This window comes from Hydra vulgaris, chromosome 06, assembly GCF_038396675.1.
Source record: "Hydra vulgaris chromosome 06, alternate assembly HydraT2T_AEP".
Lineage (NCBI taxonomy): Eukaryota > Metazoa > Cnidaria > Hydrozoa > Anthoathecata > Hydridae > Hydra > Hydra vulgaris.
The window spans coordinates 58,127,144-58,271,322 of NC_088925.1; the positions used below are offsets into that span (position 1 = coordinate 58,127,144).

Sequence of the window (144,179 nt, forward strand, 5' to 3'; positions counted from 1 at the left end):
TAATGCATAAATCATAATCTGGATTTGCATCAAATTCGCCAAATATTTTTGTAAGTGCAGCATCCTTTGACCACTAACGTGTTTTACTTATAGTTGAAATCCTGCGATTCGTCATTTTGATTTTTCGCCAAAATATGTCCTTTCTCTGATATGATCCACAAATAAATACTGCTACTTTAATCAATAATTTAATTAGTGAAATACTAGAAAGTATGGTACTGCAAACATCTGAAATAACCAAAATAAGAACATGTATTTGGTTTGGATTTTCTTTGAACATCCATGCTGCGAATCCTTTGCATTCTCCATTCATGTTGGTAGCTCCGCTTGTTGCATTACAAAAGCACTTTAATATATCAATGTTCAATGTACGCAGAGTTTGCGATATTATAGTCGATAAATATTCCCCAGTAGAAGATTTGAATGCAACCATTATTAAAAACCTTTTTAAATTTGGTTGGTTATGTATCTAACAACAAGTGAGCATTGATCCTTAGTCGTTATATCTTGTGCTGTATCAATTTGCAGCGAAAACATATGAGCTGCGTTAACTTCTTTGGCAATGGTCTCTGTATCAAGCGACACGTAATTTGAATTAGTTTTGCGATTATGCTCTTGGAGAGGAAAGTAACTATGGAACCTTTTCCTGTACTTCCTATTTCTTTTCGTTTTGCACTTTTCTCAATGCATGTATTTATATGCTCGTTCAGGCAGACGTCGTATTTACTTAGATGCAACACCATTTTTAAAAAGTTGCCATGATCAAGGCACACATATTGTTTGATAAATCATGAAAGTGATTTATCTAACAATATGTATGCCGCTTCAAACTCCTGTTCTCTGTAACTTAGACCACGTTTACCAATCAGCTTTATGATTCTATGACTCTTAACAATAACTGACGTCGCTTTTGAACTTGTTCTTGTTGTACTGATAATTGTGTGGAAAACAGTAAGTTTTGAACATTATATATTGAAAAATATTGGAAATATGCTTTTTATGATTTGTTATGTTGATTTTTCATGTTCTTCTACTTTTTAATGAATGTGTTTTCTATCGGTCATTCCTTTTATAAAAGAGTTTAGTACGTCAATCTAAGAATGTTCTAAGCATATTGAACAATATAATGCATTATCGTCCTCAGAATAAAATTACCATTTACAGTTCGTACCATTATGTTGCACAAAAAATTTCATAATAATTGGATCTGCAGCAGTTTGGACTGAATGAACTTCAAAAAATTTGTTAAGAAGGGTTGATGGTGGATGAGAAAACCAGTTTATATGTTGTTCTGCTTGTTCAACAACAATATTAACAATTTGTTTGCTTAGGGTTTCTATGCCGTTAGTGTTTGGATCGATTTGGCTCTGAGTGTGAGTTTCATTTTGCATATATATTAACAAACGTTCATCTGCTACCTCTGTAGTACTTAATACTTCACCAACTTCTATAGTATCATCATGTACTCTTTCTTTCGGTGTTTGTATGTAATTAATATTTGAGCTGACCAGAGCCTGTTCAGCGTTTTCTTAATTTTAATGAGCTATGCTTGTACTGGAATCTCTTTTAGAAATAAATTCACTTATTTTGAGACATTTACTAGCTGCTGATTGAATCAGTTTGTTTTTTTAATTACGTAATTTTTTAGCTCATTCCTTTCTTTTCTTGCGTTCAATCATTTTTAAATTTTTGACCAACCTGATTTAGGCCGGCCCAACGGCCCAAATTCATACCGGCCGGCCGGATATTCTCCCGGTGCTCCCTTTGGCCAGTCCGCCATTGATTAATATAGTGCTTTAGCTGAACGATATCTCTTCTTAAAACTTTATATTATACTAATGAACTTGATAATATAGAATATTATAATAAAATAAATAAAATATATTATGTTATATAATATCATTTTAATGAAAAATTATTGGTATATGTGAAAAAAATTTACCAGACGGATATTTCCTCTAAAAAGATCTTTTTTTGCTAAACATTTAACATACATCACAAAAGCTATATGAAGACTTAGTTTGCAAATAGCATCTCGTATATACCTGAAAGTTCCTGAAAGAATATATAAATATAGGTTTTTCTTAATTCAAGATGATAATTTTAGACAATTTTAAAAAGTGAATAAATGAAATGAAGACTTCTAAATTTTGATCTAGTAGTTTTAGTGTACGCATGTGCTTTGCACGCTATTTCTAATTTTTTTCCTCAAATATTTATATTTAAACAAACCGGGCGCGATTATAAGTATTTTTGATTATTATGTGGTATTGAACTCGAATTTAAAATTTAAAACTAGATGTGCGTTTTTCTGGTATTACCAGCAGAATATAATACGTGATAAATACTCTGGCTATTTCCAATACCAAATATGCCGGCTGATGTTACAGTATTAAAAAAAAATAACAACGTTGGCAAACACGAAACAGAGTAAGATACATAACATAAACATTGATAGAATGATGATTGCAAATATTTTTTGATCATGTTGGGGAGAACCAATTTCTGAATAAAATGATATAAAATTTTATTAAAAAATAATCAATTCCTTTCAACGAATAGTCTAACTTTAGGTCGTGTAATAAGATTGTAAGATAAGATGGCAGAGTAGAAAATGATGACTGAGGAAAAAAGTATGACAGCAAAGTAGAAAAATTACTAGAAAATAAACAGTTTATAATATTTCTTACTGAGAATAGGATGAAACAAATAGTAAAGCTGTTGGTAATAAAATTAAAAAACGTTTGCTTATAATGTTATAACAAGAAAGTTAAGATTTTTATCATATTTATAAGGTTATATAACTATTTATGTGATATAAAAACCAGCTAGTGTTTAAGACAACTTCTAATAATTATTTTACGTAGACGTTTTTTAAATGTAATTTAAAATTTTTATGTAAAAAAAATTTTTTACATAAAAGTTTAAAATCTATATGTAAAAGAAATCTTTTACATAAAAATTTCAAATTACATTTAAAAAACGTTTACCTAAAAAATTTCCATTTATTGGAAATAAAAGTTGTAGTTTGGTGCCTCTATCCCTAAGGCAAATGCCAATGCCAATAATAAATTTGTAGCCCTCTATTACACCTATACTAAGAAATGATAAATTTATAACAATTTGCGTTAGGAAAAACCTAATTTTGATCATAGTTTTTTCAACAAATTCATAAATTCAAAGTTCGTTAAGTAATTATTATTAATTAATTAATAATATTTAATATAATATTAATTTTAATAAAAATTATTATTAATAATATTTACTATTAAATGCTGACAAATGCTCTCTTTCTTTATTTTATTTGCCATATAGTGTGGCGGCCGTAAATTTGTAACATTACGTGTTAAAACACTATTTGTTGTCAGATGATTGGACTATCTATATAATTCCGAAATATTAAAAATAAAAATAAATAAAAATAGTATTAAATGTTCTTCATAAAAATATGATAATATCTTCATCATGTCAAACCTTCTTTTATTTAAAATAATTGTTCCTTATAAACTAAATGTTTTTAATATTCTTAGCTCTATTTCAACTGTAATATAAACTTAACCCCCTTTTCTAAAATTTAGATGCAATAAAGCTGAAAAACAAATATGATTTAAGAAATAACTTATCTTATTTATCAACGAAAATGATGAACATATATCAGATAAATATTTACCAACACCTTAACTTTATTCATAAATATAACAACCCAGAAGATATGCTATAACGTGTTTTTACTCAACCTTCATAGGCATTTTGAACTAAATGAGAAGTAATTAAAAATTACTTCTCATTTAGATTTTTATTTAAGTTAAATTTAATAAAAAACTAAATGAGAAGTAATTTTTAAAAATAAATCAAAGTAACACATATAAATTATCTTAAAAAGTAAACAAATATACCGAATATAGCTTATGAACTTATAGAGAACCTAAGCTATGAAACTCTTTTTTGAAAGGCAATTTAAATAGGGCAAAATCATTAAATTCGTTTCAGTATCAAACAATAACTTATGTTTTAAATCTTACGGAAAATTTTTTTTATTCATCATTTTGATTTTTGTTTACAAAAAAAACCTTCTTATTTAGCTGTTTGTTATTTTTAAATGTTATGTGAAATCTTCGTATATTATATGTTGAATATGATATTATATATTTAATTAGAAATTTTTATTTGAATCTTCTTTTATGACTTTTTGTGACTTAGTAGTTTTGAATATTGTATCTTCTATTCGTATCAAAAACTATATATATATATATATATATATATATATATATATATATATATATATATATATATATATATATATATATATATATATATATATATATATATATATATATATATATGTATATGTATATATGTACATTATAAACATATATATTAAACTTTTATTCTACTTGCCTTAATAAAGTATGTTGAATATTGTATAGTTTAATAAAGTATATGTCTTGAATATTGTATGGTTCATCAGATGATCTTCCCAGAAACATGTATATAAGTAAATTTAAAAAAATCTTTATTTTTTCTAAATTTACTTATATTATCAGTAAAGGACTTTTTAATTTTTAGGAGACATTGTTAGTATTTATTGCTATTTTATGTACAAAATAAATTTTTAACTTCCCAGTTTAAATATTGATAAAAAAATTATTTCTAAAACACTGCTGTAAGTTGGAGTCTAGAAACTGGATACACAATCGCTATTCACTATTGACTAGTATAGCAACTGTTTTATCGTTTGACTAGTCGATGTCAAAACATTAATGGGTGCATTGTTATTAGTTTTTGGAAGAAGGTACTTTTCATAAGAAATAAAAATGAAAGATTATAAACTTGACTTGCTGAACAAATTTCTTTTCTTGTTCAAAATATATTTCAATTTCAAGAATGACATTTCAGAAGAAACTTGAGATGAGCATAACACCAACACAAACTTACAATACAATTACAAACAGTATATTTTTGCAAGATTTCTGAGGCTGTCGCTGTTTTCTACAGCTTGGATTGTAAAGAGAGTTGCTTAGGTGATTGTCTTTTGGCTTAAAATTAGGATAATTGCCCATCCTCCTTTGAGTGACTCGAATATAATAAAAAAATAAAAATATTTTATTTACTGATATTAGAAACTATTAATGTCTACAGGTTTGATAGAGTAATGCATTAGTAAGTTCCGTTTGGTCGTCTAATATGGTCTCAATATGTTTTAACCCATTTCAAATATGGCGTATAGAAAGCTATACACACTCACTTCTTGCGCTTATGGGCTAGCAAACCAAAGCTAAATGAATGACCTTCAGAATGTATTTTAATCGATTGACCGCACACATTAGTCACGATAGGCCACACAAACAATCACCTATATGCGACACAAAGATCGCATATAGATGATTAACGGAGCCTTCCGGTTACGTAGACCTGGGAGATATAATAATTAAAATAGATTGTAGATGGTATTTTTGAATAAAAACTAAAAACCATAAGAAAATATATATTGCGTGGTAAGACTTTTGTGAAGTAGAATATCGAAGTATAGATGCTTAGGGGGCACGGAGAGAAATAACTAACGCATTAGAGACTCTGTGTTGAGATCATATGCAACAAAGAACAAGTATTTGATTTACTGGTATTAGCGACATTTGATATCTATAGGTGTAATGATGTAGCGATTTAGTATGTTCCGTTCGGTCGTCTGAAATGAGACAATCACATTTGCAACTAAGTGGAAATTCATTCGATTATGCCTGCAAATTAAATAGTCAGTTAGACTGTTGTTCCTATTTTTATTTTAGATGCCCTAAAAAGCCCTTACGGTCTTATCACAAAGCACCGCAAAAGAGCAATTAAAACGCCTTTTTCCTGACCGATGTTACAAAACTCGCCCAGAGGTTAGGTTTGCACCACTGATACTTTGTTTCTGAGGCAAGTGCGCTATGGCGCCCGATGACCTCGTGTCGCTCATAGGCTGCAACCTATGTTAGCTTTTGTCTAAACCACCATTTAGTTAATATACTTAATGGCTATCGACAAAATTTACAACCAACAAAATACTTAGTACAACAAACATAAATAGTATAAAATTATAACGACAAAATATTATCAATAATGCCGACCAGTGACATTTTCATCAGTAAACAATACACAAACAACAATGAATTTAAAATCTTTTTATTATTTTTTTTTTTTTATAATTTTATTAAGGTGCCCCAAGAAGTCCTTATGGTCTTATTACAGAGCACCGCGAAAAATCTACGTAATTATAAAATATATAGCTTAACATTTGTTAACTTATTAGGTTTGTTTACATTAATATAATACAACTTTCGATGCTTTCAAGATGGCAGTAAAAATTTATATTATTAGCCGGCAGATGTACAATGGCACATCTATATATTAGCACAAAATATAGTAACTTATTTTCTGGCCTATAATAGGCTAAAACCTATTATAGAGCAGAAAAAAAGTTATCATGTTTTTAGATACATTTCAATTTACCGTTGATTATAATAATCAGTGGAAAATGACGTGTAGTCAAACGTTTGACTATACTTCATTTTCCACTTTTGGTTTTATAACTTTTGCAAAGTCAAATAAAAAATTAACAAACATTTCTTGGTTATGCTCAAGATTTGAATTAGGTACAACATGTCTTTATATACCATATACCTTTACATATCACAGCCTCTAATAATTTAACTAAAAAAGTGAGGCATTATTGGTAAACTTCCTTTTGGGATAAACTTTTTCCGTTAAAATCGTCGCCAACGTGTTCTTTTAGGAGAAACAATGTCAGATTGGGTTCCTGTCACTGCGGTGTTACTTTGGGTTCTGTTTTAGGACCTAATTTGTTTGTTATATATGTTAATGATTTGCCTGAAAACAAAAAAAAATGTTTGTAAAATGTATGTTTATAGCACAAAGATACTTAACAGAATTAGAAACGAATGAGACTATGAACGACTCCAGAGTGATTTTGATTGTATTACAAAGTGGACAAAAATATAAAAGTAAAGTACAGCATAATTTAGGATATTCTAATTTACCATTAATTGATTACTATACAATTGACCTTACCACAACAAGAGGTTTAACTTCGGGTAACATCAACTGAACAAGATTTAGGTATAATATTGTCATCTGATCTTAAATTCAACAAGCAAATACAAAAGGATCATATAAAGCTAATTGAATGCTTGGAATTGTCAAGAAGAGAAATTAGATTTAGAGTACGGAGTATAAGCATGATCAATTATTTAAAAAAAGCATCGAAATTTTAGAGAAAATTTAAAAACGTCCTTTAAGTGTGCCACACAACCTTTGTAACTTTAACTACTCTAATTGCTGTTCTGCCTTTAAATGCTCATCACAAAAGTAATATGAAAATCCCAAAGTTACTATAGCTTATAACTTCAACTTCAAAGATCTTAGATTTTACGATTTGAATTTATCAGAGCCGAAGTTGGAACCGGAGGTATGGAGGTTATGAAGTGGAACTCTGTAATATCCGTACTTGATACCCGTCTTGTTTGTGTTATTTAAATTGACGAGTTTTTCTTTTTTTTAATTTATTTTACAAAAACAAATCAAATTTTTTATTAGCATTTTTTAAGATTTAAGGGTATGTATCAAATTTTTAAATTGTTTGCGCAATAAAGTAAATTTACAACTGTACTGGTTGTTTGCACAACAATGCATATTTGCAAGTTTCCCTCAACTTTGCTATTGCGTTTTTTACAACTGTATATTTTTTGCAAAATGCAAACCTTTGCATCATACTTTCATTATTAGTATAACTTAAAGTTATTTTAATGCTCAAGAAGGTTTTTTATATCTTATATAATAAAAACATTGATGTCAAATATTATTTTCTTAATGAAATGCCTATACCAAACTTTACTCTGGAAATGAATGTGATCTTAGGGTGGTCCATTTTAAACTTTTTTTTGAAATTTTAACCGGAGTTTTCACCAGTGATGACCTTTTATTTAAAAGCGCTTTATACCAAAAATTTTGAATTTAGAACGAATTTTACATTCCCACAAGACATTGGAAGTTCAAGTAATGGATGGCGCAAGTGTTGCGCAAAGTTTTTACAAACAAACTGTTGTTTTTTCGTAATGGGGTTCACACAATTTATTTGAAAATCACTAAGGGATAATTTTACAAAAATTTATTAATTTACGAATTATTGTACTTATCACACAAAATATTTGTTTTAAAACGCCATAGATATTGCGTAACGTAATTCAGTTTAGATACAATTATTCCAATACGTTTCAAACATTATAATATCAATACTCGTTCCATTATGAAATAATATTGTGAAATTGTATTTAAGGAAGTCATTAAGTCTTAATTCTCTTCAGACAACAATTAATCTTAAAAATATTCGGCAACGTTAATAAGTTTAATTTACGTTTTAAATAAACCTTATTCTGTTTCATTTTAATGTTGCAAAGCATATATCTAAACGTATAACAAATAACAGCGCTTTTATTACAAGCGTTTTAAACCATGACAATGGCTCCCTTATAACAGAAGATTGGTAGACCTAGAAAATTTTTGTAAATAATGTTTCTAATGATGCAGAAGAGTCAGTTCTTAGATCAGGAAAAAAACGTTCACTACATTCAAAACATATTTCAGCTGTTGCTATAAACAAAAATATTGCCGATAAAAAAATTGAATAGAACTATATTGCAAAAATATCTTTTTGAGAGAGAAAACAATCCTAGAAAAGAAACAAGACTCATTGCAAATCATCTAGTTAGCGAAATTGTTGAAAACTTTAGGTTACCTGCTCGTATTCCAACGAGGCATAACAAGAAGGACTGTAATGATCAGATTGTCCATTTGGTAAAAGAATTTGAGACAATGAAAAAAATTCCTGAAAGCAGAGTACAAGAAAGAAAAGTAAAGCAAAGAGCTACATCTATTACAATTAAACTGAACAGTCTGTTTGATATATCACATACAGACACTTACACATAGCTGAAACACTCTGGTAACGACGAGTGGCTTATTGACGGGGAATTTCTAAAAATCCGATCAAAGTTTGCTCAAGTGGGCTCAATGGCTGGAGTTGACAAAATACTTGCTGAAAAAGAGCGACAACGCTACATCAAACTACAGTATCAGGAAAGAAAAAAAGAAAGGAATTGCTTAATTTTAAGAAACAGCAGCTCAAATGTTTAACCATTACTGATAATAACGAAGTCAATGAGGGCGACGAATTTTCTTCAGATTTTACGGAAGAAGATGAAAGAGATAAAAAATTTTCAGTGAAAGAGAAAAACAAACACCATTTCAAATCAGCGATAAACATGAAAATTTCAAAAAGAGAACTATTAAAAGAAACGTGTTCAGTTGCTGATGGATCCGGTATTAGTGAAAGACAACAGCTACTTATTTTAGAGAGACTTTAGCATTAGGTGGAGCAGTTTTAAATGATGTTAAACTTTCTAAGTTTAACATCATTTCTTTCAGTTTATATAGCAAGATCAGCTAACAGAATTGAAGAAGCTAAATTAGTTGAAGAAACTTTGATTTCTTCTGTATATTTGGGATGGAAAAACTTTCAACCAAGCATTTGGAAAAAAGGAAGAGCGACTTACTGTTTAAGCAGAGCCACCTCCTAAATTGCTAGGTAGTCTAAAATTGCTGTAAAACTGGTCAAACGCAATGTTGTTTAGTGACGATCCTAGTTGATAAATGGCAATTAAAAGAGTGTGTTGTTGCACTTGTCTATGATACAACATCTGCAAACAGCGGAGCATGTAATTCTAATTGAGAATCAACTTGGTTAATCTCTACTCCAACTTAAATGTTGACATCATATTCCAGAGCTCTTTATAAAAGCAATACCCAATGCTGTTCGAGGTCCGAACAAATCACCAAGAGTTCAGTGGTTTGAAAGGTTTAAAGAAGAATTTCATACCCTTCCAAGAATATAAAAGAGCTTAGAGTGTGGTACTGGCCTCATGATTAAAATAGTTTTTTATTTCAACAAGCACTTGAAGTAAAGAAATGGGCAATGGATTGCTTGGAGAGAAAACATTTTCTCGTGAGGACTATCGCTAACTAGTGGAGCTTATTCTATTTTTTTTTGGTAGACATATCAAAAGATGTTTCCGCATTCAGTATGCTGGTTCTGATCATCATGCAAGGTGGATATCAAAAGCCATTTATTATACAAAATATTTTTACTATCTCGTACTTTTGAACTTACTGATGAAGAAGCAAGTAAGGTTGAGAGGATGGCTGAGTACGTTTGTCTTTTTTAAGCAAAGTACTTTCTTCAATCTGCTATTATTTCTGCTGCTCAAGCTAATAAACTGCATTTCTTTTATTTAATTTATCATAATATATATGAGTAAATTTAAATCAATCGGCCTTGAAAGTGCAGAGAAAACCATCAAGTCTTTTGAAAGATACCTTGGATACTTATCTGAGGAGCTAGTATTCTTTTCCTTGTTCGACGACTCTGTGAGTTATGCAGAAAAGACTTTGGTGGGTTAGAATCTTATAAACTTACTAAGACCTAAAGCATTTACTCCATATAAACCGAAGACTCCGATTATTATTTGGCGCGACGAAGAAAAACCTTTTTTATCGTCTTTTGTTGGGAAAACGTCATGGTTGCTTTTTCATTTGTTAAAATTAAACAGACCCCAAGAATGACTAAACGTTCCATCAGAACATTAGAAAAAATTTGAAGACTTGAACGCCGCAAAAAAATTTGTATGCAATCTTTCTTATGTCAACGATATTGCAGAGCGAGGTATCAAGCTTATAGGAGACATCAAAGACAAATGTTTTAATCGAGTAGAAAGAGAACAACTTGCTCAAGTTGTGGAAAAGCATTGAAATAGCTTTAGAGGTGCATATTTCTCAAAGAAATCAATTGAAGTTAATGTTCAACAAACAAACAAATCAAATTTCAGTGACTTTATTAATTGTTTATTTATTAATATTTCAATAAATCTTTTGTGGGATATCTACAAATAGTCGTAAATTAATAAAATTTTGAATAATTGTTTTCTAATGAATAATAATTTAATTGTGTAAACCCCACTAAGTTACTATAACAATCCGTTATTCCGTTTTGCGCGATCCGTTATTCTAACTTCGAATGTTTTGTGGGGATCTGAAAATTCTCCTAAATTCAAAATTTTTTGTATTTAGGGTTTTTAGATCAAATTTTATTACTGGTAAAAACCCCGATAAAAATTTCAAAAAAAGTTTCAAAAGGACCACCCTAATGAGATATCTTCAATTCATTGTTGATCATATATTTTAATTTATGAAAAAGAAAATAAATTGCGTAAACAAAACTTGTCTCTGGAATTAGAGGTGACATCTTCAATTAGTTGTCGTTCATATATTTTATTTTTTTTAAATAAAAAAATTTAAGAAAACGGCGATTAAACTTTTGCAACTTTTATGTAACTTAAATTAAACGATACATATAAAAGTTTTTTAAAAAGTGTTATTAAAAAGTGGAACATTAATATATGTGCAAGTGTATTTAATCTAATGTTTTTACATTTAATTTAATAAATTTATATTAGGTTTGAATAAAGATTCCTAATAAATAAGCATTCTGAATTTCTTTAATAAACAAAGCAAAAAAGAACTTTTTCCTCTCACATCCATAACTTAAAAAAAGATAAAAACCACATTATAAAATAGAATACACATTTGTAAGCTTTTCACATGTCGGTGAATAACCATGACTGTGTTTCACACAAAATATCTTTGTTATTTATTAGTAATCTTGGTCTCGATTTTACCTTAAATTCTTTAAACATTATAAGTGTTTTCAGCTCATTTGTAAGTATTTTGTTCGATACCTCCGGTCCATATACCGGTCCTCAGGGTTCAAGACTAATTGAGATAAAAAGTTTATTTCATACACATTTTGAGAGCTTTTATTTTTACAAGACGTAGGCTTATGTTTTCATTACAACTGCAAAATACAGGCTTATACTTTCCTTCAACTGCTGTTGTAGGCTTGCGTTTTCATAACAACTGCAAGATGTTGGCCTATGTTTTTATAATAACTGCGAGAGGAATTCTTTAAATGCATTAGATGGCAGTTTTTGAAACTATGATTGTTTATCAGAAAAAAGTGTTTTTTATTGCAATTCCTAAAGAGTTTTTTTTTTTATTAAGTTGCAGAAAATTATTTTATTGTTTTTGGGTACTTGAATAATAGTTGTCAAAAATATATTAACTAAAAATGAAAAATAAAATTTCAAATATTTTGCGAAATGGTCTAGAGCGGAATTGGCTTTCAAACATGCCCAATGCCTCTCAATCTGACATTAGATTTGGATGTAAAAATCACATTATACGCCATAAATAGGCTAGTAGTGTAACGCAAATTATCAAATCTGTAGACGTGCGATCAAGTTCGAGCTCATTCAGCTGATCCAAGACGTGTGATAGCCGCACAAGGGTTTACTAAGTTTACTAATAAATTTATCTAATCTGGATTTTAATTTTTGTTTAAGACACGCAATAAACTGACTTTATTTGTTATTAACTCTCAAGTATACTTTGTTGCAAAAATATGAGCTGATTATGGAGGAAACCCTATTTAGTTATTATATTGCCAAAATTAAATTTTTTTAGCTCATGTTTTTATTCAGAAAAGCACTAATATGAAATAAATATAAATATATATATATATATATATATATATATATATATATATATATATATATATATATATATATATATATATATATATATATATATATATATATATATATATATATATATATATATATACAAAATTGATAATAAACAATATAATGGAAAAAGGTATGCCAAGCAAAAAAAAACAATAATTGAATTTTTGAAATTTGAAAAAAGATTTATTTCTTTTAAATAAATATATAAATAACAAAAGAGCACTAGAGGCCTTTCACTATTTTCATCAGTAGTGCTATGTTTAATGCTTTATCAAATTTTTTTATATTACTGTAGAAAGTTAGATAATAGAAAAATTAAATTGCTATATTGTAACTATGAGTTACCATTGTAACATTTTTTTAAAAAAGGAAGTCTCAATTAAATGTGTCATGTTTTTGTTTATGTAAATGACTTTCATATGACAACAAATTTTTTTCACTTTTTAATTCAAGGAAAACAAAGAGTTGGAAAAAAGGTTCTATAGTTTTGTTGTGCAATCTCTGGCATTCAAATACATGATTGTCAAATTGGTCTGTAGAATTTCCTGTTCTGCAACTGGAAATATGACCATTAGTACGGTTTCTTAAATTATTTGTTTTTCCAGTGTAAGTAGATAAACCATTACATGATAAACACTTTAAATAATAAATAACATTTTTGTTATTACAAGTAATGCGACTTTTAATATTCCAAATAGTTCCATTAGACGTCTCAAACTTATCAACTTCTTGTAAATATAATTGGCAAATTTTACAACGAATATCTTTACATTTGAATAAACCCGTTTTTTTGATAGATGAAATAGAATGAAATTTTGAAGAAGTTAGTTGTCTAACTATTTAAATAATCTTGCTAAAAGAATAATTGTTTTTACCTCGGATTATGCAGATAATCCGAGGTAAAAACAATTATTCTTTTAGCAAGATTATATGGTATATTCTTTTTTATGTGGAAAGGATGAAAACTATTGTAATTTAAATCCTGTTATATTGTAATCCTGTTATATTGCAATATTGACTAGCATGACGTAGAGTGCAGGCGGTGAGATCTGTTGCAAGGATACGCCCCTGACGAGTGGCGTTAGTGCAGGTCTCGGGCTCTCCAAACGTCATTGGTGATCGCAGTGCATTCCTGAGGAGGGGGATCACCATTATCAACTACTTAATTCTGATTGGTTACCATGGCACCAACATTTCTTTACCTCTTACACCCACGTATTATAGCGCTTTGTGAGCTTTATATTATGAATTTGTTACATTAACGACATTTATATACTTATATCTCACACAGGTGATTATCAGTTTTCAGTTATCTAGAGTTTAGACCATATATAGTAGCACATTTACTAGCCTATTTTTTCTTTTTATATTACTCGTATTTTTTTATGATTTTACTTTATATTTTGTTATCTACTTATTTTATTGTTTTTGTATGGTGCGATAACTTTAGCCATGGTTGCCTTTAATGAACCAGCGGATCGATATTGACTTGTTTACTCACAGACCATTGTTTTATCATTTGTTTAGTATGACTAGAGCGTGAGTTATTGTTCACCTAATCCCTGAGTCCTAAAATTTTCTTCCTCCTTCAAAATAGTCTTTACATTCATTTATGATTCTCACCCAATGACATCATCTACAATCTACTTCTATTTTCACATCTCCCAGATCTACGTGACTGGACGGCTCCGTTGGTCACTTTTTGCGACCATTGTGTCGCATAAACAAACAAATTTATTCTTTGTGGCTGGTGAGCCCCGACTTCTTCCAATGTACACTACAACGACAAAACGGACATTAGGCTATCCCGCTGGATGTGGTTACGGCGCTCAATAACCTAATGGCTACGCTAACACTCACGCACACGTTCATTAGGAAGCTCCACAATGCACGTTGGATCAGCGCTCGCTGACTATGTGCTCGGATCGAAAATCTCACTCCATAGCACATCATTCCACACCAGCACGGGGCAGTAGCTCTTTTGACTAAGAGCGATGGCTTGTGGCCTACGGTGACTAATGTGTGCATTCGATCAATTGAACTCCATTCTGTAGGTCTTACGTCTGGCTTTGATGTGCTAGCCCATAAGCACAAGAAGTGAGTGTGTTTAGCTTTCTATTCACCCGATTTGAAAGTGAACGAAAACATAACGAGACCAGACGTGACGACCAAACGGTACATACTAAAGCACTACACCATCACACCTGTAGACATCAACAGTCTCTAAAATCAGTATATCAAATATTTGTTCTTTGTTGCATATGTTCAACACTCAGAGTCACTAGAGCGTTAGTTGTTCCTCCCCATACCCCCTTATTGTCTATTCTTTGTTTTTCTACTTCACAAAAGTCTTGCCACACATTTTATATTTTCTTATGATTTTTATTTTTTATTCAATGACACCACCTACAATATGTTTTTATTTTCACATCTCCCAGGTCTACGTGACTGGAAGGCTCCGTTGGTCACTTTTTGCGACCATTGTGTCGCATAAACAAACAAATGCATTAGATGGCAGTTTTTGAAACTATGATTGTTTATCAGAAAAAAGTGTTTTTTATTGCAATTCCTAAAGAGTTTTTTTTTTTATTAAGTTGCAGAAAATTATTTTATTGTTTTTGGGTACTTGAATAATAGTTGTCAAAAATATATTAACTAAAAATGAAAAATAAAATTTCAAATATTTTGCGAAATGGTCTAGAGCGGAATTGGCTTTCAAACATGCCCAATGCCTCTCAATCTGACATTAGATTTGGATGTAAAAATCACATTATACGCCATAAATAGGCTAGCAGTGTAACGCAAATTATCAAATCTGTAGACGTGCGATCAAGTTCGAGCTCATTCAGCTGATCCAAGACGTGTGATAGCCGCACAAGGGTTTACTAAATTTACTAATAAATTTATCTAATCTGGATTTTAATATTTGTTTAAGACACGCAATAAACTGACTTTATTTGTTATTAACTCTCAAGTATACTTTGTTGCAAAAATATGAGCTGATTATGGAGGAAACCCTATTTAGTTATTTTATTGCCAGATTCAAATTTTTTTTATATATATGTATATATATATATATATATATATATATATATATATATATATATATATATATATATATATATATATATATATATACATATATGTATATATATATATATATATATATATATATATATATATATATATATATATATATATATATATATATATATATATATATATATACATATATGTGTATATATATATATATATATATATATATATATATATATATATATATATATATATATATATATATATATATATATATATATATATATGTATATATTTGTAAATTATGTTAGTGTATTTTACAAATAGAGTGCTCAATGTTCTTAAAGAACAGAGCAATAATTAATTAGTAAAAAACACTTATCTAACTTTTATCTTCGACTTGAAGTTTCACCATTGCTGGATCATCAGGAAGAGTTACTAAATCTCAAAAAGAATTCAATTTATAGAAAAAATTATTTTACAGGAAGTTATAAATTATTATAAAAAATTTTTAATTACTATATTTTTTTGTTAACGGGAAGTTACAGAAAGTATTTATGAAATAATTTTCTTTGGAATGGGGATAGTTTAATTTGGTCATTTGTTTTTATAATTTTTTAAGAGGTATTTATTTTCGTGCCTACATTTAGAAATTAATTCAGATTTTTTATTTAATAAATTTTCTTGATTTAAATGAGTAATTATTTCAAATTTTTCTTGCAAACATAGCATACATTTTTTGGAAATGTTATTATAGGCAAGGGCAGATTTTAGAATAGACCATTGTAAATTAAAATTTTTATTTTTTTCTTTTAAATCCCAAATATATTTTGACAGCATAGTCTCTTTTGAATATTTTTTGTGTTTAAACGATTGTTTGTGGTTGGCATAACGTTTTTTCCATTCTCCTTCGGTTAAGCCAATATATTGTTTATCAGGGTTGTTTTGTGAGGAAACAATGCACTTGTAAATTACACTTTTCGCATTTACAAGTGCATTGTTTCCTCACAAAACAACCCTGATAAACAATATATTGGTAAACCAATAATTTAAATTTTCACTCTTCAAAATGTATTCCTGAAAGAAAAAGTTTTGTTAAGAAAATAATGAAACGTTTTCACAAATAACAATATAAAAGTTTAATATATTTTTAATGTTTAGTTTAAGAAAGTTAATTGAAATAACTTAGTTTAAGTAAATTAAGCCATGTTAGTTAAGTTTTAAGTAAGTTAGGTCATGCAAGTCCGTTAGATTGTTAAATAGTAGCAATTAAGTAATTTTTGTCGTTTAAATAAATGTTAAAAAAACGCTGTTTTTTTTAACATTTATTAAATTAAATTCTAAGTTTTTTTGAAAAGGTTAAAGTCTGTTACTCAGTTATTATGTTAAATCTTTAGACGTTTTACATTTTAAGTAGTAGCTTGCATAACTGTTAAAACTATTAACAAAAATTTACTGTGAACTATTTGAAAACATTTTTACAATTATTTATTGAAAATTTTTTTGTAGGATAGAGCCAATAGATGTTTTGAGAGTCCTACGCAAGGAATAGAGCAAATAAAATCTTGCTCAATATCCTCATAAACCTTTTAACAAAAAAAAAAAAAAAAATGTTGTGTTTTACAAGAACTGATAGTTTCAAGTATTGATGGTTCCGCACAAAAAATAATCAAACTTTTTAGATGTTTTTAGTTCAATAAAAACATTCCGTCAAAAGTCTACAATAACCATAGAATAGCCTGCGTGTCATGCGTATCATGCGTGTCATGCGTGTTATGCGTGTCTTTTCAAAACAAGTTTAACTATTAGTACCAACATAAGTCTTTTATTTTAAAAAGCTTTTTAATTTTAATTTTTTATTATAAAAACATTTTTTTTGTTGTTGTTGTTGTTCATGGAGAAAGTTAGGGTGCTAGTTGTTCTTCTGCTACCTTGTTTGCTACTTTACAGGGGCGTGGTGGCTCTAAAAAGCCCATGCGGGATTTTTATTAAAAGACCTATATATGCGGGATTATATCATATATGCTTGATGTAAAGGCCCATACGAAAAAAAATATACATATATACATATATATATATATAAGAACTGACCTTATTCTAATAAATCATTAATACAAACTAACAAGTTGAGATAATACTATATGTAATTAATAGTATTGTTTGTAATACTTCAAAATAAAAAATGGCTACAACACGATATAGCGACCACGTTTTTGTGTTGATTTTCTTAAAACACAACTTTACTGCAAGCAAATACGATTAGTATTTTATTGTTTGAAGAACATAGCCCAACACAAAATTAAAAATCAAAGATTTTAATTTTTCTATTTTTATATAATAATATATATTTTATTGTATAATAATATAGATTTTTTTAAATTATACATAAGTTTTTTCTAAATTAAATATTGAAAATCTTAAAAAATAAGAAATTCTTTTTATAGATAGTTTATGCTTTTGATTAGTTCGGTGTTTTAACCTTTCTTAACATTTTCGCATAAACTCACATCAGCAAAAAAGCCGCTCTAAAAATTATTGACATAATTTAAACATAAAAGTTTTTATAACGTAGTTTTATTTAGCAGTTATTTAATTGAAAAGTATTTCATATTTTTAAAAAAATGCTATTTTATTGTTTTTTCATTTCAAAAAAAAAAAAATAATAAAATAATTAAAATAAAAAAATCCGGATGGGAAAAGAAGAAAGAAAAAATCCAAGCTGAGTTAAAGATATTGCAATCGGTACAAAAACTCTCCCTGGATTCTTTGCATCATCATCAACTACTCCTATACCATCTGATTCCAATAATACCTTTGAAGCAATTACAGACGAGGTTTCTAGTCACATTAATTCAGTTGACTTTTCAATTTCGAAAACGTCAGACCATATTAGTATTCAATCCCTCCAAACATTGGATAACTTAGATGATTCAATTAAACTTTGGCAAAGGCCAGCAACGGGACAAGAGGTAAGTTTTATAACTTGTACCCATCCAATTTAACCAAGCTCTGTAAAGAATACAGTATCCAGAGGTTATAAACGCAATATTGATAACGAACAATATGAAACTGTACGTACATGGCTCAGCTTTAACCAGAAGAGAGAGAAATATTTTTGCAGTGTATGTATATGTTTTAATGGTGATGCTAACAACATTTTCGTGACTGGATGTCCGTTAGACCCAACCGGAAGATCACACTATATACACAATATTAATAGACATGAGCTATCAGTTGCGCACTCTGCAGCATTAAACGCATTCTTTATCTCTAAAGCAGGAAAATCCACTTTCTAGACCAAGGGATTAAAACAGTTGTAGACCAAAACCGTTTTGTTCTTAAAAGCATAATAAAAGCATTTCGCACTCTTGTTATGCAAGGCCTACCATGGCGTGGGCACCGAAACAAAAATGCTACCGCCATTTTGGAACCTTATTTGCGTCATGAAAACATTCAAGCCTTGTTAAAACTTCTTATAACAGTGGATCCAATGCTTAATGAACACTGGAGGCAGCTTTCAGCCAACGAAAAGACATCGCAAAAATATAAGTTTGGTAAAAAATCTGGTGCAGTTGGCAGAGGATCAAAAATTACCTGGCTTAGTAACGACACCTTTGTTTCAACGATTATTCCAGCGTGAATCAATTAATCTCTGCAACCCTGTTGAAATTGGAAGAAACTGGAAAATAATTTGACCACTTCTGGAGATATGCTGATTCATATTGCAAAGTAATAATATCAATATTAAATTACTTTGAATTATCTTGTTTGATTGCTTCATAATTATTTAACTTTGTTAAAAGAATATTTTGATACATATACATTCTAATGTTAAAATATTTGCATGTTAACTATTATATTTATAGGTACTTCAAAGAAATATATATGGTATCATGAAATTAGATCCTGAAAACTCAGAGTTGAAAAATGATTTAGAACGTTTAAGTATAGCATACGGGAACGGTGGTGGCAGTGTCCGTATGAAACAGCTATATGCGTTTCCGAGATCATCATTTCAAGAAATACGTTCTTTAATATTCGGTAATATACTGACAGAGATGCGTGCTAGATTTAGTGATAAAGGATGCGAGGATTTGAATACTTTGTGTTTAATTGTATGTTTAAATATGCTGATTTGTAAGACTGTCAAAGAAATTGATGCGTACAATTTCAATACATATATCGCAAAATTCCCCTCATTGAACAACATTGATTGTGTTAGTCTTGGACAAGAACTCAAAATACTTCGACTCTATTTGAAAGCTCTTGGCTCACGTCGAATCGGGATACTGAATGACGACAATGAAATGGAAGATAGCGAAGCAGAAAATTCAGATAACGAAGAACGCGTATTGGCAGAAAATGACTACAAAATAGGAGCTCATAAAGAAAAGAATCATCTTGTGCACCAATGTCTTGTATGCACTTACAAGTAAGTTTTTCATATTTTATTATGTGTTCCGTTATTTATTATATTTTAAAATTAAATATGGTTATTTTTCCATACTTTAGATATATTCTGCAACGGAGAGCATTAGGCGGATCTTTGGCAATAAAAAATACGTTTCATATATATCACCATATTTTGACGATAAGTGTTGATATTGATGAGTGCGAGAGAGTCTTTTTCGCTCTTAAACATGTAAAAAACAAATTAAGAAACAAATTGACCCAGGAACATACGCGAGATACGTTACTATGTTACTACAATGTGGATATTTTAAAGGAAATCCCTTTAGATGAAATTGTTAATATATTTGCAGCAGGAAGCCATGAACGACGCCGCCTTCTACTCGAATAGTTTTTTTTTAATATATATTGTATATTTAAATATGTATTTCTTTTTTTAATCTGTCTGAGGACAGGATATTACGGAGTGAATTCTTTATTTAACATACAATAATATAAACTGTATAAAAATAAAAAACTTTATTTATCATAAAACAAGTTTATATCTGTTTCGAAACGTTACAAAAATGCAAAACATAAGTTCGATACTTATTTATATAAAACTTAATTTAAAATTTAACACCAAAATATTTTTCTTAAATGAATTAAAACGCTATACAATTACTATATTGTAATTGTATTGCGATTTAATTTATTAAAGAAAAATGTTTTGGGGTTAAATTTTTAAATTAAGTTAATTTAAGTTAATTTAATTATATAATAATAACTATTATTATTGTTGGGTATGTAGACTTATTTAAATTTATTTCGTCAACATTACGATCGTTAAAAACCATTTATGGGTTCATAATATTTCTTATGAAAAAAATATATCATAATACGTCTTGAAACATCTACTTTGTTTTCAGAGCAATATTATTATTATGCAAAATACTAATATAATTGCGCTCAAAGCGAAAGACTTTATATCAAGTGATTAATAAAATTTAATTTGTGTAAACAGAAATATCGTAAATGATTGTGGAATTTCTATAAAATTTTGAAAAAATTTAAAATTTGCCAAAAGGCCCATATTTAGATGAAAAAGTGAAAAGCCCATGCGGGACTCCCGCATAGCCTCTGGTGCCACCACGCCTCTGCTACTTTAGCTCAAGAAACTGGATTATTGGTTTTGTTCCTGTCTAGGAGCATCTTTTGCAGCTTCTTTTTACTTTCTAGAATGAAACCACAGCTGAGACCACAGCTTCTTTAACTTCATTATTGGTAACCACTACCAATATGTAAGAATGATTGGTGGTGGCAATAAATATGGTAATTTTATAACAAAAGTTTCTTCGCCTTCTTTTTATGCTTGAAATTTTAGTATAAATTAAATTTTTTTTAAAAAAACGGAAATATTTTATTTTTTAATTTTTTAAATTCGACTTAGAATAAAGAATGAAAAATAGCGTAACGGCATCCATAGTTGTGGCAGCTTTTATGGTCTCCTTTATATTTTCTTCAGTATCAGTAGGAATCAGTTTTCTCGTTCTTAAATTCGTTCTCTAAATTAACTCCAGAAGTACGAGAAACAAGTTCAACTAATATATTAGCAGTTGGTGCAAATGAACCATTTCACTCGAGTAAATTAGCGTAGATAAAACCAATTAAATTTTAAAATTCAATGAGTAGTGTAAACCTTATATTAATGTTGTATCGAACAACAATATTTGCTGATGCAAATATTATTGCTAACTTTTTGCACGCGTGATTGTGTTCTCTAAATTAGGATAGATTATTTGGAAATTTGTGTTACCTAAGTATCTAAAATATATTTTCATATTAAAAAAAATTGAAAAATATTTTACTTATAACATTTTTTGTCTTAATTCGCATCAAGTTCAAACACTAAAACTCTTTATTTTTTTTATTTTTTTCTTTAAGTCATTATTTATCTTTTACTTATTTGTATTTATTAATTTATTTTTTTATAATTTATGCTATCTTTTTTTAAGAATTAAACAAATGCTTATTTGTTTGTTATTTAAACAATGAAAAGTTAATTTTATGACGACTTTTTTTAAATAAACTTTCTCGATGCAATTTTATAAAGCAAAATCATTTTAAAAAATACAATCATTTTTATTATTTTGAACGTGGATAGAAGAAAAATGGAGAAATTTTATTTAAAGGAATCTTTTGATAGTTTATTACACTACTGGTGGACTCATTTTACTCTATGGGGTAGAAAGAGATTACATTCCCTACTTTATTTCTAAAATAATTTTTACGCGGAAGTATCACCAAAATGCTAAAAATTGGAAAATTGCATTTAGTATTAAATTTTTCTACGGCTCAAACAGTGTTGAACTTGGAATATTCTTTCCAGCAAGCTCAAAAAGTATTAAACTTGACGTATTTTTTAGATGCTCAAAAAACATATTTGATATGTTCTAGACACCTCATCAGCAACATTTCATACGTGACACTTCATCGATGAAGTATCACTGCAGTGACACTTCATTGATAACAATGAAATAGTGATATTTCATTAGAAACATTTTATAAGTGACCCTTCATCATTGACATCAGTGACATTTTATTAGTTACACTTTGTTAGTGACATTTCATCAGTGATCACATATACATGGTCAAGGTTATCGCTAAAATATTTTGTTAAAGTTTTTATTAGAATAGAAAAATAGCATGAAATATTTTTAGGGTAACAACTGGTGTTCACCATACAAAGATTGGAAACTTTTATACGGTAACGATCCTATTAGGATACTTGAATCTTTCAACGTCACAGTGACTGATAAAATAAAAGACAGTATATTGGGTCAGGAGTCTGCTATGTGGTATGAACAGGTATTACACTTACTTATTTTATGTGTGTGTTTTATTCAAATTCTAAAACATGTTATAAAAAAACAACTAGTTTCAGGCTCTACACAATGCAGTTTGGTTCCCTTATTCCCAATTGACATGTTGGAGTCCAAATGCAGCTAGCGTCCAAATTTTATTCTTAACTAAACATCATTATAAATTTTTTTTCATCAAAATTATTTATTCAAAAAAAAAAAGTTAAAACAAGATTCCCGATAAAATTACGATTCCCTTAATTGTAATTTACAGCAGCTAGTTTTGTATACAAATAATGTAGAAGCATTATAAGTCAATTAACCCTAACTTAACCCGGTCGGAAAGCTCAACATGTTATATGTGTTTTATTGTTTTATCAAAACCTATCATTCTATAAGTGTCTTATTAATAGTACCCCCGTCATACAATAAATGTGAAAAACCCTTACGAGTGGTATTTATTTTATTTATCTTGGATAGTATACTAAAAAAAGTACATAAAGAACACCTAAATAAGGAAAAAAAAGTACAACCTAGCGTTTGTTTTATACCTATTTTAAAAGATATTGGCTTTTTTCATTATTTATTACTTTAGATATATAAAGTAAATCTTTTTTTTCTAATCTCATTTCTAAGAATATTGTTGAGGAAGACTAAGTTTATCTCATAAACTCAGAATATTATTAATGGAAGACAAGGTTTAGCTCCTAAAACTACAAATAATTTTAATGGTAGACTAAGTTTATATTATAAAACTATATTATGAATGAATATTTCCTCAAATTATACATCAATACCAAAATACCATGCTTCTTTTTGTAGGTTGATGAATATACGTCCGAGGGAAAAATATGGCCAAGAACAGCTGCACTTGCCGAACGACTTTGGACGAACACATCACACGATTGGCGTGATGCTGAATATCAATTAATTTTTCACAGGGAAAGATTAGTTGAAAGAGGAATCCAAGCAGATGCTTTGCAACCTTTATGGTGCTTACAAAATGCTGGCCATTGCTATTATGACCCAAATATTCAAGAAGAAGACTAAGTACAACCACAGCGTTCCATTATCTCTAACTGTGACCGTATTTTCATTTTTTATCTTTGAGTTAAAAAAGTTTTTACTTTTTTTTTTATTATATTCTTTGCTAGATAAACAATAAACATATTTTGTATTATGTTGTCATTTACAACTGCACTGAGAAAAATGTTTTTAACAACTAAGCAAAAATTACAATATTAATATGACATATGTTTGTTTTTCTTAATCTATTGTATAACTTATTTTTTGACAGCTAAGCTAGGTATTCAGCTAATATCTCAATTCTAAACTATTCAAAAGCATTTTTGAATGTTCGTGAGTGAGCGCCTTATATGCGTAACCGCGCAACAATCTATTGAAAGATAAATTCTTAAAGCTTATCATGCATGCAACTGATGCAATATATTGCTTTTTTATGCAAATTGGTGGCCAAAAATAATCTTAAAAAAATTACTTTTTTCATAAAACTTTTATCTTCTTGTTTTTAAAGAAGCAAACTAACTTTCTTTGTTAAAACATCGACACTACGTTTTGGAACAATATTATATAAGTTTATTATAAAAAAAAAAGATTTTAAAGGTTTTTATTTTAGGTTTTTAAAATAAATAATAATAAGTAAAATAATAATAAGTAAAATAAAGGAAAATTTTCAAATTTTTTGGGCCCAAATAACAGGTTTTAGGGTTAGGGAAGCCAACTTTTTGACATGGCATTAATTACATTATTCATTATTAATTATATTTTGTTAAAACACGAAGTAAACTTATGACCTTTATAGATCTAACCTGTAAAATTGTGTTAAATTCCAAAAGGAAAAAATATATTTCTTAGTTTTTGTGTGACTAATGATCGGTCTATCCACATTTTTCTGTTCTGTATTTTTTAACTCTATTACTTCCAACTGTTAAATAATATTTTTATGTTTCAAACTTAATTACTTTGGTCCTTAGCGGCGGGTTAAGATACTTTTTAGTGTGTTGAACTTATCTTAATCACATCTTGATAAGTAGCTTTCCTATGGTAAAAAAGCTGGAGGAAGATAAATCCCTTTGTCACTATACCTTTTTTTGGTTTCAAAAGAAAAATAATCATCTAAAAAGAACTTAAAGCTGCATGAAAAACGCAAAGGACTAGACTCTAAAAATACTTTTCAAGGTTATTTCTTTTTTATTAATAAAGCATAATTGCAAAACATAATAGTAGAATATAGTAAAAAAACGTACTTGTAAAACAAATTTTATAATATTATCAGATTTAATTTACACGTCTTCAAAATAATCTTTCTTGGTATTTTCCGAACAGTTCAGTATTCCATTATGTAAATTACTAGTTCACTATTCCAATACCTAAATTAATATTTCTGTTGTTTTCGATGATTCTGACACTGGTTACAACAATAATTACAATAACAAAATATATAAATAAAAAATTTACATGGCAGGGGCAATTAGAAAACTATAGTTGTCTAATCACTAAGCCCCGTAATATATACCATACAAAGCACGGCTTTTAAAAGCCGTGTAAGATAATACAAAATCTTTTAAGTACCATTAAAATTTTTTTCAAATTATATTTTAAACAAGGAAAGAAAAAAAATAATAATAAATAAATAAATAAAAATTTTATCTTTTTCACTTTATCCTCCATTTCTTCCTTTTTTTAATTTCTTCTGTTAGATTGAGAATAATTTTAAAACATTAAAAAAAAAAAAACCAAACAAAAAAAAAAAAGATAAAAACAGAATACACACACTCGCAAATACATGCCGAACAATTAGGGTTATTTTTTAGATACAATTTCAAGAATATATGGTATAAACTTTTTTACATCCTGAGTAATTAATAAATGATAAAATTCAATTGTATAAAATTGATTTTTTATTTTAATTTTTATATGTATACATATAAAATTAATAAATTTTTATATGTTAATTATAAATTAATTAAATTTATAATTAACATATAAAAATATTCAAAATTCTATAAATCAAATCATAAGAGTACTCTTATTTAACGCCGTAGAAGAAATTTAATTCATTGTCGTTTAGTAGAAGAATTTGTCTAAATTTTGTTTTAAATTGGTTAAGCGAAGAGAGTGTTTTAAGATCGTCACTTAAAAGTGTATTCCATAATTTAGGTCCTCAATTTGTAATTGAGTATTTAGTGGTTGAATAATAGGTTTTAGATTGACTAAAGTTATTTTTTGAGAATCTTGTGCTGTATATATGATTTATTTTTTTAAATATTGTATAAAATAAAGACGGTGCCGTTTTTTTAATCAAGTTTAAGCATAAATATAAGAATTTGATAAAGATTTATTTTAAAAATATTTAATATATTGAGTTTACTAAAAAGTATTTTTGTATGGAAGAGTCGACCTTCATTTGTAATAATCCTAATAGCATGTTTTTGTCTACAGAGAAGTTTATTTATTTTTGTAACGTTGGTGCTGCACCAAGCAATATTTGCATAATTTAGCCAACAATGTATAAATAAAAATTATATGTATTTCAAGCAAGATTGGTTTGAAAACTGTTTAGCTTTATACAGGATACCAACATTTTTTGAAATTTGATTCTCAATTACATTTATGTGTTCTCTCCAATTAATATTTTCGTCTACAATTACGTCCAAAAATTTTAACGTATTTATCTTTTTATTAAATTATTTTCAATAAAAAGATTCTGTGGTTTCAATGGAATATTTTTTATTTTTAAAGCATGATGGAATAATGAGTATTTAGTTTTAATAATGTCTAGGGATAGTTTATTAGATTCAAACCGTTGGCTTAGTTTATCAAGTTCTTTGTTTATTGTTAAAAATAAAATACTAATATCTTTATTGGAGTAAAACAAGTAAGTATTATCGGTGAATAAAATTGAGCTTAAGATATTTGAAAAATTATTTAAATCATTAATATAAACTAGAAACTAGGGGTTCTAGTATTAAACCCTACAGAACACCGCATGAGAGTGATATTGTTTGTTTTTCCTCCTTCGTATGAAATAAATTTAATTATTTTAATTGCTTCCTGTACAACAAGTTAAATAACTTTTAAATCAATTTGAAATTTGAATCTCATATATCGTAGATTTTGAGATTCGGTTACAGAATTATATGATAAACTGTATCAAAGGCTTTGCTAAAATATATAAAAAAACACCTAATGTATACTTTCTTTCATTAAACCCTTCAAATATATTATGTACAAGATGTAAGATTGCGTGATCAGTAGAATGACCAAATTTATAGACAAATTGTTTATTGTGCAAAATATTATTTTTGTTTAAGAAAGAATAGAGTCTGTTATACATAATTCTACTAGAATTTTTGAAAAACATGTAAGAATTGAGATCGGCCTATAATAAGTAACGTCATAAGGATCACCTGAGAAAAACTCCCTCTTTTAAAGATAAATTAAATATATACAAGTGTCTAATATGTAATAGTTTAGGACATTGCGTGCAATATTTTTTTCTGCATTTAGTTGCTTCTTCGGCTACACCTCGCAGCGCAACGGCTAGGCATTAGGGTTTTTGCTAAGAGTGCAGCTAAATCTCTAAAAAAAAAATTTTTTTACTTTTAAAGTTATTATTTAGTAAATAATAAACAGTAAATTAGTATGAATTTTGCCGTATGGATTTATTTTACTCGTGTTGTATAACTGTCAACAACAGATTAAGTAACTATTGTCATATACAAAATAAGAACAATCCAGTTATAATTTCCTATAACTGAAAAAGTTGCAAATATTTAAGCCAACGGTGTCAAGAAGCCACTTACGCCTGTGGACCTATAAACGGCGTTTAAACCATTTTATGCAAATCTAAATATCAATGATTTGAAATATCAATGATAACTGCTTTGAAGTATAGCAAGATATTTTTTTTGTTGTTGTTGCAGTAAATTATCTTGAACAATTTTTCAATTCAAGCAACTACTATTAAAGTTGGAAGTTACTGGAAGAATAAAGATGAACTTTATAAAGCAAAATAACGATTAAAAACTGACTTAAAATTAACGATCAAAATCTGGAAAACAAGATCAAGGGAGCGAATTCCAAAGAACTGATGTTCGAGGAAAAAAACAAGAAGAATAAGACTTTTTGAGCATTTAGGAACAGTCACAGTAAAGGATAAGACTTAATTGAATGACAAGTAACACATTAACGAACTTTAGCAGATGGCACAAGAGACGCTAGCTCTTTAGAGCAGCGCCCTATATAGTATTTATAGAAAAGAGAAAGAGAAGCAATGTGGTAATGGTTGCAGATTGGCTGCAAAAGGAGGTCTAACTATGTTTAAAATGTGTTTTTGCACCTTGTCTAAAAGAGAAAGGGTTTCATTCAAAGATCCACTTCAGATATGGCAACAGTATTTCATACAAGAACCAAATCGAGATTTATAGAGATAAAGAATAGATTCCGGAGTAAGAAAGTGGCGATCACAATAAAGGGATGCAATCTTAGCAGATGCTAATTTTTAAATGAATTTGATATATAATTTTAAAGAAAGATCGTAAGTTAGAGATAATTTTAGAAGACAAGGGTAGATGATTCATCAAGTTCATTAACGTTTATAAATATAGGAAGATTTAGATTATTGCAATAACGATGAGTTTTATACCAGTTAAAGTTCAATAGTATGAATGCAAAGTAATGGATCAACCTGTTTATTGGCTATACCAGTTAGAATATGATTAGTGGAATCAAAATATGAGACTAATGAAACGTTCTTAGCGAACATATCAAGTTGTATTTAGGTGATGTAACAAAATCTAAATCATGCAAAAAGAGGAGAAACAACAACTTTGCTTTTATTATAAACGCTGTAAAAGGTTCTCGCCTTGTTTTTAGATACAATACGAGATTTTGTGATCTGAGAATAGCTGGATTTGGTGTTAGACAAAACCTTTTTACAATGGTTTTTAGGAATAGTAAACAGACTTCTGTTTTCTTGAGAATTGTTTTGTTGATAAATATAGAAGTAATGGTTACGATAGGAAATTGCAGCAGCACAACGGATGAAAAACCATGAAGAAAAATTAGGCTTGATCTGGAATTTTCAAGAGGAAATAAAAGATTCCAAGCCAGTGTGAATCTTAGAATTTACATTCTGAATCCCAGAATTTACTTTCCTGCTAACAAAGCACTTTGTTAGCAGGAAAACCAAAGATTTTTACCCAAGCACCATCACAAAGAAAATTATAAAAAGAGCCATAGTCAGCTTTAAGGTAGTTGTAAGAGATACAATGATAAGGGAACTCTGATGATGAAGAAGAATGAGATAATAGTATTAGAGAGATTAAACCGTGATCAGAAGCATCTAAGTGTGAATGTGGAGAAACTGAACACTGAGTAGTATCAGAAACAAGACATAAGTTGATGAGAGAAGGTAAAAATTTCGAACTGTTTAGAAAGCAATTTAGAAGCAAGTTGGACTTTACATACTCTCCTATGTTTGAATTTGAGTCGATATGAAATATGTAAAAGACACTCTAGAAATTTTATCTAAGCTTGTAGAGGAGATATAGCCATTACAGTTGAATAAAGAAACCTGTTGTACCTCTGACCACTTTTTTACCCAGGCTATTGATCTTTTTTAATTGTTCAAAGATTGTGTTTTTTTATTTTTAGTTTGTGCAAAAAATATACTATATATTTTTACTCTATTCGACCAAAAAAGTTTTTTTTAACGTAATCAAAAGTTATTAAGTGGTCGATTTTAAAACATATACGTTTTACCTTTAACCGAAGTGTATTGATCCTTTGATCTTAATATTATTATTAAAAAATTACGCAATGTTTGATCTTAATACCATAGCTTTGTTATAGATTATTATCATATTTTTATTTTGTTTAACTCTTTTTGTTATTTATTATTTTTACCTCAAAATTCATTGTGGCCAGGTTCGGACAGAGCCCGAAGAATTAAGACAATTTGTCTCTATAAAAGAAAATTTGCAGCAATTGAAATTGCTTATTATTTAAAACATCACAGCTGTGGCTAATAGTTTTGTATATCGTACCATAAAACGTTTTAAGGAAACTGGAGAATAAATTTTTGAAGAAGAAAAAGTGTGGTTTGTACAAAAAATTCATAAAAATTGTTTCCGAAAGAATTAGATAAAATCCAGCTCTACCAGGAAAATCAATTGCAAAAGAATTCCCAACCGATCCCAAACCCATGAGATTAAAACAGACTTAGGTATAAAAGCTCATAAACAAACAATTATCTGCTAGTCTGGCAAACAGAAATAAGCTTGAGCGTGTTGATTGATGCGAAATAATAATAAAAAAGGCATAATGGTACACCAATAATTTTTTCTCATGAAAAATTATTCGTGTACCATTATGCACCCCTTTAACAAACGAAAGGATAGAGTTTATGGATTAAGTTTGCAAGAGATCTTACGTATTTTAAGAGCTATTCCTCAATACTAAAATACATTAAGAGGTATGGTTTTGGGTGCATTCTCCCAGGAAATAAAACTTTCACTCAGATGTATTGATAAAGTAGTCAAAATCAGCAGCTTTATTTAATTAACATTTTGGAGTCTTATGTGAAACTCATGCGAATAAAATATTTTTTGATCTTAGTAAACCTTCTAGCAAGATTCAGCACCCGCATATAAAGCAAAAACCGTTTAAGTATGGCTTGAGAAAAGATCCCCTTGTTTTATTCCAGTGTCTGAATGGCCCGCCAGCAGTCCAGATTTGAACTATAATTTCTTTGCTTGGCGTTAAAAAAATAGAGGTTACATGTTTGAAAAACTAAAAAGCTTGAAATGCAATAATTTCAATGATTTCAAGTTGTTTTTAGTCAAAATTTGGAATGAAATTTTTGACAATCTCCTCCATGCTAGCTGTGATAACTTTTTCAACACCTCATACGTGTATCAAATAAAAAAGAGAAAGATTTGAAATCAATTAATTTTTTGCATTATTTATTGATGTAACTTTCAGAACAATATAATTTTTTATATATGAAAGCCGCCCTTTAGTTTTTGTAAACACAAAAACTATGTGAAATTATACGTTTCAGCAATAAAATATTAAATATGAAGACTGGTCAGATCACACTAACTTCACTGTGGGATTTCTTCATTGCAAAACTGAGCAGCCGTAGCGCAGTGGTTAGAGCTCTGGCTCAGAACCAAGAGGTTCGCGGTTCAATACCAGACATAAGTGACATTTGTGAATAGGAAGGAGGCGTAAGCTTCCCTGTTAAATGACTTTTATTTTTCTAAAATTAGAAGTTTATGATTAATATTATTATTTTTAATTTAATTTTGTTTATTTTTAAGTTGTTTTTTTAAACTATCAACGAATTGTTATTTATTTTACTTTTATACAAATTGGTTTTAAAAAATACATATATATTACGGTTTTTGTAATTAAATTACTCTTTTATTTTGAATTTTTCGTTCTTTAGTTAAATATTAATTTATTATAAACTGTTGTATATTTTACTTTTATACTTTTCAAAAAATAAGTTGTAAAGTATACGTATATAACATGGTTATTGTAAATACGTACGATTATGGCTCGGTGATAAGACAAAATAATGTCTTCTACTTGCGGCGCTTGTGTTGTTATTTATTTAAGCGAAATGAAAAAAGTTCATTAAACTCTTTTGACAATATTTTGGAAAGATATGCTTGTAGAGATGGAGGGGGTGGTTTTGATTACAGCAAGGATGGGTAGTGATGGAACTAATACCTGTCCCTGTGCAACTCTCTACTTGGGACTAAAATTGCAATGCCGGAATTTTTTTTAATCCTGGGATTGAAAAACATCAATCCCGGGATTTTTTAATCTGAGCTATTTTTTACTTATTTCTAACTTTGATTTAAAAAAAAGCAATGCATAGGTATCTGCGTTCTGATAAAAGATATCTTAAAATCATGATTGGACATCCTGTTAAACAGATTTAACAAAAAACTATTACTTAAGTTACTATCAATACGTTTGGGGAGTCTTTTTTCTTAGATGCCTACCTAGACCAACTTTACACTATGTAGTTGAGTAATGTGGGATAAAACTTTACACTATGCAGTTGAGTAATGTGGGATAAAACTTTACACTATGCAGTTGAGTAATGTGGGATAAAACTTTACACTATGCAGTTGAGTAATGTGGGATAAAACTTTACACTATGTAGTTGAGTAATGTGGGATAAAACTTTATACTATGTAGTTGAGTAATGTGGGATAAAACTTTACACTATGCAGTTGAGTAATGTGGGATAAAACTTTACACTATGTAGTTGAGTAATGTGGGATAAAACTTTACACTATGTAGTTGAGTAATGTGGGATAAAACTTTACACTATGTAGTTGAGTAATGTGGGATAAAACTTTACACTATGTAGTTAAGTAATGTGGGGTAAAATTTGGATGCTTCTGCTTAAAATTATTGTTATTTATAAAAATTTAAAAAGTTCTCTTAAGAGATTTTTTATTGAAAAAGAAATACACATATACAGCAAACCAATAATATTAAAATACTCTGAAAAATAAAAATAAAAAACAGTGATTTAAAACAGAATTATTAATATTTTAATAACGTGCTACATTAAAACTAAATATTTTTTCAATCTCTTTATTTTAATGGTAACATTCATGCTATTTTGGACCCTTCCTAGATCTATTTGGGTATTTCTTGGACATTTCCTGGCATATTTTTACGTCGCCGTTTATAAGACTGAAAGCAAACAAGTTATGGTTGAAATTTAATTTAAAATATTTTATAGTTGTTAAATTTATATAGAGTTTACTAGTCAAGAGTTTCTTTAACCACTGTAAATGTATTACGCAGATACTATAAGTACGTCGCAAACCATTAAAAAAAGGGTTGGTGACGTGTTTTAATGAAAAGAAATGCATTTGTTGCCTTTATTTCACTACCCAATATGACGAGAGAGATTGCAGAAGACTGAAGAAGCTTACTTGGTTTGTTGATTTGAAATAAAATGTCGTACCAAATAATGATTGATAATAAGAAAGGACATGTTCTAATATATTCCGTTAACGATTGAACTTGGTTTGACAAAAATTGCCACGCACAATTTTAAAATTTCCCATCAAGAAAGATGGGAAAAAGTTAATGAAAAGAGTGTTTATAATCTTGAAAAAACACCAAAAAAAGAAATTGCACCGATGGATGGCAGTGCATTATCAACAATAACAAGATTGAGTGAATGGTTAGCATATGGAACATATAAGGCCTTATGATTCATTTCCAGAAACCTAGTTTGAACACCTTTCCTTTTTCTTTCATAATAGCACCATTATCATAAGATTGACCACAACAGTCTAAATTATTTAGATCCCTATTTTTTGCTTGATTTAAAAACGAATTCAAAAGCCTTTTTCCAATGGTATCATTTACAGTGAGATATCCAAAGAAATTTTTGGAAATGTCAATACTTACTCCAGGAGTACATGTTACTGATCGCTGAATAAGGCTTATTTGTTCTTTGTGCAAACGTCTGGCGTACAGTCTAAAATAATAGAACATTATTTATCCTTTTTTACCATAGAAAGGCTTTTGGATTCAATCTCCTTGGCTAAAAGTATAATCAACTCGTTCTGTGTGTCATTGCTCAAATAGTGTTCCTTGGTTGCTTTGTCCTAAATTCTTTGCATAAGCTCTTTGAGACCGGTATCGTACTTAGCTAGTAATTCAAACACCCTAAGAAAGTTTCCATTGCTCTTTGAACCAATGCCTGTGTCTGAAACATGGAATGCAAGATTTCATGAAAAATAAGCAGAGTTTTTATGCTGTTTGACTCACAGATCAACCTATTTGACTCTACTCTAGTATTCAAATAATGACATATGAATTATTTGTAGTTTTTGCTGGTATCCAAACATTTCCGGGCTGAACTGATGGTATCGAAAAATGTGTTAGTTTGGGGTAATTTTCTTGGGGATTTCCTCCCTAGCTGCAGCTTTTTTTTCTTTTCTTATTGGCACCACTTTTTGCTTTTTTCATATCGTTTTCACGGTATGATTATTGAATCATACCGTGAAAACTAACAATGAAAGATAATTATAAATTTTGCAAATCTTCTTTCATTGTTTATTTTTTATGATATAAAAAACTAACAAGGCTTTATAAAAATAATCAATTCAAAAATGCAAAATAAAAGTTCATATGATTATGAACTTATAACCATATGGACTTAAAAAGAAACAAATGTAAGCGTTACAGTTTTCCAAGTTTGTTTCTTTTAAAAACAATGCCTTCAAATTAATTAAAACAAATAATATACTTTTTATTTCATAGTACCGAAGCAAAAGTAATAGCATATAGCATAGTAATAAAATAAATTATTACTAAGATTAACTGTGAATTGCCGAAAATAAAAAACCAATTTATAATTTATAAATAAATAACCTTGAAATATGTAATCTAAATACAAACAATAATATATTCGCATATAATTACAAAATAACCGACTTAGAGAAATATTATTATTTACACGATATGCTGCTGTTCAATGGTTTCTTATTAACGGTTTGACATATTTTGATAAAGTTTGCGATTTATAATAAAATTTAGACTTTGGGAGCGTTAAACAATTTCTTTTTTTGCATTAAAAGTATTATTGTTTTTACCTTTTTTTCCGCCTCCATAATTTAGTTGATATCGTGGATAAAGTGCCAAATTTTTTTATTAATAGTAACAGCAACATTATATATCTGAATATTTTTATTATAAAAAAGAAAAACTTTTTTTAAATTTTTTAAACACGCCCCTAAAAATCCTGCCCATCCCCTTCCCCCCCCCTCCTCCTTCAATTTGGGGGTGTGGGGAAGCATAGCCACGGCTCTGGGTGAGATACTAATACCATGAAATCCTGCAATAGCATTTTCTAGAGATCTTGCTCAATGAATGGTATAACGTGCTCCACAAACCTAAACAAAGAATGTATTTAGTTTTATTGAATCATTTATAATGACTTAATAAACAGCAAAGACTATTTAGTGTAAATATAAATAAAAAAAGGAAAATAAAAAGAAATTAAAAGAAAAAAAATTAAGTAGACAATAAAAGTTCAAGTAAAATACCACACTGTTACAAAAAAAGGCTTCCCACCCAAACCATCTGACCCAGAGAAACTCTCTTGAGGGATGATAGTATGTACCGAGAGGATCAAAAAAATATTTAACTCAAAATCACTGATTGGCGTCCGAGAGAGAAAATTGCATTTTAAATTTATGTCTAAAATTTGAAGGACCTATGAAAGGAATTAATTAATTTTTATTATTCGAAAACGTATTTTCTAACATAAACTCATCAAACAATCACAAAAGGTTGAAAAGGTGAAAACAATCACAAAAGGTTTAAAAATTCTAAAAATAAGATGAGAAAGTACTACTTTTCTTTCTTTGACAAGCTTAAAAAATGATCACAATTCTGAATTTAATTATAAGCTTTTATTCTCACATGTGCTTGCTGTTAAGATCAACCAGACAGTTGGTCAAGTGCTCTGCATATTGAGGATAACCAGGAAAACGTTTGAATTTTTGCCAATGAAGCTTAAACTCATGATGTAGTGCCTCTGTCCGTTGTTCACTGAAGATGCCTAGAGAGCATTTCCTTCTGTTGATGAAATGTTGAATGTGGTGAAAGACTGTGAGAACTTTCGATGTTACAGATGGCCCATTGAGAGCAATGTAGGATTCCTTGAAAGTTTGGATTTTTTCAGAATAGTCTTTGTCAAGTTCATTGCCAAAGTCTGACTCTACAACAGCATTGAATTTTCACATTGTGTCAACGTAGCCAAAAACTTGAAATGCAGACTCTCTTTCAGCCAGCTGTTAAAGTAAGTCAATATTTTTTAGGATCTTTCTGCATTCTGGTCCAGCCAACTGACCACCATGGTATGGCTTAATTTGAATGTGTAGTGCAGAAGGCCACTTGTCAACATTAGTCCAAGAGTCTTTGAGTGACTTAAGTAGATGGTTCACAACTGCTAATAGCAGATGAAGCTCCATGGGAGGGATAAAGTCAATAAAAAGAGAATCATCAGGAAGACTGATAATCGGAGAATGAATAGTGTTGTTAAACTTTTTTGCTTTTTTGCTATCACCCCCAGAGGCAATGAAAGCTTCAAAATTTTTCTTGACAGAACCAAAGGTTCGAGGAGTTCCACAGCTTGCAAGATTCTTTGCATCAATGTCACACCATGTAGAAGGGTGTGAACTAGCATGTGACTGAATTTCACAAATAATGTTTGCAAGTTTCATGTTACAAGACCAGAAAAAACTTTGGTGCACTTGGACGAGTTCTAAGATTATTTTCACATACATTTCATAGGTTTCTGGAAGTTCCTCACAAACAGCAAGTAAAAGCAGCCTTTTGACACTCGAACTTTTTGCAGTTTGATGAGTCAGAAGTCTCCTAGTGACATTTTGTGGTTTAGCTGCAAATCAATAACACCCGAACTGATTTTGAGAAAACCTCCTCCCCCATCTATATCCACTTTCACAAGGTGGTTTTTAGAAATGTTTCTTTTGAGTAGAGTTTTTTTTAGAAGAAACTTTACACTAATGCAATGTGCAACTACTTTTGGTTCTGCTGATTTGCTTTCTGATGAAAACAGAACCTCAGTGTGAGTAAATTTAGATGCAAGTTGTTGCCCAAAAGACTGAAAGTTAGTTACAAAATTTTTTTCTACAACGTGGGTCTGTGACACATTGTTCAAGGTTGAAATTAGTTTCTGCACTCCAGAGTTAGAAAGACCAGTGTTAATTTGTACTTTTGCTAAGTCTTCAGCACCAAGGACTTCTTTTTCTGGAAAGAGCCATTTAGATTGTGATAAACCTGAAAATAAATTACAAAATATTGTCAAGATTCTCAAATATTATACAAACCAATTATATTTCTTAATCACATTATAAACATTATTTACCTTGAAGGACTGGAAATGGACTGCCTCCTTATGCTTGTTTTAGACAAATTATTCCACAAGGAGATGCTTCAGATGAAGAAATGACTGACACTGTTTCAGCAGCAAGTTTGTACTTTGATGAGACTTCAACCAAGTTCTTGTGTAGAGTACTCTTTGTACAGACATGAGCAAAACCAGGGCCAATGACTGAAAAGCATTTTCCACATCTTTTCTCTACAGTATTTTGTGCTTTTGTAACCTTGGCTGGTCTTGGGTTGGATGAGTTTTCAAGAAAAGTAGGCTTGGTTTTTCCAGATAGTCTTGCAGTTGAGCAAATCTTGCAATCACAGGTTAAAGTTCCTGGCCAGTATTTTTAGACTGATTGAATTAAAGTATTGAAGTTCTGGCAAAGTGACCTTTTGACCTTCATCACATTTTCTAAGTGATGATCTACAGACCTCACATACACTAAGAGGGACTCTTGGGTCTTGAAAATCAATCTGTTTCTGTAAAATAACCTGTGATCTGTGTTTCATATCGTCAGTCAGTGCTCTAGAAGCCTTTTTGAAACAAAGAAAGCAGATACATTTTCAGTTTTCTTCATCTTTGTCCCTGTTAGGCATTTTTTCATGAAAAACTATATTTTTTGTTTCAAATAAACACAAATCTCAAAAACACAAATGTAAACAAACATATACATATCTTTTCCCAGAATTTTACGTGACTTTTAGGTTTGTGTTGCGCTACAAAACTCTGAAGGCTTTGTTCGCTTAACTCCAGAAAAAAAATTTAAAAAGATTTTTCGTTTTTTTTGTTGACAGTTAATTTAATTGCATTGTTTTTTATCTATGTAGAATTACCTGTAAATAAATTACTTTGACTTAATACAGAATTTTTTTTAATACAACTTTTTTTTATTTTCTTTGAACCTTTTTATTTATAGCATAAACTTTAAATGCAATTTTCTCTCTCGGACGCCAATCAGTGATTTTGAGTTTAATATTTTTTCGATCCTCTAGGTACATACTATCATCCCTCAAGAGGGTTTCTCTAGGTCAGAACGTTTGGGTGAAAAGCCTTTTTTTGGAACAATGACCAATTTTAAAACAGATAGTCTTGCATCCATCCATTTGCTGTTGCTCCACTTGCCTCAAAAGCACATCGTGGTGGTCCATTTCCTATCCATTTAGAATACAGATGACCCTTAAAAACAGCAAATGACGATAGAAATTTTCCATTTGCAGACACACAGAACAGCAAAGAGTACATAGTTTTACTAGAAGAAGCAGCAAGGTATTTTTGGAGAGGCCAATAACATCAGGGTTGTATATACTACATGGTACAATGTTATCATAATGAGTTACATCATATTAAATAGTAAAAAAATTATCTACAACTTCATGTGTTAAACTTTTAGCTCTGAACAATTTAAGTATTTCAGGTTTACGTAACCACAGTTATCAACATGACGCTTCCTAAAAAAAAACTATCTTATATTTCCAAAGAATTCCGTTTTTAAAAAGATTTTTTATTCTCATTGTTGAACAATATTGGGCTACTAAGTTACTAATGCCAAGAGAATTTAATGGAAGACCGTATTTTTAACAATACTGAGCTTTTTCGACCTTCACGTTTGTTTGCATCAAATTCTTATTTTTTTATTCTTTTCCTTAATGTTTATTTTGGAATAGAATATTCTTTAGCAGCGTGATAATAGTCTTTTTTTTCTCACATACTAGCACAATAGTTTTTTCCATACTATCAGCATTGTACTATTGTTTTATTTTTTGTTGTAACTTCTTGGCATTTTTTAAAGTACTTTTTAAAGTAATGTTTATAAAAAATATGTTAAATTTTAGGTGAAAAAAGTTTGCATAAATTGTAATATATCATAAAATTACATATTATAACACCAAAAAGGTCTTATATAAAATTTTATTTTACTTAGATGAACATATTGTTTCATACAAATAAGTACACGTGTTTCTTGATTAGTCATAAGATATAAACTTTAAACATGAATGTTAAATAGTTCTTGAGCATAAACAAAACACATAAATATAACAAATAAATATGAATTAGACCTAGATTATAGACGTTTAAATATACTGTTCATACAGCGACGACTAGAGCGGCCGTGGTGCAGTGGTTAGAGCTCTGAACATACTTCGCGCCATTGGTAAGGGAGGAGGCATAAAGTTCCTAGTTAAATGCTCTTCCACGGTGCTCTGTGACAAGAACCTTAGTTCTTCTTGAGGAACCTAAAAAAAATGAAAAAAAAAATTGATAATAAATAAATAAAAACGGCCGATATCTCGGGATTTCAATTGTTACTTGGGACCCTGAATCTGACCCTGAAAGGAATAATGTCAAAAATGTCTATATGAAATAATATCGAAATTTGGATTTAGAAATATTATTGAAAAACTTTATTTAAAAAAAAAAAACTTTCTTTATTCATATTTGTACCTGAAATTTTACAATAATAGTTATTGAATTGGATTACTGAAAATAAATATAGGTTTTCATTTAATATATTAATTCTGACTTAAAACCAAAAACGTTATTTTTAATTGAACTTCTTTCTTTTAAATTTCGATACTATTCTGTTTTCTATTAATTCTATCTTATTCCTTTTCATTAATTTGAGCTTAATTATAATTAGTATTTTCGATATTATTCTATAATAAGGGATTTCGATGTAATTACAAATACAATTGCTCTTTTTTAATTTCGAGGTTGATTGTTTCGAGGTAGCACATCAGAGCCAGACATACGAGGCACGAGATTGTTCCTTTTTGCAATTTCGATATTGTTGCTACTACCCTTTTTAGTTACTAAAAGTTTTTAAGAAACACTTTTTACAAAACTATTTACAAATATGAAAAGCTTATAATTAAAATTCACTGTTTTATTGAAATAATAAATTTTATTCTTGCTAAACATGTTCAACATAAATTTTCCTTAATTTACTCAGTTAGTGCTTTGCGAATAACTTCATCTTGACCGTCAATACAAGAAAAAATTGGATGTGGGTAACTTCTAAAATTTTAAGGGCTGTTTATATGGATTGTTTATATAAGGGCTGTTTATATGGATTGTAATAGTAATAATGTGAAGGCTTTGAAGTTATTACTTCAACTTGTATTTTTACTAACCTTTATCAATAGAGATATTGTGTTGTTCATAAAAGTTATGTAAAATAAAACAAGCATTAAATACAATTCGAACTTTTTAAGTTTTTAGATCCATATTTGTTGTTAAAATTCTCCGACGTTAAGTTTAAGTCGACTAAAAGCACATTTTATAGGGTTGCGTGCAGTTATTAACATACTGTAAAAAATGACTATATTCTTTCAAACAATGCGGAAGTAGTGGATATGTTATATAGGATATATAGGATGATATATAGGATCTCCAATTAGGTACCATGGAACTTTTATTTTGCTCTTAATAATACTTTGAAAAGTTCTTGGAGGACTTGAACATCTTAAATTATAGTTTAAGATGCTCAAATCTTCCAGGAACTTTATTCCTAAAGCCTTTTCAAATTTTTTTAATAATACTGTAGTATTACAAACAATTGGAATGTTAGTTCCATCAACACAACCAAAGACTAGAATCATTCCAAACTTTGAGTCAAACAAAGATATTCGTTCTGTCATTTGCTGTTTATTTTTTGGTAAATAAAAAAATCTTGGTCCTAAATTTTTTATGGCATTACAAACTTCAAAAATTACTGAAGTAATATGCTTAAGTAGTACAAACTGCAATCCAAATGTATTTATTGCCATGTTTAATGTACCACTGTTTTTCAAATAGCATATAGCGTTATAGCGACTTTTTTGGTGAGTAAGAATCTGGAGATATATAAAGAAAGAAGTTCAAGAAAGAAGGCAAACTCAAAAAAGAAAGTCTTATTTAATTTTTCCAAGATTCTTCAGGTGAAATATTTAAATATGAGATTTTGCCATTACAAATCTGTGCGTTCAAAATATAACCAGCTGCTTCGTTTTTTTCCTGTTTTTTTTTTTTTTTTTTTAGTTAGTCTCAATCTTCCTAAAATTTGACGCCAAGAACTCAAATAATCAAGAATCATTAACTGATTAAAATCTATTTTTTAAAATTTAATTTTATTAACTGAGTACTTTGTAAATATTCCTACTCGGCTTAGCGGGCTAGAAAAAATCCATATAAACTCAATTATATTATTTATCTCACCGAGGTGACACAGTCCGGCTGACAGAGCCAGACCAATCCATATAAACAGCCGCTAAATGGAGATTTTATTGAATATGTTATTTATAAGGATTATTTGAATTTATAAGGATTATTTTATATTGACGGTCAAATTAACTCAAAAACCAACGTTTTGTCTTATAATTTGGAAATAACTGGGATGATATTTTTGCAAGTTATATAACTAGACAGTTCAAATTTTTCATGACAAGTACTCGATAACACCAAATATTGTTAAGAACTTAGCGTTATCAAAATTTAAAACTGTTAAAAACTTTATCAAAATTTAGAGTTTATAAATGTAACTAAAATTTGCTTTATCTAACGAGTATTAACGGAATAGTGCGGAGAAACAGTTGCAGATTTAACAGTATCATGTCGCATATTTTAGAGACTTGATCTCAGAACTTTTAGCGAGAGAATCAGATGCTGTAAAAGCTTACCTAAAATCAACTAAACTGATTTATGTAATGAAAAAAATCCTCGGCATGGTTTATCAAACATGTGTGAAATTATAAAGTAAAACTTTGTACTGTAAATAAAATGCACCTTAAGATGATCAAATTATTTTAAAATGGTATAATGGTCGTTTGTCCGGTCAAGGCCGACGACACGGGTTTCAAAGTGGAGGGGCACAATCATCAATTTCGGCCCTGCTGGTAGAATTTATTAATACTTGATTCCTATTTGTGTAAAAATGTCGTTAAAGGTAACTTTATATATAAACATAATATAACTGTTAGAGTAGAATATCTTTGCTGAAATCATCAGTGATAAGTTTTTTACGTTTTATATAGCTCTGGGAGGTACTTTCATTAATAGTTTATAGTGTCTTTAATTGTGATATTAGAGTCAATTGATTTAGTAAATCTATAAAACCATCAATTAACACTAAATTAAATGGAGTGTTTGTTTTGTTTGATTTAATTTGTTTAGGGTCTGTGGCATTGTAAAGTTTGGTTTGAAATGCACCGGTAACTGAGGGCTGTTTTGACCAGCAGCATTTTGTTTGTTTTTTTTGCTTAAGTTGGCAATTTTTCTTCTACAGCTCTTTTTTGTTTACCTCAAGCTGTTTATTAATAACTTGGTGTTTCTCTTTAAGATTTTTATGAAGAATAGTTGTTGAACGCAGGAGTGAATACAGCACAATGCTGTAGTAAATACAGCACAATGCTGTAGTAAATACAGCACAATGCTCATAAGGAATTTTTATCTCTTCAGGTGTATCTTTTCAACACTTTAGACATTTAAATGCAAAAAAACCTTACAACAAGATCTTTACGCAGAAAACTCTTCATGCATGGTTACCATTGGATTATGATTGGCACCATCGCACCTGTAATACCGTTGATTGTACCAATGACTTGCCACGACCTTTTTACGATTAGCAACGCTGTGCCGATTTTTCTAATCTTGATCTTCTGCCAATCTTAAACCATGTTTTTAAAATAAAAAGTACACAGTTGCGCATGGATAGTTTTGAAAATTTAAATTTTCTACATAGCGTCAGTTTCCATAAAATTTATAAAGATTTGACTTCAGATTATCAAATATATTTTAAGTAAGCAGTCGTATTATACAAAGAAAGGTGAAAGAATATGATAAAAATACATGCATTTATGGGGGATATACCATTATTATCTTAACTAAATTACTAAAACTATAATAATAGTTAGTTAATAATATAATAATAGTAATAAATGTAGTATTATTACAATAATTATACATTTTTTATATTATTAATTTATGTTTTCTTATAATATTTTTATGGTATATTATACTTATAAGGTAGTATCATTACATAAACAAACTAAATGCATTTATTTTGTTTACATTTTGTTTGTTGTTTTTTAGGTGTTATTTAGAGACAAAAAGATAAATAACTGCTCGATTAAAAATTAAATAGATAGGATATATTTAAAGAATATACATACGTTTAAAAATAATGTAATGTAAACTTATGTATTTAATACAGCATGCTGTTTGAAAATAAAAGTAAGCTAGGAAGGCATTTAAATTTGATATGAAATTTTAATAAAACTTTGCGGTGCAAGAAAAAATCAGCCTGTTGGGATATCAATATATGAGTAAAAAAAAGCAAACGTAATTTTTAGGAGGGATAGGGTAATAGACATAAAAGTATGCATGGAAACAACGGGTAGGAAGGAGGTAAAATTTCTAAATTTTTGACCTACGTACCTTATGGACGACTTTTAACAGTGATAACAATTATGATAAGAAAAGATTAACACCATCAAAAGTATAAATAAAAAATAATAACGATAATGATAACTAAGTAGTGAGGAAACAAGTGTAAATAATGGTGTCACTTAATTAGTAATCTGATAAAGAAAGTGACGTCACCAAACACTGAATCTTCTAATAAAAATGCTAAAAGTAAATAATAACAATAATAATAATATTAGTAACAAATGATAAAGAACAGCCGGGGCACATTGGTTGCGCACTTGCCTTAGAAACAAAGGATCCTTGGTTCAAGCCCCACCTCTGGCAAGTTTGTTACATCGGTTAAGAAAGAGGCGTGAACTTCCAATTAAATGCTCATCCGCAGTGCTTTGTGATAAGACCGTAAGGACTTCTTGGGGCACCTAAAATAAAATTAAAAAAATAATAATTATACTAACAACTGTGTATATGTATTACAAAATATTAAAAATTGATGTTAAAAAGATAAAAAATAAATTTCTATAAAATAAATATACTTTTTATTATATTTCCCTAACTATATATTAAATTTTTTTCTCAAAAACAACTTTTAGACAATGCGGCTTTTTTAGGGCCACGAATGAATCTGGTCGGGCGAATATCCTCAGAGGTTTTCGTCCGTCCGTTTGGACACATATTATCAGCCAATTTATTACGCTCTTTTAAAACGAATTTAATTTCTTATACTTGATGACACTTATCACAATAGATGAGCGAAATATTAGTTACTATGGTTATGCTTATTTTACTTAATTATTATTTTAGATTTTACTGCAATTGAAACTTTTTAATAAAATGAAAAGTTTTTTACAAAACTTTGCTTCATTTAAAATTCAACAAAACACACTTTTGAAGACATTTTTTTTTTATTAATATTAGGGGCCCATGGGTCTTTTAACGCGTTAATTAAAAAACTAGAATTAAAAAGTTCAAGTGTCTTGAGGCACCCCTGAAAAAACTTTTTGTTCAAAAAGTTTTAAATCCAGTGTTATTTTATCATATAGAACACATAAAGGTGCATGCTGCAGATATTTTTCAAAAATTTTATTTTTTGAACCACTTTAATATATCTATGTATACTTTAAATTAACGTAAAATTAATTTAGATTTTAAAATGGTGGCTCAAAAGTGATGTTTTCTAGTCAAAATCCTAAAAGATGGTAGATTTATTTTTGTTATGTATCTTCTTTCTAAATGTGCAAATAAAAAAGATCCAATAGTTTCCGATTTTTTAAAAAATTTCTTTAAAATTTTTAAAAAATCTTTCTTTCTTTAAAAATTACCCAAAAGTTCTTAAAAAAAACCTCACTGGTAGCATCTTGAGCCTTTTCAGAAAGCATACTTAATGGAAGAGTAAATAATTCAATAACTTCACAGCCGTGAATCAAAATTGTAGGAAGTGTTTGGATACAATAGGATACAAGTCTATACAGAGCAAAAAAGTTTCCAAACAGAATGTTCTTATTTTTAATGACTAATAACTAAATAATATTGTAGCCAGAATATTATGAAGCCTTTTCATGAGATATGTATCCATGTTTAATATATTAGCTGAAGCACCATATTACTGAAAAAATTTTTTAGCTGTGTTACGATCGTTTGATATACCTACCCCAAAAAATGCAGCCTGGACTTTAACCTTTTTTCAAAATTCAGCTTGGACTTTAACCTTTTTTAGCTTAAAAACATTTTTTTGTTTTCAGTTCTAGCCTGCCGCTTTATAATTGGCATTTTGTAAGATAAATGGAGCATACATTCTAAAAACCTTATCTAAGCATGCAAAGTTGAAACGCGATGTCTGATACTAATGCTCTTTTTTTTTTAAACTACTAAAGATTGATTTTTTATTTTCATTGAAAATGCGCCACATATTGAATAACGTAAGGAAGAGTTGGTTGCTGTTGAAATAATAATTAGTTTAAATTTTTTTCATTTGTAAAGGTTAAATTTGCAATATGTTGTACTTCAATTCCCTTTACTGTATCGTCCTCCAATAGAACACATACAATGTTATATTTGTAATAGAAGCCCTGATTGACTCATATCCTACAAGAGCTACATTTTTTTTATTATTGATAAATCTGAGAGGTCTACCGTAACTAGTTGACGATGGTGTTGGATTTCTCCAAACAACCTGTTTTTTGTCAACTTTAAAACAATATAGTTCTAGAGTAATTAAGCAAGTTATAAAATGCGATTCATTTGTATTAAGTTCACTTGTATTATCTGACTTCTGTTTATAATCAGATTACCCTGTTGCATCATTAAAGCCAGGTTTGATAGTGCAGAATTAGTCCAATCTTAAGCACTGGCGAATTCAAAAACAACACTGTAAGCTTAACATATTCTTGATGCAGTATAAAGAAGAAGATCTTGTAATAGTATTTCTGCAGAGTAGTTACTGACCTAAATTTTTATAGGGTAGCATTTATTTTTAGCTCCTTTTACTACATAGAGCATTGTTTCTTAAATTCTGATAAGTTTCTTGGATAATTTAGCATTTAAGATTAGCGCTAGTAATTGTTCTGACGGACTGATCCTATCATTGCTATATTTTTTTTTTAAACTTTTGCTTCTATAAATCTTTTATCTCTTTTCAAACTTTTATTCACTGCATATAAAAGCTCGTTTGAACTGTACTTATCCAAAAGCTCAGAAATTAAGCGATCTTTCGTTCATATAGAGATATTTTCAAACAAAACAAATGGGCGTTCATCCAAAAGTATAACAATAGTTATCATAATAATATTAGAAATAAATTGTTTACATTATAATAAATTATAAATACATTATAATAAATTTTATACATAGTTTAAGTAAGCATACCAAAGCAACGGTTACCAAAGCAACGGTTTTCGTTTCAAGCTTTTTTTTTTTTTAATCAAATATGATTTTGTCTGAATTTTTTTTTTTTTAAATACTCCACTTGTTCTGTTTTTTTTTCCCGTTACATTACACTCTTATTTTTATGAGCTGCATCTGGATTAAATTACACTTATGCAACCCATTTAACATTCACTAATTAAGATTAATAAACAACTTGGTTTTTTATTAGCAAAGCTATTTTTATTATTATGTCATCTTACGACAGAGCTGTATTAATTTTCAACTTGTATAACCGATAGACGCTCGTGTTCTATAGAGGCTCTACAATCATTTTTTAAAATCAATTTTAATTTACTTAAAGGTTGTTCACCTTCTACGACAGGGGTTGGCATTGCGCTAAAATATTCAAAATTAGAATGCATTTAAAATGAAAATTAGGCTATGGACCATTTGAGTATACTTGGTTGAGAAAGCTGAAAGTGTTTCCAGAAGTGAAAAACATAGACTCTTTCAAATAATTAAGATGCAAAATAACTTTCATAAAGTTTACTTTTATTTCTCAAGCTTTATTTTTTACCAGTTCTTGAGCTTTCAACCAGATAAATGAGAATCTTAAGCAAACAATTTTCACAATCCTAATTTTAAATTGAATTTCTTGAATGAAATGATTAGGCGTAATGTTAAAAAACATAACTTTAAGTTTATGTTTGAGGAATTTATGGAATAAAAACTGCATTTCCAGGTTCATCGCGATTTCGCTATCATCATTTGTTTTGCCAAATATTCTGTTTCATAGCCAAGACGAATCATTCACTCATCTTGGGTCAATATTTTTGTTAAAGCTAAAGTAAAGGCTTGAGAGCAGCAGTAATTTTAGTGATCGTTTAGTTATTAGTTTTAAAGCGGCAATCTGAGCTGAACGTCTGGTTTCCGAAATCTTGTAAAGTAAGATCTTTTATGAACTGCTGCTTAAAAGTAAAATATCTTAAATATTTATTTATCACAAGAAACAATAAAACTTATTTATGAAAAGTTTGATAATGATGAAGGAAAGCAGCACCATGCTTTAATATGCTCACGATTGACATTGCTGCAAGTAACATCATAAACATACTTTTTATTGTAGGTGTATCAACTACGTCCTGAGCTAGTTCATCTCAACGGTTTGCAACAGGGTTTGTAAAAAAGTGCTGACGTTCTGGATAATTGTTGATTAGTTGGGGTTTTATACAAGCCATTTTTCCTTTATTTATATATATATATATATATATATATATATATATATATATATATATATATATATATATATATATATATATATATATATATATATATATATATATATATATATATATATATATATTTATATGCTGAGTTTGATAAGAAAGACCGCAGCTGTTATATAAAGTTCAACCTATTATAAATGACAACTTTGTATTGCTGCATGGGGTCACTGCATTCTTCAAGTGTATTCAAGCCGAGTATTTTTAGTTTTCGATTGTAACTAAAATGTTTAGTTAAAAATATTGCACGTTGTCGGACACGTTTGAGTAGAGCAATTTTTGAAAAAGGATTACTAGGTTTGCGCTAGGGTTGTTCGCCGTAAACAAAAACTTACGAAAATTTCGCATTTTTATCTTCCGTATTTCAAATTGCTATTGCGGAAATTGTACTAGCGCAAATTCACCTTCCGTAATGCATTAAACGAATAAATAATGATAATTCCGTAAAAACCATTTACGAAAAGAAACTTGCAAAACAAATCATTTCGAAAGAATACTTGCGAAACAGTTCCTTACGGAAGAAGCGTTTCGGAATGTGTGCTTACGGAATAGACTAGAAAGCATTATTTAAACTGTTAAACAAAAAAGTGTTATTTATTATTATTTAAATAAAATAATGTTTTTAAATGATTCTTCAATAGTTTATACATATATATCTGATATACATACTTACATTTTTTGTAACATTGTTTGGATGCAAGGAGGGGGGGGGGGCTAAAACAGAAATTTAGGGGGTCTAACGCAGCTAAAATTTAGATTAAATTAAAACTAAAACTTTGAGTTAGTTTTGAGGGAAAGGGCAACGCTTCCACCGCAACATGTCTCTATATCAGTGTTTATATATGTTTACATTTATCAAGTACCGACTTTGATTAACTTCCTACTCAGTTGTTTATTGCCTTTGGCTTAGCAGAATTGGAGGTTTACTATTTATATTCTCATATATAAAAACTTGGTAAGTTATTTGGTTCCATTAAAAATTTTAATTGAACTTTAAGTGTTGTTTGACCGTTGTCAGTTCTTACTGAATCTTGCAATTAAATTATCATTACCTCTCAGACTAGCTACAGCTCTGAATTTTTCAGCGCTTGTGAGCTTGGTGAACTTTAATGTTAAAATTTTTTCCGGGCGCAAAGACCCGGGGAAGAGTTGTATTGTACGTACCCGTTATTTTGCTGAATCTTGCAACTAATTTTTTACTTCTCTCCAAAACAGCTAAAGCTTTAAAACTTTCAGCAGTTGTATAGTCCCAATAACGTTGGGATGTTGAAAATCAAAGCATTTTTCAGGGCCAATGGTACAAGAGACAACAAATGCCCCTCCCCCTCCCCCTCCCCCTTACTTTTTTTATTTATTAAGGAAAACATTTAAGAAAAAGTCAATGAAAAGAATGTGTTTTAATTTTTTTTAACTTACTTGTTGTTGTTGAGGTGATAAAAGCAAAGGAGCATATAATAAAAAAATTGAAACTGACTAAACATAAAATTATATTATTTGAAAACAAGTTAGAGCTATTTTTAGGCATTTTATTATACAATTAAGTTTTAGCATTCATCACTTAAATTAGATTTTTTTTTGATTTCAACAAAGGAATTGTTTCCCAATTTCACAATTGCATTCGTATGTTAACGTTGTTCAAGTTATCTTCATTATTTAATTTTTTCATGAAAGTCTTGATTCCTTTATAGAAGTTTAAAACTGAAACTTATCAATATCATATATAAAATTAGTATTTTAATTACTTAATTAATTATACGTATTTGATTCATAAAACGTAATTAAATATATTTATAATGTCGCGTTTTTTCCGATAAGAACTGTTTCGCTAGTTGTAATGCGAAAGAGTTTCGTTTCGAAAGAAACTTGGTTTTTTATCATTATTTTAAAAAATAAAACCTTAAAATTTTCATATGTTGCAATACTGAAAATAAAAGATTATTATAAACATTTTGGTATATAAAAATATTATTTTTTACAATTATATCCGTTTGACCAACAAAATTTTTTTATAGACTTCAAAACGTCGTTTAGCGAAAGAGCTCGTTTCGCAAGTGCGACTTCCGTAAGCTCTATTTTCGTATGTAGCAAAATAGTTTTATTTCGTAGTTCAACTTGCGAAAGGCTACATTTCGTAAGTAGCATTTGCGAAATGAACATCGACGGTTTTATTTGTTTCGTAAAATTCGGTTTCAAAAAACAAAAATTCCTGATTCTTAATATCCTTTCGAAAGAATTTTATTTTGCGGAATTGTACGAAATATTCCGGTTAACAACTCTAAAAGATACGATTTTATTTACTAGAGTTCATGCTGTGAAATCTACCTTAAGGTTGTTTTGAGCCCTGGTAATAAAATAAGGCACAAATCTTTAGATGTTGTACTTAATGTACAGTTAGTACAGTTTTTTTCCACAGCTGGAGAGCTCCGACACCAAAATGAATTCTTGAGACAATCAAAAAGTTTAAAAACAAGTTTAAAACGAGTATAGGGCCATGGATAGAACCTTGAATAACCCCTGAAGTTACAGGGTATGAAGAAGAGTGCTGCCCATCAAGGTCAACTATGGTTGGTAAGGAAAGATTCAAAAATCTTAAATATGTTACCTGATACATCGTAAAAAGAGAGCTTATGCAGAAGACCAGCATGCCAAACTATATCAAGAGCTTTAAAAATGTCAAGAGCAATAGCCTTATCCTCTCCGCATCTATCTAATGCACGATAAAACTTATCAGTTATTACCGTTAACTAATCAGCAGTAAAAAGAGAAGATAAAAATTCATATCAATGGTCAGAAAGTAAGTAATTAGATTCAAGATGGGAGATTAAGTGTTTGTTAATTAAAAACTCAAAAACCTTGTTTATGATGGGAAGAAGACTAGTTAGACGAGTCAGATCTTACGCGAGAGTTTTTGAAATCGGAAATAAAAGATGCTGACTTCCAGCAGGCTCAAAAACAAGACTCTGATGAGCACTTGTTAAATAGTTTCGAAAGTATAGACGACAGCTCCGGAGAACACTTCTGCAAGACTATAACATGTATGTTGTTCAAAACACAAGCTGTAGAAGAGTCTAAGCAGGAAACCATTTAAGATACAGAAGCTGGAGTGATACGAATGTCAAGCAATGGATTAACCTGTTTGTTGGCAATATCAGGTAGAACGCAACTAGTTGAATTAAAAGACGGCATTGATGAAAAATTCTTAGCAAACAATTTAGCTTTGTCTTTAGGTAAAGTAACAAAATCTGAGCCATACAAGAGAGATTTACCCTTGTAATAGATACTGTTAAAGATTCTTCTAAAGTCACAAGAGTCTGTTGTAAATAGACGTCCGTTTTCTGGGAGTTTGTTTTGGTGATAGATATGAGAGTAATGGTTACGATTGGAATATGCAGCAGCATAATGAGAGGAATAACATGAAGAAGAGTGAGGTTTGACTTGGGGTCATCGAGATAGAATAAAGGGTTCCATGTCAGGCTGAATCCAAGAACTTATGTTTGAAGCACATTTTTCAGCAAGAAGACAAAAGGTTTCTACTTAAGGCTCATCACGAAGATAATTGCGGAATGAGTCCCAGTCAGCTAAGGTAGTTGAAAGAGGTACGTTGAATAAATATATTATTATTCACTGTAATGACTGAAGTCACAGTAGGAACACTGCTTAAATTTAAAATGATAAAAAGGAACTACTGACTAGCGTGAACAAATTATTTTCATAAGGCGTAATAGTAACCCCTGGCAAATTATCAACCGATCCCTGTTGGAGCCGCGACCCATTGTTTGGGAACCGCTTACTTATCCCGGAAAATAAATTAATGAGAGAAATAAATTTGTACGACAAAAATAAAGGTTATACGACATCGGCATTTATTTTGTGTGTACATAATAATAACCATCCGAGACACATTTCTTATTCATGAAATGGCTACAAACCCTGAAAAAGAACAGGTTCTTTTACCAGAAGAAGAAGATGCCACAGAATTACAGTTTCCTAAAGGTTTAGTAATGTTCGTTATGTTAACTTATTATGTTAACTTATTATATAATAATAAGTTAAAATTATATATAATTAATATAAAAAAAACTAAAAGTATTACTATTTGTAAATATTCTTCATCGAAAAGTTCAAAAAATTTCATGTGTCAACCATATAGTAAATAAAGTAAATCTAGCATGTTTTACTAGGCAATGTATTATCTAGCATATATTACTATTATCAATCTAGCATATATTACTAGTAAATTCATATACATGTTATTTACATGTATATAACGTATAAAGTATATGACGATTAGTAAAAATGTTCTTATAATTATGAATAAGTTATTGCTTATACTATTGCTCTAAGTTGCTATAGTATTATAAACCCTAATATCATTAGAGTGTTCCAGAATGATGCAAAAAAAAACGTTTTTATGAACTCTTTTAGTATACCTAAAATTTTTTGTTTGTTCTAAAGTAGATTATATATATTATTGGTCTCAGATTATTTTAAGTATTTGCTTTAAAATTCCAAATCTCTTTTTGAATTCAAATTAATTGCGTTACGTTTCCTTTATTCACTAATATTAGCATAAAATATCATATAACAAGCTATACTTTAAATATTCATAAGTCCTTTTTAAGTAATTTTCTTTGTTACTTTATCTCCTCTTTTGCTATTAGTAATATATCTTGAAGCTGTTCTTCCTTTTAAAAAAAAGTCTTTGATTAAGTAGATGTTTCTTTCAGCGCAATCATTAGTTGCATAAGTCCTTTAACAAAAATTTTAAAATATCCACATAATTCAGTTTACATAAAGTTAGAATGAGAACCCAATCTTTGACTTTATTAACAATTCTTAGATAAACAATTATAAGTGAGTTATCAGCACTGGCTCTAAAACCTTGCTAAGATAAAAACTATATATATATATATATTTTTTTTAAGGAGCATAGCGAACAGTAATAACAAAGGCAAATATTTTTATTATTTCTTATTTTCTTCAAGTAAAAAGATTATAATAGTGAATATCATTTCTAGTGAAAAAATATAGAAGGCATCAAATATAAATCCGGCTTTGTGACAAGCTCCTGGTTTATAAGATTTAAATTATTTATGCTTTTTGAATTTAACACTAAGATAAAATATCAAATATTTTACTTGGTGGTTGTAGTCATTTCTAGAAAAAATTATCTTTTTGAATTAATATTTTGCATAGTCATTTGCTGCTAATGGCAAGATGTAAAGATTGTTACTGAATGCAAGCTTGTTCCAATTAAGCTTTTAGTTCTTCAGTTTACACATTCATAAGAAGCTTTTAGAAAGTCAAATTTATAGTATCGTGTTTATGGTATCATGAGAAATTATCTAAGATGAATAGAAAGCTTTTTAATTAACAGAAAACAGAGGGAGATTCTCGGCAACACTGTCTCAGATTGGCTACCAGTTATCAGTGGTGTACTAAGGGATCAGTTTTAGGACCGCTGATGTTTTTGATTTTCATTAAGGATTTACCAGATCAAGTCAAAAACCCAATCAAACTTTACGCGGGTGATAGTAAAATAATAAACAATATAAAAAATCTGAATGTTTTAATAAGCTTTCAAAATGATATAATAGCAATATAATGTTTCAATAAGCCTTCAAAATGATATAAGCAATATAATTGCATGGTCATCTCTCTGGCTCACAAAATTTAATTATAAAAAATCCAAATGCTACATTTATAATGACTGATATTGATTGCAATTACAATTACACTATGTAACACAGAAGCTGAACATGATTTAGGTATAATGGTTCAATAAGATCAAAAATGGCACTCACAAGTTGATTCAGTAACTAGCAAACAGAATGTTAGGTATTATAAAAAGAACATTTAAATATTGAGATGTAAACATAATAAAAAAGCTCCATACAACATTCATATGTCCACATTTTGAGTTTGCGGTCCAGGGATGTTCTCCATTCCTACAACAAAAGATAGACAAAATTGAGATGATCCAAAAAAGAGCAACCAAACTAGCACCTACAATTAAAAAATTACCTTATGAAGCTAGGTTAAATATTATGCAGTTAACGACACTAGAAAAATGTAGAGATCTTATTCAACATTTTAAAATTCAACATGACCATGATAAAATAAATTTACAAACAATAATCAAAATACATCAAATGAAGTTCCGTATTTACAATAACACAAATTCAAAATGAAAAACTTTTTTTTGCAGAAATACCTTCAGGTATCACTTTTTCCAAAATCGAGTTGTAAATGCATGGAATAACTTGCCATCTGAAATAGTAGAAGCTGCTTCAATAAATAATTTCAAAAAACTAGACAAATCTGAATTTTGCAGAAACTATTTGTTAAAACATAAAAAAAATTAACTGAGCAGTTACAGTGCAATATCTACTGTTATTGCACTTTGTAACTGTTAACATCAGTTGTTACAGCTATACCTTATTATTATAGTTTTGCTTGCACCCTTCAAGAAACATTGTGAGCAAATGCTAATTTTGCATTAACATAAATTTCAGCTAATCTAAGCTTGTCTCTATCCAACTCTATTACAATTTCTAAAAGTTTTTTGATGCTTCATATAGTTTTGTTCAAAATTTGTATTTGAAAAGTTTCTCAATTACGAAAACAACTAAAAAAGTTTTTTTGTAATTGATAAATTTGGATTCTTTCACAATTTGCACTTCAAAATCACATTCTTTGCAAAGCATTATATTTCTATATATTGACAAATTTTTTAGGCAACTCAATCTCAATATTATTATAACATAATTTTTTGTCATAGCAAATCATTTTCCTATCCCACTTTTTGTTTTGCAAAGAAAATCCTTTTTTCTGTAGGGTAATCACCCTAATACAAATTTTTTTTTTTTTTATATTTATCAGAATATTTATATATATATATATATATATATATATATATATATATATATATATATATATATATATATATATATATATATATATATATAAATTAAATATATAAAAAAGTTTTATGTTTATCAAATATAAAAATATATATTTTGCCTGCTGAAGTTTATATTCCTTGGTTTAAAAAAAGTGTAAACCAGTTTAGGGGAGTGTAGGCACAAAAGCAAAGCTCTTTATTCTTCCCAAGGCTTATATATATATATATATATATATATATATATATATATATATATATATATATATATATATATATATATATATATATATATATATATATATATATATTAGGGTGGTCCAAAATTATAAATTATTGAAATTCATTTTTTCACAAGGCTGCCTTTGTTCCTATTAATATTTGCAATATTGTAGCCAAATTTGAAGCAAATCTGATAATATTTAGGGGTTGCTATAAATTTTGACTTTTTTAACACTATGATAAAAAATCAAAAAATTTAAGTTTACACTATTATTTAATATCAAATTTAAAAATTAAAGAAGCTAAAAATTTAAATTAGATAAATATGAATGCTTGCAAAGTATCTAATGATTATAGATCATCTGATCAATTTTCATTAAAGTGTTTCAATGTTTTGTAATTTTTAAACAAAAATGTAATATCAAGCAAGAATATTGTGAATTTGTTGAAAAATCTATGTTTATTAATCAACAATTTTGTCATCTTTCGCCAACATGGCTGCCTTGGATGAAGTAGGGTATAGCTGGTGGTGACCTTTAACAAAACAAAGTAGGAACTGGTTTTGTTCTTTATCCTTTGTAATGGATTCGTTGTACTGTCGAATTAATGCAATTCCACATTCCACGCTGTCATTAACAACTTTCATTTTTTGGAATCTCTCTGCCAACTTCTGATATGATTCATTGTCTTCCCAATATTTAGGATCTTTTGAAATGAAGTTTTTGGCCTCTTCTCTACCTGTACTGCTCAACAACTCGAATAAACTATTGGTTCTCATAGTCACAAATGTCTCTAGTCTGTTGAAGTCGGTATTTTTGGAATCTACTCTCTTTAGTGCTAGAGTTGTTTTGGGCAGTTGGAGGTTAACAACCATGGCCCTCTTCACATCCAGATCAACCCGACTATCAAAAAATGCCAGAACTATAAGATGTTGTGTGAAGAACCAAAGGTGTCGAAAAAATGCAGTAAAAGCTGCAGCGGCAATTTTGCGGTTTGGATACTTTTGGAACTGTTTCAGCATTTGAGCATCATTAAACAGAGCATTTGCAGGCAGAGGAGCTTTGTGCCAAAAATGTCCATAAATTAATGCCACAAACAATGCAAGCTCTACTAGATCTTTTTTCTCTTGAACAGTCAGAATAAGCTAATCTTGAAATAGTACCATTTTCAGAGCATAGATGGTCTTTTGTCGATGGCTTTGGTTTAAAACGCTACCATTTCCTTTTGAAAGACTTCAATATCTCCAATAAAGAGCTCATCTTTAGCTGGAGAGAATCTCCCTTGCTGAATATGGCCACTTCTTTTGAAACTGTTTGAACAAGCCAACCTCAGGTCCCCCTGTTCCACCAAAGAGAGCTGTAATGACATTGCTCAGAACAACCTCCAGAACATGGTGGTGGCAACCAATACTTACAAGCTCACGACCAACTGCTTCCTCGATTAGAACACATGCTCCTTTGTGAATGCCTGTGTTGGATGATGTTGTGTCAAATTTTTCCAATCATCCAAAATTTTATGCAAGCTGCTGCTTGTTCCACTCCTGTTCCTCTTCCAATTTTTGGAACCGCTAGCAATTTCTCCAAACCATTTCCAGTTACAATCACTGCAACACGGTCCACAGTTTCTTTTGAACAAGTAATACCAGGAAGCAGTTTCCCATCCCAGTGTAGAAACAATGGAAATTTTTTTTGTCATTCTGAGTAATGTGTTTACGAGTAGACATTCGAGATCTTCTGATTGTACTTCAAGACAGACTTAAGTTTGCAAGAGGATGTCGTATTGCTTTAACCACTGAAGCAATAACAAACATAGCTTTGCGATCTGGAAGGTTAACTCTGTCCTAAGCTCCAGCAACTTCTGGGCTTGACACAATACTTTTCAGACGCTTTGGCTTTGGTTTAGAAGAAATAGATTGCAATGCAGAAGACAGAATCTCAAAACTCGGGTCATCATCACTGCCTTGACTGTCTTCTGAGCTGCTGATGTTGGCTGAGACAGGACCACTAGAGTGTTGCTGTTTTGATAACTTTGCATCAAATCCTTGATCTCGAGCTCTCTCTCTCTCTGGCTTCCTTTGCCAGTAGGTTCATATCAAACTCTGGCCATGCTGCAGCTGGTAACATCTTCTCGTTGCATTGCAAGAAATTGCCTGTCTTCAGCAATGGTTATTGTCTCCATTGCGGTTTTAGTTGCAAAGTCAAAAAACTCATAAAGTGTGTCCTTGAATATCTGTTCTTTAATTCTACAGCTTTCTTGGTCTGTAGCTCGATTCTTTTTTAGAAGCTGAAATATTTTTTCACCAGAATCAATTTCTTTGTGTTAGGATTCTTGCCTTATTCCAGCCAACAATCAGTTCTTGAATTGTATGATGAATGCTCTCCTTTATTGTGAGATGCTCTTCCAGATGATGAAAGAGGAGACAACGGAGGACATCTCCATTTGTTGCCAATCTTGATGATAAGAGCTGCTTAGATGCCTTCCCAATGAGCCATACCTCTGCAGAGCTTCTTGTAGTACCTGCCATAAGTGGTGATGAATCTGTTGATATAAGAATATTAGGTATATAAAAATAAAATTATTTGTTACCGGAAATAAAAATAATAATCATTATTAATTGTTTATTAAAATACTGCAGACATGTGCCTATTACAAGTTGGGCACCAAACTAAAAAATATAGATATATAAGTGAATTCATATAGCATCTGCTTTTCAGCAAGCATTAATTTATTTACCAGTGTTGAGATAGATGTTCAATTATGCAAAAATTACACAAAAATTTGTATAAATTCTTAAAAATTGAGTATTATCAAAAAAATGATGAAATCATAGCGACCTCTAAAACTGTTCAGATTGGTCCAATTTTTTGTATGGTTATTCTCTAAGCATAGTCGAACAAAATTAGGCTTGTGGAGAGAATGTAGACATATTTTGAATTTTTACTACACAAATCTGGACCACCCTAATACATATATATATATATATATATATATATATATATATATATATATATATATATATATATATATATATATATATATATATATATATATATATATATATATATATATATATATATATGTATATACATATATATATATATATATATATATATATATATATATATATATATATATATATATATATATATATATATTTATATTTATAACTCCTAACTGGTTGTCAGAAAGTTTTTCCGTATTTTGGTGACACAAAAAAAAAAAATTTAAATGCAATGCCGGAATTTTTTTTTTAATTTAATTGATAGACTGCCTGCCCCAGCCAAACCCTCAGTCGATTTAGCAGCACTCTACTGCGAGTCAGGCTATTTGTCAGTCGATGTAGCAGCACTCCATTGTGAGTCAGGCTATATGTCAGTCAATGTAGCAGCACTCCGCTGCAAGTCAGGCTATAAGATAGTCGATGTAGCAACACTCCGAGCATGATTTACGCCACTTTCAATTACTTTTGACTTTCGCTCAACATTTCCCTGTTGTCAGAAAGTTAAAACCATTAATTTAATTACAAATTATTCATTTTTTAAAATATATATATATATATATATATATATATATATATATATATATATATATATATATATATATATATATATATATATATATATATATATATATATATGCCTCGTCCCTAGTAGTACTGGATTTTTAGATGTTTGACTTTTGACACTTACAGGCATTGTGCAAATTCCAAACTTTTGTATGTTTATGCTTATATCAAAAAAGAATATTTTGCAAAGAATTGGGGTGAGCTTGGGAACAAAAAAATCCTAATTTTTGGGCCCACCCAGCCAGAGTTAATAAAATATTTTCTTTACTATTTTTATCTGAATTCATATTCATCAACAAATTTCAAATTTCATGCAATAATCTCTTAGTGTTCAGTTTTTATGACCCTGCAATGTTTACAGCTCCCTCAAATTTAAGGGGGGTTAAAACTTTATATGATCATAGTTTTTTAAAAATACAAGATTATTGCATGAAATTTGAAATATAGGCTGATTGTATATGGCTAGATTCACATGGTAATGAAGTAAGTAATGAGTAAAAAAGTAAATGAGTAAAACATTGATAAAATAAAAATAATAATAATGCATACATATATATATATATATATATATATATATATATATATATATATATATATATATATATATATGCATCAACCTTCGGAATTAGGGTCGACATTCGGCAATGCCAACCTAAAAGTGTTTGAGGTCAAACACTTATTATATATTAAAATTGCCAACCTCATTTCAATGTTTTTTGGTAAGACCTTTATATCAAATTTTTTTTGCCGAACTGATGCCGACCTATAAAAGATTGAGGTCAGCAAGTTATTGCTGACCTCAATTTTCCTAATTCCGAGGGTTGATATATATATATATATATATACATACATATATATATGCATACATATATATATATATATATATATATATATATATATATATATATATATATATATATATATATATATATATATATATATATATATATATATATAGATAGATAGATATAGATATAGATATAGATATATATATATGTATATATATATATATATATGCATATGTATATATATATGTGTGTGTGTGTGTGTGTATATATATATATATATATATATATATATATATATATATATATATATATATATCTATTGGGCTTAAATTTTTTATTCTTTTAACTGTTTCTGCCACTCATCTTTATTACTAGTGCTTTAACACTTTTCACATTACAAGTTTTCCAAAAACTTTACAAAAAAATTTACAAATTGATGGTACCAATAACTTCATATTTTTTAATGGATGGATGATTTTTAAATGTAACAATGCTTTCATCATAGAGAACTTGTATACAAGTGCTAACTTTCTGCTTTTCTCGATTAGTTTTGGTGAGATGTTTTAAAAGCTTACCAGATTCTAACTCATAAAGATTTATTAAATTACTCTATTTTGCTACATGTTTATCACCATCAAACTCAAAAACTAATTCACCATTTTCTTCAGTTAACTAATTATTATGAACATGTTTCATGATGTGAAAAAAATCAAACAACAAAAATGTGTTTTTCATTATCACCAATGTTTTTCTTCAATTTAAAATTTCATTTTAAAACTTTTGATTTACATTATTTCCATCTGCAATAATTTTTTAGTTTTGCATATATAATAATTGACAACAGTTTAGCATTGGGTTGGTTGTTAATTGTATCAATTATTTGCATTGTTTAAAAAGAAAATCTAAATCTAAGTGACTAAATTGGAATCATTTTTACTAGAAACTCTGGTCCACCAAGTAAACAATTTACCATTATAGAATACAGGGTTGATCAGCAGAATTTCCAAACAATACACCTCCATGATAAATTAATGTGGATTTAGTATAGTATAATCTGGATTTTATATAGATATAATATACAACCAGCAATATAAATTTGCATTATGTATTTTCAATACTCATAACATTTTTCAAAAGTTCTTTTAAAGTGATTCTCCTCAAAGTTCTAATACTTGGTAATTTATAGTCATTAGAAATGTGGCTGCACATAGACCTTTAAATAGCAAAATATTCAAATGCTGGAGTAATTATATAACGAGAATAAGTAAATTCAACAACTTTTTTTTTGAGACATATGTTCAAGTTTTTTTTATGGTAGATCTTTATTTTTTAAGTAATGTATGATCTCATCAAAAACCATGGTGATGTCTTACTAATAGTAGAATGGGAGTACTGCATATTGCGTTTCTTATACTGGATGATAACAATTTTGTTGTTCTGGGTTTGGGAGGAGGCATGGCACATAACATTTTTGAGGCATAATTGATAATTTTTTATTAGATAAATATAATTTATATAAATATTAACCTTAAACAGCTAATTTTTAAGTTGCTGAGTAAAAAAAAGTACATAGGTGTTTAAAAATGACTATTTGCTGTTGAGTAAAGTGACTATTTGCTGTTGAGTAAAACATTGAAAAATAAAAATAATTCATTACCATGTGAATCTAGCCATATACAATCTGCCTCCAGTCAAAAGATATTTTGTTGCACTGTCAAGGCAATACAATATCTTTTGCAAAGATAATGTATTGATTTGACAGTGAAATGCAAAGAAGCAGAAAAACAGGCTAAAAACAGGATTTAATAATTTACAGTTTAGTAATTAAACCTTAAATGAGATACTTGTATAGTTAAGATAATAGTTTTTTAGAGTTATACTGCACTTTTTTTTCTCACTCGAAGTCAGTTGTATGCATTTTGCTTTGTTGTTGTTACTTTTTTTGTTTTGTTTTTTTGTATTTTTACTAGTTTTATTATAGTTTGATTTGATATATTTCTTTACTCTCGAGTGAAGAAGTGTACTTTGCTCCATGTCCTGCTGCCTTGTAGGATATGCCTTTTTAGGCAAAGGCTAGGAGATGCCAACTCCGATTTAAAACACCCCCTGCCTTGGGGCTCTTGGTTGAGTAAAGGCTAGAGATGGTGTCTCGATAAAAATACTCATCTTGGGCTGATGTTAAATGCACCCGGCTACTGTCTTGTAGAAGGCCTCCTAGGCAAAGACTTAAGGGGTAAACAGATTCTATCTGTTGACCAGCCTCGCACCCCTTCTTCATCTATTAGGCTGGCGCAGATGTATTTTTAATACATTGTTTCCAGTTTAGGATGTTGAATGCTGGATCTTCTTGACTCAATGCATGGGTTTGCTTGTGTCACTGTTTTTATAACTAGGCAACTCATTCTATTATCTCCTAATGAGGGTACAGCTCTAAAACTCAGTTTTATGGTTCTGAGGCCGGCTGGTAGTCAGGTTTCCCGAACTCAGTGGTAGCTCTCAGAGAGGCTGATTCCATCAACAGCTGAAAAATATCAAAGTATTAACAGTGCCATGTTGCGCATGGATGGTGTCCCTGTTTGTACTTTTGGTGTGCATTGCGGAGGCCACATTTGGAGCCCTTTGTTACGGCTTAGGGTTTATTAGTAGTAATGAGGCAATTGCTTGGGCTATTAGACAGTGTTCTGATTACTATTTATGCTTTAAGTCAAGTTCTTCATCAAATTTAAAGATAAATAAAGTACCAAAAACTATAAAACACAAAAAGCCAGCATCATCACCAAGTTCTCTAGATCTATCATTTAGTAATATTCGTGGTCTTCGAAGTAACTTTTCTTCTGTTGAGTCTTATCTCTTGCAAAGTTCACCAGACCTACTTGCTCTTTGTGAGACTAATTTGAGTTCGGCTGTCTCATCTTGTGATCTTAGTGTTGATGGTTATCTTCCTCTGATTCGTAAAGACTCCAATAGTCACATGCTTGGCCTGGGCATTTACATTCGTAAGAATTCACCTGTTTGTCGTGAAACTAGGTTTGAATCCACAGACTATTCTTTCATGTGCTTTCGTTTAGCACCACTTCACTCTATTGCCTTTCTCTTTGTTCTATATCGCTCTCCTTCATCTCAAGACTGCACTCTTTTTGATGTTATTTCTGATCATATTGACCAAGCCCTCTCTCTTTATCCATCAGCTAATATAGTTGTTGTCGGTGACTTTAATGCTCACCACTCTGAATGGCTTGGCTCTAGTATCATTGACTCTGCAGGCATTAAAGCCCACAACTTTTGCCTTTCTCAATCCCTAACTCAAATAGTCAACTTTCCAACTCGCTTTCCTGACAACCCTAATCATTTACCTTCTCTACTCGACTTATGTCTTGTTTCTGATCCTAGTCAGTGCTCAGTTTCTCCGCATTCACCCTTAGGTTCTTCTGATCACAGTTTGATCTCTCTAAAACTAATATCTCATTCTCCTTCATCACCTGAATCCCCCTATTACCGAACCTCTTTCAACTACAATAAAGCTGACTGGGATTCTTTCCGTGACTTTCTTCGTGATGGCCCTTGGGTAGAAATCTTTCAACTTCCTGTCGACAAATGTGCTTCTTACATAACTTCGTGGATTCAGGCTGGCATGGAATCTTTTATTCCCTCTTGACGATTCCAGGTCAAGTCTCACTCTCCTCCATGGTTTTCCTCGCACTGTGCTGCTGCGATTGCCAATCGAAACCGTTACTTCCATATTTATCAGCAAAACTATTCTCCAGAAAACAGACGTCTGTTTATTACTGCTCGAAACAACTGTAAAAAGGTTTTGTCTAACGCCAAAACCCGCTATTCTCAGGTCATGAAATCTCGTATCTCATCTCAAAAATTAGGCTCTCGTGACTTCTGGAGAATCTTTAATAATATCAATAATAAGGGCAAATCTATAATTCCACCTCTCTTGTATGGTTCAGACTTTGTCACCTCACCTAAAGACAAAGCTGAATTGTTTGCCAAAAACTTTTCATCAATATCATCTCTTGATTCCACTAATTGCGTTCTACCTGATATTGCCAACAAACAGGTTGATCCTTTGCTTGACATTCATATCACTCCAGCATCTGTATCTAAAGTGATTTCCTGCTTAGATTCTTCTACAGCTTGTGGCCCGGACAACATACCTGTTATTGTTTTGCAGAAGTGTTCTCCGGAGCTGTCGTCTATACTCTCAAAACTATTCAACAACTGCTTATCAGAGTTGATAAGCAGTTGTTGAAATCTTGTTTTCCAGCCTGCTGGAAAGCCGCATCTGTTATCCCTATCTTCAAAAATTCTGGGGAGCGATCTGATTCGTCTAACTACCGTCCCATAAGTCTTCTTCCTATCATAAGCAAGGTTTTTGAATCTTTAATTAACAAACACTTAATTTCTCATCTTGAATCTAATAACTTATTTTCTGACCATCAATATGGATTTCGATCTTCTCGTTCTACAGCTGATTTGCTAACAGTAATAACTGACAGGTTTTATCGTGCATTAGATGAAGGTGGAGAGGTTAAGGCCATCGCTCTTGACATTTCAAAAGCTTTTGATAAAGTTTGGCATGCTGGTCTTCTCCATAAGCTTTCTTCTTATGGTGTATCCGGCAACATCTTTAAGATCATTGAATCCTTCCTTTCCAATCGTAGCATAAAAGTTGTCCTCGATGGACAACACTCTTCTTCTTATTCTGTAACTTCAGGGGTTCCTCAAGGTTCTATCCTTGGCCCTATACTCTTTTTAATTTACATTAACGATCTTCCAGATATTCTCACATCTAAGGTGGCATTGTTTGCTGATGATACTACCATTTATTCTTGTCGTGATAAGAAACCATCACCCTCTGATTGCTTGGAGGGGGCATTTGAACTTGAAAAGGATCTCACTTCTGCTACAGCATGGGGCTCACAGTGGCTGGTGAACTTTAATTCAGATAAAACTCAATTTTTTTCAGCCAATCGTTATCGCAATAATTTAGATCTTCCTATATTTATGAACGGTGATGTACTCGATGAGTCACCTACTCTTCATCTTCTAGGATTAACTCTTACTTCCAATCTTTCTTGGAAACCATATATCAAAACAGTTGCAAAATTAGCATCTGCTAAGGTTGCATCTCTTTATCGAGCTCGTCACTTTCTTACTTCGGATTCTATTCTCTATCTCTATAAATCTCAAATCCGGCCTTGTATGGAATACTGTTGCCATATCTGGGGCGGATCTTCTAATGATGCCCTTTCTCTTTTAGACAAGGTGCAAAAACGCATTGTAAACATAGTTGGACCTGCTCTTGCAGCCAACCTCCAACCATTATCACATCGTCGTAATGTTGCTTCTCTTTCTCTTTTCTACAAATACTATAATGGGCACTGCTCTAAAGAGCTAGCGTCTCTTGTGCCATCTACTAAAATTCATTCTCGTGTTACTCGTCATTCAATTAAGTGTCATCCTTTTTCTGTGACTGTTCCTAAGTGCTCCAAAAGCGCTTATTCGTCTAGTTTTTTTCCTCGAACATCAGTTCTTTGGAATTCGCTTCCTTCATCTTGCTTTCCTGATTCATATAATTTGCAATCTTTTAAGTCGTCCATCAATCGTTATCTTGCTCTACAATCTTCATCTTGCTCTACAATCTTCATCTTTTCTCTTACAGTAACTTCCAACTTTAATTAGTGGCTGCTTGCAGCCTTGTTGGAAGCGAAGATGTTTAAAAAAAAAAAAAAAAAAAAAAGAAGTGTACTTCCTATCATCAATATATCTGTTATGCCTATGGTGTTATATATATTTGTCTCATATATAGTTCTTATTTATATAGTTATTGTGTTAACTTACCTTTAATTTACTATATATGTATGTTTGTGTTCTGTCTAAATCTCTGGCATGGTGTTTACTCACCCATAAGTTACTACATTTATGTTTGTGTCTTATGTTGTGCTTAAATCTCTGATGAAATGTGAGCTCATTTACTAACTAGTGACTCCAACTATACAACTTATGCTCTATATAATCTCTAGTATTCTTTTAGATGTAATGTTTTTTCTAATTCTTTTTCCTAATGCCAAAATATTCCCATCAATATTATAAAGTACTTCTTACAGGAAGTAACATCTTTAAACTACTGCAGGTCAGGTTAGGTAAGGTTCAAGATCATCACAATCACCCTGCTACTGGTATCATGTAACCCAGTTCTCCATGCCCTGCTGCCGTGTAGGGTTTGCTAGGCAAAGGCTAGGAGAAATAAACTCAGACTTGAAATTCCCCTGCCTTAGGGCTCTTGGTTAAGTAAAGGTTAAAGATGGTGTCTATAAAAGTACTCATCATAGACAGATCTTAACTACATCCAGCTAAAACTCCCCTCCTTTGGGGCTCTTTGTTGAGTAAAGGCTAGAGATGCTTAAAAAAAATACTTATTTTAGATAGATGTTGTCATACCATCCAGCTATGTATGTAGCAGGCCTCCCAGGCAAAGACAAAGGGGTAAGTAGAATAATTTTGTTGACCAACGTCGAACCCCTTCTTCATCTATTAGGCTGGCATAGATGTAAACCTGTGTTCAATTGTTTCCTGCCTAGGATGATGAATGCTGGATCTTCTTGACTTTTCTCATAGATTTTTGCTTGTGCTTCCTTGATAGTGGCTATGCAACTCTTTCTGTTATCTCCTAATGAGAGTACAGCTTTAAAACTCAGTTTAATGGTTCTGAGGCCAGCTGGTAGTAAGGTTTCCCGAACTCTGTGTTAGCTCCTAGAGAGGCTGATTCCGTCAACAGCTGTAAAAATCAGATTAATAACAGTGTCATGTTGCGCATGGATAGTGTCCCTGTTAATGCTATTGGTGTGCATCGTCAATTGAAGTTTTCATAATTATCAATGTTTAAATTTTTATCTTAGTAATAATTCTTTATGACTAAATTTGTATATAAATAAACAGATAAAGAGAAAGAGCTGCGTCGATTTGATCTAAAATTACATCTAAAGAAGAAGGAAAATGAAAAAGAACGTAGTAAGGTGATTGAGTGAACTGGGGCTAACCAGAAACATATAAAAGAATGATCAGAGAGTTCAAACTTTTATTTTTGACAAAAAGGTAAATTGATGCGTAAGTATACGTCCAAGCCAAGCATGTGACTATTGGAGTCATTGCTACTCAAAGGATAGTAGCCATCAATACTTAAACATATAGAAAAAACCTTATTCGAATTAGTCTCACAAGCAAGCAAGTCTGATTAATTTTGCAAGAGTATGGAATAAACTGGTGGAAAGTTATTTTAAAGACCACAAATATTTGTGGGAGATATATTGAAGCAGTTAGGTGTTAGTGATGGTTTTTTATGTTCAGCATTTTTTGGTTATTTATGGGTGAGCTAACACTGTGACTAAGACATTTCTAACTATTTCAGATAAAAATAGATACCACAGTAGACAAGACAGATATTATAGTATTGATAACAAAAAGTACACTTCTTCTAGCTTTTGCTTAGAAAGCAAATACTAAAAGGCAGCAGGACATGGAACAGGTTGCACTGGATTACATGTTAAAGATAATATGGTCCAAACTACACAATAGTTTGGACCCGTATATCAAGTATAATAAATAAAGATAATTCACCTGAAATTGTACTTAAATAAAAAATTTTGAAAAAAGTTATACAAAAACATATTATCGCACACCTAATTAATAACAATTTACTAAGTCTGCAACAACATGGATTTTGCCTAGGTCATTCATGCTTAACTAACTTATGTTTAACAAATCAAAATATGTTTTTTATGTTTTTTTTCAACAACAATCTCTCATCCAAAACAATGGTATTATAAGAACAGGAATCTTTAAATTTTTTTTTGTTAAAAAATTTAGGTATTATAGATATATATATTTGAACACTTTTCCTTGTGACAAAATGGAATTGCATTTTATGAAAAAATATCCCACCATCTTTCTTACCAATATTTCATTTTATGACCATAAAGACACAAGACCTCAGACTATTGTTTCAGAATTATCGTTTTTAATCACTACTATAGATCTTTCCTATCTATACATTTTTTCTATCTATACCTATCCAGGCCTTGTTTTAAAGCATAAAGTGGCGCGCCATTTACATACGTGTTGAGCATTAAATTTAAAATGCATTCAGCATAAGCCATTTTATTTCAGTTAAACCACTTTTTATCAATTTTTAATATTTAAACAAGTCTAAAGATATTATTTTAAGCGGTAAGATAAAAGAAGTAATTAACTTTATAAAAACCACTTATGAAGTTTGAATGATAGTTATGTAAAAAATTTTGAATGACTATTACATTGGATATTAGCGCTAATTACAAGTGTTGAGAAAGTTTACAAAATTATTTATTTATAAAAACTTTTTATAATTTTACAAAATTTTAACGCTATTTACAAACAATTTTTTTATTTTTATTAACTTTTTCCATCAAAAATTGTTAAGCAAAAGAAAAAAAAAGATTTTACATGGCGCGTAAAAAAATTAATCATAAAGGAAATTTAATAATTTAATAAAAATTTTAATGTCTTGCAATTGCAAGAATATTTATTTAGTCTTTTCTATAGCAAACAATAACAAAAATAATTACCACATTTAAAATATATATATGTTAGTTAAAAAATAGTACCCTTTAAGTTTTATTCTATATTAGCGCCACTTTTGATATTTTAATTTTATGTTTGTTTGTTTTGTTATAATGGTTGTTTTTATCCCAAAAAAACATTAGTTATTAAACTTTAAATGACATCTTATAAAGTTTTTTTTAAATTAAATAAAAAACTGCTATGGATAAAACTCTATTATTAGCTTTCAAAATAATATTTCAAGGGAATTTAGATCATTATCAAGAATAACATAATTAAGTGTAAATATATTTAATAACGATCTAAACTCCATCATAAATAAAGTATTGAAAAATTATATCTGTAGAAAAAGTTTTTCATTTAATTTTAAAATATTGGATGTTTTCACATGGGATTGCCGATTACTGTATTTAACCACAACTTAAGAAACCTAAGAGAAAAAATCTTAAGCAGACTTTTTTAATAGATTTTTTTGTCAAATGTTGAAATAAGATTTGCATTTTTTTAATTAAAACTTTTGAAATATACAAATGACTTTCTCCTAATTTCTTGATAATTATTTATATTAAATTTTTGTATCTTGAAACAAGGAAAATTATTTTATTCATCGTTATTTTCTTATTATGCTTCATATCTTCTCCATTTTTATTCTTTACATAAACTATATATACATTTTTAATTTATTGTGAAAAGATACAAAATATTGGAAGACAATTTAAAAGTTTTATTGTTTATAAAAAGAAAATTTAAATTTATTTTTTTTAAATTTTATACCATTAAGAAAATAATCTTAGAAATTATATAAAGTTTAGTAAATTTATATAAATATAGAATAATTTTTTATCATTTAAAAAGTATTTGTATTTTTTTATGTTAAATTTGTTTGTTAATTTTATGTTAAATTTGATTTTATAAAAGCAATACTTTCAATAACAATTGTGTTTTTAATGAAATTTTATTATTGAAAATTCCAGAAATATTTCTGGTCTTTAAATTTTTAGTATCTTGAAAAACCAATGAATCTTATATAAGACAAAGTGTAAATCTTATATAAGACAAGGTGTAAAGGTCTCTAACTACTTAGAAAGTTGCCCAGCAAGTAATAAGGAAAAAACTCGACGCCAAGTTTTTTCTTCATTACTTGCTTGCACCTGAACAATATTCATTAATGTTCAATATTCATCAATGTTTTATTACGCTTTTAATTTATTTTATCATTGTTATCTGTTGTTCATATATATGATTTGAAGACCTTCTCAATGCTATTGAGGCATAGCTAAATGAGAAAGAAAATCTTTCAGTTGTTTGAATTCTTGATAGTCTATGGGACGAAAATGCTTTTTATTAGCAAAAAGTTTATAGTTATTCTTATTATAACATTTAGTGCTTGTTTTTTATTCACCTTGTTGATTTTACAAATTTTGATACTTTTTATATTACACTAAAATTGTGTAATTGCAAAATCAAATTATTTTAATATTACAAAATATTATTCATAAAAAAACATGCAATCAACTGAATTACAAAATTCAGTTGATTGCATTTTTTTATAAAATTACAAATTTAACCACAGTCAAGTCAATTTTGTTGAACAAATAATAAATGTTTTTTTTTTTTTTTTAGTGTTAAATGAGTCAGGATAACAACATCAGTTTTTACCATGTCTAATAACATCTGTCCAACAACATCTGTAATTACAATGAAGTATAATAACATCTGTCCAACAACATCTGAAATTTCATTGATGTCTAACATCATCTGTGCAAAAATTAAATGAGTTATACAGATGTAGTTACATCTTTTAAATTATCTATGTATAACAATATCTGCACAACTACATCTGGAAATTCTACTGATGTAGTTACATCTTTTAAATTATCAAAGTGTAATAACATCTGTGCAACTACATCTGTGAATTCTTCAGGTAGAGTTACATCTTTTAGATTATCAAAGTGTAATAATATATGTGCAACTACATCTGTGGATTTTTGAAAATATTAACTAATAATGCATTATTTTAACCATATGAAGTTACATATAGGAATTTTTTCAGATGTACTTGCATCTGGGAAAAAATATTAACTTATAACGCAATAAATTTTAACCAGATGTTGTTACATATAGGAATTATTTCAGATGTAACTACATCTGGAGAAAATTCTTCCAAATGTTATTGGACTTAGAGAAAAATTACTAGATGTAGTTACATCTTCCTAAAGATGTTATTAGGGGTCGTTGAATTTTCAGATAATATTGGACAGATGTTGATAGAGTAAAAAAATAATAGAGATGATCTTGGACAAAAGCGTACAGATGATATTAGACTACTCCACAGATGTTGTTGGACAGATGTAGTAATCTTTTGCCTGTTGAATTGCTTGTATAATTTCTAAAATGAATAACAGTTCATTAGTTATGTTAATTTTAATTTAGAAAAAGTTATCATTTGAAACCATAGATCTTTTTGTATTGTCTGTATCCTATTGACAATACAAAGACAAATGACAAATGAATCATAAGAAAAACTTATTTAGACGAATGAATCTTAAGAAAAACTCATTATATTTAAGATGATATAAACTAATTTAAAAAAAAACTATTATTAAAAAATGATTATAAAAAGACATATATATTATAACTTATATATATTCAAAAAGAACATTTTCAATTATTTTCCTATTTATTTACAATTTGCATAAAAATTCAAATAAAGTTTGCATAAATTTGAACTAAATTTTAAAATTTAAATTAAATTTAAATTAGAATTAAATCAAAATTTATATTAAATTAAAATTTAACTAAATTTAAGTTAAATTCCAATTTAAATTAAATTACAACATAAATTAAATTAAATTTTAAAGGTTTAGCGTCTTTTGTTTTTAAAACAAAAAAAACGCAAATATTATTTAGACAAACCTAATAACAGTTGTTAGAACATTCTTGATAGTCTATGGGACGAAAAATTCTATGGCTAAAAAACCTAATAACAGTTAGATTGTTTTTATTTTGATAACAGTTTTATTATTTTGTTTTTTCAACGATATATAAAAAAAACTAAATAATAATTTTCTTCAGAATTTGAATCAGCAGAAACTCTTTTGAACTCAGAAGTTTTTATGTTGCTGGAACACAGAAAAGCTCAAAATGAAAGTGTAGATGATGAACAAGAAATGAGTGATGTCTTCATGAAAACCTTAAATTATACACAACGTTTTAGTCGGTTTAAAAATCGAGAAACTATTGCTCAAGTAAGAGGGTAAGCTTTTCTTAGTTTCATTATAAAAATTATTTGACAATTCTTGCATGGTTATTAACATCAATAAAGTATTTTAAGTAAATTAAAAAAAAAATTTAATAAAAGTTTTTAATTTGGTTAGTATTTTTGATACTTTCATTTCCTTAAAAGCAATCCAAGATTATAGAAGAAAGTACTGTAGTGTGCAGTGAACAATTTGTTTCTCAGCACAACAATTTTGTTGCAGGTGAATAAGTAAAAGGTATTGTCTGGCGCTAAGTTTATTTTTCTAGTTAATCTAAGACCAATAAACCTTATTTACATTTTTTTTTTTTTTAAATTCTTGTTGAAATTTTTGAATAAATATTTCAACAAGAAATATGAATAATAACAACCGTACAGCATTTATGGCATTTGAAGGTTAATTATTTTATTAAAAAGATCCTGCTTCTGTTGCTAACTCTCATATTACCTTCTTATGAAAACCCATGTTCTCAGGTCATGACCCCATTATCAAAATCTCCCCATGGGTTCGTTAAATTTTCCTGTTACCCTGTTTGCACAAATATTTCAATAAAGTAGTATGTGTAATACTATGTAATAAAGACAAACTGAGTGTTAAATTAATATTCTATTCATTTTTTCTCAAATATTTTAATTTAGCATACAAATTTTTTCACTGAATTTTAACTTATGTTTTTCTAAATTGCTATGTTTTTGCTTAACATATTCTCCCAATAATGAATGACTTTATTCTTTATCAAAAAAACATATTAGATAGTTCACTAATAGATTAAGTAATGTTTACTTTCTGAAAGATTGTGAAGTATATGATTGATAACATTTGTAAACAAAGTATTGATTAATGAAAAGTCTTCTAACTTTTATGTCAAATATTTCCTTATAGAAGAAAAAAACACTCCATACAATATTTTTTTAATTTTCCTTTTCTCTAAAAAATTTTAAAAATAAAGTGTTTTTATTTTCTAGAACTATTTGTTGGTGTTTTTAAATTTTATGTCTTTTCACGCCATATTTAGTTTTGTAAAATTTACAATAAAAGTCATAAAAAAATCAGATTGGAACAACCTTCTGATAACACATACAAAAATCAACTCTTCAATCCATACAAATATGACCTCAGAGAGTAGTTGCATATTAACATGAAGGGTTGTAATTACTAATATTGTAAGCAGTGAAAATATCTATTTGAATAGAATGGTGATTCCACATGATAATGATGTCTATAACTTTTATACTTAGTTCATGAACATTTTTATTAATCATGGAAAAATTTGTAAATAATAACTTTTGCAATTTTTTTATTATAAGTCTTATTTTAAATTCAAATATTTCATGGTCCATTAAACATGGAAATCTTTGGTTTTTATATTTATACAATTGGTTATTATTTTTAAACAATTGGTTATTATATTTATGCAATTAATTGGTTATTATACATAATATTTATGCAATTGGTTATTATACAGAATATTTATGCAATTGGTTATTAGGTCGGGTGGATTAAAAAAAAAATTAATGCAATTGCTTTTTTTTATTCACCCGGCCTATTATACAGAATTATTATGCAAATAATTGGTTATTATACAAAATATTTATGAAATCTATTAGTGGTTGTACATAGTATTAACACAATTGGTTATTATACAGAATATTTATACAATTGGTTATTATACAGAATATTTATAGAGTTGGTTATTATACAGAATATTTATGCAGTTAGTTATTATACAGAATATTTATGGAATGATCGTTATAAACAATACTGTTATAATCACTCAAGCTAACTGTTATAATCACTTTAGCTGACTGTTATAAACAATACTGTTGTAATCACTCAAGCTGATTGTTATAAACAATATTATAATTACTTAAGCTAACTGTTATAAACAATACTGTTATAATCACTTAGGCTGACTGTTATAAACATTACTGTTATAATCACTCAAGCTGACTGTTATAAGCAATAAAGATAAAAATAAAGTAGACATTGAAAATAGTTGTGAAAAGCTTTTGTACATCTGATAACAAACAATTAAAAAAAATTTTTAATGTGTGTTTTTTTTTTAATGTGTGACTAATAATGAGTTAAAAAATGTTTTTAGTTTCATAATGGAACAAATGCAATAATTATTCTAGGGGATTTAAATTTTGTGGTAAAATATTTGCGGGGTCTGATTTTTCATGATGAGGAGGGAGGGTTCTCAATTGAATATAATTGCTGGATATCACATATGCCTGAGACTTAATCAGTTTTTTGATTTGTTGCTTTATTATATCCAAGTCAATTTTTCATCAACTGTCAAATATTGTACATTTATGTATTGGTGTTTTTTTTTGTGTATCTTTTTTATGGTTTTTTTTCTTTTGGCAAAAAAAATAATTGGAAGAAAATTTAAAAAAATTGGTTGCAGTGAGCTGCAGGTATAACTAAGCTATTGATCCAATTGCTCTAAGGAGGCAACAGAAATAATGTTGAAAAATGAACTTGAGAATAGTGTCGAATATATTAAAAAAGCCTAATATTGCTAAAAAAGGAATAGTGTTGAAAATGAATTTAATGAATAGTTTCGAAAACAAAAAAAGTATTATTGTCGCAAATGAATTTAATGAATAATGTCAAAAACAAAAAAAGGAATAGTGTCGTAAATAGTTAATTTACGACACTATTACAATGCTATAAAGATAGGCTTACAAGTTTTGCCTATCTTTATAGCATACGGCTTTTATAGAAAAAAAGAGAAAAAAACAAAGAATAATGAAAGAAAAGATTGCTATCAAACCCCAAACCCTCAGTCGGTGTAACGACACTCCTTTGCAGCAGCAGGCTATAAGATAGTTGGTGTATGTACTGAAGCCCCCGGTAGCAGGCTATTTCAGTAGGACATCAGACATATTATCTAAACACACATTTATAGCTATTATTTTTTTATTTTTGTTACTATTCATTAAACTCTTTTAGGACATTATTCCTTTTTTCTATTTTCCACACTATTCATTAAATTCATTTGCAACACTACTCCTTTTTTTTTTGTTTTCGACACTAAACTCCTTTGCAACATTATTCCTCTTTTTATTTTTGACACTGTTCATTAAATTCATTTGCAACATTATTCCTTATTCTGTTATTTGATAATCAATAATGTGACAACTCATTCATTAAACTCCTTTGCAACATTATTCCTCTTTTTATTTTTGACACTGTTCATTAAATTCATTTGCAACATTATTCCTTATTCTGTTATTTGATAATCAATAATGTGATAATTTGGAACACTATTCCTTTTTCACATTTTCGACAATCAAATTTGTGACAATCAAAACTATTTGTTAAATTTACAGTCATTTAATTTTGTTGCATTTTTAGTTATTTAATTTTGTTGTTGTTATTATTTTTTAAAAATATTCAATAATGAGAAATTAAAGGTTTTTATTATTGACTTGGCCCACTCGGTCTTAAAAATGTTTCATGATCTTCCAATAACAGAATGTTGTTGCTAGATTATATTAACAAATTAATAAATTAATTATATAGAAATTAATAAAGTAGTTATTCCACAGAAGTGGTCACTCTTCAATAATATATTAAGTAAATTTACATTTGTACTCTGAAAGATTCTAATGCAGCATTTAATACTCATTTTGTAATTTTTTTTTAGTAAAAAAGTTTTTAAATTTCTGCAACATTTGCAAAGGAAACCTTTTTATTGCAAAAGGAGATTTTTAGCATTGAGTATATTAGAATTTTGATATTCCACAAATAGTGAATCATCAAAGGAGGAGGGGGGGTTGAATATTTTGTGAAATGTTATTATTGAAATAATGTAGTTGATTAAAAAAACAATTTTACTTCTTCTGACTGAATGAGACTGATCTGAAATTAGAAATAAAATTAAAATAAAAAATGTTTTCTCAAAGACATTTTTTTTTACAAATAATGTTGTAGTGATGCAGTAAAAAATTAATTTTGTACAGCCACAGACTTTTTATTAATTACTTCTTGAGAGCAGCTGTTGAGAGTCTCTTGTTGAGAGTTCTTGTTGAGAGCAGCTATTGAGAGTCTGTTGTTGAGAGTTCTTGTTGAAAGCAACTGTTGAGAGCAGCTGTTGTGCTTTGCTTAGTAAGCTAGCTTTTAGATCTAAATATCAAAAGTTCACTTTTTGCCATAAAAATGATATCTGTGAAGATGGAAACAAGAAAATGTTTTATTATTTCTATGATGGTGTTTTGTGATCACATTGGTTCCTTTGGAGCTGGGGGAGTTCAGTTGGTTAAAGCACTGCTAAAGTTCAGAACTATTATTGGCCCTGGCAGCCAGATTACAGGTTAAAATCCCATCTCCACCTACTCAGTGTATGAGTAGTACCTCAGTACAAAGGAACTCATTTCGATTAGCTCTGCTGTTACGATGTTTCTTTTCTACTAGTAAGTAATATATTTGAGTAAATGAAAATTATCATTTTTTATTGTTTTGAGTTTTCCTAATAATAAATGTGTGTATATAAAAGATCAAATGTAAGTTTCATTTTATATCTTCCTAGCAACATAGTTCATTTTTTTGTTTACACACATACTTTTGTAAGTATTTAAACAAGAAATATAGCTTATTCACCTCAATTCGATCATTGCATTTATTTTAATGGTGGTTCTTATAAAACTAGAAAAATATATGAAACATATGTCACTAAATAATATCAAAAGGCACCTTTTTTTTTTTTTTTTTTTTTACAACTTTACTTCCAACAAGGCTGCAAGCAACCACTAATTAAAGTTTGGAGTTACTGGAAAAGAAAAGATGAAGATTGTAGAGCAAGATAACGATTGACAGACAACTTAAAGGAATCATAAGAAGATCTGCCCCAGATATGGCAACAGTATTCCATACAAGGCCGGATTTGAGATTTATAGAGATACTGAATAGAATCCGGAGTAAGAAAGTGTCGAGCTCAATAAAGAGATGCATTCTTAGCAGATGCTAATTTTGCAATAGATTTGATATATGGTTTCCAAGAAAGAGCGGAAGTATGAGTTAATCCCAGAAGATGAAGAGTCCATGATTCATCGAGTACACTACCGTTCAGAAATATAGGAAGATCTAAGTTATTGCGATAACGATTGGCTGAAAAAAGTTGAGTTTTATCTGTATTGAAGTTCACCAGCCACTGTGAACCCCATGCTGTAGCAGAAGTGAGATCCTTTTCAAGCTCAAATGCCCCCTCTAAGCAATCAGAGAGTGTTGGCTTCTTATCACAACAAGAATAAATGGTAGTATCATCAGCAAACAATGCCACCATAAATGTGAGAATATCTGGAAGATTGTTAATGTAAATTAAAAAGAGTATAGGGCCAAGGATAGAACCTTGAGGAACCCCTGAAGTTACAGAATAAAAAGGAGAGTGCTGTCCAACTTTTATACTACAATTGGAAAGGAAGGGTTCAATAATCTTAAAGATGTTACCATATACACCATAAGAAGAAAGCTTATGGAGAAGATCAGTATGCCAAACTTTATCAAAAGGTTTTGAAATGTCAACAGCGATGGCCTTAACCTCTCCACCTTTATCCAATGCACAATAAAACCTATCAGTTATTACTGTTAGCAAATCAGCTGTAGAATGAGAAGATCGAAATCCATATTGATGATCAGAAAATAAGTTATTAGATTCAAGATGAAAAATTTTTTTTTGAGTGTTTGTTAATTAAAGATTCAAAAACCTTGCTTATGGTAGGAAGAAGACTAATGGGACGGTAGTTAGACGAATCAGATTGCTCTCCAGAATTTTTGAAGATAGGGATAACAGATGTCGCTTTCCAGCAGGCTGGAAAACAAGACTCTGATAAGCACTTGTTGAATAGTTTTGAGAGTATAGACGACAGCTCCGGAGAACACTTCTGCAAGACAATAACAGGTATGTTGTCCCGGCCACAAGCTGGAGAATAGTCTGGGCAGGAAGTCACTTAAGATACAGAAGCTAGAGTGATACGAATGTCAAGCAATCGATCAACCTGTTTTTTGGCAATAACAGGTAGATTGCAACTAGTGGAATCAAGAGATGATATTGATGAAAGTTTTTAGCAAACAATTCAGCTTTGTCTTTAGGTGAGGTGACAAAGTCTGAACCATACAAGAGGTGGAATTAAAGATTTGCCCTTATTGTTAATACTTATTATTGCCCTTACTATTAAAGAAGTCATGAGAGCCTAATTTTTAAGATGAGATACGAGATGTCATGATCTGAGAATAGTGGGCTTTGGCATTAGACAAAACCTTTTTTACAATTGTTTCTAGCAGTAATAAGCACACGTCTGTTTTCTGGAGAATTGTTTTGCTGATAGATATGGAAATCATGGTTTCGATTAGCAATTGCAGCAGCACAGTGTGAGGAAAACCATGGAGAAGAGTAAGCCTCGACCTGGAATCGTCAATAGGGAACAAAAGATTCGATGCCAGCCTGAATCCACGAAGCTATGTAAAAAGCACATTTGTCGACAAGAAGATGAAAGATTTCTAACCAAGGGCCATCACGAAGAAAATCACACAAAGAATCTAGTCAGCTTTAAGGTAGTTGTAAGAGGTACTATTATAGGCGGATTCAGGCGATGAAGAAGAATGAGATATTGGTTTTTGAGAGATCAAACTGTGATCAGAAGCACCTAAGGGTGAATGTGGAGAAACTGAGCACTGACTAGGATCAGAGACATGACTTAAGTCGAGTAGAGAAGGTAAATGTTTCGGGTTTTCAAGAAAGCGAGTTGAAAAGTTGACTATTTAAGTTAGAGATTGAGAAAGGCAAAAGTTGTGGGATTTTATGCCTGCAGAATCACTGACACTAGAGCTAAGCCGTTCAGTGTGATAAGGATTAAAGTCACCGACAACAACAATATAGGCTGATGGATAAAGAGAGAGGGCTTGGTCAATATGATCAGAAATAACATCAAAAAGAGTGCAGTCTTGAGATGAAAGAGAGCGATATAGAACAAAGAGAAAGACAATAGAGTGAAGTGGTGCTAAATGAAAGCACATAAAAGAATAGTCTGATGATTCAAACCTAGTTTCACGACAAATGGGTGAATTCTTATGAATGTATATGCCCAGGCCAAGCATGTGACTATTGGAGTCTTTACGAAATAAAGGAAGATAACCATCAACACTAAGATTGCAAGATGAGACAGCTGAACTTTGCAAGAGATAAGACTCAACAGAAGAAAAGGTACTTTGAAGACCACGAATATTAGTGAATGACAGGTTTAGAGAACTTGGTGATGATGATGTTTTTTGTGTTTTATAGTTTTCGGTACTTTATTCATTTTTTAAATTTGTTGAAGAACTTGACTCAAAGCATAGATAGTACTCAGAACACTGTTTAATAGCCCAAGTAATTACCACATTAATTTTAATAAACCCTAATCTGTAACAAAGGGCTCCAAATGTGGCCTCAGCAATGCACACCAAAAGTACAAACTTGGAGACCATCCATGCGCAACATGACACTGTTAATACTTTGATATTTTTCAGCTGTTGATAGAATCAGCCTCTCTGAGAGCTACCACAGAGTTGGAGAAACCTGACTACCTCAGAACCATAAAACTGACTTTTAGAGCTGTACCCTCATTAAAAGATAATAGAATGAGTTGCTTAGTCATAAAAACAGAGACACAAGTAAAACCCATGCATTGAGTCAAGAAGATCCAGCATTCAACATCCTAAACTGGAAACAATGTATTAAAAATACATCTGCACCAGCCTAATGAATGAAGAAGGGGTGCGAGGCTGGTCAACAGATAGAATCTGTTTACCCCTTAAGTCTTTGCCTAGGAGGCTTTCTACAAGACAGTAGCCGGATGCATTTAACATCTGCCCAGGATGAGTATTTTTATTGAGACACTATATCAAGTCTTTACTCAATCAAGAGCCCCAAGGGGGTGTTTTAAGTCGGAGTTGGCATCAACTAGCCTTTGGCTAAAAAGGCGTATCCTACAAGGCAGCAGGACATAAAGCAGATTGTACTGGGTTACATGTTACCAGTAGCAGGATAACCTGACCTGACAACAGCCTGCAGAAAGACTTTTTTTATTATTACTTTGTTGCACATGGGAAGAGTGGGTGCAATGTTGGTGACACTGTCATGTAACAAGGTTAGCAAGGGTAAGTTTATAATAATTAGCAGATTCTATAAATTTGAATAAATCCATAGAATATAGAAAATATCAAAGAAATATAGCTTTTAAAAGTTTGTTATTATGATTTTAAATTAAAACATATTTCTAAAATTTTTCTAGTATTTATCTTAGTAATACCTGATGATGACAACGAAAATGATTGATGGACAACGTCTAATTAAGAAAGTTTTATAAATTATAATAAATGTTCCTTAATATCTTTTAACCAAAACCATAAATATTATTGCTTTATAATTTAATAACCTAATTCCACAGCTAGGCTCACAGTGCCTTACCAGAAAAATTACAATAAAAATAAGCTATTATTTTTGTGTCATTTAAAATGTCTTGTCAAAACATTTACTTGTCAAAATTTTTTGTTTAATTTTTCACTAAAAGCATGTTATTATTTGTTTGGTTTGTTAATTTTTTTGTATTGTATACATTTTTTTTTTCTCTTATATGATTTTAGAGTTGTTTTGATTAATTTTCAGGTTGCTTTATCAATTAATTTTTAGATTGCTTTCAAAGAAAAAACTGCATAAGTTTGAGTTAGCATGCATTGCTAATCTTTGCCCAGAAAATGCAGAAGAAGCAAGAACACTAATTCCAAGGTAGCTAAATTATTTTAAAAAAATTTATCTTGATGTGAAAATTCACATTTTTGTAACTAAATAACATACAGTTAAATTAAAAAAAGGTAAATAAAAAAATTAAATCAATAAAAAGTACTAGATTGTATAAATTATATAATAAAAAGATAAAAATTATACATTTATTGCATTTTATAATTATAATAAAGAAAAATGTTTTAATTAAATAAGTACCTAGATATTTTAACACTACCTTTATGTGTGTGTGTGTGTGTGTGTGTGTGTGTGTGTGTGTGTGTGTGTGTGTGTGTGTGTGTGTGTGTGTGTGTGTGTGTGTGTACAGGGTAGGAACATAAAAGCAGTGGGACAAATGTCCCATTGTTTTTGTGTTCGCAATGCTAAAGCACTGTTTTGGTTTATAAAAAACAATATTTTTCTCAGAGTTATATTAGTATTTAATACAAAGACTTGATTGATTTCAAATTCTTTTTTCCGTTTTCTTTGATACGCATTTAAACTCTTGAAAAATTTACCACATATTGGCACAGACAATATTGTCAGGAACTTATCCTAAATTTTGACTTATAAGACCTTTAAATCATTTAAGTTATTGCATTTTACATTTTTTAGTTTCTCCAACATGTAACCCCATGCAAATAAAAACAATGGGTTTAATTCTGGACTGCTACCAGGCCGTTTTGACTCTGGAATAAAACAAGGGGAATTGTTCTAATACCATACTTGAATGGTTTTTGCTTTATATGTCAGAGCTGAATCTTGCAGGAAAGTATATGGGCGACTTCAAAATATTATTTAAATGGAACTGCTGGTTAATTTTGACTCCACTATCAATAATTTTATTGGAAGTTTTTATTACTTTAAAATGGTGTAAGAAGCTATTACCCCTGATACATTTTGGTTATCAAAAAATAGCTTTTACATTAAGTAGGATCTTTTGCAAACTTACTCCATAAACTGTATTTGTAATGTGAATGCTCAGACAGTAATAAATATTTTTATCAGAAAAAATTATTAGTGTCCTACCTTACTGTTCACAGCCCCACAAAGGTGAGGGCAAGTGGACCCGAAGGTGAAGGTACCATTTCATGATAAAAATGAAGATAAGCACTTTAATCTTCATGTGAATAAATCTTGAAAACCTTTTGAATCTCATTCAGTTGATAAAGTTTGAAAAATAAATAATTCGACATTTAACTTTAAAACATTTTAAAAGTCTCCAGCATGGGGCCCTGTTTCAGAATGTGGGGGCCATATATAAACATGCCGTTTCATCATCATTTTGCATCTCTTAACACACTCAAGCTTAGTTCTGGGATCAGTTCCAAATTCTTTTGCATTGGATTTTCCTGGTAGAGCTGGATTGTGTCTAACTTGATTTGTTTGGGATTTTTTTGGGTCAAAAAAAAACTGTTTTTTTTGTTGGGTTTTATTTTGATGTTTTTTATTTTTTTTATTTTTTAGGGCATAAACTTTGGAATAGTTTTCCTTTATTCTAGTATATTTTTACTATGTGATTATTAAAAGCACAATTACATGTATAAACACCAATTTAACTTTTAATTTTAATAAAAAATTAAATTAGCTATAAGTTAGTTATATATCTAGGCATACTGTATGGGAATGTTTAACTTAAGGTTTAAGGTTTATGGAGAGCTTAATCATCAATAATTTGAGAAATCACTCAATAATTTCAAGATTCTTTCTCTCTTCATATAATTTTCATATAATTTTGTGACGAGGGAGGTTAAAAATGGTTGATAATTGTGTGGCGTAATTTATGGATGACCGACCCCAGAGATAAAAAATCACTACTCAGTGTTTTTAATGTGCTGTGGTTATATTTTGTGTTAATCCTTTTTTAGATTAATCAAAAATAAAAAATATGAATTTCTATAAATTTTTTTATAATTTTTTTTTGGATTTATATAAAATTTGAGTACTAAGTTGATCTATTTTCAAAGAAATTTTTTAAAAACAAAATTAAGGACCTGTTGAATAGAAAATGAGCTTAAGCATGATCAAAATATTGGACAATTAGACTTAAATTAAACTTGAATTAATCACAAAAGATAACCGCTGCACATGAAAAAAACTGAGTACTGAATACCTTGCGGGGAATTTTTGAATTTTTATCCCTTATATATATATATATATATGTATATATATATATATATATATATATATATATATATATATATATATATATATATATATATATATATATATATATATATATATATATATATATATATATATATATATATATGTATATATATATATATATATATATATATATATATATATATATATATATATATATATATATATTTATATATTTATATATGTATGTATGTATATCAGTCGTGGACAGGAAAGGCATGCAGTTTCACTGACCACACATTTATTTATTGTGACAACTTAACCATGGCTTTTTGGATTTTTAAAAACGCTTCAAAAATGCGCTAAATAAAGTAATAAATAAGGTAATAAAGTGAGAAGCTTTTATACTATAAAAAGATTGTATACTATAAAAGACATTTTATTTAAATTATCGAAAGATATATTTATAAAAAGTGTATTTTTTACGATGAATTTAAACCTTTTTAAAACAATTAATTTTATGAACAGTAATAAAAACAAGTGTTTTAATAAACTTTTTGATGAATCCATAAATTAAATAGTGGAAAACTTAACTAAGTTATTTTATTTTTTTATTTTTGTTTGTTATGCTATGTAAGCTTTCTAATGAAATGTTTTACAAATAAGCTAAACGCTTTTAAATGAAGTTTTAAAACGCTATTAAAAAATTATCATAGAATAATTAATAAAACTTTTATTTATTTAAAAAGTGTTTTTTTTTTAATGATTAATGTAAATTTTTTTTAAAAATTTGTATTCCTAATTTTATAAACAATGACGACAACAAATGCGTTACAGTTAACTTTTTTTAAAAGTACTTTTTGATAATTTAAATATATAGTAGTATAGTAAGTTTTTTATTAAATGATAATTAGGTGTAAGTTTTTTATTATTTAAAAGAGTTTGCCTAATATTTTAAAAACATAAGAAAAAATCGAAGTTTTATAGTTTGTTGCATTGGTTTAAAAAGGTTGTAACTGAAATTTTTTGTTTTAGGAGAATTTAAAAATCATCTTTTACTTTCTTTTTTTTTATCGCAAAGATAAATTGAACCTGTCATTTCGAAAAGGGCACAAGTCCATTTATTTAAACTTTTCAGGATCAACAAAAATAAGTTTTTTAGAGAAAAAGTCTATGGTGCTAAAGAAACTAAATATATCAGTAGATAAAAAAAAAAGCATACATAAATTTTTAGAGTTTTATTTATTATAAAAAACCAACATATAATACATATATCTTTAATTTAAATTTATGGACTTATGCCTTTTTCAAAATGAACACTTTGTTATATATAAAAATCCCAATCAATTATCAAGATAGTAATGATTTATTATTCCATTAAAACAATTATTGTTAGTTAATTATCACTTCCTGGAATTCATTGTTTGTCGAAGTTGTTGGCCATGCAAAAAGCTCTGTATAGAAGTTTTTATACTCTTCTATTGAATATGGAATATATTTTTCTATTTTTTTCAAATCTGATTTTTTTTTTTCATTGATAGGCAATTTTCCAGCCTATGCAGGAGTACTACTTAATGGTAAGATTGGTCTTGTACCCATCCTTTGTAATAGCTGGAAATCATAACTGACTGAGGAATCTATGGATTCACGTGTTATCACTAAACCTGGTGTGGTCTTAGAGAATGTAAAATGTGACACTTTTGAAATATCAAATGTTACTTTTTTGTCCTTGGCTACTCCTCTTCCATAGGAATCTACAGACAACACAACTTTCTTATAATAATTTGGCCACCATTTTTTTACATCAATAATATCTTCAGTTTTAGGCCTTCTAATTTCAAATTTTTCATTTGCCGCAGCTATAAGATTTTCATACTCTGTTGGTGTGTAAATCCGGTCATTTTTTCAAATATGTCGCTTTGCTGTTCCAAACATTCTATTGTTTGGCAAGAATGAGTGACCTCTATTTGGTATGTAATATTGTATCTCATTTATATTGCTACCTAGTTTAGCTACAAGTGATAAAAGTATGCGGATCATGGCATGATTTCTATTTTGGCCTGCACAACCATCAGAAAATAGGTGCAGTTCTTTGGCTTTGCTGACAATTTTTTTTAAAATATAATCCAGTACAACGGTACTTCGTTGGGACCTTTGTTAGCAACTCCTTCGCAATATGAATAAAATACTGATTTACTAGTTTTAAAATCGTATATATGAAAAACTCATACAGCCATAGTTGACGTAGGTAAAATATTTCCTGGACAGGGATATGTGGAAATGGCCAATTTTGCATAAAATCAAATGCAATCCCATACACATTTGGATTATTTTTGCACTTAGTTTCAACTTCCTGTATTTTTTTGTAAAATTTGTTTGCTTGTCTTTTGTGGATCTCAATATTTGCTTGATAGATTCTTTTTGAATTGTCATTAATGTGTGGGTTTTTTAGTTTAATTTTTAACTCTTCACGCAGTCCACAAACATCAACTTGCTTTCTACCAAAGGATAAACTAAAATTTTCTTGGAAATATTTAAGGTAAAACTTATATTTAACAGGATGATCTGGATATTTTTGTTTGTATAATGTGTGCATAATTTTCACATTGAGTTTTTCATCCAAATAATAAATGATGCATCTTTACTATAGTAGTGCACATATTTAATAGGAAATGATTCGATATGCTCACTTACTTTTGTTAATGTATCAACTGGTAATGCTTTGCATCGTGATCCATGGGATTTACCTCTGTGATCTATAGGCTGCTCTTTTTTTTTTAAGCAAATGCATAAACTTGTTTCATAGAAATTCCATGCATACTGCAAAAAGCTTTCTTGCATACTTTTTTTCTCACACCTTCAATGTTAGTGTGATAAATAAAGGAAAATTCTTTTTTCTTAGGTTTTTCAGATCTAAACCGTCTTCTCTCTATTTCTTTCTTTTCAATCAATGACTGCATGTATGTGTCTTGGCCATTTTTACTATCAAATTTATTAACAAACTGAATTGTACTTTTCATAACATTTTCAGATACAAGCTCTCTACATTTTGAACTACATCTGTAAATAAAGAAAATTATTGAGGTAATATTACAATAATTAAATATCAATTGTTTTACCTCCAATCATTGGTGGTAAAACATGAGTAAATAAACAAAAGTTTGAGAATGAATACAGTATTTATTATATATTATAGAACAAAAAACTAACCCGCAATAAGCACCCATCTCTCTTGGTGCCACATCATTTCCTTTGTGGTTTTTATAAGCTTCTCCTGCAATTTTGACTTTTTTTATTTTTTCATGTTTGTAATTTTCACTATTCCTTATACCAGACACCATTTTTGTAACAAATAAAGTGAGATTATGTCACTTCATTGCGCTTCGTTTCACTTGAAAAAGTCTAGAATTTGTGCCATTTTCGATCAGACTTTAACTTTCATTTTCATTTAAAGTTGACTTGTGGTATATGAAAATGTGTCTTCAAAGTAAATATGTAAAAACTTTATTTAAAAAAATGGCATTAAAAGTGAAATTTAAAGTAAAAAAAAAAGTGAAATGGCAATAAAAGTGAAAAAAAAAAGTGTGACTTTTGCCCTTTTCGAAATGACGGGTTCAATTCGTTTATGCAATGATTCAACTAATTTCATGCACATCACACGAGGTACCTTTAGCCAGTACTCATTTAAAAGTTGCTTCAAATGCTGAGTTGATTGAATTTCATGGCATGTCAGTTGATTGTCAATCCAAGATCAAATATTTTCAATTGGGTTGAGATCTGGTGATCTAGGGCACCAGAGCATCACATTGAACTTTTTTTTCAAAAAATATTCTTTGATTGAGTGAGCTGTGTGAGCTGAAGCCCCATCTTGTTGAAAGATGAATTGCTTGCTTCTGCCATACTAGTGTCTGATTGATGAAACTAAACACGTTTCCAATGTGTTCTTGTAGGTGTATTGATTAATTCGGCCTTCGTACAGCTCACAGAGGCCTATACCTTCGTGAGAAAAACATCCCCAGATGCCAACCAAACTTCCATCGCCTTGTCGACGATGTTGCAAAAGCCTGTCTGAATGTTTCTCAGTTGCAAATTTTTTAACAGATTCTTCCCTTGCGGTTTATGACTTGAAAATTAGCTTCATCACTTCAAATAACTTTTGCCCACTGTTTTACAGACCAGTTCAGCCTTTCATTGGACCACACTCGTCGTTTATGTTTATCCGTGATTGTAAGAATAGGTTTTCTAACAGCTATGTACGTTCCAATACCTTTGTCCAACAATGTTCGTCTCGCGAGCTCTCTGCTAACTTTTGGATTATTTTTTGACTCATTGAAGATTTGTGCTAGCTTTTTGTAGCTGAGTTTGGGGTTTTCTTTGCTCATTCTTAATATACCAGTTTTGTCACCGTTGCTGAGTTTGGATGGTCTCCCAGTACGCGGCATGTCAGAGACGTCCTTTGTAAGCTCCTAGGTTTTGATAGTTTTTTGAACACAATATTCAGAAATGTGAAGTATTTTGCCTATTTGAACGTTTGTGTGATTTTTTGTCCTTGCCATACCAATAACTTGCCACTTGATCTCACAAAAAACTAATTTTTGACCCATTTGCATGCAATTGAAATTAATTTGAAATTTACAATATTTCAAGTTGATTTTTAATGAATTAAAAGCTGCCTGATGATATTGTGATGAATTTTTTGATTGTAAACTACTCATTTTAACTTTATTTAAAAATAAAAAATATTTTTGCACCGGATTTATCAATTAATTAGCAAATAATTGATCCTAAATAAAAATGTTTAAACTTTTGTGACACCTCTTAATTTGTATCACCTACCTTTTAATGAAATTTCTGAGTTAACAGTGATGAGTCGAAACCTACTTTTTTTTATTTTAATTAACAAATAATCTATTTACCAAATTGGAAATAAAAACTATTTTGATATTTTCGCTAGATTTTTATTCAAGAAAAACCGAAGATTAGATCTTAAATTTTTGTAATCATTAAAACTTTCGTGAACAGCTGTGGAAAAATACCATTTTTGAAACAATTATTTATCATCCTACATAGAGGTTTGGAGATCATGTGAGATACCATATTAAGAAAAAATGTTGGTAGACTATTACGACTAAGGTTTTTATTATTTTTAGGAGTCCTTTTTATGAGATTCGACACATTTATTTGACACATCTTCACACCGTGCATAGAAGACTTGCAACATCCTCAGAAATTTTTTTTTTGATTATCATTAGAAAACATTTCCTCATTCAAAAAATGTAAACAACTTTTTTTAGTCGGGGTCTAGGGAGAAATCACATGTTTTAGGGGAGTGCCCAGGAATTTTGTTGTTCAAAATAGGTAACTAAGAGGCATGGGGCATACTCAAATTTCTAGTATGTTAATACTGATGTGGAATGAGGATGACTTGCAAAAAATTAGGGTTATTGGAGCTAAACCAACCCCACCCTGACCCCTAACTGCCCCCTTCCTAGAACTATGTCTCCTTTAATCGTAAAAAAATTTTTTGTTCTATTATAAATTTGATCAAAATTCATTGACAGATTTCAAACTTCATCAAAAAATCTCTTTTCGTTTAAGATTAATAACCATGCAAAGCTTAAAATTACCCCCTGAAATAACTTTAAATAATCTCAACTTTTAAACAAAAAAAAATTTTTTGATGTTATTTGAAATCTGTCAATTAATTTTGATCTAATATAAAACAAGCAAAAAATTGAAAAGTGTTTTTAGGAACCATATCCTAGGGAGGATTCGGGGAATCGTTTCAAAGACCACAAAATCATGCCCATGCCCCTGTATTTATATTTTCAGAAATGTTTGTGATATTTTTATCAATTTTTTTTTAAAGTTTTTAAAAATGTTTGTTTAACATTGAAATTTACAGATGAATGAGTAATTTTCATTACTTTCTATTTACATTTTTATTGAAATAAAAACAAAGCAAAGCAACCTTTAATTATTAACAATTACTAAAAGCTAGCAGTTGCTAATTGTTAACAGTTGCATAATAACTCTTTGCACGCGTTGATATACGAACTGAAAGCATGTTTATAGCCATTATATTGATATTAGATTGATATGACCAATAATATATCATGCCAATATTATCAATCCATATCAGAAATTTTTATTTAAAGCATTCATTTAAAATGCCTAAACATGCAAAAGAACATAGTGATTTTGTTAAAAAATTTTGCATTTGCTGCTTCAGGAAAGGCAAGGATTTAAGACCAAAAAATAATTCTGAAACAACTTATTTAAATTTAAATAAAAAGAAAAATGACTACTCAAACCTTATCAAAACTATATTCTGGAAAGGTTATTCAGCGAATAACCCTGACCTTCCTGTCATGCTTTGCTCAAAATGTAGAAAAAGGCTTGCAGGGACTGATCTTTACTTCACTATGCGACCACGTTATGAAGGTAATTATAAATATATTGATATTTAATTTACTTCAGTTAAAATTTAGTTTTGCTATTTTAGTTATTATAGTTGCTACATCTTATTATTATAGTTTTACATCTGCTATAAAATTTAGACCTGAATACCAGAGTTATTAGAGGGAGAAAATGTGAACGTTTTATTTGTGAAAATGGGCGCAAATCAAAAATGGAAAAAATATTGGCCCCTATGGTTGAATGTGTGTCAGGAAAACTTGTTTATCAAGGTGCTGTTTCAAATAAACCTGCAGAAAGACTAATTTTTCAAGATTGCTATGCCCAAGTTGGACAAGGAATTCCCCATCCCTGTACGAAATTAGAAAGACAAAAGAATTTGACTGCCATTGTAAAATCAACATCCCCAACAACGCAAGGAAAAGTTCTGTCCAGCTCTATCAAAGATTTCAGCACAAATGACTCAGGGAACACCTTAACTTTGAAAACTTTTCGTCCAAAGCAACTCACTGTCTCTTTTGGAAAGACTGAGGTTAAGAAACCTTTCTTTTTTTTAGATAAATTGAACAAACTTCAATTAAAATTACATTTCAGGTAAGTTTTTGTTGCTTAAAAAAGATACTCCTTTTGTGTATTGTAATGACATTGAAGAGCTTCTAGCAATGGTACTTCATCACAGAAGTCAAGGAACAAATGATGGTGATATTAAATTAGGTGTAGATGAAGGGCAGGGGTTCCTTAAAGTTACACTGTCAATAACCTTAAAACTGGAGTTAAAAAATAATAAAACTCCAGAGAAACTGAGCAAATGTGACGGATATGCGTGCAAAGATTTTAAAGATTCAAGTGTCCACAAAACTATTATATTGGCCATTTTGCCTTCATTAATTGTAAAATGCCATAATATGTGGTTAATTTTGGATAAGTTAAACATTTCATCCTTAGATTACACAGCATCTGAAGATCTAAAGGTTTCGCTTCAAATGGTAGGAAAACAAATTGCAACATCAAAGCACCCTTGTCCCTATTGCATGACGTCATCCGACTTTCAAAAAGCTGATCATTGTACTCTAGAGTCTGTGTAGATTGTACAACCAATGGATGGCTGATGGTGCAAATTTAAAATAAGCAAAAAAGTACACAAATGTTGTTAATCCCCCTATATTAACAGGCAACAAAAACAAAAAAATATTAGAACTTGTAAATATTCCTAGTCTACATATACTGCTAGGTGTTGTAGACAAAATTTTAAAAAAGGTTGAAAAAAATTTATTTGAAAACAAGGAGTGTGGTTTACAGTTTGTTAACCAGTATCTGTCTAAGATAAACATCTGCAAAGTGTCCTACCAAGGTCAGCATCGTTTGGAAGGCAATGCTTGTAATAAATTGCTTAAAAACATAAACAGCTTTGAACTGTTTTTTCAAGAGTCTAGTCTTGGAGTTTCTGCTGCCAAATATATTAAGGTACTTATTGGTTTTGAAAAAATAATCCATGGTTGTTTTGGAAAATCATTAAGCTCCACATATGTTAAAAATTTAGAGGAGTTTTCTACGAGCTATAGAAATCTAAGAGCTACAATTCTTTTGAAGGTACACATAGTTGAGCAACATGTTATCGAATTTACCAACATGAAAGGTGGAGTCTTCGGTATGATAAATAACTTTTAAATTTGATAAAAAATAATTTATAGTCTTAGTAATTAAATACTCTATTTCAACAGTTGAATCGTAAAATTTGCATTATTTACGACGAATATTTATTAAATGAACTTGCATTTCTTTTGTAGTTCTATTATTCTATAGGCTTATGTTACTATACTGAACAAGCTCTCAAATCCGTTCATCAGGATTTCAATCAGTTTTGGCAAATGAGAAAAGTTGAAGAGCATAACCTAAACTATATAGAGGCGCTAAAAAAGTGCTTGTAGTTGTTGCTTACAACTACAAGCACTTTTAAAGTTTCTATTTGCAGAAATGTAGTTTGTAAAAAGTAAAATATTAAACTTCCTTTGAACAAACGTTTAGTATGACTTTGAAATGTAAAATATCAATCATAATCTAACCATAAAGACCAGAATTTTTTTTTTTTTTACCGATATAAATAATTGTAGCAAACCCTTCTCGACCCCTAATAGCCCTCCCCAGGGTTCCTAAAAACACTTTTCAATTTTTTGCTTGATTTATATTAAACTAGATCAAAATTCATCGACAGATTTCAAGTTACATCAAAAAAAAAATTTCGTTTAAAAGTTGAGACCATTTAAAGTTATTTCAGGGGGTAATTTTAAGCTTTTCATGGTTATAAATCTTAAACGAAAAGAGATTTTTTGATGAAATTTGAATTCTGTTGATGAACTTTGATCTTATTTATAATGAAACAAAAAAATAATTTTACAAATAAAGGAGACATAGTTCTAGGAAGGGGGCAGTTAGGGGTCGGGGCAGGGTTGGTTGAGCTCCAATTACCTTAACTTTTTGCAAATCATCCTCATTTGACACCAATATCAGCATACTAGAAATTTGAGTATGCCCCATGCCTCTTAATTACGTATCTCGAACAACTAAATTACTGGGCACTCCCCTAAAATATGTGATTTCTCCCCAGGCCCCCACTAAAAAAAGTTGTCGTTTACATTTTTTGAATGAGGAAATGTTTTCTAATTATAATCAAAAAAAATTTTCTGGGGATGTGTTGCAAGGTCTTAGAGTATGTTCCTATGCACCATGTTCAGTCACAAGATCAATGAAAAAAGAATTAGTACTTTAAGAAAGTTGCTTAAAACACATTTAGAAGGAACAATAGAAAATCAGATAGTTTGTCTTGAATAGTATCAAAATAGTTATTAAATCCAACACTGGTATGATCTGAGATAATATTTTCATTGGTTTTGAGACTAACAGACTTAGTATTAGCAGAAGGTTTGATGTTAATGATTTCCTTTATTCCTTTCCGAGTATTCTTTACATTATTGATGATGTTATTAAAAAAAGATGCATAGTATAATTTTTTTATTATATCTGAACAAAATGCTAACCTTATTTCTGTATAAACTTAGTAAACAGACGTCTGTTTTTTGGTTAATTGTTTTGACGATATTGTTAGTATTGGTTAGGATTGGAAATTTCAGCAGTACAATGAGAGGAAAACTATGGAGATGGGCGAGGCTTGACTTGGAATTGTCAAGAGGGAATAAAAGATTCCATGCCAGCCTGAATCTGAGAAGTTACATATGAAGCACATTTGTCAGCGGACAATCAAAAAATTGCTTACTGCATCACGCTTCTTTTAGAGCTCATTGAACCCTTCCCCCTCTTGTCACAAAGTGTTGAAAAATCCATACACACACCCTCCTTCTGCAGCATGATGTGATTTATGAACAGTTCCTAAGACTATTCTTTCCTGTGGATATTTTTAAATTTTTTTTATATTTTATACTTTGCTAAATAAAAATTTATAATTTAAAAGAAATTATAGACTACCAAAGTCTTATGAAAATGAAGATTAAAATGAACAAAAAAATCAGTTTTTGCAGACTTTTTAAGCATTAGATAACCTATCTGCTTACCGTATATATGTTATTCTTTTTTAGGTCTCAACCAGTTAATATATAATAATGAAATAACCATTGGAACGTATGGATTTCGTTCTAATTGTAAGTTTGAAAATGCCTTGACTCCATTTAGTTAGCAATCCTATAATATTTGTCTTAATTTGTCCAATATTTTTAGAACATATATTTTGAAAAATATTTTATAATGATCTTCTAATATCAGTAGCAACAACATAGTGTGGTATCCATAAAGTACATAGGCATTAAAACTACTAGTTTTGGACCTTCCCTCCACCCTTGTACGCGCCTAAATGCTTTAAATGAAGTCCCTCCCTTCCCTTCCCCCCCCCCCTATTTATTACAAAATCAACCCCCATCCCTCACCTTCCCAAACACATAAATTTTTTTAAACAAAAAAACTCAAGTTAATTCGTTATTTCTCTGTTACATAACGTAATGTTGATTTTTTAAACTAGTAAAATTCAATGCTTTTGTTTAAAAAAAGAAACAAAGTTTTAGGAGATAAAGTCAAACCGCGCACGTACTCTATATTTTTTTTTCCTTACTTTTGCAATGCCCCATGGGTAATATTATTAGATGAATGATATCGTCTGCAAGCTTCCCGATCCAATGCATGGTGGCACAACTCGTTTCAGACATTTGATTTTCGATTTTGATTTTTCAGTTTTTGCAAACATTTCTTAAAATTTCTGATGAAAAAACTTGTTCACTAAACTTTAAATGTGAATCTCTTGGCAGAAATTTGAAGAACTATGTTTTTAATGATGCTTTATTGCCAACTTTTTATTGATTTTGTAAAAAAATGTATATAAGATCAAAGTGCCCCATAGTGCCGATCAAGGTGTCCCATTTATGGGGTACCTTGATCCTTTGTAGGTGATAGTATAAAGTTGAGTTCTACCTTACGAAATATTATTTAATTAGCTTGTTGATTTGAATAAAGAAAAAAATATTCTTTTAAAAGTATTGAAAATAGTATTGTTGTCTGCAAGGGTTTTCAAGTAATCAACCATAAACCATAAAAAGGATCAAGGTATCCCCATCTCCCCTATTTTTGAAGCATGATATTTAGACAGGCCGAAATGTTTACATAATTTATCATTTTTAGTTATAAAGTAGCCAATAAACAATAATCAGGTAATATATTTGAAAAATATCTTTTTATATGAATAGCGTCAACATACTAAAAAAATAACTTAAAGAGGGTCACTATTGAGTTCTGCCTAAATCTTACAAAAAATTGCTTTTGCGTAAACTTGAAAATGAAAAACAGGTTTTTTAAAAAAATTGCTTTTTGTTGTTCATTATTATATTTTTGTTTTACTGGTCTTACACAACCTAGTTGATAGTTGATTACATGAGGGTAGGGTTGGTTATCAGTTTAATCTTTATTTTTTTTTAGCCTCGAAGGTCGGTTTGTCGAAGAGGAACTACAACAAATCCTTGATGAAATTAAAACGCATAGAAGTTTCCAATATTAATAACTGTTGTTCAATACTGGAGTATTTATGTGCGCACAATACTTGTACCCAAAAAACAGTCTTGTAGAGGATGTCACAATCACTCATGTATTGAGTTGCGCAAGATAGTGTTGCATGACAGACAAATATTGTATCAATATGTCTAGGCCAATTAATATCATTTTTGTGGTAAAAAAAAATTACACATTTAGAATTTTTCTTTATATTTTAAGACACGTAAATTTTTAATATTTGTTATTAACTTATGAATGAGAGACTGTCGTTTTATAGATATTCGATCTCATGAGAGCAGACTGTTGTTTTTAATAGATGTTTGATTTTATTCCATAAGTGTTTGCCAATGTCTCAGATATTTGATCTCACTCCTAAATGTTTACTATCGTCTTAGATAATTAATCTTATGAAATTTTTATGAGACGATAAATAAAGGCTCCATAAATATTTCAAGTATTTCATCTCTTAAATGTTTGCTATCGTCTCTTAAATGTTTGCTATCGTCTCTTAAAATATCAATATTCTTTAATTTAGATCAAATTGGAATAGAAGCCTGGGAATTAAATACACTTTTCAAAGTGATTGTTTTTACAAAATATTTTAAGTTTCGTTAAAAACGTTTTCAAAAAAATTATAATTTTTAATTCTTTTCTCAAAAAAGCAGTTAATGGTGGTTTTTTCTATTCTAATAGATAATTGATTTTTTAGTATAAAAATTTATTTCTGTTAAAAAGAATTTAATTAATGTTTTTGGTTGTTTTAGAAAAATTTCATAAATGCATTGGTTTACTTTATTGAAAAGGAATTTTTTTTTAAGAGTTATTTAACTGATTTTATTCATGAAAATAAATTTTTTTTTAATCTAATTCATTGACTGCATATCGATTGTCTTTTTATCGATATCTTTTTTTTGATTGATTTGATTGCCAATATCTTTTTGTTTTATTTTTTAAATTAATGTAAAAGTTGTGATCGTGCGATTCGCAGTCAAGTTTTGTTGTTTTGTACTTTTTTAAGCTAAGTTCATTTTTATTAAAAACTTTTACAAATCTTTCATCTTAGCCTTCAAGTTTAAAATAATAAATTTTTAAATTAAAACGTGAATCTAAAGCAGTTCGGTATATTTTGGATATGTATACTGTATATATTCATTCTTCTTAAATATAGACTGAAAACCTTTGTCTGCGAAAGTGAGATCAGTTAGAGGCTGATCATATAAAAAAAAACATCCCGCTTATCCGAGATGTTTGGATAGGCGGGATGGATTTTAGCTTGTGTTCATATAGAAAAAAAACACCTCGCTTAACCGAGACGTTTTTAAGGTCACGTGATATGTGTTTACAAATAATCATTCGTAAATTATAAAAATATCCAGGGATTATCCTTTTCCGGATATTTTTTGAACTTTAAGTTTTTCCAGATATCCAAAACATTTTCTATACATACAAGTTTAGGTATAAACTTTTGTAACATGTTGTTTTTTAAGCCTTTTCACTCGTCACTCATTAAAAAATTAAAAAAAAGTTTAATATAATTAGTAACGACTTAGCTAAAAGCAAAAGTTAAGGAAAATATATTCCGGATATTTTACCTAAAAAAAATTTCCGGATTTTTAAAACCTGGACGATCTATCGATATCGTTAAAAATAAAAGTTTAATAAAAGCTATTTTGATTTACAAGAAATCATTTAATAAATTTTTATTTTCACTTTATGTATATTAAAAGCTTAATATACATAAAGCGAAAATAATTTTACGGAATAAATACCATAATTAATTTAATTAAACTTTACGGAATAAATACCATAATAAATTTAATTAAACTAGTGAAAAAAAAACTTCCGCCTGAAAAAAGACTAATAAAAGTATGACCATGTATGTTTGTATGAGCTAAAGTTTTACTTACACGATCAAAGACTTAAATTTAAAAATTAGGCATATGCTGTTTAAAATTTTGAAACTAAACTGTCTTACTAAGTATATTATTATAGGGATATTTATTTTCTGAAACTAGTATATTTTGGCCTAATACATTATTTCATTTATAATTCCAAATTTATGGACCAACGAAACTTAGAATCTATGGATTCTTATATATTAGAAGAATAAATATGAACATGCAAAACCATTATTGAAAGACATGCAAATGATGAATATATATGAAATCATTATTTACCAACACCTAATTTAATCTATAAATATAATAACAGCTTGATCAAAAAACTTTAATCATAAATTTACAAAAAATGTGAACAAAAGGTATTCTTTAAAAATAAACCAATGGAGTACGTATAAATTGCCAGGAATTAATAGCAAGTATTCTGAATATGGAATAGCAAAGTGAGGATCAAAACTATTGCACACTTTTCAAAAAGTGTGCAATACAGTAAAATTGTTAAACTCCTTTAAACTTCTAATGAAAAATTAATTTTTTTAAACTAGATGAATAATTGCTTATTTTTTTCTAAATGAAAATCGAATTCCATTAATCTTAGTCTCTTATTTTTTTATATTTAAAAGTACTTGTCAGTATATTTGAATAATTATCGCTAAAACTATCTTGATACTTTTTTCTTGAATAGAAATGTTTCTGAAAGATTTTATCTTTTTATTAAAATTGTACATAATATTTTTAGCAATCTTATTTTATGTTTAACTTGTAAAGCCTACTTAGAGTCTCTATGAAATGGTTGGGGTGACTTTTCGTATCTCTTTTAAGCTTTTGGCTGTTTTTTATAAATCCACTTTTTTATGTCAAAGTTTCTTTGTAATTATATTTTCCCATTATATGAACAGCAAATATATGTAATAAAAAAATTTATATGCTTAAAAATATAATTATAGTTATGGTAATATAATTATAATGATAATATAAATACTTTCTCACCTAAAATAAACCAGTAGCATAAAATCGAAATGCAATTGACAGTTGTTGTACTAGTGAAATGTATTTATATATATATATATATATATATATATATATATATATATATATATATATATATATATATATATATATATATATATATATATATATATAATTATATAATATAAAAATAATGATTCATTTGTAGTTCACTCGTGAAATGAGTGAACTGACAAACATATTTTCAAAAATGTTTTAAAAAATAGAAAATTCTTTATAATTTTTCACCTCATATTTACAAAATGATAATGGTAACAGGAATAGTGTCGAAAAAATAACTTTGGAATATTATCAAATATATTAATAAAGCCTAATATCGCAATAGTGTTGCAAACGAATTTAATTTCATTTGTAATTCACTCGTAAAATGAGTAAACTGACAAACATATTTTCAAAAATGTTATAAAAATAGAAAATTCTTTATAATTTTTCAGCTCATATTTACAAAATGATAATGGTAACAGGAATAGTGTCGAAAAATTAACTTTGGAATATTATCAAATATATTAATAAAGCCTAATGTCGCAATAGTGTTGCAAACGAATTTAATGAATAGTGTCAAAAACAAAGAAGAAGAAGGAATAGTGTTTTTAATAGTAAAGACAGGCGCGGATGCAGCATTTTTTGATGTTTGAGATACCTAAATTTCAGACATTGAGCAAACTCTAAAAATTTGTATGTTTATACTTATATCAAATAAGGATGCTTTGCAAAAAATTGCAATGATTGGAGTCTGGGAAAAAAATTTGAGAGCAACAAGTTGATAAAATAATTTCTATACTATTCTTAACTAAATCTATATTCATCGATGAATTTTAAAATTCACACAAAAATATTCTAGTGTTCAAAAATTATGATCATAAAAAGTTTGAACCCCCCTCAATTTGATGGGGCTGCAAACTTTATAAGGCCATAATTGTTGAACGCTAAGAGGTTATTGTGCGAGTTTTAAAATTTATCGATGAGTATAAACTAGACTGAGAATAGTAAAAAAAGTATTTTATCAACTTGTTGCACTCACGTTTTGGGTAGGTGTAGCTAAAATTTTAGGGCTTTTTTGTTCCCATGCTCCAATCATTGCAATTTGCGCCTAAAAGGGAATAGTGTCGCATTGCTATCACGCTTTGTATATATATATTTGTAAAGTTTATTTTATTGTATCACGGCTAACATTGTAAACTAAAAAAAAAAAAAAAGTAGTAGGGATTGTGTTGCAAATATTAAAAACGGAACAGTGTCGCAAATAGTAAAATCGGAATAGTGTCGCAAATAGTCAATATATGAATAAACGTGAATATATATATATATATATATATATATATATATATATATATATATATATATATATATATATATATATATATATATATATATATATATGTTCGAACTGTATCTTATAATCATATTGTGAAAATTATTACAATCAAAAGTATAGAAATATTATGGAGTCTATTAACAAAACCTTACAGAAAAATTGAAGTACAAAACAATAACATTTCAAAAGCATGCTGAAAATATTTTATTTGACGTTGCAGCATGCAAGTGCTTTAATTTTATTAAATGCATTTGTGAAAAACTAAAAATGTTCCAAAGAAAGAGAACATGATTTTCTCAGCAATCAGAGATTTATGCAGATTATGTTTATGGATGGTCTCAATATTAAAACTACTTCGAAGCTGCTGAGCAAAAAAGGTAGAAAAACAGGGTAAAAGTCCCTTACTGTCTAACCCATTGACACGGTGTTGTAGTATTACAAGCATTGAAGCTCAAGCAATACTATTAAGAGGCTATAAGAATTCAATTTTTCATTCTCCATCTCCACAATCTGACTCTGATAACACTCTTATTTGGACTTACTTACTCAGACTCATATGCTGGTTATTTAGACTCAGCTAAAGATTGCAAACAAAAACAGAATAGAAAAGAAAAAACTGAACAAATAAGATCACCATTACTAAATTTATCACAAGCCTGCGGAAGAGAAGGTGTTTCAAGCAGAGGTGTTGCATTTATAGCATGTGCAGTGCTTGAAGATATGAACATCAATTTAATCAATTTAAAGTAATTGATAAAAATAAGGTTCATAGAGAATGAAACAAAAAAAAGGAACGAGTTAAGATGCAACATTTAGACATGCAACATAAAATTATTCAAATATTATTTAAATATTATTAAATATTATTTATTCAAATGTTATTGATACTAAAAAACAGAATAACATACAAAAAACTACCAAAGAAGAACAGGCATTTATAGTACAGAAACCAAGTTTAAAGCATTTTAGGCATGTTGTGACTGCATCAGGACTTGGTATTTAATACAGCATTAAAATAAGTATGAACAAATTTTAAACTTCAAACAAAATTAATACATTCAAATTAGTTGTCATAGGTTGTAACGGAATAGTTTTAGGGTAATGCAGAGCATAATGAGACAGTGGGGCAAAATTAGACAGATTGCATTTATCATGATGTTTTGAAGATTTTTAAAAGTTGTGTTCTTAAATCATTCAGTGTGAGGGAAATAATGACGAGTTACTTTGAAATAAAAAATTAAAAAATTTTAAATAAAAGAAGAATTAAGAGAGTGATAATAATTTCATACCTCGTTAAAATTATTATTTTTTATTTATTGTAAATATTTACAATATATACTTATATAATATACTTATATTTTGTATATTTACCTAATAAGTTTAAAATTTATCTAAACGGTTTAATTACAGCATTTATTTTTGTTTGTTGTTTGTTTTTTTGTTTTTAATTTAGGTGCCCCAAGAAGACCTAACGGTCTCGTCACAGAGCACCTAAGAAGTGCATATAACCAGGAAGTTCATGCCTCCTTCCTTACCGTAACGCGAAAATATGTCCAGAGCTCGTTTTGAGTCTGGAACCTTGTTTTAAACAGTCAAGTAGTTTGTTGTGTTTATTAGTGTTAAATGTATAGTTTTTTTTTATTTTAAGTTTTAATATCAAATTATAGGTTATTGCAGTAAACTATAAACAAAATTTACTGTATAATAATTATATCCATAATAATAACTGATCTTTTCATAGAGTTTATAAAACAAATTGCGAAGCACACAAGAGTTACAGAAAAAGAAACCACACAAGAGCAACTGGATGAAAGATTCTTTTGATTTTAGATGGGAACAAAACTCATACAATGAACATTACTTTTATGGATTTTGTTAAAAAAATGGAAAAGTATTTGCAAGATTACTACCTCATACCTCATATAAGTTGCAGTCATATGTGATATATATGACTGGTAGCAGTGTATTTGATTTATATAGCGTCAATAGAGTTGTAGAATATATTTTGTTATAAAAAAAATTTATCTTCCTAATCCTTTTTTAAAATCTAGTTTATTTAGCTTAGATTAATTTTTTACAACAATCTGTTTCATTTTGCTCCACAATGTGGGGCAAAAAAAAACAGTGTAAATGTTGTCAATATATGATCTCTAGAAACCTAACCGTTACAGTTTTACAACTTACATTTTTTTAGATTATAGTAGAACATTCAAAAAGACTTCTTAAAACTTGTTTTATGAGGAGTATTAGATTAACACGTGCTTAAGTGTCTTATTTTACCTCTTATTACCCTGCTCATTACTCTAAATACCGGATTTCTCAACGGTGTTATTGCTTTAATCGAATTAGAACTAAAACGATCCATTGATTTATTTATGAAATACATGCAAATAAACTGCCTCTACAGCATTTAAGTTAAAAACTCATCGGATCTACGTCAAGAACTAGCTTTTGTTTAAGAAAAAAATTTTGTTTCTCTTCCAATTGGTCCAGATGGTCTGGACCAATTGGAAGAGAAACAAAATTTTGTGATACCTTGCCAACAGTTAATTGCCTTCCTGTTGGAAGGCAATTAACTGTTGGCAAGGTATCACAATGTATCAAAATGTTGGATGTCATATTGCCAGAAATTGATCACAAGGTATCAAAATGTTGGATGTCATATTGCCAGAAATTGACAAAAAATTTCCTATTTTTAACCAAATATATTTAATTGACATGTGCACGACTAACCAAAATCCTGGAAAACTTAACCATGCCAAAAAGTGGGTGAACACTGCAAACCCAATATTGCTGGGTGTATGTTGAATGTATGGTGAATGTTGTTTGTATTGTGGATGTATGGTGGGTGTATAGTAAGTGGAAGTATGTTAGATGTATGGTGGTTGACCACTGCAAACAGTGTTGCGGTATGTTGGATATAGCAAACCATCATTGAGTTCGTTATCAAAGTTTACTGCCAAATGTGGTTCCATATAGACATTTACAACATTGATGGCTAACCATTAATTTATCCAGGTATTTCAGTAGTGACAAAAAAAAAATGCATCGATCCAGTGATAAAAAGGATTGCTTTTTTTGCCCATCCGGAACGCTTGCTTTTTGCTATGATATTGGATACTCGACCACATCTGAGAAAATTGGCATTACATTAAAAGATCTGCATAAATTACATTAAAAGACATAAATTACATTAAAAGACATAAATTACATTAAATAATAAAAGATCTATGAAAATAAACATAGTTCACAAGTTCTCCAGAAATTTTGATGCAAAAGATGACGTAGATCTTTTTTTTGTGGGAAAAAATGTGAACTCAATGAACCTCCAATTACCTCTCACACCTCAGATCAAAATCTAATATAAAAATGTTAACAAATATTTATGCTCCAAATATGTAGTATTTTCCATGCCATACTCAAGGAGAAGAGTGACCCATTAAACTCGCAATCGAGGTTTCAGATCAAGCTTGCGGTTCGGTTAGTAAAGATAGCTTCATTCGGGCAAGATTTTAACTCAAAAAATAATGTCTGTATTCAGCATAAAAAGGCTGTTTCAAAAAGAGTCAAACGAATTAGATAATTGAATTTTGTTTTAGCTGAAATTTAAACATAGAGGACTACAAGCTTGTTTGGTAAAAACTCACAAAACAGTGCTTTTTTGTAAAAACCCAACCTTCTTATAGCAACTGAAGAAACTAATATATTTTCTTAAAGTTTGTAAACAATTCAAACTGATTCGTTGTTTAATATTTAAACTCTGTCACAAATTTAGTATATGCATAGAGTTTCTTATTTTTGTTCTGTAAAAATTTTAAGAAAATGTGTTTGTTTAAAAAAAAAAAAAAAAAAAACACATTTTGTTTATAATAAAATGAGAGCTATGTAAATTGACATTGTGAGTCAGTTTGCTTTTATTTTGTTACAAAGGTCTTGTTACAAGTCTTTGCGTGACAAGTGACCAACAACCGCATAATGTAAACAACTCCCTGATGCCATACTCCTTGTGTTTTCAATATTCTTTCATCTTGTTCCATCAGTAAATTTTCTGCAGTTATTGTTAATATTGATTTTGTTAATAAAAATGTTACTTTTTCTAAGGACGATCAGTTCACTGTTACATATGACTGCTACATTTTTATAAACTCTAATATATTATATGAAATAATAACTACCACACACTAAAAATTAAAGGTAGAAATTTTTAGTTAAGGTAGGATATGTGATATACCCTTAGTAAGGTATAATTTTCTACCTTATAAGGTAGAAAATTATACCTTTAAGTTAGAAAATTGTATGAAAAATAATTGTTTTTAATATAATTTTCTACCTTAAAAGGTAGAAAATTATACCTTACTAAGGGTATATCACATATCCTACCCTAAGGGTATATCACATATCCTACCCTAATAGATATACTAAGGGTATATCACATATCCTACCCTAAGGTAGAAATTTCTACCTTAGGGTAGGATATGTGATATACCCTTTTTTTTTTAGTGTGCATTAGCCATTTTATTAAATCTTCTGCAAATGTACTTTTATTCATGATACTAAAGAAAAAAAAAGATTAATCACACAATCTACTTGTTTCATGTGCATCTTGTTACTGGAATTATAAAGAAATAATAAGGTCCAGATACTTTTGATGTGATCTTACGAGCGATATTAGCTTTTCGAGAAATAGTTAAATAAGCTAGTATAACAAAGCTTTGTGATTTAATGAATATGTCTGAAACTATGTACAAGTCTTCTTTTAATTCATTAAGCAAAGAAATTGCTAACTCTTACAATTACATAGCTAAAGCATACAAGAATGTTACAGCTAAAAAAGTACGTAAAAAATGGGATACGCGTTTCTTAATGGGTTTATAACTATAGTTAGCAAAATAAACAGCACAAGTGTGATAATGTGTCCTTTATGAAAAGTGCAAACATTTCACACAAATTTACAAAAAGATTCATCAAAATGCATGATGTCTAAAGAAAGACACGTTTCCTGGATTAATCACACAAAATCAGCTGGATCAATGGAAGCAAAAAGTATTGTTAAATACTTTCAGTTCGCAAATGAGACAAGAATATTAAAATATTTTTAGTTATATATATATTTATATATATATACATATATATATATATATATACATATATATATATATTTATATATATACATATATATATATATATATATATATATATATATATATATTTATATATATATATATATATATATATATATATATATATATATATATATATATATATATATATATATATATATATATATATATATGTATATATATATGAAGACCTCAGTGGAAAAACCGGCGTTGTCACATTAAAAAAGTATTAAGAAAGTATTTGTTGATCATTAATAAATGTCTTTATTTAAAGCAAAGAAAAAAAATTTTCGTATAAAAAATTACAAAATGTTTTGTTTTGAATAAATTTTAAATAAAATAATTATAATATTAATTTTTTTAAATTGCTTAGTTTCATTTGCTTTAAATAAAGACTTTTATTAATGATCAATAAATAGTTTCTCAATATTTGCCTTCAATAAAAAACTATAATTACAGAATAGCTTTACTACAAATATACCCGGCAGGACTACCAGACGATTATACGATCTTATTATGAAGCCCTGTACAATATCAAATATAATAATAATAATAATATTAATAATAATCATAATAATAATAATAATAATAATAATAATAATAATAATAATAATAATAATAATAATAATAATAGTAATAATAATGAATCAAATTAACCAATACAAATAAATCAACATAAACTATATATAACTGTGTTTAAAATATAAATATAGTGAATAAATTATAGGAAACAGAAAAACTAAAAACAAGAAAAATGTTTCTGTTCAAAAGATAACCTTTTTTAATTTTTGCTTGAAAGAAGTTAAAGTCTATTTTGAAGACAAATCAAAATTAAGCAAAACTATTTTATTCCATAAATAAGAACCGCGGTAAGAAATAAATAGTTGTTCAAGTTTAGTTTTGGCAGAAAGGTTCTTGGAGATTTTCCAATTACAAAGATTGTATTTGTTTATGGGTTTTACGTTATAAAGGTTTATAAGTACATTATCAAGGCATAAATGATTTTTACATCTAAATATGAAACATAAAATATTATAAACTTTAGTTTGGATACATTTAAGGCTTTCATTTTTCTCAGAAGTGGTTTTGAGTTTGAAAAACGATTTACAAAATTATTAAGCGAGCTGCGTGTTTCTGATGCTGTAAAGAGATTTAAGTTTAGTTTTGTGCGCGCTTTCCCGTAAATATTTACATAGTTTAAATGACAGTGGATAAACGAATAATATAGTTATTTTAATTGTTGCTTATTTAACATATGTCGAATTCCAATACTTTTAGCAACTTTCATAGAGATATTATCGATTTATTGTTTCCAGGATAAATTTCCGTCTACAAGAACTCCAAGAAGTTTAGTAACTTTTTCCCTTTTTAGTATTGTATTATCATGAAGAGACAGGGCATCGTGTTTAGTAGGCATTTTTTTCTGGATATTGGGTAAAAAAAGTATCCATTTTGTTTTATCAATATTAAAAGACAACCTGTTTTTCTTAAACCAATATGAGATTTTATTTAACTCTTGTATCATATTATTAAAATGCGTATTTATGTTGTCATAAGATTGGAATAGGTTTGTGCCATCAGCAAAAATTATAGTGGTTCAGTTATAGGCTTTTAATACATTAGTAACGGTGATACATCTTCATATCCAGCCATGCTAAAAGCTAATCCCTATCAAGAACAGACAATTCAAAGAATTGAATGTATAGGCTGTCCTATGTCCGGAAAAGTATGAGCACTAGACAACAAAATTTAAAAAACGATTTAAACAATAAAAAAACATTTGGTGGGACAGGTAGGTTAACTGAAAAAAAAATTAACAAAACTCAAAATTGAGAGTTATTGCTGTTAGCCAAAATATAAATTTTTATCAGATGCGTAAAAATATATTAGTAGTCTTGCACCACTCATGTGCAGCAGGTTCATCAGATGCTAAACATATTCTTTGTCCAACAATCATAGATTGATTATGCAAATAACATAGATTGATGGTGTAAATAAGTTTCTAAATGCTTTAGTAGACCTTTCCCATAAATCGTCAAACGCGAAATGCATTGTAGTAGTTTAAATCTAAACAATCCGAACAAAGTTTTTTGAAGTAAATAATATTTATGTGATGTGTTCTGTAATGCTTTAAAATATAACTGATGCTAGTTCTTCTTAGAACTCTTGTCCGGCACTTATTGCTGTTTTACGTGAACTTAAACATGGTGAACTTGTTGTTGTCTATAAAGAAGAAGAATCTATAAACAACAGTATTTCCACTTGGACAAAAGACCTTTCATTTTTGCGAAATACAACTCACAATTTTATTAAGGATTGTCTTGTTAATGTGGCTATATCTGTAGATAATTGTAAAAGAGGTGCCAAAAATCATCAAACTCTTGGCTATAGCTTATTTAAAGAAAATTATGTAAAAAATGTATGTATCAAAACAAATGTAAAAGTATCCATAATAAATACATCCATAATAAAATGTAAAAAATGTAAAAGTATCCATAATAAAAGCATCCATAAATTTGTTTATTGTAAAGTTTTATGTTGCAACGCTGCAACACAAAACTTTACAATAAACAAACTTATGGATGCCTTTACATTTGTTTTGACAAAAAACTTTGTATTGGTTACGTTTAGGGATCGCCGGTTACAATATACGGTATACTAACTTTACGGTAAACTTTACCGTATATTTGGTATACTGAATGTTAGTATACCATTTAGTATACATATATGCTTTTATTTATGAAATATTTCCGCAATGGCTTGATGATTTAATGATTATACTTATTTTCTTAATGTATTTAATTGCTATACTTTATTTAATATATTGTTGAATAAATAATTAAAGTGATTTTTAATTTGATTTTTTAATATTTTTTGTTTTAGTTTGTTAAACTGTTATAGTTTTATACCAATAAATATTTTTATACCACGCTCTTTATTAGGTATGTTAAATGAAATTTGTTTATTGATTAAATTCTAGGTTGTTATATATCATTAGAAAGAGCTTCTATTGAATATTTTAAAAGTGAAAAAATTATTAAAATCAAACGATTCCACAAAAAGTTATGACGTTTTAAGTACCGATTTTCAGATATATAGATTTGTTGATAAAACTGTGTCAAAATAAAGTTTTTTTTAACTAAAATTATTATAACTTTGTCAAATCATATATATATGCCTAAAACTTAGTTTCAATAGATAGATATAAGAATAGCCTACACATTAACACTGTCCTACACCCTCAGGGTGTATCTGGTAGGCTAGAAGGGCCACCCAACCTCCACCTTCACTGTCATAAAATCAATAATTCATCTTTAAAAGAGTATTTTTTTTTTGTAATTACTAGTTTTTATATGCAAGTAGTTGTTTTTATTTCCTTCTAGAACAAATACGAGAGGTTGATTTTTGAGTCAGGGTGTATGTGGGGTTGGGGTAAGCACCGTATTATTGAAAACACCCTATTAAAGTGTAAGACCCCTCAAAAATCATTAAAAAAATCAAAAAAAAATATTTTGTGTAATTCTGACACGAAACTTATCGCTGAACTCGAATTTGAAAACTATTTCTTCAAGTAAGACTTAGTTCTTGAGGTATAAATCTATTCCTTCGACTGGGTAAATTTGATCTGCCTAGCAACACGCATAGCAACAGGTTTTTAATCAGAATTGCAAGCTTTTTTTTTTTGTTATTTAATAAACTTTTTTAACAATGGGTAAATCATGTAGAGTCAAGCAAAGTACTTAAAGTAAAAAATCCAGAAAATTTCATTTAAATAGATCCACTTAAACTTTGCCAATCGATTCAACTCTATCAGTTGCTCCTGTAATTAGTTATGAAAATGACCATATTTCTTGTAAAACTTCTTTAAATTTATCGATATCCCCAATAAAAATTGAGAAAATTGAGACAACTCAGCATAATAAAACTAAAACTGTTGGTATTGAAATTTTGTCTAGTGTAATTAATCAACTATGTTGTAAAAAATGTTTACAATCAGAATTCAATCTTTCATAATGTTTCCTCGAAAAAAAAGGACTCAACTCAATGTTTAATATTTGCTGCTCTAACTGCAATGAAAAAACTGAATTTTATACTTCAAAGAAATATTCTGGGAAAAAATTTTGAATGTAAATAATAGAATAGTTTGTTCAATGCGCCATGTAGTCAAGTTATTTCAGGATTAGAAAAGTTTACATCTTAAATGAACATTCTTAAACCTATGATTAAAAATGATTACAACAAAATAAATAAATCTGTCTCTGATTGTGCTAAAATTGTCGCAAAAGAAACAATAATTGATGCCGTTAAAGAAATTTGTCAATCTTCTTCAAATATTGTTAACACTGCATTATCAGCTGACGGTAGTTGGCAACATAGCGGGTTTTCTTCATTAAATGGAGTTATTACAACAATATCAATGGCCACAGTAAAAATTCTTGATTACGAGCCAATGAGTTGGTCATGCAAAGCACGTAGTCTAAAGTTAAAACTTAAAGAAAATAATCCTTTCGCATTTGAAGCTTGAAAGTTACCACATGTTTGAAAATAAAATTATCGTGGCTCTGTTTCTGGCATGGAAGTAATTGGTGCACAAAGAATATTTGGTCGTTCTATTTCACAAAGAAAACTAAGGTATGTTAGCTATTAAGGTGATAGCGATTGTAAAAGCTAACTCTTTATTCCTGGTATATATACTCTTCAAGGCTGTTCAATCATAAACAAAAAGCGTTTAAATTTTAGAGTATTAAAATCGACCAACATCTAAACAAAGTTAAAACAAGTTATTCATGGATGCAAAAAAAAAAAGATGACTCAGAGAATGACCAAGAAGGTTATCTATATGATTCTGGTTCTTGTTCTTATAAATAACAGATTTTAAATGTCAGATTTGCATGAAATTTTCACCAAATGTTTATTGCATCTAGTTTTACAATAGGAACTAAAAGTTTTAAAATACTGTTAGGAGTGTTTGATTTATAGAAGATTTAGTTCACAAGAATGCAATTTAAATACGCCATTTTAAGAAACTCAGCATAGCTTAAATACTTTGTTTTTTGTAGAACAATTTTAGTTCAGTTTGTAGATTACTATGTTGTTAATCATATGCCAAAAAGTCATATTCTATATGCTTTCGGTTACTGAGATAGAATGGCCGGGGTGCCCTAAATATTTCTGGGTGTCTGCCATTTTACTTCGTAACCATGGCAACTAATAAATTTATTTTGGATTATTTAAAATCCTGTTATATAGTTGTTTCTCAGAATATACATGGTTTTTTATTAAAGAGATTTTTTCAATAAATAATTTTTTGAGGGGTCTTATACCTTAATAATTTGACACTAATAGTAATATTATTACTAATAATAATAGTATTACTATTAGTTTTACTGTTTCCATGCAAAAATCATCAAATAAATTTCAAAATGAAATTATTAAAATTCGGACAATTTAACTTTTCACTCATTTTATCTAAATAAAACAACATTATAAAATTATTAATTATGACAGTAATAATATAAACAAACAATAATATAAACCTTTTTAAGCTAAAAAGGTTTATATTATTGTTATTTAATATAAATTTATTGTTATTGTTATTAAAATATAATAATGTGATTATCAATAATAATAAAATTTAACCTGCAAAAAATTTTATCTCGTACTCCCTCCCCCCTCCCCCCGCAAATGATTAAAAAAAATTTAAAACACAATTATCATTACTTCATTGGAAGAACATCGACTTTAGTGATAACGCAAACAAAATTTACGATGATTTTTTTAATACATTTTACTCAGTTTATGATGCCAATTTTCCTTTACATGAAAAAACATTAAATCAAAAAAACATTAATTCTCCCTGGATTACCAAAGGTTTAATAAAATCATCAAAAGTTAAGCAGAAATTATACATAAAATATCTAAAAAACAAATCATTCGCCAATGAGAAAATATACAAAGACTACAAAAATCTTTTTGAAAAAGTTCGAAAAAACTTAAAAAAACATTACTATTCTAAAATTCTCAATAAAGCCAAAAATACTTGTAAACGCTCCTGGGAAATAATAAAAGAAATTATCGGTAAAACAAAACCGTGCTCAGGTTCCCTGCCACACATGATCAAAGTAGATAACAATAATATAATTAATTCTCAAACAATAGCTCACGAATTTAACAAATTCTTTGTTGAAATTGGCCCTAAATTATCTAAATTAATTCCTAACACTGAAACATCATTTAAAGATTTTCTAGTACCGATGGATAATTGCATTCACTCGGATGAGTTATCTAAAGAGTTACTATTTGATGAGTTCGAAAAAGCCTTCAAAACACTAAAAAAAAATAAAGCAGTTGGACCGGACGAAATCAATGGTAACATAATTATAGATTGCTATGAACAATTAAAATATATTCTTTTTAAAGTCTTTAAATCATCAATCGAACAAGGAGTCTTTCCTGATCAATTGAAAATTGCTAAAGTTATTCCACTATTTAAAGGTGGTGACAAATCTGACATTAGTAATTACCGGCCTATTTCTATCTTATCTATATTTTCAAAAATACTAGAAAGAATCATGTTCAATAGAGTATTTAATTATTTTAGTTTAAATAATTTATTATACAACAATCAGTTTGGCTTTAAGAAGAATAACTCAACCGAGCATGCAATTATTCAGTTGGTACGTGAGATTTCCAATTCTTTTGAAAAATCTCAATTTACATTAGGAATTTTTATCGATCTTTCAAAAGCATTTGATACTGTGGATCATGATATTTTACTTTATAAACTTAATTATTACGGAATAAATGAAAGAGTTAGTAAATGGTTTCAAAGTTATTTATCCAACAGAAAACAATTTGTTTCTTGTAATGATCTTAATCATACACAGTTTTTAAATGTTTCCTGTGGTGTTCCGCAAGGTTCCATCTTAGGCCCTCTTTTGTTCTTAATATATATCAACGACTTGCATAAAGCATCAAATCTTCTAAGTATTATGTTTGCTGATGACATAAACTTATTTCTATCTAACAGTGACATCTACCTACTATTCTCCGTTATGAACAAAGAACTTCAAAACATATCTAAATGGTTTAAAAGTAACAAATTAACATTAAATGTAAACAAAACAAAATGGATTTTTTTCCACCCGCTCTCCAAAAAACGTTCTCTACCCCAAAATTTACCAAAAATTTTTATTGACCATAATGAAATAAAAAGAGATTCTGTAACTAAATATCTGGGGGTTTTCATTGACGAGAACATCACATGGAAACATCATATTAACTATGTCTGCTCGAAAGTTTCAAAAAGTATTGGAATTCTATATAAGGCGCGTACTCATTTAGATAAAAATAATTTAACTAAACTTTATTATTCTTTTATTCATAGTTATATAAGTTATGGAATTATTGCCTGGGGTAGTACTGATCAAAGTAAGTTACAATGTCTCCATCGCCGTCAGAAACATGCGATCCGTGTAATTAATTTTGCGGATCGGTTCTCAAATTCCTCAATATTTTTCAATCAAATGAAAATCCTCAATGTTTATAAACTAAACGTATATAAAAATTTATCTTTTGTTTATATGTGGAAGTATGATTTATCTCCTTTAATTTTTAAAGACCTTTTTATTTTGAAACCTCTAAGCAAGTTTAACATGAGGAATAATAACTATTTAAATAAACCACTCTGTCGAACAAAGTTCAATCAATTCTGTATCACTTATCGTGCAGCTCATCTCTGGAACAAAATTATTTTGCCTAACTTCGGCTTACCCCTAACTTATTCTGTTTTTAAAATTAAATTAAAAGATCTCATTCTCTCTATTGAAAATATCTTAGAATATTTTTAATTTGTCTTATGATATATAATAATTTTGAAATGTATGTTCAATCTTTGTTTTATACATTTTATATATTTTGTTGCCAATTTTTTTCTATTTGTCTCAGTGCTATTTTAATATTTTTATGTTAATTTTTTACGTTCTCTTATTGTAAAAAGGCGTTTTTATAATACTTTACGTACTCTGTTCTGTAAAAGGCTTCTGACGATAAGATCATTTGATCTTCTTTTAGAAGCCTTGTTTGTATTTGCAAAAAAATATGTAATTTATATATATTACGTCAAATGTAAACAAAAATATTGTCAAAAAAAAAAAAAAAAAAGGAAATTAAGTACCGAAATTGTGCACCTAAATAGGGTATCACCGCCTCTGAATCTGGCAACGAAATTTGGCAGGAACATAAAAAATGTGCTAACTCGAGTGTCAGAAAAATTGAGAGTTTGTCAGGCTTTATCTTCAATAATTCCTTGATGCAGAAAGTAAAAAACCGTTTTGTACTTTAATAAACTTTATAAGTAGATATCAACATATCTAGTTATAAAGTTTATTATTTTATTCAGAAAACACTAATTATTAAAGTTTATTCATTCAAGTTTTAAAAAATATCTATGTTGGTATGAAATTCCGAAAAATAAATCAACATAAGTCTGCATAAGATTATAGAAAAAAGGAAATTAGGTACCAAAATTGTGCGCCCAAATAGGATTTCACCGCCTCTGAATTTGGCAATAAAATTTGGCAGGAATATAAAAAATGAGCATACTCGAGTGTCTGAAAAAGATAGAGTTTGTCAGGCTTTATCTTCAATATTTGCTCGATAGAGAAAGAAAATAACAGTTTTGAATATCATTAAATCCACTTATAAAATTCGTCATTGTAATCAGAAGACACATATTATCCAAGTTAAATCATTCTATTTTTGAAAAAGTATCTATGTTTATATGAAATTCTAAAAAATAAGTCAACAAAATTTGGTACAACCACTATCTCTGAAATCAATTTTCAAAAATCGTTCCACAAAATTTTAGTACATTTATCGGTTCCGTAAAACGCGATTTCCGCATACCTATCTTTGTGTTGCTTTTTACCTTTTTAAAAAAGTATTTTTGCTTTTTTTTTACATGTTTTTTGTTTATTCTTTGAATTTATGTTATCTGAATCAAATGATAATAATTACTATAATTATTATTGTTACTACTTTTATTAATATTATTGTTATTGTTAATTATTAACAATAACAATAATTTTAACATAATATTGTTAACAATATTATACATATGCTTACTATTGTGTTTACGTAAAATAATTAAGATGGTTGATTAAATTTACAAGCATGTCTCTTGTTTTGGAAAAGGTTTTACAAGAAAAATTTATTGCAAATATTGTGATAAACAAATTACAGCACGCTCAACTTTCAGTTTGATGCAGCATATAAGGGGATGTTAAAAAGCATCTGTTAATGTTAAATTGTGCTTCAAAAAAATAAAAAGAGAAGTTCAAAGTGCTTTAGTTGAAACAAAAAGCAATGAAAATATGGCCTCACAAATCTCTGAAGATTCAGTTTCTAGGCAATCTTCTAAAAGAACTATACTAAATTCATACTTTGACACTATAAACAAAGATGGCATTGAAAAGATTGATAAATCATATGCAAGGGTGTTTTTTCATACAGGAGTACCTTTTGCATTAGCTGATTCTTCTGCTTGGAAGCAACATCATGCAAATCTTAGGCCTGCATATAAGCCTCCATCTAGTAAATGCATTAGTGGACGTCTTAAAGATGCATTAAATGATGAAAAACGTTCAATAAAAGAATATGTCAATAATTCTGAATATGTAAGTATAGTGACTGATGGTTTTTTAAACATTAATACAAATCATCTCATTAATTATTCGATTCATGTTGAAAATAGGACAATCAAACCAATTGCTTACAAAATTGAGCCAACTGGTCAGGAGCAACAGACTGGCATTAATATTGCAACTCGCATAGAAAATGTTATTCTAGAGGTTGGTGTTGATAAAGTTACAAGCATTGTAACTGATAATGCCTTAAACATGAGAGCTGCATGGGATATTATTGAAAAAAAATTTCCAAAAATATTTTGTAATGGTTGTGCAGCCCATACAATCAATCTTTTAGTAAAAGATATTTGCCTTCTGCCTGAATTTGTGGATGTTTTAGAAAAGTCCAGAAAACTGACAGCATTTGTTAAGCAAAGAACATCTCTTGTTGATCAATTTCGTATAATTCAAAATCGTGTTAAACAAGAAAATAATTTAAAGAAAATGCAAGCATTATCACATGCAGTTTTAACACGGTGGTATAGCCATCATACATCAGTTGCTTGTAATCTTGAAAACAAGTTAGTCCATTTGAATTTAGTCAACTCAGGTGCCTTTACGCGCATATCTTTATCCACAAAAAAGTTAGAGTATATAAATATTATACAAGACAATTTTTTTTGGGAAGATTGTCAACGTTTTATTAATGTTATGAAACCATTATCAAAACTAATAAGTAAACTGGAATCAGATACTTGTTTACTTTCTTAAGTTTATTTAGGATTTGTTAATTTAATGCAAATATGGAGTGAAGACTCAGTATTGAAAGCTCTTGTTTTACACCGATGGGAATTTGTACATACACCGTCCATGGGGTTCGCATACTTTCTTGATTCACGAAATCATGGTAGTAGAATTATGTATACTGAGCCTCTTCCATCCAGTAAAAGTGACCTTGTTATAGTCCTTGAGTTACTTCCAAAGTACATAGTTGAAACAAGAGGATTTTGCAATTATCAAACTTCAAAAAATGAAATAAGATCTTTTAGAGACTATGCGCAAATCCAACTCCAGATTTTGCAGCTCAAGTTAAGTTAATGGATCCTGATATCTGGTGGAGTGTTGAGGGTGCAAGTAAATTTCCAAATTTAGCTAAATTTGCACAAATAGTCTTTACCATTCCAACTGCAACTTCTTTACCATTCCAATGCAACTTCTTTACCATTCCAATTGCAACTTCTCAAGCTGCAAGTGAACGAATATGGAGTTTGTATGATTTTATACATTCAAAGCGTAGAAACCAACTTGCAAAAGATAAAGCAATCGGCTTAGTTCTTATGTATGTAAATGCCACACTCCATGAAAAAGAAGCAAATATTGCTGATATAATGCTTGGTAAAACTAGTGATCATGATGAGATTGATGAAGATGATGTTGCTGTTGATTTTAATCTAGAGACTTCAGTTGATAATTTTCAATTATTTGAAAACACTAGAATTTATTATTAAAATTTAAATTATGCAAAAAACAAACATGTTTGCTTTAAAAATGAAGAAGCAAGATAAGAATCCATTGTCAAGTGGTTGCTGATTTTGATCAAACTTTTTAATTTCATTTTTTTCATTTATTTAGTGAGAATGTGGAGCAAAATTTTATAATTGTTGGGATTATCCGGCTCATCAAAAATTTGCAATTATCAAACTTCAAATGAAAAAGCAAGTTTAAGGGGGAGGGGGGGGGGTTAATAGAACAGGATGTGAATATTTTATATTGGTATATATAAAAAGTTTGTCGAAGTTTCAAAAACTTTGAAACTTCGACTTGTTTTTATTTTAACTTTTAAAACCGATAAATACGAAATACAACAAAAAAGTGTTTTAAAACCCTGTGCTAGTTTGACTATTTTGCCGGGTTCGTCGGCTATTTTAATCCAGAGATAAAAGTCTTGTTTTAATTTAGAGTGATGCCGAAATCTATTTTTTAATTAGTTTGCAATGAGTCAATGTACCACAGTGAAATAAGCATTAACATTTTACTACAATTTTTTTATTTAATGCAAATATGCAGTCGGTTTCTAAAACCGCTGTCTAGTTGATTTTGGCCGAAAGCTATAGTAAAATTGTAAGAAAACTGACTTTAAAGAGAAACACACTACCCTTGATATACTAATAAAAATGATCAAAAATGTATTAAATCTGCTGAAACTACGAATGTGTAAAATTATTTTAAAGTAATTTATGGCCTATATAAAAAGTAAGTATTGTTTTAAGTATACAACAGGGAAATATCGTTGCATTTATATACGAAGATTTTTGACAAAGACATTTAATAAAAAAACAATTATTTTTGAAAGTTTCAGTTGTTTTGTTACATTATTAAGTTGTTATTATGCCCTAGCCAACCTTCATTGCATAATAGTTTAAACACAGTCAAAGACAAGTCCTACTAGTAATTTGTTAATTAAAAAAATCTGTTCCATGTTTTTTTTATTTAGTTTTGGCACAAGATTTACTTTATTATTGTATAAACAAGTGTGCAAAGTTTTGAGAAGTATTAATAAGATTAATATTAAGTATTTATAAGATATCTATTCAATATTATTTATAAGAATGAAACTAACTTATTTTTGGGTTTCTGGAACCAAACTTCTAAACCATAAAGTTTTTTTAAAAAAACTTTAATTAAATTTTTAAAGTATTTGATTGGCAGTCTAGAAACAAAATGTGAAGAAATAAAAAGTCTAGTAAGAAAAAGCACAAATAAATTAACACAGGGATAGGGGGTATTTGTACCAATTATTTAATACTTCCGTTAAATTTAGATATAATACATTTATTGCAGTGATTTAAATCAATTCAATGTAGTAACACAAAGTCTTTTAATTGAAAAACTACACAAAAAAATATCCATACAATAGTTGAAAAAAACTGAATAGGATAAACTTCGATTTTAAAATAAGATGATATAACCACGTCCATAACTAAACATGTGGTGTTATAAGAATTATGTACAAGATTTTGAATTCTATCAAAAATCCAAGCCTCAGACACAACAGGCTTATTTAGCCTCTTCTCGATCATTTGGAGCCTTTTGTTCATTAATAGCATCTCCTTTATCACGCGGCCTTCGATAACGGGGTCGCCTTGGTTTTAACTGCTTCTGCCCATCACCAGCAGGCTTATCATCATTTCTTTGCTGGGAACTTTGTTCCTCTTCTTGACGATCAGAACGCTCACCTTCGTCACCAGAACTTTGTGGGGGACGTCTAAATATAAATAAAAACAACACTTACTAAAAATTCTAGCCATTTCCATTTAATAATTTTACTTTGCATTCTTAAGCAAACAGATTAATAATTAGTTTCAATTTACAAAATAAAGTAAGCATTTGAAATGACTAAAATATAAGTAAATGGTTTTATTCTTAATATAGCACCTGAGATAACTGGAGAGATTCATTGAAGACCTTAAGTAACGCATACAAAAAATATGAAACTTAAATCTTACCTAGGTCTTCTTCTAAACCATCTTGGACGTTTTCCTCTAGTACTACCCTCTTGACGCTCACTTTCCTCATCACGATCTCCTTTACGACCCTCGTCTTGAGAAGCATACTCATTACCTGATCCTTCACTTCGCTGCGGACGACGACGATATCTACCATATCCTCTCCCTCTTCCCCTGCCTCGTCCTCGGAAAGCTATGTTAAAACAATACACCAATATAAAACATTATTTTATTAAAAAATAAATAAAGGTTTAAATATAAAATCTAGCTGAAATTTTTTTAAAAAAATGACAAAAATAGTAAAAATATAAAAACCTGAAAATTACTTACATAAATGAAATCATTTCAAATATGATTAACTTATAACAATATAATAAACTTAAAGAACAATTATATCTACAAACCAAAAATGATGAGCTGTAATAACAAAGACTCAAGTTGAACATAACTGTATTTCACAATTATGATAATGAGGTTTAGCTACATTAGAGATTTTGCATATACAATTAGATTTAAACTTACATTTAAGATTTAAACTTTAATATATTTAACAAAACTTTAGATTTAAACTTATAAAACTTTATTGCTAAACTTACATTGTCTTTTAGGTTGTTCATCATGTTCAGAAGTAGCCTCTTTGTCTTCAGGCTCATTATCTTTATCACTTCTATCTTCAGCAACATCAGATTTTCCTCCACGGTAGCCGCCTCTACCTCCACGGTAACCACCTCTGTTACCCCTTCCTCTTCGATAACCTCCATACCTTGGTCTTTTATCAGGTGCGTATTTACTACCTTGCACAGGTTCACCATTAGGTCCGGTCACATTGATGGCTTCATGACCCTTCACACCTTCGACGACATCAAACTCTACTGTCTCACCATCTCCAACACTACGTAAGTACTTGTTGGGATTGTTTTTGACAATAGCAGTTTGATGAACAAACACATCGTTTTGTGTGTCATTACGATGGATGAACCCATAGCCATTGCGGACATTAAACCACTTAACAGTGCCAGACACTTTGTTTGCTGAAAAGATAAACAGAATCAGATAAAATCATTAGACAGCACATGTAATCAGTTATGTTTATTAAATTGGGACTCAGTATTACTTCATTTCCGCCTGGGATAAAACAAAACATTTATGGTAAATTAAAATCTATGAAAGCATTGCTTTACTTTCATACTTTAAAATCCTAGTTTTAAGAAGTAGACAAATACTTACCTCTTTATTTGTTACTTTAGAGTCAAAAACATATAATCAGTTAAAGGAAACAGTCATTATTTTAATAATATGAAAACCCTGAATTATTTTATTTTCGCTAAGATAATTTAAGATTTTCTTAGATAACGAGAGATTTCCAAAACGAGGTGGCAATTTCTTAGTTTAGCTCAGTACATAAACTAATTAATATACTTTTTAGGTTTTAGGAATTAATTATGAACTTGCTTAATAAGTAACACTAGTAAAATTAAAGACCATTTAATTTTAACAAAGCTTCACAAAATTAAGTTGCAACTTAAGTATTTGCAACAAAAATGTACTATACAATGCTAAATTTACGATCATTTAATTTTAGTCTACATTATAAATGCCTCAATCTATGCTCACCAATGATTTTAGCTGGTAACTTAGAAAGTCCCTCTTTTCCTTCCTCCTTATGAGTTTGCTGACTTCCTGCAGATAATTCATCTGTGGCAGCTGACATTGTGGGAAGAGCCGTCCACTTGGCTAAACCACGATGGAAAGATGGTATAAATTTTGATGGTAAACAGTTAGATGTCCTAGCTCTTTCTGTTTAAGATCTTACTGCATGAGGAAAGCGGGAAATCCTTTTTAAAGTTAAAAAAAGTAATCAAAACGGGGGTTAAAATATAACAAATACGTAATAAAAAAATTTTTATTTTTAAATTAAAAAAATATTTATAATCAAATTAGAAATTAAAAATTAATTTATATTTTTATAGATTTTATAATATAGATTTAACATATAATACAATTAAAAAATTTAAATACTAAAAAGAAATGCTTACCCGTAAAAACATTACTGCATTGTGGGATAGGAAATAATTTAGCAAGCCACGTCAATGAAGTTTAATTATTTGTTTGATTGTCATCGTAAAAAAAGTGACCGCCCATACCGACCGTAATATACTTTTAATCATTTTAAGGCGCTTAACAAAGAATTGTTGTAATTCCTAAAAATGAAAGTATGATCAATTCTTAAAAATTAAATTTTTTACTTAGGTATATTTGTAATAGTAAACTTGTTTAGTATTTTGCATTAGATATAGGTAAATATCGATTAACGCTATAAAGCGTAAAACGGAATACGTCTTAAAATAAATGTGTTTTAACATGAAAACACAGTTATTATTATTTTTTTTATATATAGTTTTCATAGTTGGGTTAGACACCCTCATCGACCCCTCTAAGGACGGCCTTGCTTATTTTCCGATTTAAGACTTTTCTCTTGATACCAAGTTGTACGAACATGAACTAGGTCAAGATTTATTGACAGATTTTCAATTTAACCAAAAATCTTTTTTCATTTAAGATTTATGACCATGTAAAGCTAAAAACCCCACTCATTTACCCACTGAAAATAACTTTGAACGGTCGTAACTTTTAAACGAGAAATTTTTTTTGATAAAATTTGACATCTGACGATGAATTTCAATTTCAAAAGTCTAATATAGCACACAAAAAAATTGAAAAATTCTTATAGGCTTCATACCCTAGGGAAAAGCTATTAGAGGTGCAATAGGGTTTGCTACAATTGTTTTAATGATAATAAAAATAATTATAATAATAACAATCATTATAAAAATAATAGTAGTAATAATAATAACAATAATAATAACAATAATAATAATAATAATAATAATAATAATAATAATAATAAGACAAGCTGTGATAAGATGGAAAAAAAAAGATTAAAAAATTATTAAAATTGAACGATTCTACAAAAAGCTATCGCATTTCAAGTATAGAATTTTTGATGTCTTTTTTTTTTTTTTTTTTTTTTTTTTAAATATTTTGCCGTTTAAAAATATTACAATAACCAATTATATTTTACAATTTTTACATTAGTAACGACAGGACTTCTAGACGATCATGTGGATCTTGTCATGAAGCCCTTTACAATATATGGTTAATTTTTGATAAAAATACAATGTCTTAAGTGAAATAATAATATTAATACAACTTTATGCAAAAACATGTAAAAACAAAGAAAAAATTTTAAAAAGCCAAGATTAAAAAATAAATAAAATATACAAAATAGAACAACAACGAATAAACAAACAAACAAAACAAAAAAACAGTTAAAAGTAAATCAAAATATTTTCAATTAAAAATATAATTCTTTTAAGTTTTTGTTTGAATGAGGCAAAAGTCAGTTGGGTAGAAAAATCAAAATTTGGTAAGACTATTTTGTTCCAGAGACAAGGACCTCGATAAGAAACAAAAAACTGGTCTTTGCTTTTATGGCAAAAAGGGGCAATAAGATTGTTATTAATTCGAAGATTATATTTGTTTTTAGGTTTCATACAATAAAGATTTTGTAATACGTTTGGCAACAAATTTTCTCTACATTTAAACATGAAACATAAAATGTTAAAGACATTTTGTTGATATACATTTAAAATATTCATTTCTTTAAAAAGTTGTTTCGTATGAAAAAACCGATTTTTAAAATTTATTGCGCGAGCTGCGTGTTTCTGATGAAGGTAAAGAGATTTTAGTTTTGATCTATGAGTGCTTCCCCATATAATATTCGCGTAGTTTATATGACAATGTATAAATGAATAATATAATTGTGTTAACTGGTGTTTACATAATACATTTCTTGCTTTATAGAGAATTCCAATGCATTTAGCGATTTTATTGTAGGTATTATCAATATGATTTCTCCAAGAGAGATTCTCATCAATATATACTCCAAGAAACTTAGTAACTTTTTCTCTTTTTATTATTATACTATCAATTAAAATATCTAGGTTAGTTGAAGAAACGGTGGCCAAATTTAGAGTTTTTCTTAACTTTGAATGCCATAACTTTGTCGGTTTTTATCAACATTCATAAAAAATTTTATTAAAAATTGATCCCCACCACGTCCCTGGTAATACCGCACTTAACTTGTTTCTCGGTGCAGCGGCCTTGTTCGTCGAGGTTCATATCACGGAGTTATAAAGTTGAGAGAGTGTTGTAACCACAAAAAGCAGCCTCCTCGGCTGTAGTGGCCTTCTCGGCCTTGGGGAGGCGAATAATTGAAAAAAAGAGAGAAAGAAAGGTCTCAAAAAGGAGAATAAGTAAAAGTCTATAACACCCTTTAATTTATTCAAAATCTTGTTTTTTTTTAAAAGAAAATTAATTTTTTGTGGAAAACTTTAATTTTTAAAACATTTTCGTTTAAAATATCTTCATTTGCTTATGTGCAAATGAAGATATTTTTTCTTCAAAGACCATCAGTGCATCACAGTGGAAATCAATCGAGGGAGCAGTAGAAATTTTTTCACCACTTAAAGAAGCTACAAAAACGTGGTCGGCTGAGTCTATTATAACAATTAACACTGTCGCCGATTCTCTTTATTTAATCCATGACAAAATTGATCAATTTATTAAGACGGATGGAAAAAATGGCTACAGTGTCTTGTATGCAAAAAACTTGAAAAGCTGCATTGAGAAAAGATTTCCTCTTTTTTACACTGGAAACTTATTGCGTGCTGCAGCAAACTACTTAAATCATGCTTTAAAAGGACTTCACTTAAAGCTCTTCAAAAAATTTCAAACAACAAAAGAATGGTTAGCCTCACAGATTAAAGATAATTTTGAGTGCCAACCTGTTGCCAGAGTCCTTTGAGCAGATTTGTCCCCTAATTCAAAACTGAAGCGCAAGTTAAACGTCAAACTTGAAACACAAAGCCAACATCTGAACTGAATCCTATTTTGATCGAAATGTGCCAGTATGAGTATCTCCCTGATGCCAAAAAAGACTTTCCGATTCTTGATTGGTGGAAATTGCATTCAAATACATTGCCAGAATTCTCTTTATTAGTTAGACAAATTTTAGCTATTCCAGCAAGTTCAACTAAATCAGAGAGAGTTTTTAGCTCAGGTGGAAATGTCGTACGATTATCCAGACACATCCATTACACCCAAAAAAAGTAGAACAAATCATCTTAATCAGAGAAAACATTGTCTTGTTGGAAAAGTTTGGCAAAAAAGTTCTGAATTAATATTTGAAAAAGTTGTTTACATTTGACAAATGTCATTTGTGTCTGTTTGTCAAAACCATGTTTACATTTTTTTTTTTACTCGGGTTTAAATAAATTTGTTTTCAAAAATTGTTAAATTTCTCGTCTCATCTCGTTCTCGGTCTCACGAGAAGTACTAACTTCTCGTCTCGGTCTCGTCTTGGTTTGAAAAAACCTAGTGTCGCTCATGGTTATAAAAAGCAGCACAAAGAGCGTGGTATAAAAATTTATTGGCATAAAACTATAACAGTTTAACGAACTAAAACAAAAAATAATAAAAAATCAAATTAAAAATCACTTTAATTTTTTATTCAATAATATATTAAATAAAGTATAGCAATTAAATACATTAAGAAAATAAATATAATCATTAAATCATCAAGTCATTGCGGAAATATTTCATAAATAAAAGCATACCGTAAAAACCCCTAATTCCGGATGGTTTAGGACTTAAATTGTCATAACTAGCTCAATATAAAGAATTTTGAAATAATTTTTTTAAATAAATAAACTTCATAACAAGACAAATCAAACGATATAAAAAATTTTATTTTTGCAATATAAATCTATCTTTTATTTTATTTTTAAAAAATATTGTTATTATCCGGAATTAGGTGTTTAAGTCCCTAATTCCGGATGCGTATAAAATACAGAAAAACACATACACAAATAATACTAACATTAAAATAATTATTTTAATACATTAAAAAAATAAAATTGTTTAAAAAAAAAAGAATATATATTATTTTACACACATTTGTTACAAATAAATTCCATGGTTGGACGATAATCAAAGACACATTCAATGCATGACCAATTTAAACACTGCTCATACGCAAGCCATTGGTTATCTAACTTATTTCTCCAATTAATTTCGCAAGAATAACATAGAAGATCATCAGATACTAAAATGTTATTTGAAGCTTGAGGAAAATGAGGGTCTTCTAATTGATTCTTTGTCTTTATACCTTTTTTACCTGGTATTTTAGACGACTGACTTTGTCTCAACTTTTTTTTTCTTCTCTTTTCTGTGCATCCCAGTGGGCACGATACGTTTTTAAAACGTTTTTTACACGTTTTTATAAGGTTTAAACCTAATAAAAACGTCCAAAGAACGTTTTAAAAACGTACTGTGCCCACTGGGATTTTTTGCTTTTTGAGTAGCAGTGGAAATCTTTTTTTGTTCTCTAGTAAATTTCTTTGCAGCTTGTTCATCTAAATTTTTTTTTTTTTGATGTTTGTTCAGCTTCATCGTATGGCATCCGTATGGCATCCGCCGAAGTCATATTATAATTAGCTGGTCGCTTTATTCTCTCACTTTTTTGGACTTTTTTATTTAGAGTTGGTGTCAGTTGATCTCGAAGCATATTTAACACTGATTTGTCTATATCTTTGCCCACTTGTTGAACAGCATTATTCAAAGTAGCAAAGCTTTTAAGCAAAAATTCACGATTTGACATTCTTGACGGTGTGTTAGGTGTATTGGTAGCATTTCCCAAAACTAATGGACTAGATACTGTTGAAGAATCAAATAAATTTTCAATATTGTTGTTTTCGACAGCTTGAAACACAGCACCAATGGAAGTTTTTTTAGAAGAAATTTGCAAACGATCGAGTGGAAATGTACCAGTATTTTTGAAACCACTCCGTGCATTTTCAGGTTTAAACCCACTATTTTGGATGAGATCCTTAAACATGGCCGGAAAATAAAGATTAGTCAGGCTTTGAAAGTGATTTTTAGTCAAATAACTTTCGACAATTCTCTTCCATGCGCCTTTTACTGTTTTAAAAACGCCAACATCTAGTAACTGTAAAAAATGGCCGGAATGAGCCGGCAAACGCCAAAGTAAAATAGAATTTTCTAAAGCTTTTTTTTCAACTCTAAGCTCATATGTGAAGCATGGCCATCAAGTATTAGAACTTTAAATCCTGAAAGTTTGTTTGCGTGAGGCAAAAAAACTGTTTTAAGCCACGACAAAAAATGTTCGGATTCCATCCAGCCTGAACTACTACTACTAATAAACATTCTGGGCACCGCCTTTGCACCAGTCTTTCATAACACGTTTGCCTTTATAAATTATTTGATGAGGTAAATAGTTACCGAATGCGTCACAACAAGTCAAGATTGTCGTCATTTGCTTTTCATTCGATGGTGCTAGCTTTTTAGGGTTTTTTGTTCCTTTTCTACAAATAATTTTGACTTTGCCTTGATCCAATTGCAAACCAGACTCATCACAGTTAAATATTTGAAACGGCTTATCGCTTAAATTATGTTCATTATATGCTACTGATAATTGCTCAAACCAATTGTCAATTATAGCTGGTTGTGTGGCCACAGCTCTAATAGTTTGCATACCGCTTACTTTTCTTGGGCAAATTTCTTTACGATATTTATTCATGAAACCAGAGTACCATTTTCTAGTCGGTTTGCCGTCTTTGAATAGACTACGTTGGTTTGATTCTTTTAAATAGTTTTCAACAACAATAAACACATCTTTTCTATTCAAGCCGAAGCCAATATCACTCATAAATTTTAATAAATCAACAATAATAGCTTCAGTGATGTTGCTCATCTTTCTTGGCGCTCCTCGATTATTAGATGATTTTTGTTCTGTCAAAAAGTGTAGATTTTTCCACATTATAACACTTAGCAGCTTGTACGTATGAAATTTTTTTTTCAGTAATAGCTTGAATAGCTAGCTGGATTCGAATCTCTCGCTCTTCTTTTTGTTTAAAATTATCCATATTATACAGTAATACAATTAACACAAATGCGTTAACTTTATGGATGCTAAAAAAAATAGCTGTATCTGGATTAGTGTCAATTATTTTTTCCCTGGTGGCTATTTTATTTTTTATTACTTTCATGAACATAATATATTATATTATGTGCATGAAAGTGATAAAAAATAAAATAACCAATTGTAATTAACTGTATCCGGGACTCAAAAGTGTATTTGTTTATTGCTCCTGGCTAATTTGTTTATTTTTTTTTTTTAGGTATATAAAATAATAATTACCTCTATCCGGAATTAGGTGTCTTTTTTTTTGGCTGGTAACAAATTTGTTTTTCATATATTTCAATTATTTCAAAAGGTAATTTAATTTTTTTATGGCTAAAATAACAGCATAAAATTCTGCACAAAATAGTGTTTTTACTTTTTAATTTTTTTGTTGTAAGTCAAAGTTATTTTTTTCCTTTTTTTTGTTTTTTTAGTTATGAGAGGTTTCAAATTGAAATCTTTCATGATTGCATTAGTTTATATAATTTTTTTTTATATTTTTCGATTTGTCTGGTAAAGACGTTTATTAAATAAAAAAAATTATTCATAAATTCATTATATTAAAGGAGTTATGAAACTTTTTACGAAAACCATCCGGAATCAGGTTACATCCGAAATTAGGGGTTTTTACGGTATAGGTATACTAAATGGTATACGAACATTCAGTATACCAAATATACGGTAAATTTTACCGTAAAGTTAGTATAGCGTATAATGAACCAGCGATCCCTACTAACTATCCAGGTGTAAAGCGGAATTCAAGTCAAAAATAGGTATCTATTTTGGGTAACTTAGTAGGGTGTCTGGCGAGCTCTTTATTCCATAAAATTTGGCAGGTAGCAAGAAAAAAGATTTTTGCTGAAGTCTAAATATATTAGTCTATAAAAGTCTCACCCATTCCTTCAATATATGCCTGACGCACAAGCAAGAAGGAAATTTTAAACAATAATAAATTCATTATAGACAAGTTTTTATAAAAAAGATTTTCGTGCAGAATTAAAGTTAAATTATTCTATACTAAAAAAAAAAATTATTTTGATACAAGTTTCTAAAAAAATAATTGTTTGATTTATGTACAGAATTAGAAGTTGATTCTAACCTATACATAACCTATAAAAAAATGTTTACGTTTTTGAAATGAGGAAATTTTTCTAATGATAAACACAAAAAAGTTATTCCAATAAACAAGTAAATGAAAAAAAACTGCAAAACTTTAATTCATGCATAAACTTCAGAAGAGTTTCTTTTGAATATTAAGAAATAGTAAAAGAAGTAACGGGTGTTCCCTCAAAAATACAACTCCACAAAATACGATGGCTTATGTATAAATGTTAAAATAATAAAATATGAATTAATGTTCATGTAAACTAGACAGTATGTAATTTCAAATTTTTCTTTAGTTATAAAAGTGAGTTCAAAATAAGAATATGTATTTCAATCACGTATACTCATAAATTGTTAAAAACAAAGACAAACATCAAATATCGTCACCGGGAATCAATAGAAAAATGGTCTGAGCAGCAAAAAGCTGTCGCTCACCTTAAATGCGGACGCTTGTATAAAAGTTTTTTAACAAAAATTTTATTTTGGATTAGGAATTTTATTTTACATTGTTAAACTACTCAGTTGTTGCGAATGATCGGTATTACTCCATTGACCCCAAAAATGCTTCTGCAGACCTCACGTATAAAGAAAGGCTAAGTTCGAAAGCAAATTATTGCTAAGCTTGCAATTAGCCTCAAAGGTATGGCTAGACCATTATTCAAGCTATTTGGCTATTCTATTAACAAAAATGCATACAAAAAGATTGCAATGAATATACTTCGATTCCGTTCAAACGTTAACAATATTCTGATGACATTTACGTTTTTTGACCTGGCTTAGCTTAGGCTCATTATGTCAAAAATTTCATTTCTTTGCTGGGCAGTGAAAGTATTAACTATGTTCTTAAGAAAGATAATTCTCCAAACTGTCCTGAGAAAAGGCCAATTAAAGAGTTTTGGGGTTATTTGAAAGGCTTAGTCTAAAAGGGAAAGTAAGATGCAAAAAAAGGTTCAAAAATTTATTGGGAGAATTAAGTATTGCTTAAAAAAAATCATTCCAGAGGTAGTGCTGCAGTTTGCGAGCTTAACTAAAAAAAGATTGAATGCAGTTGGTCTTAAAGGATAACTAGCGAAGAATTGGTTAACAATTTTAAATGTTCATTAGTCCGGTAAAATAATCTTATTTTTATTTTTTTCAAAAAAACATACTAATACTTTTTTTAGATGTTTTATTATAGGTCCATTTTTGTTGGAAGACGCCTTAATTCGATTTGAAAGCCTAAGCCAATAAACACAAATGTGTTTATAAGCTTCGGCTGACCTTCATGAGCATTGCAATTCGTTGTAGAATTGGCACGATCTAATGTAGGCCCGGCACTAAACATTTCAAAGGTGAGTGAAAAAATACTTTGGCATCTTAACAAAATAAGTTTATGATTTTTTAATGTATTTTAATACAAATTTTTTTTTATAAGTAGTTTATCTCGAAAATCTTTTCGAGCTTATTTTTAAATTATTACAGATTTTTTAACATATCATCCCCTCAGTATTATCTTGTTCTATCTACAAATGTAATAAATAAAATGTTCTATTTAATATCTAAAATAAAGAAATCATAGTTATATGTAAAATAAATTCACATTAGGGAATGTAGATTCAAGTTTTTTATTGAATAGCCAATAGGAAACTCAGATGATTTGGTTTTCTGGTTTCATCGGTACCAATTTTAATCAAAGCGGAAATGAAGTAATTAAAATGCACAGATTTAAAAAATAAATGCTCGTATCGCTTAGGTATAAAAGATTTTGGGCGTGCAATCAAATTAAAACAAAATTCATTGTTAGAAGACAGACGAGGAATATCAAACGAGAGAGATTTAGAACTTAAACTTGCCTTTGCCTTTCAAGTTCAGCTAAAAGTCCCCTCCCAGTGAAGTCTGATTGCTAATAGACGCTAATTTGCCTTGCTGGCTTTTGCGCGCTCTTATTTGTTTCTAGTTAACAGAGTACTTGTGGGTGCCCACTTATATCATTGCTTCTTTTTCAAATTTTTAAAACTTGATATAACCTTCTGTTCAAAAAGACAAAGAGCTATATAATTCATTTTCAACGTCTTGAAAAATTTTGTTCAATTAGTTGAACCTTTTATAATTGTGCTTCCAATGATTATCGTTTTTATCCTACTATTTTTGAGCTCTCATATATAGATAAAAATTTACATCCAAATTTTCGGAGCTCAGCTGAGCGTAGTAGGTGCTAAGCTTTTTATTATAAATGTTATAGAGATTATTTTAGTCACTCCAAACTTAAAATGGAGGTCAAAAATGAAACCCTTGGTCCCAAAAACCCATATAAACATGTATCATATGTCTGTTTTTAACCCATAAATAGTTTTACCATTTTTTAACAATTCTGGCCCACTGTGCAATGGCTTTTAATTAGATTTTAAAACATCTGTTGTAACTATTGAGAGCTTTTTAATATTGAATAAAATGCTAAAAAAAAAATTAAATAACAAAATATTAGGTGCAAAAGGTGCACTAAATACATTAAATCTTTTATTGCAATAGTAATGCAATGGAATCTGCAATAGTAACACATTCAAAAACCTTATTGAAAACCTCTTCTTCATAATTTTATTTTTTTGGTTTATGTTTTTCCAAGTTTTGTTCAGGTTCGTCAAAAAATCCCTTGATGAACCTGAACAGAAACTGGCTTTTTTTTACTCTCGAAACAGATTCTGCTGCGTAACTTTCTTTTACCTTTAAAAAAGGAGAAAGGTCTTGTGCAATACAAATAACAGAGTCAAAGTTTTTCTGCTTGTAAATTTCAAAAAATTATAATAATTTTTCTTTCCATTTTCTCGAAAGCACCTGAAATATTCATTTAAGTTGATTCGTTGTTTGCTTGTTTAATTATTTTTGAATAAAATTTTTAACCAAATTACAATTGAAAACAAAAAATCAAAGCTCGCTATTTTTAAGCAATTAAATCTGCTGTGATTTTTGTAGTTTTTTTTATTAGCATTCTTAGCCGCGTCTTGAAGTGCTTCATAAATTTTTGGCATTTCAAACCAAAGAGTTCTTATAGTATTGGTGGGGCTTTCCCATTTCATCACATAACGGTTTAACAGTTAAAGATGGACACTTTGACAACAAAATATCTTTTTGTTGAAGCAGAAAAAAAAAATTGTAAACTTAATCAATTGCATTGAAAAACATAGCAATTTTGTGTGAACATCTAACAGAATCAACAACTACTAGATTTAATGTATGACTGCACCATGGAATATAAAACACTCAAACGTTTTTTTTAAAAATAAAAGTCTGTACACCATTTCTTTCGTCTTTCATATTTGCACTATTGTTATAGCTCTGACCTCTTATGTTTTTTCTGGTAATTTTTTTTTTCCTGAGAGTCAATAATCACATTACATTTCTCCATCATCTCTATATCATCTACATCTATCTATCATTTACATCTCTCTATCATCTACATCTCCCTATCACCTACATCTCTCTATCATCTACATCTCTCTATCATCTACATCTCTCTATCATCTACATCTATCTATCATCTACATCTATCTATCATTTACATCTATCTATCATCTACACCTCTTTATCAGGTATCTATCTATCATCTATCCTCTTTTTAGGTACATCTATCAATTAAATTTTGATCTAATGCTTTTATCATTTTTGCGGCATAAGTAAAAACAATACTTTTAAACATTATCAATCATTGGTTTGCGAAAAAACGCACGTAATTTGTTCTTAAATTACTTAAACATTTTTATAATTGTACTCTAATATGCGCTAAATAAATTTAAGAAAATTTAAAAAAAGTTTTTTTGAGTCATTATATTTATTTATTTTTTTCATCACCCAAATAACAGGTTAAAAAAATCAAAGTGTATTAAATTATTAGTTTATACAATTAGTTTGAAGTTTAATTTAAAATTTTATGGAAAATCTTTTTTCATCAAGTTTTTAAATATAGTTCTTTGTTCTTTGATTTTCTAGAACTCGAAGGACTTGTTTAGAGTTTGCGCCAGGGTTGCGGAGTCGGTAAACCGCTGTTCCGACTCCGACTCCTTAACTTTATCATGGACCGACTCCAACTCCGACTCCCGACTCCGACTCCGACTCCTCCAAAGTCACCAATTTTTAAAAACAAATTTACCGCGTTAAAATATTAAGATTGCCTATTTCATCACTATGATATAAATAATCCGACCACTTAGTGTTTTAAACAATATTTATTAGAAAACAATTTCTGAACAAAAAATTTTTGTGAACTTTTGTTAATAGATATACAATAACCTCTTATGCAGTAGGGCAGGTCGATTTTGGAATCAGGGGTTTGGTAATAAAGAGATTTAATTAATAGGTGAAAAAAATGTGCTTGGTAAAATTTTTTTTTGTTTTAATGAAGTTTAAGTTGAGCTAAAATGATTTTAAATATTGGTATATTTAATTAAAATTTTTTTTGCAACGCCATCTTTATCACTTACATTATTATACAAATTAAAGATTGCCGCACTTACGCAAAATAAACAAATGTTATAATTGTGTGGGAAAAAGAAAGTTTTGTGGACGAAAAATAATGTTTTCAAACAAGCGTAAAACACGAAATTGCACAAAAAGCAAGTTTGGTGGAAGTCCTAACCCTCTTGCAAATACAGAACCACCCACAAACAGACAGATTATTCAAGATTTTTATTTTCTTAACAATATTTATCCAAGTTATTGCTTTAGCGTAATTGTAAAACTGATAGCTGAAAAAGTAATCATGATTTGGAAAAAAGTTAACACTCGGCTACCATTAATATCCACATATTGTGTCGAAAAAAAAGTTGGAGTACTTCTAAACATATCCAGGTTAATTAACCGAAGAAAATGCAAAGTATTAACAGAAAAAAACACTTCTAAAAAATTGGATAGGCTTTTTGATATTAGTTCCTGCACATGTGACCTTAAAGTTGTACTTTGTAATGATAAAAATATCAAAAGTAGTCAAGATAATTGTCCTAATACTCATATTTTATGCACATGTAGTCCAGATAAAAAAGTACTATGTTATTTTTTAATAATAGATAAATAAAATAAAAGTTTTTTTAAATAAAATGAACACAAGTATATTACTAGAGTGATAAAGTTTAATACTATGAAATTCATATGCAATTTCTCATTATTATCAAATAATACTTAGGTTGCTGTAGAAGAAAGGTTATATTTAAAAAACCAGAGAGATAAGTCAGGTCCTAAAGGATCATTTCAACTTGGCTCAGTTGATTGTGAAAGGTCTAGAAAAGGATCTTTAAAAAAACATAAAACTGAACATAAAAATATGGAACAATCATTACAACAAGAAACATTTAATTTACTTCCAGAAATAGTATTATCAGAATCTGATTCAAAATCTGTTATTTCTAGCTCAAGTGAGGTAATTAACTAATAAATCGAAATTTAGTTCATTGTTACATTTTTTAAATTTACTTTCTTTTTTTTAACAGATCACTTTTTTATATAAAATTTTTTTGTTAATTAACTTTATAACTTTTCTTTTAGATATGGGAGCCTACAAAAAGTCCATCAGAAATTTACAATCTTTGGAAGTTTCCAAAGTTTGCTATTGAGTTGATCAGAAACGATATAGGAAGTTCGATTGGAGCTGCATTAGGGAATGCTCTTTTGCTCGACTATCAGGACTGTTTAATGATCCAGCAATTATATCAAGTTTAGTTTTAGACAAATCCAAAATAGACAGACAAAAAAAGTCAGTTAAAGTATTGTCAGACTTAAAATCCTTTGAAAATAACGGAGAGTTTGTTTGCCTTGGTGTTGACGGTAACATTGATAATGAAACTTTAGTTATAAGAGAAATAAAAAGAGAAGGTGGTGAGGTTGTGTTAAAGAGATCAACAGAGAAAGAACATCACATGACTGTGACTAAAGAACTTCTCCCTTACCTTTACAGTGGGGAGTATCTTACTCACAAAGTTTTACCTCTTGTTGGAGCAAAGCAAGCTCAGTGCCTATACGAAGTTCTTGAAGAGTATGATTCTTTAAACACTCTAAAAGCAGTTTTGGCGGACAATACTTCCACAAACACAGGTCATAAAGCAGGAATGTTTGTGGAGTGAAAGAAAAAACTAGGACGAAAACTTCAGACTATAGGCTGCAATCTTCATCAGAATGAGCTTCCCTTTAGATCTTTGTTTAAAAAAATTGATGGAGTAACTAATTCACCAAACCATTTTGCTGGACCTTTAGGTAAAATGGCAAATATCAATTATTAAGTCTCCAATTATTGTTTTAGAAAAAGAAATTTTAGATGATTTAAGTAGTGACCAGAGGCTTTTATATGAATATTGCATTGCAATTGCCTCTGGAAATATGAGTGTTAAATATTCAAGTTGGAAAATTAGTCCCCTTAATCATTCTCGTTGGTTAACATTGGCAATACGGTTGATGCCTTTATATGTCCGAGTACTAGTTCCTGATTCTAAATTAATTATTTTGGTAACCTATATTGTCCAAGTCTATGTTCCTACATGGTTCCTCCATAAAAAGAGCAATAAGTTACACAAAGCTCCATCAATTATATATTTTATGATTAACCAAATCAAGCTCCAAGGAAAAGAGGTGCAAGATATTTGCTTAGCAAACTTAAGGTTCAATACTTTTTGCCTACTTCCTGAGAATATTTTGTACTCAATGTTAAAGTCAGAGGAAATATATATAAGATCAATAGCAATGCAGAGATTACTTGATATTAGAAATCGTAAAAAAGATGGCCAAGTTATAAACAGAATTAATAAAATTCCAGAAATTAACATTGATGCTCATATATGGTATGAGCTCATAAACATTTTTGATGAAGACATAGATGAACCAGCAACAACTCAAGATATTACTGATGAAGAGATAGTAGAAAAGTTATTATCTGGAGAAAAAATTGACCTCCCAGGTCTTCCTTCACATTCACAGAGTGTTGAGAGATCTGTATAACTTATTTCCATGGCTTCACGTACTGTTTTTAGAAAGGAAGCACGTCATAAGCATATTTTAGCAAAAATTCTAAGCAAAAAGCATAGAAAGAGTTTTATGTCTAAACGTTATTACGGTGAGACATATGATGATATTTTTTGTTAATTTAAAAACTAATTTATTGCTACTTGTACATGTAAAATTAAACTTTAATAAAAATGTATAATAATTTTTGAGTTAGTCATTACCTCGCGTGGTTCTTAATAAATAAAAAGATCTGAATGCAATTTTTTTATGGAATTTTTATATAATTTAAAATTTTGACAGTTATTTCAAAGGTTTTTAATAATCGTTATTAAAATTTAACTTATTGGATAAATTTAACTTATCTGAAATAATTAAGATAACCAAGGCGTCGGCAACCTATTTAAGGTTGAGAGGTTTTTCATTAAATAGTTAAAATAAATATTCATTAAATAATTTTAAAAAAAGAGCCGCAGGATTACAGTTTTAGACCCCTGATATAACCATTAAACAAATTTTCAACATTTTAAATTTGCGTTTTTTTTTATAAAATCCGGACCAGAATTTACAAAAGAATTTTGTTAAAGTATGAATATCTAACTTAGAAAAAAAATATATTTTTTTGACTTAGAGTACTTTATTTTGTTTTTCTTTATTTCTAAGTAACTGTCAGTCCTTTTGCTTTTTATTTATTTTATTTTATATATAAATTATTTGGGTCCTGAATTTATAATACAATGCCGCAGTAAATGTTGCGCGGAAAGCCTTAGGACCCAACTTCAAAGCTAAAATCGCTCATGAAGAAACTATTTTAATTTCATAAAATTTTCCAGGATGTGTTTTTGGACTGTTTATAAATTATCTCCATAATGCCAAACACTGAAATTGAAAAAAAGTTGTAATTCGACCTGCCCTATTATGCAGTCACTAATAAAATTATGAATTTGTCCTCAGAAATAGTGTTGCCTCCATCAGATCTTCCTTCATGGATGTCCTCAAATCTGATCTTATTATTTTTAGCGCAGAGAACAACCTCTCTACGCTAACTTGAGTTGGTGGCAAGGCAGTAACTACTCGGGCAACTTCTCTGACCATTTCAGGATACATATCAATTGCTTGCAGTACTGTTACTTTTGATGAACGGTCGAATTGTTCCACTACTTTTAATGCACATGAAAAACTGAGCTGAAATTTACTGGCAGTGTTCTCTGATAGGGATGACTCTTTTTCCATGCGGAAACGCTTTGTACGGTCTTTATGGTCCAAATATTTCTTAAAATCAAATTCTTCATCAGTAGATGATGTTGAAGATGTGGCAATATGACCCAATTCTTCTTGTTCCTGACAGTTCTGTAACTTGTTCATTCTTACAGCTATTTCAAACAGAGCTTCTTTTCCTTTAGTCAGCTGTTGATCATCAAGAAGCATCCGATGCATTGGGTCTACATAAACAGCTGCCAAAAGAATCTTATTTTCTAATAGTAGTTTTTCTCTCTGTTTCATTGAAGCGGCAATGCCACTTGCAAATAACGCTCCTTTTTGAGACATGCAAAACATAAAGTTTTTCCACTCCTTAAGGAAAATGCCTGGAGTTAAGTCCTCTTCTTGCAGTTTTTTAGTCACTGCAAATGGATGTTGTAGCAATTCTTCAAGCTCTTTCACCTGTTTCTATTGGCTTTCATGTAGCATCAATTGAGGATTAGCCATGTCTACGAGAAAGGGTTTTCTCAACTTTTCAATTAGTGCAGCAGCATGTCCTTCTTGCAGACCATCCCGTATAGCCAGCTGTAGCGTATGCACAGCACAGCGCATGTGATGAATGCGAAAACGTATCAACATAGCTTCAACAAGCTAATCTAAACTGACATGTTGCTGTTCATCTGAAGCAACTTCGGTTTGCTCCTCTGTCTTTATACTGTGTTCCTCCATTTCAAATATATCTGTTCCTCTAAACCCAGTATGTTCTTCTAGCTGCCTGTCACTTTCAGTAGTCTTGTTCATCAATTTAATGGTACTTATCATGTTTGAAGCATTGTTAGTTACAACTAAAAGAACCTGTTCTTTTCTAAGTTCATATTCTTGAATATTCTTATCCACTAAGAGCTGAAGAAATTCGCTGGTGTGATGAGCTTTGGTGTCTTTTACTGCCAATTTCTTGGTAACTATTTCATTATTTTCACAAACAAATCGGACATTGATCTCAAAATATTTCACTCTGTGGCAAGTACAGCCGTCCATTTTAAGAAACACAAAGCGTCCTTTGAGAGATTCTTTAGCTTCTTCAATCACTAATTTTCTAATACTCTCTCTCTCCAGAGAAACGCTAAGTTTGCGGGCCATTTCTCCATTAAGACCCATAAAAGCTGGTTTTGAAAATAATGATATAGACAAATCATCCTTTACCACAAGCTCTATGATTTTTTTTAAATGTATCTACTAAATGTAACTATGTATATATATCAGTTATATTTAAACTAACTTCTTTCATAGATATATTGGTTGGTTTTATATAGGATTTGAAATTTGTGGTGTTCTTTTTACTTGCTAAATTTGGGCCAACTTCAAGGAAATAGTTGTTGAGCTTTTCAACGATGGTTTCTTTATTACTGATCATTTCCCTATCAATTATGAGTTTTTGTGGCAAATTATTGTTAGAACATCTTTTTTTAACGATTATCTGGTTAATCACATTCCAAGTTTTTTGAGTGTTTCCTTGTGTTTTTTTTTAGCATCTTAGCATAATAAATTCTTTTAGAGTGTTTCTTTGTTTTTTCAAATAAACTTATATAATTTTTGTAATTTATTTCATTTGTGAATGATTTATGTTTTAGATATTTTTCATTAAGTTTTTGCTTTCTCTTAGATGATTTAAGTAAACCTTTGGTCATCCAAGGGCTTAAAAGTGATTTTGAATTTATAACTATTTTTTTTAGTGGAAATGCCAAATCGTAATATTTACAAAACTGCACCAAAAAAAGATCATACGCCTTATTTGCCTTTTGTGATTGTAATATAAGGTCCCAATCATTTTTTTCTGATAAGAGATTTCGAAAGTGCAACAGGGAGTTTTCATTGATCTGTCGCATTTGGATTGTAGATTTTAAAGCAGAATGATTATCAGTCATATTATTTGTAATTAAGAATTTTGGGAAATGATCTGTTATGTCAGTTTTGATTATACCAGATTCTAGGAGGCAATTATGAATATTATTAGTAAATATATTAATCAAGTAATGTTGATGAAGTGTTAGTTATTCTGGTTGATTTGCTTATTGTTGGAATTATATCATGTTGAATTAAGGTATTTAAAAAATATTGAACATTTACACTTGAAGAATGATTTAACAAGTTTATATTGTAGCTACCAATTAAGTAAACGTGTTTCTTTGCAGGGCCGTCTTAAGGCCATCGGGGGCCCTAGGCTAGACTTAATTTGGGGGCCCCCTTTTTCCTTAGTAAAAAAATTAAATCAAATACTAAAATAGGAAACATTTATTAAAGCAATGATAAAATTTACATGTGACGTTTACGTGATTTTTTTCTGGAAAATTCTTTAATAATATCATCAAAATCAATGGTTAAAAGAACATCTGATTCAATTGACATTAACGACAAACAGTTCAATCTTTCTTGCAGCATGGTTGAGCAGAGTTCATTTTTTATAAGTTTTAGTTTTGAAAATGATCGCTCGCCAGTGCAATTTGAGACCATCATTGACAGAAAAATTCTAAGGGAAATTTCAATATTTGGAAAAGTTGATTCCAAGTGGTCTCTTTTTAATGTTGAGTAAAATTCTGTAAATGAATGTTCATCTTTGAAATGTAATATTTAAATTACTGGCACTCAAAAGTTCATTTTCATTTATGTACTTCTTATAAATTTGTGCTAGGTTTGAACAATGGTCTTTTAGTTCAACATTGGCAATTGTTTGAATGTTTACTAGAAATCCGAAATTGTCATTGATCTTCTCATATGCTGATGTTCTTTTTTCTAAATTTGATGTTAGTGAATCAATAACAGGAAGGTATGTTTCAATTTTGAATTTATAACTTCCCTGAAATTCCAATTCTTCAGCCTCACCATCAAAGAAGGCCATACGTCGGCTTCTTTTTTTTGTTCTTTTTGAAGAATCTCTGTAGTCAGTGTTTGGATGCAAGATTTTGGCTTTTTCCTGGTAATTCTCAAATTGACTCCTCAAATCTTTAATGAAATGCAACAATGACTTTAGAATCCGAACTGCAACATCCAGGTTTAAATTTTCTTTCTGTAAAATCTTCGATGTTTCATTAAAATGACAAAGAATATCATTCCAGAAAATTGTCAGAAAGACAAAAAAATCTCAAAAGTGTTCATTTTCGTGATGAGATTTTGAGCATCATTTTGAGTTTCTTTTGACTGACTTATGTCCTTGATCAAAAATTCAAGTGCTTTTTTAATCTCATCATAACTGTCATGCAGACAAGTCACAGCATCTGCACGTGCTGACCATCGAGTTTCAGAAAGCTGTTTGACAATTTTTTTGCCTTTGCCAACAAAAGACAGAAGCACTTGCCAACGATGAGTTGATGCAGAAAAAAAGTTGTAGAGGCATTGAACAAAGTCAAAAAAAATAATTGCTTCTAAACAACATCCAGCTGCACTGTTGCCAACCAGATTTAAAGAATGTCCAGCACAAGGAATAAACAATGCTGATTCACTTTTGTCTTTAATCCTCTTTTGTAGGCCTGAGTACTGTCCTGCCATATTTGATGCATTATCGTATGACTGCCCACGACAGTCAGATATTGAAATTTCATTTTCTTGTAAAAAATTCAAAACCACTGTTTCTATATGTTCAGCTCCATGCCCGTGAATGGGAACAAATTGCAAAAAACGCTCAACTGGTGCCAAGTCTTTAACATATCGAACTGTAAAAGTTAATTGATCTACATGTGACAAGTCTGGAGTTGAGTCAACGCTGATTGAGTAGTATTTTGCTTTTTTTAATTCAGAAATTATTTCGCTCAAAACTTTATTTCCCATTAGGCATATAAACTCCTCACAGATATTGGCGGAGAGGTATGAAGTATTACCTTTTCCAGAATTTCCATGTTTTTTCATGTGTTCATGTAGGAATGGGTCAAACTGGCTAAGTAACTCAAGAGTTCCTAAATAATTACCATTTTGCTCTGAACCAATGGTTTCATTGTTTCCACGAAATGGCAATCCTTTTGATGACAAGAACTTTACAACTGCAACAATTCTTTTCAGCACATTTTGCCAGTACAATTGTTTGTTATGTAACTGTTTTAATAATACAGAGTCAAGCTGGCCACTTTCTCTCTGCCGACTGGAGTAAGTAAGCATATTTTCGTAATGTTCAGAACCATTCTCGTGTCCAGATATACATTTTAAGGCATTTTTCCAGTCATCAAATCCAGTTGTGGAAAAATTAGAGTGTTTGCTGGAGAATAAGGTACAAGCAAAGCAAAAAACAGAACCTGTTGAAGGTGAGTATAATAGCCATTCACGATTGACAAATTCGCCATTGTGTAGTTCACGTCTAAAGCAAGATTTTGATAAGTACCTTTTTTGTCCGCAACTCAACCTTTCCGAATTTTTGAAGCTCCCATCATTGTTCTGCCACATGGACAAGCCATTAGAAATCCAAAATGATTGAGCTTCTTGGGATAACTGATGCCACAATGCTGGGTCAGTTTCTTGAGTAGTTTTTGTTGTTGCGTTTGGATTAGTTTTAATTTGATTTGATTCTGGCTCCTGTGCTGGTTCTGGCTCCTGTACTGGTTCTGGCACCTGTGCTGGTTCTGACTCTTGCTCAGGTTCTGGCTCCTGCTCTGGTTCTGGCTCCTGTTCTGGTTCCAGTTCCTGTTGAATTTCTAGAGTTTCATTTGGCAACAAAGCACTATCATTGCTTACGAAATTTGAAGTTGGACAAAGAAATACATCTTCGGACACAACAGGCTTTGACTTTTGTACCAAAAGAAATGATGTCAAAGGAAGATATTTTGAAATGTCTTCTTTTGCTTTAGCGGCTTTTTTCCTCTTTGCAGCACCACTTTGATAAGTCCGATTAGACATGTTAAATGACTTTTTTTCAAAACAGATGTTTTAAGTTGATCACAGCAATTACAAATTCAATCTAATGGGATATTTTAAGTGCTTGTATTTAACATTTCTTATCAGAAAATTTATGTTTATTTTCGGACGCATGCATGCATTTTTGCTTATCAAGAAAAAAAAATTCCCTAGGGGGCCCCCAAACTGAAAAACTGATACTTTTCTAAAAATAATTTAAAAAAATCTTATCAAGAAAAAAATTATTCCCGAGGGGCCCCCAAACTAAGATTTCTTCAGAAAATTTAGAAATATAATTTTTTATTTATATAAATTTGAAAAAAAATCCAGACACATTTTGGGGGCCCCTAAAAATCGGGGGCCCTAGGCTGCAGCCTACCTTGCCTATGCGTTAAGACGGCACTGTTTCTTTGTTATGTTGGTGTTGCTTAAAAAAAATTTTTAAATAAGATTTAAATATTTTAAAACTCCCACCTGGCTTTCTATAAATAGAATTAATGATAATATTTTTGGTTGCTTTATTTGTTATTTCGATGCACAACGACTCACAATCTGTATCATTAACATTGACGTCATTACGCAATATAAAGTTAATAGATTTGTGAATAAAGATACTTACACCGCCACCAACGTGGGTTTTACGAGGTTGGTGAATTGATACGTAGTTATTTAATTCATATACAATTTTTTTCATTGCTTTTTAACCACATTTCCGTGAGACTAATTATTTTAAAATCGTGGTTTAGATCATGCAATAATAGTTTTAGATTATCAAAGTTTTTATTAATACTTCGAATGTTTAGATTTAAAATTGAAAAATTATTTATTTTTTTACTAAAAAATTGAGTAGATTCACGGACTGAATAGTATTCACTTACAATGTTTTTTTTATTGAAATAGTCATCAAAGCTGCTATTTTCCTTATCAAAATTAAATAAAAAGTTGTCATTCATTTTGAAAAGAAAAAATAATAAAATAATTTCGTAATCACGAAAATAAGATATTAAAAAATTAAAATACTAGGATATTAAATTATTACTTTTCTTTGAAGCCCAATCGCGTATGATCAGCTTATCATACGAGATGGTTGCAAACTTTCCTGCCGCTCGTTCGATTTTCATCTGTTCTCGTAGATTCTTCCTAATTTGCACTGTCTCAGCGCAAAAATCTTCATTTATATAGATATTTTTACCTTTAAGATTAGTGGTCTTTTTAAGAATATCGATTTTATCCTTAAAGTCCAGAAGTTTTATTATTATTGTTCTTGGTTTAACTGAGTTTTTTTGGCCAGTTCTGGCCAGTTCGTTACTTTGAATTGCGCTTGTTGTTATACACTTCTCTTGTGAATTAACGACAGACCTAATTTTTTCATCATTCAAAGTGTTCGTGAAAATTTAGACTCACTTTAATATCTTCAACCTCTTTTTTTATTGTTTTGATCTGTTTACAATTTTCTTTAATATTTGATTCAACAATATCTAATCGCTCGTATGATATTTTTGTGCTACTACTTATGTTTAACACTTTTCTTGTTGTTTGATCATGCTTTCAGTTTCTTTTTTAAACTCCTTAAACATTTTTTTCATCATTTTCTCTATTTGATCGATTGTAACTGCCATAATAAATATATCGAGTATATATATATATATAATAATAAAATAATAATATTATATATTTTATAATAAAATAATATCTAATACGAAATAACTTTTTGGCTTTATAAAAATATCTTGCTTGTTCAATGTTCAATGTTTGATACTTGAGCTTTAGAACATAAAATATTTTAATGACTAATATATATAAAACTCATATGAAATTTATGAAACTTTGAAAGATTTTTTTTAAGCTGGAGTCAGAGTTGGTAAAATTTTTCCGACTCCGACTCCGACTCTAGCCAAAATGAGCTCCGACTCCGACTCCACGACTCCGACTCCGACTCCACAGCCCTGGTTTGCGGTACTTTATCTTCTACGTCAGCATTTGGGCGTTTGACAATTATTTTTTTACCGTCTATCAAACACTGAACAAATTTGCATTACTTCGTTGATAAAGTGGTTTTTCTATATATAATTTTTATCATAAATTAATACATACTTATTCTATATAAAATAACTAAATCAATCTTAATTAACTATTCTTATAAATTTATATATTTTTATATTTTCAGAAAAAAAAAAAGTATTCAAAGAGTTTAATACTTATTTTCGAGCATTGAAAATCAGCCATTGAACCCGCCTTCCGCCGGGCCTGTTCTAATGGTTTTATCTCAGTATCGGTATATGCTTCGTTTTTCTTAAGAAACTATCACTTGTTGGAGATTTTAATGTCATAGATAAATTTGTATTATGCAACGCTTTATATGTTTAGTTTTCTATATTATTTATATACGCCTGTAAAAGATTATGATAACAACATTAGTACGATCTTCTTTCAGAAACCTTGTTTGTATCTGTTAATGTATTTTATTTACTGTGACAACTAACGTTGTAGTAACGTAGTAACGTAGTAACAATACCATTCAAAATTCATTTGCAAATTTTAAAACTGTAAACATATATTATATTTGAAAAACAAGCATCAAACTCATATCAAATAAGTTTGTGCAACAACCTTTGCATTAGAAAATTTTCACCTTTGCAACCTTTTAAAAACAATAAACATAAGTAAAAAACTTATTTTTAATCGCTGTAGCATCAATAACAACCAATATATTGTCTTTGTTTTGTTATGTTAAAATTATAGTTTCTTAAGACTATTTTGAAAAGATTACTAACAAATCCCATCGTAATAAGATAAATTGCGTCGGTTTGTTGCTTAATCTTCGTATCAGCAAGGGCAAAGAGGAGTAGTTTTATGAGATTCCATGTTCAAAAATGAAAACCAAGACTTTCTATACCTTCACATTACCATGCTAAACAATCATACTTCTTTATATCACACAACCAACTTTTTTCAAATCACTAATATTTTCACTATATTCTTAAAACTAACTTTGACAAATAGGGCAGACCGGGGCTAGTTGCAACAAAATTTAAAAGACTGAATTTATCAACTTAAACTTTAGTATTTTTGAATTTTTTTATTTAGGGTTATAAAATAGATTTTTGTGACGTATTAATCTAACATTGATAAATATGAAATAAAACATAGTTATTCTGCAATAGTGAAACAAAAATTAAAAAAAAAAACGTTCTTTCCCCCTTCATTGCTTCAAAAAACAACTTACCCCGTTCACTGTTGGAACTTATCATGCACCGGTGCAAGTTGCAACAGTGAACGGGGTAAGTTGCAACACAATACTTTGAAAGTATAAGTCTAGCAGAATTCACATAAAAATTACTAATTAATCTGTAGTTTCAATCTGGCAACAAAAGTTTTATAATTACAATAAAAGAAAGTTGTATTTTCATTGAGCTGCAATATTTTTATTATGCTAGAATTTACATATACCTGACTTGTTTTTAGGATTTTTAAGTTCTGTTTTTTTTCTGTTTTTAGGATATAAAAACAGAATAACGCAATTTATAAAACAATTTTTTTAGTGTAAAAAAAATACATTAATTACATTTCAATTTAACTTTAATGTTTTTTTTTGTTGATGTAGAAGTGATAGAACTAATTTCCTTTTCAGCCATAAGTCACTGTTTTACTGGAGCATCTGTATGAATTTCTGCCTACTTTCTCTTTGATCTAGTGAGTATTATTTTTTTTAGGTTGTGCTTTTGGTAGAGGTCTTACATTGTCTGGGCAAAATATAATGATACAGGAGATGGAATTGCATCTGAGATTGAAGTTGATATATTAATATTAATGCCTGCTTTAGATTGAGTTGCAGGACGATCAGGAACAAATGATGGAGCAAAATCTGCATCTGAAAATATATCCTTATCATATGGGAATATTCCTGCCACTCTAAAACCAGAAATTATATTTTGTTGTGTAAGAGAATGCTGTAAGGCTATTTTTGCAATTCCTGGCAAATCATACATACTCATTGTATATGTTTAATTATATGTTATTGTATGTATATGTTTTTCCTGGCCAAAATTTCATCCATGAGTCTAGGGCATTACCTACGCATTCTTTGAATGGTCTAAATACAGATCTAGAGGTTGTTACTTATGTGGGCAATGAGGAGGGAAGGAAAGCAAAACTATACCATTATCTTTAAACAATGTCATTAATTAAATAGATAAATGAGACTGACGGTTGTCTAAAAGTAATAGCACAGGGTTGTCTTTTGTTGGTTTGACATGTCGTATAAAGTGGCATAACATTTAGCGCTAATTTTGCAATCAAACTTTGTAATTAAACATCTTATTATACCTCACGCTTTTTGATTTTTCTTGCGGTTTTTTTGTAATAAAATTTTTAGAATATGCATTCTATTTCAGAAAAATGTTAATACTGGCTATCCATCTATCTATCCATCGTGTCAGCAAATTTATTATGCCTACAAATTGCGTTCTCATAACATCCTTTTGAGAAAGGGATAAGCAAGTCTGATCATTTAAAGTTGTTCATTATTATAACAATAGTTTAAACAGTTTTAAAATTGTACATAACATAAAAATTTTTTATTAGTTAGAGTAAAACATAAAATACAGTGGCGTAAGAACTTTTTGCCTCAACAATCAATGAATAAAATAAATTGAAATATTATTAGAGAAAAAAAAATTCGTCGTACAAACTGTTTCGTGATGTTTAAATTTTTTTATTTAGATTGTTGTCAGACGTAAAAACAGTGATGATTGCCAAAAAGCCAGTTGATAATTATCAAAAAAGCTGCATATAAATGTACGTGAAAATGAATAAAAAAATAATATCATTGCTACCTATAGTTAAATATTTTGATGAAAGTCCTTATGGTCTTATCAAAGAGCACCAGGGATGACTATTTAACTAAAAAGTTCACGCCACCTTCTTTACCAATATGTTGCTTATTGGGCTATAGCCAGCGTCGAACATCGAACCTCTTGTTTCTAGTCAGAACTCTAACCACTACGCCATCGCCACACTAAACATCTAACTTGATTTTTTCTTGTCAGTTTCTCATTTAGCAGGAGAAGCTCAAGTTGAATAAATGTTTTTTTCTAATTTATTTTTGCTCCAAAATATTGCCGTTATTCGGATGAGTAGTTCCTATATAGATTTTTTTCTCTGATATTTGGTCTGACTTGTTACTTGAAAAAGTTACATCAAAGTTCCGCAATTAAAAAAAATTCTGCATATATATATATATATAGTAATGGTATAGTTATATAGTTATAGTAATGAAAATTTAGATTCTGAATACATTGACAACTGATCAGTTTTGCAAATGATTATGACGAGTCTATTGGTTTGCTGATCAAAAAAAGATTCTAGATAGTGCCGGATATAACTTTTTTTATTATTCTTTCTGAAATCATGAGCTTGTACTTTCTTGTTTATGAATTTTCTATGATGTTTATTCTTAATAGATTTACATTCTGCAAGCAAATTTAAAAATAAATATATTTCATATATTGACATAAAAAATGTTTTATAATAATTGTTTTGCTCTAATGTGCAAAATGAAAAATTTTGTTTACCAAAAGCCTCGAAAATTATTCCTTCAGATTTTAGCTGCACAGTGAGCACAGAGAATTGACAAACAATTTCATATTGAAAGTTTTACTTTATTTTGCTTTTGAACATGATTGCTAACTTTAACTTACATAATATATCACTTAAAGTGATGTTTTGCAAATTATTTGACAAATTGCATCACAACCTCTAAACATTTTGAATTTATAAAACCCAACTTAAACAATGAATTTATAATTTTTAATTGTTGAAATGATCGCAGCCTTGTTCGTCAAAGTTCTAGTTTTAGAGTTGAGAGAAAGAGATCTACTTTATTGTTACCACAATAAAGTGGATTTCTCGACCCTGGGGAGGTGAATTACATTAAAAAAACAAAAAAACATGACATCCAAAAGAATTTAACAAAGCAAAACATGCTAAATAAATGAATTATGTAATAAAAATTATAAAATTTATTTTCGGTTTTCTTTCCAATATTTGGAACGGACCGTTTGGATTTTTCAACTTGAAGTCTATCAAAAACGTAAGAAGATTGTCAACGAGATAAAACACAGAAAACAAAGTTAAACTCATTCCACACTGTAGTTTAAGAATAGGTAAGCGTGACTGGGAATGTAATACATGGCCAAAATAATAAAACTTAATTAACTTCGGCTATATTTTTTCAATTATTAAAAAATTTTTGAGGTAACTTTTCAAACTGAATCTAAGGGTGGAATGCAAGAAGCGAACTTGAGTCAAGTTTGACTTGAACTTTACATTGT

At 29.3% G+C, this 144,179-nt stretch overlaps 4 protein-coding genes across 4 annotated transcripts; 2 read left to right on the top strand and 2 right to left on the bottom strand.

Annotated features, from left to right (window-relative positions):
- Nucleotides 1-51,319: 51,319 nt before the first annotated feature.
- On the top strand, nt 51,320-93,373 carry LOC100214917 (DNA-directed RNA polymerase II subunit RPB4). Its single transcript, XM_065800550.1, has 4 exons — nt 51,320-51,490; nt 70,656-70,836; nt 79,515-79,610; nt 93,102-93,373. Exons 1-4 carry the CDS (start codon nt 51,415-51,417, stop codon nt 93,178-93,180), a joined length of 432 nt encoding a protein of 143 aa, XP_065656622.1. The 5' UTR covers nt 51,320-51,414; the 3' UTR covers nt 93,181-93,373.
- An 18,536-nt stretch (nt 93,374-111,909) lies between these two features.
- LOC136081542 (uncharacterized) lies at nt 111,910-112,932 on the top strand. Its single transcript, XM_065798867.1, has one exon. The coding sequence runs from the start codon at nt 111,910-111,912 to the stop codon at nt 112,930-112,932; it is 1,023 nt and encodes a 340-aa protein (XP_065654939.1).
- Nucleotides 112,933-114,977: 2,045 nt separating this feature from the next.
- Nucleotides 114,978-117,502, bottom strand: LOC100211522 (Y-box factor homolog). The gene is made up of 4 exons (XM_065800549.1): nt 117,282-117,502; nt 116,264-116,698; nt 115,668-115,860; nt 114,978-115,426 (listed from the first exon to the last, which is right to left on the bottom strand). The coding sequence occupies exons 1-4, from the start codon at nt 117,376-117,378 to the stop codon at nt 115,219-115,221; spliced, it is 933 nt and encodes a 310-aa protein (XP_065656621.1). The 5' UTR covers nt 117,379-117,502; the 3' UTR covers nt 114,978-115,218.
- An 18,590-nt stretch (nt 117,503-136,092) lies between these two features.
- LOC136081543 (zinc finger MYM-type protein 1-like) lies at nt 136,093-137,850 on the bottom strand. Its single transcript, XM_065798868.1, has one exon. The coding sequence runs from the start codon at nt 137,848-137,850 to the stop codon at nt 136,093-136,095; it is 1,758 nt and encodes a 585-aa protein (XP_065654940.1).
- Nucleotides 137,851-144,179: the final 6,329 nt, after the last annotated feature.

Excerpts from the sequence above, each read along its gene's own strand:
- LOC100214917 (XM_065800550.1), top strand. The coding sequence starts at position 51,415 with ATGGCTACAAACCCTGAAAAAGAACAGGTTCTTTTACCAGAAGAAGAA. Across the intron at positions 51,491-70,655 it reads AGAATTACAGTTTCCTAAAG|AATTTGAATCAGCAGAAACT; the intron begins GTTTAGTAATGT and ends AATTTTCTTCAG. Across the intron at positions 70,837-79,514 it reads ACTATTGCTCAAGTAAGAGG|ATTGCTTTCAAAGAAAAAAC; the intron begins GTAAGCTTTTCT and ends ATTAATTTTTAG.
- LOC136081542 (XM_065798867.1), top strand. The coding sequence starts at position 111,910 with ATGGCCTCACAAATCTCTGAAGATTCAGTTTCTAGGCAATCTTCTAAA.
- LOC100211522 (XM_065800549.1), bottom strand. The coding sequence starts at position 117,378 with ATGTCAGCTGCCACAGATGAATTATCTGCAGGAAGTCAGCAAACTCAT. Across the intron at positions 116,699-117,281 it reads GTTACCAGCTAAAATCATTG|CAAACAAAGTGTCTGGCACT; the intron begins GTGAGCATAGAT and ends TTATCTTTTCAG. Across the intron at positions 115,861-116,263 it reads TGAACAACCTAAAAGACAAT|CTTTCCGAGGACGAGGCAGG; the intron begins GTAAGTTTAGCA and ends GTTTTAACATAG.
- LOC136081543 (XM_065798868.1), bottom strand. The coding sequence starts at position 137,850 with ATGTCTAATCGGACTTATCAAAGTGGTGCTGCAAAGAGGAAAAAAGCC.